Here is a 142,819-nt window from a genome sequence, read left to right on the forward strand (position 1 = left end):
GCAAAACGGAAGCAAAGTGGTACGTGTAAATGTAAGAGGGTATATTGCAAAACACATGAGACAAAATTAAGAAGAAAATAAAAAAGGTGAGTTTGCACTGTTTTACGAAGAATACATTGAACGTTACAGTGCACTTGCCAGCGTAACGCCATTTATTCGATACACAACGAATATATTCGGCGGTACAAAGGTGCCGCTTGTTATTAAATGGCATTTTGATACCTAAATACCGCTGTTCAAGCGTATTCCCGTTTGCTCATTCATTGCTTGCTCACGGTACACCAAACTTAGCAAAATTAGCCGAGCACGTATACAATGTAATATAAAAACCGGTGACGCAGACTGAAAAGGAACACTTGAGACAGCACTCTATTTATAAGTGTTGTCGTCCACAGCTTTCATCTTCTAAAGCTCGTACAAATTATGGTTATCAAACTTGAGCAGCTCGAATACCGCACATTAAACGCACACCGCACCCTTCTCTCGTTTGCGAAAGGAAGGATATCAAATCAGACATTCTAGAAATGCTTTCAGGAAACTGTAGCTTACGAAGACCAAGCAGTAGGGTGATATAGTTCACTAATTGTCTTGAAATCTTTAGTGGCTCTGGGTTGTATTGTTGCTTGTATTTAGTTGATGGCAAGGCGTGTTCTAGTAGTCACACACCTTGCCTTCTGAGGCGTAAAACCTAAGAGTGACATGTACTCTTAGTTTTGCTTTGACATACTCAAGCTTACTTCATACAAACGTTTTGGTTCAATTTTTATATTTTATGTCGTTTCTCTGTTTTTATTACCTTCTCTGAGCTTTCTTTTCGGTGAGGGGTTTTCTATTTTTGTCCCTGCTGTGGTTCCCCTACTTAAATGGTGGCGTATGTAAAAATCACTGCTTGTTTTATTTGCGAGAGATAGCCCTACGGCATATCAGGAAGTTTTAAAGCTGCAACATTGCATAGGTTTCCCGCAAACATCTAAAAAGAGACCGGTGACAGGGTCCCCATATCCAACGCTTAAGATCTGGGGATCTCCTAGGTTAGGTCCCTGTGCTTCGGAGGTGTTGAATTTGGGCGTTTCTGAGACCTGAGCAAGTCCAAAACAGTTGTTTATCGTCAGCGTCTGGTGCAGGAGTCACAGAAGGACCAGGTGTTCGCAAAGAGGCGTGATATCGGACAGGCGAAGCGTGAGTAACTGTTGGGGATAACGCCACCCCAACTCTATACCTACGCAGCAAGACCTCCTCCCAGCGAGTGAGCCCACTGGTAAGGTCAGTTCCACACGGTGGGAGTAAAGCACGTGTGGCGCGGCGGAGGTTCTTTTTTTACGCCAACCGTTGTTCTACGGTAGATTTTGGAAGGAGTGGTTGTGACAATGGGAGGCCTCTTCGGTGGCACGCACGATCTGCGGCAGTGTGGGCAGGAAGCATGTCCCGGCGAATCCACAAACCATGGACAGGGCATGAGTAGGCGTCCATAATCGCATGAATACATGCAGCCTAGCTTGTACACCACGCAATGGGCCGTAAATCCCAAATCGCTGCTGTTTAGCCTGTGAAAATGTCCAACTTTACCCCACTAGTCACTGTAGATGCAAGCGCCTTCAGACAATCCCGAATGGCAGTACGTTCTGCTAGCAGACCAGGTAGAGCACGGAGGGTCTCGTACACGCAGCTTTGGTTCAAGGCAGGGTAAGACGGACACTTCAAGGTCGGGGTGACGACTGCCCCTGCGTCCACGAAAGCCTGGACAACCGGTTGCGCTACAGGCGCCCTGTCAAGGACACAAAGGACGGTGTCCGGCGGTTGATGTAGGCCCGAGGTACGGATATGGAGCCTTTTAATTCCTTTTAAGATTCCGTGTTCCCCCCTCCCCCCAAGAATAAAGAAAAATAAAGTGGGGAGCCTTGTCAGAGGGTTATTGTCCGTCACCGCATAGTAGAAACAGGGAGGCCTAGCGGCAGAAAACGCTGGCGTCATTTTGCGTGGCTGGCCCATGTGCCCTACGAGAGCTGCCTCTTCTGGCGGACGGAACGACGCTGACGAATGATTTCATCGAGCGTGTTTAATTGGAATTCTGCTTGCAGCTGCGGGGAGGCCAGTGAGGGTGCGCATGGCGGCCCTATTAATAGTCTCAAGCCGATCCTCGTCCACTTACGTCATGTGATAGAACTGTGCCTGGCACATGAGCCTTGGCTGTAGTACGGAACGCACTAGGACACGGGCAATCGTCCAGCGGGTTCCGCGCGACTTCCTAGAGAAGAGGCGAACAAGGTGATGCAGTTTTCCGGATTTCTGCAGAGCAGATCATAGCCACTGAGCTGCCGACCCTGAGGCCGATATGTTTAATTCCAGAACCGAAGGCGTCCGACAATGGGAAATGCAGTACCATTAAGCTCTAGCACGACCGGCGAAACTACAAGGGAGAGGCGGCCCCAAGCGTTGGCAACTGGAAGTGCAGAAGTCTTTTCTTGAGATCGGGTGAGGCCCACATACTCACACCATTTCTGGCAGTCTGTTAACGCTTGCTGCAGGCACTCCGCTTGTCTTGGCAGGTCGGGATGGAGTGTCCATACACTAATGTCATCCGCGTACACGAGGAAATACGGGTCTTGAATAGTGGCCAGGTGCCAGGGTAGCGGCAGCAAGACGATGTTGAAAAGTAGCGGAGGCCGAACAGATCCTTGTGGCAGACCTGCGCTGCTTTACGCCTAATGTTTGTGTGTTGTTCAATTCATGTTAATACTGTAAACCTCTATGGACTCCCTATGTTTCAACCGCTATTTTCTAAAATTTCATTTGTTCTCAAGGGAGAATCGCTTCCGTCAGGTGCACGAGTACATTTTGCTTTCCTTTACAAAGTTTTACCTTTTTAGGGTAAAGCCGGAAATAACAAAGGAACACTTGTGCTCAAGAGTACTCCCATCTTACAAGCACGATATCGTATTAACGCGATAGCTCCCAGCTCTGAGGAGTGTTTTGCTTGATAATAGTCGTTTTTGTGTATAGCTAAATACCCTCAGCTAAAAAGCAGTTTTAGAGCCCTGACTTAAAGGGACACTCAAGTTACATGTAAACATTGCGGGATTACTAGCGCAAATTGTAGTCCGGAGTCCCCAGGCCATGTTTCGACCACTCCGAGAGCGTTTACGCAATTTTATTTAGTAGAAAAATTAATTTGAAAATGCTGTCCTCCTCTCTTTACGCTCGCCCATTTTCTGTGGCGTTTTCGTGTGACGTCGGGAGGAGCCGAGCTTGCAATTGGCTGCGCTACTGCACGGCTCCCCGGCCTTCAGGCAGAGTCAGTCGGCCCAGCGTTTCGTCCGCCGGCCTCCGACGGGTCGTCGCAATTCGTTCGCTCAGTTGAAACGAAGCCAGGACACGTTTGTGAATGGAAGAATGTGCCTTTCTTTACTTGGTTAGTTTGTACACTGTATCTAGCTCCAAGTCAAGGGCGCTTCACACAAGCGCTGCACAAGCGCACATGCGACGCTTCGCCGGCTGGTACGCCAGTAGGAAAATATGAGGCCTCTTGAATGCGGGAGAAGAGTCAGCGAAGTCAATATAGGTACTGAGGAAATGAAATCAACTGATATTTTTACCGTACAGCGTAAAACTAGGGTGCGGGAAGCACTTTTTTGCGCTGGGCGAACAAGCACAGCGGTCAGCAGCACGACTACGCATCTGGGAACGCTTTTCCGTCTAAGAAATGCAATTGCTAGACGTGATATACTGTGGAAACTTGGAGGATGCTTACTGCACGAGCACAAAACAACAAATAGTCACCGAAGCTGCTTTAAATGGCAAAACTAAATAAAAGTGTAAACTGATTATACAATATATACCTTATATTACCAAGGTCTTCAGAGCCCGCCCCGTGGCCGAGTGGTCTAGAGCGCTGGGTATGTCAGTCCAATTGTTTTGCAAATCGCGAGTTCGAATCCCCGCAGGTGCGTGCTTTTTATTTTTATAAGTTAACTTTTTCGTTTTCCGCCGATGTTTTGTATACTGAGTTCACCTTTTTTTGGGCCGCAACGTTCATTGCTCCACGAACTAGTTCACAGAACGCGCGCAGGCTGGCACTGGCGTGCTAGCGAGTTCTCATTGGCGTGCTGTTGTTATAAGCTCCGACTTCTTGCGGGCAGTGGGCACAGGCCAGATCAGCAGACCCTTGGCCTGGTGCGAACACGCTTTTTACGATATATGCATGAGTGAGGCAAGCTCCACATATAGGAGAAAAGCGCATGACATTTGAGCGTCTGCGGGGACGCGGAGGGCGTTCATGCACTGCGTAGGCCTCGGCTAGTGAATGCTACGATTCCAAGCCGTCCTGGGAGGCTTGTCTTACGCATTTTACAGCCGACAACATGGCAGAACCGCGGTACAATGATTACTGATATATTGAGAATGCCCATCCAACAACGCCATCGGTTGTGTTTTACAGAACCGACACCGAAACCGAAACTTGTTTGATTGCTAACCTTGGGCATCGTCCAATCACGGTGCTCCCTCCTCCCAACGTCACAGCTTTAGTTGGTGCGGCCGCCGCAAACCGCGCATAGTAGTTTTTCTTGTTTCGCGCTGTGTAAAATAATTACCTATTTGTCAACCGGATAAACGATGAAAAGTGGGCTACTTTGAGCCAGTCTACGCAGTGCAAGCAAAAACGGGAGATTGACAAATTCACTTCAGTGTCCCTTTAAGGTCACTACGTACCGACAAGACGTGCTCGGTCCCTCGCAATAGGAGCAAAAATATTACAAGCTCTTTTATTTTATCCGCAACGGAAGCCATTTTCAATTCGAATAATGAGGGTTGAAAACAACAAAACTGAACAGTAAGAACAGCCAAATACGGTTTGGAAGCAGTAGTGAATGTAATCAATGTGATGCTTAAAAGTCCGTGATTGTAGTTTGCCTTTTGTCCTCAAAAGTGACAGCCATTACTTTTTGCTATAGCGAGTGAACATAGTGGAAAGCCTCTTCTTTGCCTGCTCGAAAATTGAAGAAGAGACTGCCGGCATTCAATTCGGTCATGCTTTCCGAGCGGAAGGCCCCACTGGAGCTTCACCCTCCGTCACGTTGTCGTCAGTAGCAGCGCCATGTTCGGCGCCTCCGACCGCACAAATGATGTCCTAGCCTGACAGCGCACCAGACACAATTCATGGTACTCAGAAAATTGCTGGTAGTCTACTGGTGACGTAGTCCGTAAAAAACTACATCTTCCAAAAGTGCCGCCAATGGAGCGCTCGGTTTATTTTACCCCATTTTACCTTCTCTAACAACCCCCCCTACCCCCGCTGTCGGCGCATCCTGGTGTGCGAGATACGTGTGCGTGTTTCGACCCATTTGTCGGCACCAAATTGACGGCGCTATGGCACGTAATTTTAATTAGTCCTGACAGAACCTACTCGCGTTCGAATTATGGGGTTTTTTACAGCGAAGCTTCTTGTTGGTCGGAAAATTTTGTGCCGTAAACAAAAAAACCCAGGGTGGCCCCAGCAGTTCTCACTCAAGACGCCGAGCGCATGCGTGAGGCAAATCAGGCGTGGAGCAGAGAGCTCATTGTTCATGTCAAGAAAAAACCACAACGCATGTACCAAACCCGCATGAGCCCTCGCCCCCCCCCCCCCCCCATGTGTTCTTGTAAAGATTAGGCTTGCAGCTGCTCTCGAAAGGGTATGACGTCTACAGGCTTGACGTCTATACAGGGCTAGCGCATTATTAGGGTATGCAGGACCCAGCCGTTCTCGCCCAAGACGCCGAGCACACGCGTCATGACCCAGTATTTGCCGCCAGAGAAGCCGAGTGCAAGTGACAAGCCCGCTGAGACAAGGAGGAACATTTCATACCCTCCCCAAATCATATCCTTCCCAGCATGTGCGGGGTTACAGCAGCTGGGTTAACGTCCACTTTCGCGGAGCGCGATGGCGTCTATTTTTTTTTTTGTACAGATACTCTTATAGAGCCTGGCTGAATAAAATCGTACAGTTCGGTGTATCCACAAATTCGAGGTATGGAATTCGGAATTAACAAGTTTTCACTATGTTTTAATGCAGACAAATGACCAAAATAGTGGTTGCAAGAGGGATTCCGTCAAGTATGACTGCACGGTGAAATTACTGCGCGAAATCTTTCAACAAAAATCGAACACATTTAGGATATGTTATTTGTAACAAGAAAAATAGTTTCGCCTAGTTCGGTAAATATCCGCACCCTTTTCCGTATTACAATTAAACATATACTTTTTGTTAGGAAGCCTTGGAGGTGAGTTATTACGGGAGGGTCTTTACCAGCCTTAGAGCTGAGATTTGTGAACGGGTGGTTGAGAGTTTCCGGGATATCTCCTGATATTTAGGAGTGTTGAATAATATTAGGCCGGTCGTAATGATGATTTTTACTTTTTTACTGGTGCAAGACCATCGTAGGACAAGGGGGAGCCAAAGAATACCGAATGAACTGCTGCGGGGCGAAAGCAAAGCCCGATGGTTAAAGTAACAGAATGTTTAAAAATGATGGCAGGTGTATAGGGGAAGGTTGTAGAATGAAACTGTTTAAACGATAAATATGATGACTGGGGCATATACCAGTTGAGACTATTGGTGGTATAAATGAGGCGTAAGCTTTGGTGTTAAAGTTGGGGTTTATCAGTTCATCAAAGGCGTTGATAAGCTGCCACGCTATGACGTCATGAACCGTTGCAGCATGGAGTTTCGTATCGGTGAAAGTGGTGTCGGGAGACGGGTTGGGGTTGCCTATTGTTTTTGAGCTGAAAAATAACTAGTACTAAGGCTTATGGGAAACGGCCAACACACTCGAGGATGTCTTTCCTGACCTAGGTCATAAAAAGTCTTGGAGAACCGTGTTTGTGCATGCGCCAATCTCTAAAACTGGCGCACACACACAGTAAGTAAAAGTGGTCTAAAGTGGTTTTTCTAGCTGAATATGCTCCTTTTTCAGTCATAATGAGGAACTCTACCTGAGCTGCTGTTACCCCATCATGGAGTTGCGAAGTGCAACTTGCAGTCGAAGTGGTCATATCCTATATTCTTCCTCTCTGATAACCTTAACCCTAATAGGATTTGGCCGTCCTTCCATTATAATATTTACGTCAAGCTCTGGTTAATTCAATTCAATATTCAAGCTCTGGTTAATATTTACGTAATCGTGTTAATATTGCGAATCACGCGCTATTAATGGTTTGGAGGCATGTTGGTTTAAGAGCCGCTTCAGTGCTTCCGACGTTGACGAGGGGCCATTTATTATTTTCCATTTACTGCTCCCGGATTAGAAAAAAAGCGAAAAGCTAGAATCGCTCAGGCACTAAAATACCCGTAAAGCAATCATGTACAACATTGCGCTCTTTTACTCTTCTCATTGGTGACGGACCCTCGCATCATCCTTTTAAGGCATGAAAGACCGTTAGCTAAGACGAGTGATTCGTAACGCCACGGCATGGGGTAAAAAAAAAAACCGACAAATACAAAACCAGAAAAAATAAATAGGAAGAAACAAAACACTTCGTCGCTGTGTGAAGTGATGCCAAAATGAAAAAAAATGCACCTCATTCTTAGTTCAAAGAAGTTGCATCGTGATCGTTATTGCTGCACTTGACTCATCCAATATCACACGCCGGGGCTTTAAGAAAGTTTCGGGGCTGGTATTAGTCAAATCCATATGATGATAATGATAACGTCAACCCAAAAGTACAAGCATTTAGAGCACTCAAGTGAGCCTATTTTTGACATTTCCAAAGGCTTTAAATATTAAACGGTGATGTGCAAAACAAGGAGGTCTCACACGGCATAGCTACGTCTGGGGAATGATGAGCGTGTTGCTGTTGCCCTACCGTTGTTCGTATCCCCTAACGTTGTTTGTGTAGGTCTACATGTGCTTTTCCCTTCGCGGTAAAACACGCGTCGCCCCGTCCTCGATGACAATCTGCCGCAGTGCGCGTTTAGCCGTATTACCCCTTCAGCCATGAAACAGCTGTGAGCCGAACCCCACATTTATTCGTGATGCAGCTCTGAGTCGTTGCACATTTATCTGTACGAAAGCTGACGACATTGACGACACTTTATGGCGTGTAGCATGCCTTGCCGTAATAGGACTGTCCGCTGTAATGCGGCTGTAACTTAGAAACTCTGGAGGCCCCAAACGAACAACTCAAGAGAGCACTTCTTCTTATACGAGAGCAGTACTTTAGCTACTTATTCCATCAAATTGAAAGCACTGAAATAAATGAGATAATCGGAAAATTAGTAAGCAGGCCGAGCGAGGATAGGAGTCTAAAACAGTGATCATTTAAAAGCGGCAGTACTGCGGGAGAAAAAGAAAGGAAACACAACTGAGTAAAAACTCGTCTAATATCTCAGCATAAAAAAAGGCGGACCCATTTATGCCCTTGCGTAATAGAGTTAATTATCTTCGGTAGTGATGTAATAAGTAATACACATCGGGCTTATTTGCATTCGATTCCGAGGCGTGCAACTCTGCCTAAAATTAGTCAATCATCAGGCGAGGTCACCTTTCGCAGGCTTTCCGAGAAAATGTTTTACCAATTACCGAGTATGTTGCCAAGTGCCAAAGATGTAGCCATAAGGGCCCTCCCCCTCTTTCTCCCCGCATACAACGTGGCTCAAGCCTCAGTCACGTTTTACGAAAGCAGCCGGTAGGCAGTGCTATTGCTTTTCCTTTTTCCTTTACCTGGACGGTCCGCGTGGCGGTTCAGCGGCATCGGCGACACGCAACAGTTTGTTGCAATACTGCCAGAAAGCAACAATAATTGGGGCTTTCCCGCCCGCAGGAGAAGCCGCTCCTTGCGTACGCACCGCGACCTTGTAAAAGATGCCGATGGCTTGAAACGGCCGCGCACGCTTGTGCGTCACTGGGATAGAGCGCGGCGCTATATAAATGCAGCGCCACCAGCAATGGAGCACACAATCCCCTCGGACATACAAGTGGACACTAAAAGAAAACGTGAGTTGAAATGGCGGGTAGTGCGTGATGCTAGACAATAGAGAATGCTCATATGTCTTCACCTGTGGTAGCTACGTTTTGATGATAAACGGAATTTGTATTTTAAATGAAATAATTTGCTCCATCTTGCTTTCCGAACATTTTGCCTGTGAAGTATGTTATTGGCATCACGTTCTTCGCTTGCTAACAATAACAAGATGCGTACTTGAAACCAACGCTCATGGTTTTGGTCGTCTACCTAGTATAGCCGTGCCACCCTTTCATTCGTTAACACGATTTTCATCGACATTTTATGGATTTTAGAAACGTATCTACAATATTCGATCGGTATTCTTTTCGGTTCCGAATTTGTCCCCAAAGTTGTTTTGAGCAGAGAGCAGTACATCAACCTATCGTTAGAAGCACTCGTCTTTGGTGCATTTCTTGTAAGCTATGCAATTCCAGTACATCCAATGACGCCTTACGGTATTAGACTGCTGCGCTCCACCTCACGGTGTTCAAATGATACCAACTTGACTAAATGTCCATTATTCTGATGTTTTACTGCGTCAGAAAGTACAGATTTACTAAAAAGCATCAAATAACTGGAATGCGCGCTAAGTAGCTTCCTGAGTTTATGACACGCGCAGAAAAGCGCTGCTTAAAAGTAGTAGATAGTCCACACTTCTAAACATTCTCTGTAGGTTGCCCTCAACTTCGGAGCACTTCGTTAAAAGAAATCTTGAAGACAGCCCTCACCTTCACTGGAGTCAAAAGATTACTTCGGTGGAATAACAATGATGCCACTTTTAACGCCAGCCCTAATTAAGCAAGCGATATATCCAACAAAATAAAATAAAATGTGGTAGCCGATCAAGTAATTTTCGCCGTTTAACTTTCGGTATGATTCCTGTACTTATGGTGGTTGGTTGATGCGAACGAAAATGACCGGTTATTGAAATGACTTTGTAAAATTGCGGCTGAAAGTAAAAAGTAACCATCTGAGGGAATCAGGCCGATGAAAAGGATACCGTAAGATACCCCAAGAGAAATTTAGGCAAACCGGTCTGAAACTGTACGAGTGTCTTTACTAGCCGCAGTTTGACAGCGCCATTTTTCGAGTTGATCTTGGAATGGCATGATACCGCTTAAGGTAAAAAACAGAAAATATACAGACGGATGTCTTTTAAGCAGAACTGAGGCCTTAGGGAAGCTCAAGTAGTAGAAATATAATTGCTCTAAAGCCCGGAGCATGAATGCAGTCTATGGGTACGCCATTACGAAGAATAGACAATATGACACACTCAAACGCCGCACCATGGGCAACTGGGTTTGGCAGCGGTTTCCAATTTCAGGTTTGTTTACGACGTCGCGGGTTCGTCCTACTGTATGTACACTCTTCGGATGCGTCTTTGAACTACGTAAGGGCGCGTTTGACATGCAGCATTGTCGTGCAGGTAATTTAAATTTTAAAAAATCACCATTTAATGTAATTTTGAAATGACGGCAGCAACGTTTTTCGAGAGTTTTAATTTCGGCGTGGTGTGATCTTCCAGTCTGGCGATGGGGAAAAGAGCATTTTTTCTTTATGGAACCTTTGTATACGACTCAAAGCAACAGAAACCCAGAATACCAGCAGGGTAGGGCCGACGGGAGTTCGGAATAAGCTCCGAACGTACAATTAGACAAAAGACAAAGAAGAGCTTCTTAGCTTCTTACAGTAACGGTGATAGCACGGCTTTCCAGCTACTTATTACTGCAATGGAAGCAATATTGATATCATAGCATGGTGGAATTTGTGTGTTCAAGTTATGCGAATCCCGTATATTGTAAGCGGTGTTTAGGATAGTTCCCTCCTAATTATCATAAATAAAATATAGCACATACTCTGTTAGCTGGAGAAAAATTTGTTCATTTTTGGTAGTGGTTGTTTCCATCCGCTACAAAATTTATTATTTTTGTGTGCAAGCGTTCTATTTTGGCATGTTAATTGCGGAAAATGCCCGAGAAATAACCTGCCTTTATAAGTTACCACCAGAATCAGTTTCATGAGGACCACACACTTCGCCCAAGACACTGTCAAACAAGAGCTGTTTCATTTGAGTGTTGTGGGATCAGGTTCGTAGTCAATACGACTCGCAGAGTGCAGCATTTCACATAATTTTGCCTTCGTGGATAGCGTGCACATGCACATTTCGTGCGTTTAATCTGACGTCTTGTTTCTTCACGCAGGTGAAAATCAGCCATGATTTCTGTTAACGCCAAGACCATTCTCGTGGCCCTCGTGGTTCTGGCCGCCCTGTGCAGCCTGGCAGCCGCTCAATTTGGAGGCGGCTATGGCCGAGGCTTCGGCGGTGGCCGTGGATTTGGTGGCGGACGTGGATTCGGAGGAGGCCGTGGGTTCGGGGGAGGCCGAGGATTCGGAGGAGGCCGAGGATTTGGCGGCGGACGTGGATTCTACGGATAAACCGACCTTCCATTACAGAAGGCAAACGCCAGCTCCTCTTGAAGAACCAAAAATCTCCACGGGCATTCTCACCGCCTTCATGAAGTAAATTATTATTGTTACCCCCGAAATTAGTTTCCGGGACTGTTCTATCTCAGATTAAACACTGTTGCAGCAGGTGTTTAATCAGGACAAAAACCGACGCTCCGAATTATCGCACTTGTATTCATGCATGGGAATGATTCATCACGTATTAACTCTTTCTACAAAGCAACAAAATATTCATGAGTGAAGACTTCAAGAAAGTCGGTTTGAAGCTCGCAGGACACCAGTGGCAAATTTCTATATTGGTTGATGAGATGGTTTTCATATACTAACAGGTGTATACGCCATAAATTACCTGACATTACCCGTAGGATTTCATTTTAGTAAAAATAGTGCTGCGTAGCAACGTACAGTGTGATCAAGCTGCTTTCATTTTAATATGAAACAGACAATAATATTTCACACTACTAATTTGTTACTCCTAGACATTTTTAGTTGTTCGCTGTTTTAGTGTTTAGAGGTACTATGTGCTGTGCCATGTAGTTTTGTACGTTTCTGCTTCTATAGTTAGTGAAGTCTGGCCTTCAACTTTGCGTGAGCCAGCAGGCTAAATTGCTTTAAAAATATTCACGTTACCCTCACCGGCAGAAGTTACTGACACCACTCACGCCAATTGCCGTAGCTTTAGAGAAAGCCATCGAGATAATGTTGGCTTAGCTGGTCATGCAACAACGCTTGAAACGTTCACCCGGAATGGCCATTCGAGGCTCAGTAGGCGCATTTAAGGGGTACTTATTATTTTCATAACATTATAAAACAGGCCCCTAAAAGGGAACTATAGTCAGATGGTAGTATTTGATTAGTGGTGTGTTTATGAGCTAATCCGCAAAAACTGAATAACTGTGTATGCCATTATTATGGTTCTCCGCCATGAAAAAAACACAGTTCTGCAAAACAATAAACTTTCTCAACACTGCTGTGAAACTATTTTATTCAGAGATAGTGCTTTGCAGTAGATACAAAAAAAAGAGGCAAGATCCAAGCTTCCTTTCCTTTTAAGTCATTAGGCAGGCTATTGCTTTCGCCAAGATGGTACTCGGATATTTCATGCGGCCTTTCACTGTTCAGTTTAGCAGTAGGCATTATCTAAGAAATGTGAGTGCTAAGCATATCGATATACAAACGAAATACTTTCTTTGAACACGGATGCTGTTGCATCAAAGGTATAGATATCTCTGTAACGCAGCGAGCCTCCATGTCGTTCCTTCATCAAAAGCTATGGCCTGGCCCTAGCCAGATTATGCGATCGACACATGTGGGGAAGTGACTGTATTCACAGTGCTAGACATATCGCCGCCTCTGTCCTAAACTCCTTAAATAATGACTGGATGAACCACGTCTTGCAGCAGTGGTTAATCTCATGCCGTTACCTTCATGTTTGTATGGGAGTGTGTTAAGCCCAGCGCTTTATTATCACTTCCAAACCGTTTTGCTGCAAAAGTGATGGTTAATTAGGTGTTTTAAGTGACTATTGTTATAAGTGTTAAGGGCCATGCAAGAATGCTTCAGCATAGCGTTCGAGGATTGGTTGTTTCACACAAGAAGTAAATTCAATAGCTCACATTCAAAAGTACGGTTGCGGTCTGCCTCTTTTGCTGCTCGCTCTCGCACCGGAGGACGATGTTGCTTGGTTCTGCTCTGTGTCGCACATTTCTTAATTTAGTGTGGAAACGTTGAGGCCGATGTCGGACCGTAAAAAAACCGACCAAGGCGTCGCACTCTTAAAAGACATCGCTCGGTCAAAAGAAAATTTCGACAAGGATACGGCAATGAAGCTGAAAGACAGTCAAAGAACCGTTGCCGACATTAAAAGACGGCTCCGTGTAGTAGAAGACAAACTAAGTGCAATAGCCAACCTGCGCCACGATGTCACCACTTTTCGCACAGCCCTTCAGGACTCTCAAGCTCAGCTGTAGCCCATTACGACTAAACAATTAGAATAGGCTGAGTTTGTACTAGGCAACTTGAATAACCGAATTGAAATAAACTAACTCATGTTCGAAGGAATTCCGTAGGAACCAGATGAAAGATGCACCGTTACGGAACGCATGAACATGGAATTTATGCCGATAAGTCTAGGTACCCAGGCAACGAAAATAGAACGAGCACAGAGGTTAGGCCGGCTCAAATCGGAACGAAGTCACCCAATTGAGGTAACATCCTTAATTCAAAGATAAAAATAACATTCCAACAAACACCCGTAAGCTAGAGAAGTTAAAAGAACCCCGCCTATGGGTTGAAAAACCTTTCTTTCCCCAAATCGAGCTCGTTAGGAAAAAAACTATATTTTGCAAAGAACAAATTTATCTAAGACAAAAACTCAAAGGATCTTTTTGGCAAACTTCTCGGAAAAAAATCCTGGCCATCTCCACCAATTGGAAACCTGGGGAGGAGCGAAGCATGCAGTGTAGAAGTGCATTTTTGGTGCCCTGGAGCTTTTGCCCACCGAGAAAAACCGCAACGACAAACCTGAAGTGGAGCGAAGCATGCAATGTACAAGGGTATTTTTCGAGTCTTGGCGTTTTTGCCAATGGCGGTGAAACCGTTGAACGGTAGCGGTATACAGCTTTGCTCTAAGTCTCGTGTCTTTGAAGCACAAAGGTTTAGGACGAGGCGTTGGAAAGTAAGTGACCAGGTGTATTTTTAGCACGCGTTTCTCCTACGAAGATGAAATATTCTAGCGCGAGGTGCTAGAATAGGGCTTTACCGGTGTAATCTTTTAGTACTCGTTACATTCTTGCGCGAAGCGTTAGAAAACAAGTGTTCCGGTGTTTTAGTACCATGACTGCATAATACTACGACGACATCAGACGCCGACAGCCCGAGACCCTAAGGAACTTCGCCCCTAACAAGTGGTATATATTCGAATCGGCATGAAACGAGATAATCTATCTTACAAGACACGAAGAAGCTACGGCTGGTCTGCCACCTAGAAAAGCAGTGTTATCAGTTGAATTGTAACATTTGTAACCAAGCGCTACCAATACGTCTGAGTAAATAATCACAGTTCCTTTTTAACATCAACTAAATTAGGAGTGCCTTAAAGCTCTGTACTGCGACCAATTGTATTTTTAGTTTATTGCTCACCACTTTTGAATTAACAGGAAGAAGACGCGTTCAGCCGGCTACATTTGTCTATCCTTGCTGTTTAATTTAAAATGTTTTGACGCTTTGTGTGTTGAATTTGGTACGTCAAATCAGCTAAGAACATGCGTCCTGCGGAGGGCGGAGCACTGTCGGGGCTGCCTCTGGGCTCGTCACCTAATCAGTTGTCGGGTGCTACGTCTGGATGTGACCTCTCTGTCTCCGTTCTGGGGGATGCTACCGGTGATCCCCTCTCATCAGACAACCTCCGAAACAGCTTTTGAACACGCTCATAGCGCCTCGGAAGACGCTCCTCACGCCTCCTTTCTGGAATGGTCGCCAATACAAGTTAGCCAGGCAAGTCCGCTCTCATCCTGTTTCCCTTCTGATCAACCACTGCCTGAAGAAGAGGATACCTTCCCAGACATGTCAGCTGGAACCCTTGCTACAATTATTTGTTCTCAAGGAAACTCGAGGACGACGGACGAACAGGAGCATTTCCGACCGCGATGCCTCCTAAATGGCGACGTGGCTCTAAGAGACTGTATCTGACCTTCAGCAGCTAGCCTATAATATGCAATTTCCCAAGCACGAGCGTGTCGTAATCAGCAAACCCAGAAAGGCGCAGAACTACATTACCCGTTTCAACCAAATGCCCGTTTCAACCTATCAACCCCTTTGGAACACCTTGTCCTTGAATTAAAACTGGCCTTGCTTATTTCATTCGGCGATAGCAGCTTTGGCAAAGCCAGAAAGGAAACTTCCTCCCTCATCCATCAATTCACCATATCCATCAAAATGCTCCTCGGTTAATCCGTATTTTTCTTTGTCATCCCACGCCACTATGGAGTGGCTGTGGTTCTACCCATCATGGGTTTTCCATTCAAAATGACGCCCATTTAACGAATTATTCCATTCTTATACCTGGGCTAATCCTCCTCAGTTAGTACACGCCATTGAATGAAGGGAGAAGAAAGCAAGACGAGGGTAATTGCTTCACGTGTTTATTTCGGACACCGGAAGATTACTTTGTTGAAGCAATTATTTTTATCGTCTCCCCGTCATCACGGAGTGTATCTGGTCATAGTTCTTTTTTAACTGCTATATTTAGCACTTCATCACCTAGCTCAATGACCTCCGCTTACAAGCCCTGGCCAAACCCCATCTGAGTACGAGCCACTTCACTAAAAAGAGGAAGGAGGAGAAATTAAAATCAGCGGTTTAGCCCTGGTCAGAGCCCCCTGTAGGTACGAGAAAAAAATCGCCAGGACAATCGTCATTATTATCACCAGAAGCAGCAACACCATCAGCATCACCATATCAGAGGCAAAAGCCGTCGTTCCTTTCGGCGCCTTAACCGCTGCAAGCAGGGAAGTCCTACTACCCATCGTACACGAACCAACAGGACCTGCTGCCGATCGGTGTGGTAGCTCACCAGCAACAAAGGCGAGCAGAAAGCAGCGTTCAGTCGCGTACCTCACTGACTAAGTCTCCTGCGAAGGCAAATCTTGCGGCAGATTTACAAGCAGTTCGGATTGGAAATAAACCAGCGGGGCTCCTGCACCGATTGAGCGACTTCTAGGTGTTAGTGGGTGCGTGAATGCACGCTTGGTGTTCGGATCAGCAGCCACGTCTCAGCGAAGGAGTAATTCTAGTGACGTCGTGGTGAAATTTCTCAAGGACGAGTAGGGTGAAAACAGAGAATTCCGCTTCAGAAGCTTACTGCCCACCTTTAACAACTCCCGTATAAAATGGGAACGAAGTACGGCTGCTCGGTGAGGTCCCTCAAGGTTTCCCTCCAGTAGTCTGCAAAGGTGCTCGCCTTAAGTAAGGCCTCCAATAGGTACGTGCGCAACAAAATCTGTCACGCGACTTCGTCGCTCGACGGCAATGTCGACAGCTTCGCTGCTTCAACGTCGCACCGCGGTATGAAGGAGGACATCACCTGCCTCACTGACGCCACGGGTACCGCATACAGCTCATTCAGCCTATACGGGTTCATCTCTGCCGTATACCCCGTCAAGACGAGCATGTAGTTCGACCTGCCGTCACTTGAGGATACCCTACGCACCTGCCTGCCATCGTGCGGGTTGTGTCCTCTTCAACGCTAATGTGGGACCCATGGATTGCAAAGCCAGGCTCCGAGCCACCCGCGTCAGCTGCTTCTCCATGAAAAAGCTCTCGCAGTCACCTGGTCTTTCATTTTGCGGTCCAAAATGACGACCTCGCTCATCATTATCGTGTTTGGGTATGCCGCGGTTTTTACGAGATAACGCGAGCCTAATAAGAAGACATAGGAAATTCGATGAAAGCGACATCACAGGCCTCATAAGGCCAGCTTGTTTTGCACGGGGGTTGGCATGCTAGCTGAGGAGCCACGGGCCGTCACGTATTCCGAGCCTTGCGCATGAGCTTTCCTGGTGCTCCCTTGTAAGCACTGGCAGGCGGAACAAACATTTCCCCATGGAAGATTTTGGGCAACCTTTGTCCTATCGAAATAAAAATCTTATGACGCGAAACCTGGATCTTGTGTTCGCTCTGCCCGGGCCTTTCATGCTTTCTTGTCAAATTCGCAAAGATGCCGCTAGACGTCACAAAAAGATATTATACCATTTACCCCAAGAACGGGTCATCCAACTGTACACAGATGCCGCTCACTTTCAACATGGCGCCGTCATAGCTTTCCACGATTCTGAGGTTGACATCGCCCTAGTTCAGCGGCTTTCCGGGGTGAACACTGTCAATAGAGAGTTTTAGCAGTACGTATGCTCCGTTCGTTACGTTCGTTACGTTGCTACCGGGTTTACCGGGACCCGACTACGCATGCGCGCGCACGTACCGGGCTCTTTCCGTGTAGTGAGACGGAAAACGTGTTTTAGCACTCCGTAGCGTCGTACCGTTCGTTCCGTGTGACGGCTGATTAGCCGAGTAGTTGCAAAAATCCACACGCTAAAAATACGTAGATAAACAACGCAGTTTCCCCTAAAGCATTGCAAATCTAAAATAAATCGCGCTCGGCCGGACGCATTGTGAGGGAGGGGCTGCGGTGGCGGCGACGGCACCAGAGCGAGCGCAGGTGACGACATGGTCGCGCGCCGTTCACGTGGAGGAATGGCCTTGGCCTTGCCCGATTGAAGCGCTAGACACATGTACGATTGGTACACGCGATTCGTATGCGACTGATCGTTACGACTGTCACCACGACTAGTTGTACGCGTGAATTTGAGACACATGGCCCGATGCGGGTGTGCGATGCCTCGTCGGCGCCGCTCCGCCCACTGTTTTTGCTCCATGGTCAACTACGACGATCGCTGAGCTGAATTTGTAGATTCCGCGCTTTTGTACGCAAGAAATGGATAAAGCAGGCAATCGTGAAGCGTTTTCTGCATCGGAAACAGTCCGCGCACACGCCGGTCGCGCCTGCCAGCTCGGCACACTCAGCGGCTCGAACCGGCGCATACCGCGGTAGCAACCGCTTGTCGCTGCTCTTCCGAATCAATCTGATCATTAAAACGAAGTTCCACCTGCGAGAAAGTAGGTATTAATGTGGTGAAAAATTGTGCTAGGGATTGTCCTCAGGGTTTATTTTAAAAGCGGCGATCAGATATATCTGCCGCGATGCAAGCCTATGCTGATCGGACGTGGATGCCGCGGCGCGCGGTGCGGCGCGCGGCCGAGAGATGGCGATACCTGCCTCGGAAGCATCGAAACAGGCTACGCAGATGTCTCGGTCACCGATCGCTCACGGCAGTTGTAGCTCAAATAAAGTTTCACATGCGAGAAAGGGGATGATAGTGTGGTGAAAATTTGTGTTACGGATTGTCATTCGCAGTTGCACAGATAGCGGCGATCAAATATTTGCCAGGACGCTAAGCCTAAAGTTTCCAACACCCGAGCCGACCAGAGCAACGCAAGCCGGTTGCGGGATACGGTAACACGGAAGCAGAGCGCCGGGAGAGACGCGGGCCGCGTACGGAACAAATGGCGCATGCGCAGTCGGGTCCCGGTAAACCCGGTAGCAACGTAACGAACGTAACGAACGTAACGAACGGACTGCTAAAACTCTCTAATAACGTCGAGCTTACTGCCATACGCCTTGCCATCGGTCGGATAGGAGAGAGACGAGATCCGCCTTGCACCTATGTATACACTGACTCACAAGCAGAGTACACCGCTTGCCATGCAGGGGCAGCCGACTACTTCTATCTCGGCACTCTTAGGAATTAAGTCCTTCGTATACGAGAGGAGGGCTACAAAGTCGCCATAAAATGGATTTCCGGACATGAAGAAATTTCTGAAAAAACAAAATTGCTGTGGTTTAGGTTTGGTTACCCTAGCTGATAGTGAAAGCTTCGCTGCCCTGGCTAGGACCATTGACGAGGTGTGGTTTCGCAGTGATATTCAAACATGTTTGCAATGAACACACTGCTTATTCATAATCTATTTTCTCCTCACAGCGTTACTTAAAGAAGTATTGACACGAAATTTCAAAGCTGAGATAACTATGTAAAACGCTTCCTTTTTATCAGGAGATATCTCCCAGCAAGTGTCAACAGCAACCGTTCAGCGAAACATATTTAAAATCCATTTTAATCTTCGCCCGCACGAGAAAGCCCAGAGCGGGCCGACGTGACATCATCTGCTACGTGCCCCAAACTGCCGACGTCGGGGCTCCCGTGACGAAGCCGACGCGCTGGCTGTGGTTGGCGCGCGATGCTCGGGCGTGTGTACACGTCATGGTTTTGGGACTGGCGTCATGCTGCCCGGGCCTGTGGGGACGGCGAAGACCTTGGCCGGTCTGGGCGCACGCGTGCGCTCGCTCGCGCGCGCTTCCAGCGAGGCAGCGATGCGGCAAGAATGGTGACGCCATGTCATACATGCTGCCATGGCGGCCGCTCGGCGTTTTTTTGTCGAAACCGAAACTGGCACGAATAAACGACGCCGTAAATGAATGTTTACGTTGCGCTCGACCGTCTAATCTGTCATTCTATGATTAGTGGGCTGGTAGGCACGCATAGCAGCGAAAAAAACGTAACATAAAAATTTCGTGTCAGTACTCCTTTAAGCCTCACCGCTGTACGAGTGACCACAGCTGGATGTTCCTCTTCCTCCATTGCACAGGGTTCTGTGCCGCACGTATCTTTCTGGCCTTCCTTTGTGGCACGCGCTCATCACTGCGGAAGCGGCCTCCTCGCCTTCCTCCGCCAGGTCGCGACACGGGTTCCTCGCGCGTCTCCGCTCCCTGCTTGCCTGCCTCTCCGCTGTCGCCTATCTATCCCCGCTATCGGGCCGCTGCTTTGTGCAGGGCACTCCGCCAGGTGGCAACAGGGGCCCCGCGCACATCTCCGTTCCCTCCTCGCCTATCGCGCGGCAAAATGGTGGCAAGCTTGGCTAGTTGTAAAGACATATTCGCGGATGAAACCAACACGAACTTACAGAAACACAAAGGAAGTGGAACACAAGTTGCATCAACGACCATATGAGATAGCATGAATTGTCTATAAAGGACCCCCATCATCCTATCTTTGTTTACATTGTAATAAGTGCAGCCGATGTAAACCTAATTTTCCTGGCACTGACATTTTCTTTAGGCTCGGTGAACCAGCGCACCGTGAAATTCTATAACTGTTCCGCATAGCAGAAGGAGAAGACAATTGTGTCAGCCAAGCAAGCGTGTGCCTTCATTCCAAAGAGATTGCATATCTGGGTGGGCCTTGACTGTAGCCGGTGTGTATCTAGTTGCCTTATCACCATTGCTTCTGTAAACTTGTTTTGCTAATGCGCAGCGATTTTTTTATTGCTTTGTGTTACGTGGCTATCTTCAACCATCTCGATATTGAACTTTATAGTTTTTAGACCAGCGGCTGTCCTTTTGTTCCACTTCCTTTGTCTTCGTTTAAGTTCCCGGTGGTTTCATCCAAGAATAAGCCTATCTCTACCCAGCCACCTATCTCTTCCCGCCATCAGAGCACTGCTTTGTGCCGTGTGCTTGCGGAATGGGGTGCGGTTTGACCTCCAACTCTTAAGGTCAAAGCTGGTCACCCCGCGAAGACTGTCCGAGGTAGCGTAGTGGAGCTTTCGCTACCAAAAGGCACACCAGGCAGCGCGGGCTGCAGCTCTCTCCGCACCTTTGCCTGGATGCGCTGTCGTTTCTATTTCTTGGGACCCTGCCGACGTGTCACATCCGCCATGGCCTCCTATGAATAGGGCCGAGGCATGGCATCGCGCTCAAAGATAACGCCGCAGCCTTTTTAGGCACTTGCCTAACCCTTTGAAGCTGTATTGTCGTCCGCGCGGCCAGAACACACCTGAGCCTTGAGGCGGTACTTCTTCGTCGAACCCAAACTGGTCAACTTCTTTCACCACATGGTTGCACCTCATTAGCCTGCCTCCCTCCCGCTCCCCCTCCTAGTGCAAATAATGCCCTGCAAGAGGCGCTACCGAGCATGTCCTGTGGAGCTGCCCTTCTTTTACAACGCTCCCGGTAAGAGCACTTAAGTCCCTCGGCGGGCATCGACCTTAAACCTTCCAAGAGTGGATCGATCAGGCATCACGCTTTGGCCCTTCTGAAGCCTCTGGCAGACGTTTCTTATGTACTTTAAGGAAGAGGGAGAACCCGGACGTTTCTTCGCAGAGCCGGCCTCGACACCATTCCACCTCAAAGAAGAAGAAACACCGGTATCCCTCCCTCATTACCTTAACCCACCTTATTTCTGCCGCCATGGTTTTAAACGGATACACATAAATATAAACGTACAGAAAAATGAATGTGGTTCCGAGTTGGATTCTGTATTTAGGCCATTTTTGCCCTGAATATAACCTAAATTAAACGATTATTGTAATGAATTGAAACTGAGATAGCTCGGCAAGATGTGTTGGGTTTTATTATTTAAAAATGGCCTGAATCTGCTTAATTTGCAGCAAATGTCGTTGAAAGACAAGAGTTGTGGGCCGCCGCTGCCTCGTAAGTACCTCTTTGCTCGCTCCCGTAAACCTCTCAAGCTCTTTACCTCACGTCTATCCTCTCCCACAATAGGCACGGTTGAGGTTTGCTCAAGTCAATTCAATTTTAGCGCGTTCCACTGCTCGTGTGCCAACTACTGGAACCTTTAGTTACTTCTGGGTTTCTTAGAAAGTCACCGCTGGTGTCGCGCGTGAACGTGTTTTGTATTTTTGGATCAAAGCATTTCTTTGAAGCCACATCTTATTTGTTATAAAGAAAATTAAAGACCCATATATTGTAGCAAAAAAACACTGCATGTACGACTTACGTATTGATGTTTTGCCTCAAACATGCTTAATGTTATTTTGTGCTCAAATACGAACGTCGCCTTCAGATAAGTACGAACGTCGCCTCCAGTTGGCTTAGTTAAAAAATTTTTGCCCATATAAACGTCCCGTTCAAGAAATCTTTTAGCTTTTGGCCGGGCCGCTGAATCGAGGGGCCGACAGACACACGGACAGACCGACAGAGCAAAACTATTGCTTCGAAGTAGCGCAAGAAAGACTATCGCCTTTATAAGCAATCACGAAAATCCCAGCCCCGGCTCGTGCGGGTCCGGGCAAAGCAAGGAGCAAAAGAAATAGATGTCTGCTATCCCCCAAAAATGGCTCGCGAGCAGTTCGAAGGCCGAAAAATTTATTTGCATTGCACAATCCGTCAATGCGAAAGGCGTTAGTGTGGAGAGGTAGAGAATGAGATAAGGGAGCGGAGAGTGAAGAAGCAGCTAGGTGGCACAAACGGTAGAAGACTATCGTCTTTCGAAGACATTTGCAGTGAAGCAAGAAGATACCCCGGCAATTTTTCAATGCCGTTGTAGTATTTATAACTGTGATTGTAATTACCTGATCCACCGGAATAGTGCGTTCGCGTACACAATAACACACCCTGTTGACACGGTTTGATTGCGGTCACGTTCTGGCCCAACACAGAGGGACTATTATCCCACACCACTGCAGGTTGAAATCCTTGTGCGGTTCTCTATAATCGCACAATAGTGCCGATTTCCGAACGGATATGCCAGAGCTGTTACTGTACCGAGCAAAACAAATTCAAATAGTAGTTTTGCAGTATAGAATATCGCACGTTGGCTAGGTGTGCATTGCATTGAATGCAAAAATGGCTTCTGTTTAATTGTAACCACCAGAAATTTTTTAACGCGTGCGGCACGATCATAAAAAACATGCAATTTTTGTAGTATTCGTCTTGGCCTTCTTCAATAAAATATCATCCTTGAACGGGGACTCCACCTAACCTGCGCTCACTTTCGAAAGAACTTGAATACTGGGCCATGGCACCCGTAATATAAACACCTGACTTGAGAGAAGCTGTTGGGAACAAAATTGAGCTTTCGAAAGTGATTACAATAAATGTGCTCCCAGCCGCATAGCCGAAGCTGAAAACAAAGAGCAGTTCAACAGAATGAGCCACCGTGACGTGTAATAGGTTTAGCAATAGTATTGAATGCTTTTTTTTTTTTCAAAAGGGATGTTTCGTTTATTTACCTATTTATTCATACTGTTAGCCCAGGGGCCAGTACAGGGTGGAACAACAGAGAACGTAGAGGCAGTAACTGTCGCCTGAGACACTGAGACCAATGTGAGTGTATGTGGTATAGCATGCACAGGTATAGTACACGGCCATATTGTGCACAGGTACAAAATGCAAGCGCACAAAACGCAGGGGCACAAAAATATTAGGCAAATCTTTCACAAGCGAATTCAGCCAAACTAATTATGAGACATAGCTTGGGTCTAGGCGCGGACTGAACTATAGGGTCAAATTAAGAAGAGACAGCACTGTCAGCTTCAATTTACTCTTACAATGATTTCTCAAAGTGTTCTTAGCGGTCTGATTTAGTAATTTTTGGCGGAAAATTGTCCAAGTCTTCAATCGTATTGAAAAAGAAGAAATGTTTAACAATATTAAACGAGTCAATAGAGGCGTAATTTGTTTGGGTGACTGCTTGTAAGTCCACGAGACCTTCGAGATTTTAAATATTGCTGTCTGTTAAAGTTAGAGTAGTTACAGGCTGTTAAGACAGAACCTTTATTCTCACTACTTCGCGCCGCGTTGCGAGAGGTGACAGGTTTATTTTATTCAGCAAGGCCGTAACCGAATGCGATGACCTGAAGCTGGATAGAATGAACCTCGCGGCCCTCCCTTGAATATTTTCAATTTTTTCGATTTGGTATTTCTTCGAAGGGTCCCATACAATGAAGGTGTATTCCAATAGTGGATGGATAGTGGTTGTGTAGACAGTCTCAATTTAGCTTCCGTGGTTGCAAGTTTGAGGTTCCTTCTAAAGAACCTCAATTTGTGTTCAGCAGTAGAACATATTTTGTTTATATTTGCTTTCCAATGTAAGTCTTCAGAAATGGTGACCTCCAGATACTTGAAGTAAGTTACGTGTTTTAAATCCTTTTCATCGCGCCCGTAATTGAAGGAGAGGGTGTTTTTGGTTTTGTTTGCTATCCTTGCGAATACTGTTTTGTCATAATTAATTTCCATGCCCCATGTGCAGGTTATTTGTAAACAATTTCAACGCGATGGCTTGACGCTAAAGCCGTGCCAGAATCCCGAACATATAAACTTCGTTATTGTCCTCTTTATGTAGTGAGTCATACCCATCACGTTCTTTCTTCTCATCTAGTCAGTATTACCGCTCTGCAATATCGTTTCTATGTTCCAACGAATGGTCTTATTGCCCGATGCTAGGCATGACACGAAGTGGTAAGATTCAAAACTGGATGGCGTTATCACTCTAGATTTTCAGTGTACATATATTTGGCATAAAAGATGCCCTGTTTTAAAACCGACATGGGAACCCAACACTGTTTCATATGCAATCTCAGAAAGTGTATATTTGCGTCGTCATCACTGATGAAGCTTTTGTTTCGCTACGTAGTGCTTTAAAACTGAGAGTCATTCTTATGTCCAGCAGTCATGTCCTTGGGACCGTCCGCTTTCGGATTAAGTAGTCACTACATTCTAACACTAGTGTGTCAACGGTGAAGAAGTCCTGAAACTCATCTCGATAGAAACAAAATTTATTTCACAAAGCGAGCGTCGACTCTTGCTGGTCCATTGCAGTCAATGTTTTTCTCCGTCCGTTCTCGTTCTACACAGTTCGGTTTATCTGTAAGACCCTCCTCCGCCACCATATCCTTGGCTGCCACCATACTGCATTCCGTATTCTTTACTTCCTCCGTATTCACCTCCTTGGTCGTAGCCGCCGTATCCGCTGGATCCGCCGTAACTTCCGCCGTAACTGCCACCACCGTACATGCCCCCACCACCGTACATGCCCCCATAGCTGCCGCCATACTGAGCCGCTGTCAGGTTGCACAAGGCGGCGAGAACCGCGAGGGCTACAAGCATGTTCTTGGCGCTGACGGATATCATGGCTTTATATTCACCTGCGTGAGGGGAAAAAAAGAATATTAGGTTGCGAAAAACAACTGGCTGGACACTCGTCACAGAGACATCTCATATTAGAAACGATATACTTCGTCAATCACGTGAGCTCCAGGCAGTTAGAGTTCTTCAACATGGTAAAAGGCGCGACAAAATGGGGACAAAGGAAGGTTCAGTTACACGGGACGAGCGCTAGACATCAACTGGGGCTTTATCGACAAGAAAGGCAACATCTATCTTTCACAGAGGACTTGGCCCTCAATACGCAAGAAATCAAGAACTTATTCGAAATAGTTTGAGATGGAGTGCATGTCAACGTCATGAAAAGTGGTAGTGAAACTATGTTTTAAAGGAGAGTTGTTTAATATATTCCCCTATTCCCGCTTGTTCAGCTTTGTAATGTAATGCAATGGTATGCGTGCAACAGAGCAAGAACACCCAAGCCGATAGAAACACCAAAATTACGTTATAACTAGCTCATTTATACTTCTTCAGTTTCCTATTAAAAAATGTCCTGTGGGCGTTTACTTTACCTAAAAATTGTATGAGCGGGCCCATTGTTTACTGCAACTTCAACCACAGTTAAAATCTCGGTTTCGCACGGTTTATACGCTTCTTCGGTGTTTTGTTACGATATAAAAAGTGACCCCACTCTAGTGATTGACTCCTGGAATGCCCTGCTTTTACGTTGAATATCAACAGCTGGTCTCTTTTTATCCGACGGCCTAGAAAACGTTCACAAACTTTCTTTCGAAATTCTTCTCGTTGTTACGCCGCTGGTGTTTCCCCTGTCGTCAGCAGGATGATTGTTTTCGCGTCTTCATGAAGAGCCCAGGAATACAGCAAGATAGGTGGCTTTATTAGCCATATTGGTCAGCTAAGATCCCATGAAAAGTTTGAACGCGTCTAGACACGTGACTGCGACTACTCAGAAATTAGCGTTGAAGTAGTAGAGTTAAAATTACTCGTTATTTGTTCATTTGACACTTTACGAGCCAAAATTGCGGCGTAGCCATAAACGCCCGGCATGTCTGCTGCCTTCAGGCCATCGTGAAAAAAAAATGCCATTTTCCAACCGCTGATGACACCTTGAAGCATATAGCTTGGCGTTCAGGCGTGCTTTGAGCAATAAACTATACGGAATTCGATCACGTGAGCTCACGTGAACCTTGCAACCTTGTGTAGATACAACGGAAACCGTATTTTTCGTAATTTTTTCTAGCTTGAAAGCTATTACGTCGTTGTTTCCAAAACCACGCTAGAAAGTAAAACTTTTAATTCCGCTTTTATTATTTGCGTCTGAATGGCTTAATTTACCTAAGCCGTTCTTGGTCCTCAGAGCAACAAAATGGAATTTTAAACAATGAGCTGCAGTAGCGATCTCGCTAAGCTACTTCAGTAATTGGTGAAGTGAATTACATCGGCGGCCACCGAGCACGCAAAACGAACGCTTCGTGTCAGAGGTTCTGCACGAGAAAAAGAGTTGGCATTCACCACCTTTTTTTTAATTTGTTTAAAACTCAACTTATAGGATCCCTGTTCAGCTTAAAAACACGCATGCGAGTCGCTCCGCCGAGGCAGTATTTTGGCCACGTGGGTGTTATATGTTGTATTGATGATCATCTTTAACGGCAACTGTTTCTTTGCTATATACAAGCACTGGAGAATATTTTAAATGCTGTCAACCTGCTACTTTTAACTAACCTTTTTATGCTCTTGTCACTAAACCGCAGTGGTACACTGCACGCGTTTACGGTATTCACCACGTTCATAATAAATTTCGTGGCTTTTTGCCGGGATAATATATACGAAAGCTGTCCTGAACATACTAAAATTACACTCTATAAACAGCGGTAAAAAGATAATGGCAGCTAGATGGCGGCTAGATCCAGAGTGCTCAGCTTCGAAACAATTTCTTGATATATTGCTCGGAACTCACCAGAATTCGATGGAATATTAAAAGACACCCCCTGGCACGCTCTTTTGCAGTTGACGAATGTTTAAAGCTCAGGAATAAGAAAAGTATAGCGTGGGTTTCGCTATGCACAATTGTTCATTATGCTCGCAAATGACGCTCAGTAGAGCTATGTTTCCAGTTACTGCTTGGAGTTGCGCGCATTTCGAAAGGGAGTTCATCTCGCAGTTTGAATTTGTGGTGCAAGGAAGCATGTTTACCTGTCAAGCTCAAATAGGAAGAAAAACACAAAATCTTTAAATTGGGCTGCGCACATGGTCAAAGCAAAATATTTCGGGGGTGTTTTGTAGGGACGAAAACACCAGTGAAGGGCCCCGAAATTTGTAGTTATTTGATCGATACGCCGCAGAGAAGTACAAAAGATCGGTAACCGTTATCTACATACAACTTTTTTTTCGGATACTACGCGCCAGGAGTTCATAGGCTGTTCAAGTGTGAAATTAATAAGTTATTATACAAAGCACAATTATTAGCCGGTATTTTGAAATGTCCACGTGTTGCTGCTTTGTACTTGTAACGGTTATTACGTGACGGCTACGTGCCTGCTACTAATAACCTGCAAATTAAAGGCAGGCGAAACATTTATACTAATAAGTTTCTGGCAGGAACGAAGAATGCTTTCTGTGTCAGCTATGAGGCACGTTGAGTTCGAATTTCCTGCGGTGATTGACGCATATGGTCGTGTGTGTTTTAGGCCAAAGATTAAGGTACGCACTAAATTTTCCCCCGTGAGTTTGAAATCAAGTAGTTGATGTTAGCACGGCTGATGCACTTCGGAATAATGATTTAGACCGCCTTGTGGAAGTTCAGAGGAAAAGACAGCAACAACCTTCAAACTAACTATTTTCAGGTCCCCTGCCCTCCTGGCCTACATATCTCGATACGCGCACACATAAACTGTGAAGAGGATTACGTAGCAGTACGGTATGTTGGGATAGTAGTAACTTTTTGGGGCAGGGTTAACTTTTTTAGATAATATTAACTATATTCTTGTAAAATTCACACAGCAGTATGCTTTCGTTTTTCAGCTTGCTTTATTCCCGTACGCTAAACTCCAGAAATGTTTGCTACATGTAACACTTATTAGCCTCAGCTGATGCAGCGAACAAAAAATGCCTGAAGGGGTGAAAAGGCAAGCAAATGAATAGAAAGAAGGCTTGAATATCTGACATTCCTCCTTGGTCGTCATTAAGGATCCTGAGATGAAATTGCGAGCGAAGAAAGCGCTATTTTAAAACCACTTCACACGTTTTTTCCAGGAAAAAATAATGTAATAGCGAACCGCATACACAAAAACGGGTATTGTTTGACTTAATTACGGTGATGCGAAAATTATCAGGATTCTCTCATCTCTAGCATCATTTACGATCCGGCGTTGCAACTCACGTTTCCTTTGGGGTACACTTTGGGTTCCAAGAGGGTTGTTTGTGCTCCATGGCTGGCGGCTGCGAGTTTATATAGCGCATCGTTGCGGACGAACAAGAAACATCCTTATGCGTTTCTTCAAGTGATCAGCGTCTTTCACAAGGTCACGCGGGGTATGCAGAAGCTTCCTACTGCGCCGGGAGTGGAGGCCCACAATTTTGTTGTGTACCGCTTGTATAGCGCAAACTGTTCAGGTCACCGGTGCCGCAGAATCCGCACAGGAACCGCCCATGAGAAGAAATCGGAAGAAACTACAGGGGTTACACTCTGGCTGGTTTCGTAAAACATCCCTCACCAAATAGACGACGCGGAGGGAAAACGAAGGCCTTTTAAGTAAATTTACCTATTTACTTTACACGTACTGCGGACACAATTTGGTTCAAGCAGGATGGCACGGCACAATGCAAAGGACAGTACCATAAAACATACACAACGAACAACGCTCAGTTGCCCAGTATAATTGAACATTGGCGAAGTTTAGCATAAGTATTTTATCTCAAAGTGCGCAGGCCACTGAAAGCGGCATTACTTCATGAATGACCATTCTGTGATATATCAGAGCGTGGTTGCATATATCACCAAAAAGTGATCTGAATTCACCTTGACGCGCTTTGCAATTTAGAACAAAAAGACTTACATTGAAAGTACCCACTGATGTTATTAAGTTTCACATTTTCTATGTTTTAAAAATTAGGCAAATCTTTTACTTTATCCTGTAGGTACTGAGTTTTATCTGCAAACGACATTTGCTTTTCACTAGCGAGAAATTGCAGCAGGACGCCTGAGGCTCGATATGCGGAGGCCTCCTACATTTATTTCAGGTGATCAAGCTTGGATTGATGCGGGGGCGACGACGGCATGCCAACATTCAGGGCCATGGTCTGGTTCGTTCTCGTCGGTCGCGCTACACAGCTCGTGCACGGGGCCAATCACAAGTGAAAATGATTGCGCCGGGATGCCATTAATATTGATGGTGGTGGTACACGGCGATGACGCGCATGGGGCATGGTTCCCACTCCTAACACGTAATGCCTTAAAAGCGAAGTACACATGAGAAAAATTTCCCCGCATTTCCCCGAGGGGAAGAATGTGAAAGTGCGAATGCAGGAGTTGAATTTGCGCGGTTCGGTAATGTTCGCGAAAGAGAGATCACACACACACACACAACTACAAAGAAAGAAAGATGCATTTATTCACAGACACCTATTTGTGTTGTCGTTGTACGTGATTGCTAGAGCGGATCTCAGCTTTGAAATTTCGTGTCAGTACTCCTTTAAGCGGGTGCATTAGCCCTTCTCACGCCCGATTCCTGGCCAATCCCCCACGTGGGTATGTGCCATGCACAGACACCTATTTGTGTTGTCGTTGTACTTGATTGCTAGAGCGGATCTCAGCTTTGAAATTTCGTGTCAGTACTCCTTTAAGCGGGTGCATTATCCCTCCTCACGCCCGATTCTTGGCCAATCGCCCTAAGTGGGTATGTGCTAAAGAAATTAGGAACTCTTCTTGGCCAATCGCCCTAAGTGGGTATGTGGTGCGGACGGACGGACGGCGGTGGACGCGTGATTCAGGGTCGCTTAAGAAGTGCATTCGCACTTAAAAGCGCTACGTGACCATGTACAGGCGGGCATAGAGTTCCTTAGTACGTATACTATAGAGGAAACTGCGCCTTGTAAACCATGTCGTCATGGGCGTTCATGGGAAGAGCCTCTTTTTTGGCTTGTGCTCGGCATGACAATTGCATTCTTAAGCGGTTTTGGGGATTTGCTTTCTTTACTATGCCATAACACGTTTACGAGCTACAACGAAGCCGAAATCCTTCCTGCTCTCTGGTAGACGTGCTCGGTGAAACAGCAGGCAGTGCGTGATCGCACCTGAAGTTGCTCATGCCGGAGTCGAAGACGTATAACTGAGCGGGTAATATACCGCCGCGAGATTTGTAGCCGACGAAACGAAGAAACAAAACGTACTTCGACGAAGACAAGATACGGGGATAGGAGAGATACGAGCACTTGTATGAGTTATATCTTGTCATCGTGCACGACTGTTTAACGCCACGTTTTCTTTTTTCTTGTTAAACTAGTTGGCGGTCGCTACACCGATTCACCACGGAGGCAACGTTTTAATGGGCTCGCTCAAAAAACTTTCAAAACTCTTCAGGCAACCTATTAATTGAAATAATGGCAAAATTAATAAAATCAGAGTCTCTAATGAGTTTCCCCCCAAATATTAACCTTGTTCGTAACTACAACCTTGGCCTGCGGAATAGCAGGCACGCTGATTTTCTCGCTTCCTGCAGCGGTATCGCAGGAACGCTGATTTTCTCGCTTCCTGCAGCGGTATTGCGATGGTCACTGAAGCACAGAAAAGTGACCCCTCTGTATTATTTCCTTCATCACGATGACACATTTGTGGCCTAATGTGACGATTGCGCCGCCTTTGGCGCAACGCTCCTCGCATCCTGGGGCCGAATTCTCTAAAAAACGGCCGTCGCTTTGAAACGACGGGGTAGCGCCATTGAAATGTATGTGCTCTGGGGTTGGGGCCGCCCCTTTGAGGTGGGCAACGTGAAGCAGGAGCTGCAAGAAAAGCACTGTGGCAAGGACGCGAAGCGACAAGTGAAATGACGGAGGGCAGTGGGTGTCGCTTCGCGTCCTTGCCACAGTGCTTTTCTTGCAGCTCCTGCTTCACGTTGCCCACCTCAAAGGGGCGGCCCCAACCCCAGAGCACATACATTTCAATGGCGCTACCCCGTCATTTCAAAGCGACGGCCCGCCGTTTTGGAGAATTGGCCCCCTGATAAATGCTTACGCGGAATTTTTTCTCTGGTATTTTTTTGTGGTTCATCGTTTATACACGATGAGGCTAGCGGTTTCCGTACGGCATCGCCGAATGAAGCGCGTATGCCGCAGAACCGCCGGCTTCCGTGCTATCGACAACCAAATGCCGGCGAGATAACTCGCGAGCATTTATTCAACGTGTTTATGTGTATGCTAATTGACCACTGAACTTATATTTCAAGACGCTTTCCGCTGCCGCTAAAGTAGGCATTTTGAAAGGTTTGTAAAAGAATTTTTTTTTGTGGTTGTATCCTTACTGAAAATTGTTCCAAAGAAATATTATATATTTTCTGTTCGCTCGGCCTTTTGGTATTTGTCAAATGGCACCCCGGGTTCCCATCGAAGAGAGCCGTCAAATTTTTCGGTTAGGGCCACCCGAATGTATGTGGCACTAAGTAGAAGGTCTTCAAACTCTGCAGCATCGATGAGCTTGTCCTTCTCTGCTGTTTTGAATCTTGCGCTTCCGCTCTGCTGGCCATCTGCAAGCCGGCCTTCTTAATCCCTGCTAGGCATGAACTGCTTGGGTAACAGAATCCCTCGACCTATTAGTAAGCACGCAAATTTACCTTTCAGTAATGCCTTCTAGAAGTAGCGAACAATCTTAGGACGTTTTGTGATTGGAAACCGATGCGCCATTTTAAAGAATGCTGGCGTGCAGAGCTCACAGAGAATTAAATGAGTGTGTGTTTGGATCATTTTTAAGCAAGGAAGTAGACAGCAGAAAAAGAAATCACGATAATTTAATTTAATAAATCTGAAAATTGCCTACTTTACCGGCAGCGGAAAGCGAGCTCAAAAACAAGTTTATTCGTCGAATAGTATACACAATAACGAAACTAAATAAAGGTTCCGGATTCATCTCGCTGGCATGTCGTTGTCCATAGCGCAGCAGCACCCTGTGGTTGTACTTCACACACGGTTCATTTGACGACGCCGTTCGCAAGACGCTAGTCTCAGCGTGTATACACGATAAAGCCGAAAACGAAAAATACCAAGCAAAACAATCCCCGAAAGCCTTTTCAGGACTCGAGGAAACCTAGCGCCAAAGCCGGCGCAATCGTCATAATAGGCTGCCTATGTTCCATCGGGACAAAAGATATGCTACAGAAGCGTCACTCCAAGGTGCTTCAGTGACCATCGAAGCACGGCTGCAGGAAGCGAGAAAATCAGCGTGCCTTCGAGTAAACAAGTTCGCGCATGCACGCCGCGCTGATCCCGACAACAGGCGCCAGGCCTCTAGAGTGCGCATCGGTGGCTTTTGCCACGCGCTCCCCTGGTCCGGAGTATTGTCCCCGCCTGTACACATGAATGTGAGAGAAGCTGTCTACAGGTATGTACAGAGGAATGGGAAGTCATTCAACGTTCAATGTCTACACAGTGTCCATGTCAAGTCACGTGTGAATTATGGTAGCAGTCCAAGCGAGTCCGTTTATTCTCCTGGAGCGTCATAGCATTCATGTGGCCTTGAATGTGAGTGGCGCAGCAGGCGCACGCGGTATCAAATGTCCTGCGCTGCGGAAGGGGCCAAAAACGCCCAGAGGGAGGGGAAATGCCCTACAAAACTGAGGCGCCATGTCTGTGCAGCAAGGCTAGATAAGGAACCGTGAGGATTTGTCTTACGAGTGTTGCGCGTTTCCGCCAAGCAAGCAGCTGTCTCGTCGCACGGGGTACGAATACAGATGCTGCGTAGTTGGCGCAGTCGGGGCTGTGTTCCTCTCATGCCCCAAAAGTGACGAAGCGACACTGACTCTCCCACTGTTTTTTTCCAGTGACGGACCCAAGCACGTACGAAGGAGCATGAAGAACGGAGGCATGAGCGAAACGTCCGGTGAACTCGAAAGGATGGTTTTGGACAGAGACGGGCTAAAAGTTGTCTCCGTTGAACTTGCAATTCCAGCATTGCCATGTAACGGCCTGGTACATGCGGAACGACGAGTCCGCAGAAAGGTGGACAACGATTCCGTTCTACTTTGCAGCATTGATGGTGCAAGGCAGTAGATGCAACGTCATTAACCAAGCACCGGGCGAATGCGGAGATGGATAGCTTAGGGACGAGAACGTCTTTCGGGTTCTGCTTCACTGGACCTGTCGGAGCTTTGCGCGTAGCCACTTGGGGGACATCCACATTGTTCGCTCAGTGTTCGAGCCCACATGGTTCCTTGTTGGTGAGCAGGTCACTCGGAGGGATGGTTGTTGTGTTCATAATGTGGTTGTTTCTGAGGCCGACATGCTCGTAAAAGTCGCGGAGCTGCTGCGGCTTAACTAAGGTGGGGAACAAATTTCTAAGACTGTATATGGCGGTGCATCTCATTTGCGGTTCATTGGGTCCGCCGTGATGCCTGGCATCAAGGCGCCTTTATTGTGGCGCAAAGGTCGTGACGTAGGTCTCCCGCATTCGTAGGACCGCTTGCTACTGTTCTGCTTTTAGAAACAACTGATACACAAGTAGATGGCATTGCCAGGACAAAGAGTACAGTTGAAATAGATGTCGGGGTAGTTGTCAACCGGTGTGGAAGTGTACTGTGTAGCTCACTGGTGCAGTCGTATAGCGTGGCAGAGCGGCTAGGGCGGATGGTACAATGTGGGCTTTCGCCTCGATCTCTGTGGCCCGGGCAGCCGGATAGGTTGCGTGTGCCGCGCCAGATATAGAGGCCTAGGGGCCGACGTTAAGGGCAAGTAATGACGTCGTGATGGATTTCATGGATGCGAGATCCATCACAGATTTCACGGATTTAGCCGTGTGCGACGGTCAGGCGTGTGCGGGTCCCATTCGTGGGTCCCACGCCTTTGTTGTGGTGTGGCGCTGACGGAGTTCATAGTGCGAAACTTGCGGGTGATCAACTAAGTGGCCATGAATCGGAATGCTGTGGCCTCCTCCTCTTATTTCAGGCGCGCAAGTACGCAGCATCTGGAAGCAGTGAAGACATACCAACGCCCAGGTGCGCGGTCTTGTTCGTTGTGATCCGCGCATCTCATGTTCTGGGCTATGTACCAGTGATGGCGATTGTGACGGGCTGTCGTCTATGATGATGGTGGCACTGCCCCACGATGATGCTGCTGCTACAAATTGCTAAAGACACTCCTAGAAAGAATTCATTGATTGTACTGGTGTTAACAAAGACTGGTCTCTATATGGCACCGGTAATAAATTGCTTGCTTTCTTCCACTGTTGGTATGCCAGGTCGGAACAGGTACTTTTTTGATATTACAAGAGTTTGATTTGGTTTCTTTTTTACTTCTGCCCAAGTATAAAAGAACATTTTTGCAAAAAATAAATTATTACCCCTAGAGCATTACAAGGCTCAATTTAGCAGTTTTTTCTGTACGCGGTGGCTGCCCGAAGATCCAGCGTTTCTCAGTTGGGCTCATAAAGCGTTAGCGGGAAGACGTCGACACTGCCAACCAGATACTATGACGGCGACGGTCAGAAGCGAGCGCCCGCCTTTAAATGAAGTCGGGTGCAGCGGCAGCTCAAGGGTGGGAAGGAAAAAGCAGCCTGGTAGGCTCGGTCATAAAGTTACTATTGCAAAAAAAAAAATTCAGGGCAGCCTGCACTCACGCACAAGACTGGAGTGGCGAAGCTGTTGTAAGGGAGCATTGCAGGACACATAGTTAAGTTTCAGTATCATTGTTAATTTTCATAGTTTCGGTGCTGATAATCGTCGTCACATGCATCGAAGAGGGGTCGTCTTCTTTGCGGAGAGTGGTGGATGCAATGTTATGTTCAGCATGTATTTTTTTCACCAGCTCAACTGGTCAAGCTGGCATTAAGTCGCGCAAGGCTTGAACCATAGCGAAGCTCACGGATTTTTTTATACGTGAGCACGGAAGTACACATCACTACGTATTTGTACGAGTGTGAAATTGTTTATTTACATGTTCCGTCGTAGCTTTGCACTGTGTTAGCAGTAGTCATTGTCATATGCATCGATATCGTTGCGTTCCTCATTTCAAACAAAACATGCGGGGTAACGGTTAACGGCAGCGCTGGAGTTCTTTTTTTGGTAAAGCCATTTCTAAAGCCAGGTGCTAAAGCCACTGCATGATCCAGGAACTCGGTGATTGCAACAAGGCACGCACTCTCGAGCGACCAGCATTTTCTCGTTCCTCGCGGTTTTTGTCAGTTTTTTTGTTTTTTTTTTGCTAAAGCTACTCCACGTCCTGGGTCGCCGCGAGGCACGCGCTCACGACTGCTTCGCATTTTCCTTTCTATATTTTCTGCAGTGATGAACTTATGACTTGGAAAACAGCTCCGATGTTTAAAGGGGACCTATATAGGGTGGCGCAGGCTATAAGGCTTGGACCCTTCATCGTTTCCTCGCACCTCACAGCACTGTGGATGCTACGAGTTGATAAGCTGGAGCAAAACAACCTAGATACACTTCTCAGGGCGCTTGTGTTCCGAGGTACGCCCAGCCATTGGCTGTGCTGAGCGGTTTGTCCGGCTGTTTATATTTAGCAGCCGGTGCGCATGCGCCACCTGCTACTGCCTGCGTGGCACGGTTTTTCGCGTCGGCCGTGCTAGCGATGGCACGTCGGTTCTATCATACACTCTTAGCCAAAATGGGAGAAAATAAGACTAACTGCAGCATTTACGCCTCGCGAGGAACATTTGGTCCCCAAAAGATCAAACGCGCCAAGATTAGGGTCGTGTGCAAAATGAAGGGACCAAACGTTGGTCCCTCGACGCGAATGGGACCAACGCTAAGACTAACAGCGCCCTTTGCTCCGGCAACGTTGCTGTTGCTCCCCCTGGCGGGGGCCCTACGACTTGTTTCTACTTGCTCGGCGGCCAGCGGGGACGGACGTGCGAAAGGTGAGCTGCGGCGGCGGCGGCTTTGCCCCATTCGCCCTTTTTTTGAAGTTCGTGAGCTTGCATCTTAGCGTCAGAGTGCCAGCTATTTTTTAAAACTAACGCCAGTCGATTCGCTGTGCGTTACTGCCGACGGCGACCTAATTTTTATTTGTTTCGGTCAATATTTACCCATTTTTTTGCTTAACCCTAAAATAGTAAAAACGCAATTTCTCTTTAAACGAGCGGCCCAACCTCATTAATAACCGCCCCAGCAGGAGCAGCGTACAAAAAGGAAGCTAACCGCTAACTTTCTTTCTTTTGAAATTGTAGTTTTAATACATTTAGAGCCAGTAATGTCAAAGCGTGGTTAACACGTGGCCGAGAATTTTGAAGGGCTCTAACTTTTTAGGCAAACATATGAACACTAAAATAACAACATGGTGCTGTTAGGATACAAGAATTACTCGCAGACATATGGAATTTTAAACGAAAACGTGATATTTTAAGCCGGAAAATTACAAGAAGTCTGGCAGAACGCCGGAACTGCAACGGACGCGTACACTCTGAGGCTGAGTAGGGGAAAAATAGTTGCACCCTCGTAACCGCAACTGCGTCCACAATAAAACTAGACAATAACGGCTAAAATCTGATGTAAATTGGCTGAATAAGGCATTTTTCTCCATATTTTGCGGAACCCGAACTAGTAATCTGCCGGGCCACAGCAGAACGGCAAAATGAAGTCTTCCTCGAAGGCGCGGTCTGACCGCCGTAATAAAAATCCTCTAACAAAATCGTAGTATCTTTATGTGTCTCACGGCAAGTTTTTTTTTTTTTTTTTTTTTTGAGAATACAGTGTTATCTAATGGCCCCTTTCCAGTACCGGCCCTCCTTGTGGCCGCCACGGCGAACCTAACTGGCAGTAACGTGCCCCCCCAAAATTGTTTGGCTTTTGGGAACTCGTTCACGGAACATTCTCGTCCTGCAGTCCTTCCCGCACCCACCCGTCACCCGTGCATTTCACATGAATTTCACAGTAGCAGGCGCACGCTCGCGTGACTCATCTAACGTGGCCGAAAGCTTCCTTCACTTTTTTTCATTTTCGTTGCTCCCTCACTGGTAGCCAAGCGCTCGCAGCGTGGTCAGTCTCAAACATTTTTGCCCCTTTCCTTTGAAAGCCTTTTTTGTGTGCACGTACGAACTCACTGTGAACTGTCCGCAAAGAGGAAATAAAAACGTGCAGCCATAGCCACTCCCCATGCAGAAAGCTGAGAGAACGCCGTTTTGTTTGTTTCGCCCGAGGCTATTTGTTAAACATTGTTAAATTTATTCAACATTGAGAAAATTTGGCTCTTAATACATTTCTGAAATAAAAACTAATTCTTCGACACCGACATCACAGCCAGAAATCAATAATGACCTTATTCTACAAACCCGCACCATCAGCGCACGAAAGCAGGTTTTCTTCCAATAATTAAATATTTCTTCTTGTTTTCTTTTTATTTTTGATTGCAGTCAAACCATTTTGATTTAGAGCTGGTGCTGACAGGAAGCGTCTCTTTCCCTACATGTCTTTGAAAGAGAGGGAAGAGGCCGTTGTTTCGTGCTACGTAAGCCTCCGAGAATGATAGCGAACCTGCATGCGAATAATGAGCAATCTTTCTATTTTCTGTTGCACTTATACAGTGGTTCAATGCGTTGAGTGAGGGAGCATGAGTCCCCAGGTTCAATTGCTGGTTTGAGTGGCGTCTTTTCTGCTGGCGTCGGAAAAACAACAATGTCTGAGTTTCGCTTGTTAACTACCGTGGCCATGGTCTTAATATGTAGTCTTATACTCAGTGCACTTCACAGGCCACATTTGGCTGCATTACATAAAGCGTTGATTTTGCTTCTTTTTGCTTTTTGAGGTATTTTTTACGGATGCTTGTTAGGGCTGCTGGAAACTGCGTTTTTCTGAATTTTGCGTCCTACCACGAATAACACTTGTTTTGTTGCCCTATTTATTTCCTGCAGGAGCGTGACGACATACGCCCATTGCCGACAACGTCACGGAGGATGGCTGTTTCCTCTCAACGGACAAGTACCTCAAGACAAGTGGAGCACGCTTGCGCCAAGGACAGCAGCCATGTACACCCGGAATAGCCCAATACTGGGCGCATCGCCTCAACAAGGTGTGCCGTACAGGCCTTCGAAATAGAGACTCCAACATCAACAGTAGAGTACGGTTTACTTTTGTTGTGTATGTTTCTTACACAGTGTTGCAATAAAAAGCTTGAAAGTGACATTTTCTTTGTCGTGAGTACTTTGTCGTGAACAAGTGGCCAAGAAATACTGCTTCTGGTCTCTTGTGTTTATTCCTGTCTTCTGAATTGTCGGTCTAATGGAACGACAGTCACTCATGGAGTATTTCCACGAGCCAGCACATCGTCTTTTAGTATGCACGGTTAATCCAGAGGGGAGCATTTGCAGGGATGAACATTTAGTTTTGAAAGCATCAATTGGTCTAGGGGGAGTAATGGGAAAGATTAACGATTGATACTCAGAGGACCAACGGTTGGTCTCCAGTGGACTAACAGGGGTGACTAACAGTTGATCTGCGAGGGACCAACAGTTAGTCTTTATGGCGGACCAACAGTTGAACCATCAAGGGACTAAGTGTAGAGGGACTAACAGTTGGTACCCTTGCCGTTAGTCCCAAAAAGGACTAATTCTAGGGGCAACGCAGTTAGTCCCCAAAAGGACTAACGCCGATGCCCCGTTAGTCCTTTTTGGCTAAGAGTGTAGGGGATTGCCAGATAAAAGGGCTCCAAAAAAAACATGCTCGTTCACGATAATAATTGAAGATTTCAACCTAATACTAGCCGCCCGCTTGGGTTTCTTGCATGCGGCGCCGTCACGGCAAACAGGTCTCTCCGAGGCCAGGTCGCGCAAGCACTTAGCATCGCCGCAGTTATTCGGTCACCACTTTATGAAGCCGCGACGACCACGATACCCAGCACAATTCCACCGCAATATCACCCCTTTTCGTGCATTCGTAAACTGACTTTCAGCAATAGTCCAGATCTGGCAGGTGGCGACGAGTTTTAGCTGCTGTGGTGTGTCCGATTCGTGCGTGCTCTATGTCCACCTTGAACGCAGATTGTTTCCGCGGTCATGTGGGTAGCGTTTCTGCCTGTAGAAGAAGCGCCGTGATTGTCAGGGTTATTCATATCTCGTAAACGATGCACTATATCAATAAGCTAAGCTAAGCTCGTGTAACGGATGGCGACGACCGGCATTCTTCCTTGCAAAGATGCGCCACGCCAGAGTGTCGCTCTCGTATACGCCGCCCGAGCCGCCAAATCACCTGTGGCTTTCCCAAAGCCGGAAACGCTGATTCGCTTCAGCATTTGATGGAACCCGTCAATAGCGCCGCTGTTGCCTTCAGCGCTAGCGGCGTCATAAAGGCTATGTAAGAGTAAAAAAATGCCTTACGTCAAAGCTAAGTTGAAGGGTGGCAAGACTTCACATATAAAGAAGGACAGAAAACAACGGTTATCTAGCGATAGCGCGCTTGAAATCGCGACCTGTTTAGGGCCCCTTTAAAGATAAATGATTCGTGATGTCAGCAATCACATCGCCTGCGCAGGGAAGTTTGTTCGCCGCCCGTCGGTGCTCGCCCGCTGCTCGCCTGATGTGTTCGCAAATGTTCCCTTAAGCCACAGGGTTTTTATTTTTCAATCAAATCCCCGCGGCCTCAATACATTTCATTCATTTTGTTTTCTGTGAAGTCAAAATAAAGTGTCGGCTGGTTGAGCTTCGCTTACCGGAGGTATCTTGCCAAAGAGGCCTAAATTCATTCTCATTGAGTTTAATTACTGCTCACCGGGAATGCCCTGCAATTTCCGTGTGGAACGCTTCGGCGCCCTTCAGGATACGGAGACATGATTCAGAGAACGGGCCCATATTCCTTGTGGCTGACCCTCGTAGTGGTTGCGCTCAAAGAACCTGACCGATTCTCATTTAGTAGTAAATTACTGGGAGCATTCTGCTCCATACGCCAAGCTTGTCAAGCGTTGTCGCATGCACAATATTGGTATGTGCTGCTCTGTGGGTGGGTATTATTTGGCAGGATGAAATACCCTACTGTTCATTATCTGCCGTCTTAGGCCTCAATTTATGCTTAAGAGGTCTGATGACGCCAACCCCCTCCGGAATCGTGACGTACAATGACTTTTTTTTCTTGTGGGTGCCGGTTGACGACGGAAGATGTGAACGTGTGGTGTGTACTCAAGGTCCGATGATTCAGTTTAGCTCTAAGGGACTTTCAAATTCTATCTTTAAGACGTGCCGAGCAACACTATACTTATTATAAATGGAGCTCCAGATACGGGTTCGCGACGTTAAACATCAAAGCGTCACTTTAGGCCTATAGCATCAGAACCCCGAGTCACCTTCTTCTACGGCGCATCTGCTTCTGCGCACCCTATTTATAGGTACGTTGCAGCGGACAGAGGCCGCTGTGAGCGCAGCACTTTTCTTACTAAAGTTGTCTGTAGCGCACGCTAGGGCCTCGGTAAAGGAGTGGCAATTCCTCAACCCGTTATCGCCCACTGCCTGCAGCATGCCGTGCCAGCGATCTATAGGGTTGACACTGAGACACGGTGTAAAGAAAGATGGCTGTGATTAATGCATCGGTTCCTCTCTGCCATTTGCATTGTCAGCAATCGTACTGGTCAGCTGCAATATCAACAGCCAGCGTATTGTTCTGTGCTCCACTTAAACTGTTCGCTATTCTCGGCCTTGTTATGATGACGTTACCTTAGATGCCTTCTTTGTGGGTGCCCCCGTGCGGGACTCGTGCTAATCCCAGAGTTTGCTATCTAGGACAAGGCGCCGACACTTAGTTAATATGAATGCTAAGAACCGAGCCTGGGATAGGCGTAGATCTTTCCTACGAGAAATTACCCCACGAACCACCAGAATATAGAAAACGGCCGTGCGGCTTGCTAGGCATACATCAGTGCAACGTGCCTATAGACTGGAAGTACGGCCGGCTTCCTAGAAGAGGCTTCATAAAACACGTTTATTAAAACAGGCTTCGCTATTTCATTTTACACTAAAAAGCGCTCCTGTGATATTGAAAAGGGGTGCCACAACGGGTTCACGACTTTGTCGCTAGGAAACCGCTCTCCGCGGTGTGACTGCTTCAGAAATGACAATAGTGAGTAATTCAAGGAAAACAGTTCATGGCGACATGGTGGACGATTGAACCGCTCGCACCCCTATTTTCCGATGTCATCCCCAGGGTGGCTCGGGATGTGTACCGGTGCACTGTGTGAAGGAGCAGAACACCTGGCGTGAGCTTTCTTTGTCTCCTTTCGTGGACCCACGCTTGGAGATCTTAATATTCGCTTAGCTCTCCCGAGTCATTAATATCTTCCGGTGCTTGAATTCCAACAGCAGAAACTCGAGCGGATTACTTTTAACCTACTTTCTGTACTCATGTTTGTTATATAAAATGAAGATTTTCCCATTTTACATTTGCGACCATAGAACATCCGAGAAAGCCATCTCGATGGCTTTGCTCGGTATTTTGAAGCATTGAATGTGTAGTGCCCTCTGGTTGGCGCTCTTAGCCGGCGCCTTGGCGCCGGCTATGAAAGATGAGAATAAAGAGGCGAGCGGCGCGTGCTTGGTGCGCCAGCACGGCACGGGCAGTTCGATTCCGAAAGCCTGCCACGCTGGTACTTTCTCTCTTGCGCTGCGCTGCGACCCCGCGGTTCCCGACAGTGGTGACTCCGGAGTAAGACATGACCGACCCCAGCAACCTCGCGCACTCGGGCCCTCTTTTGCCTGACGTTTCCTCGCGGCCGCCGGACGTCGCAGTCATACAGCTCCGTCTGCCCACCTTCGTGCGCAAGAACCCACACGTCTGGTTCGCCCAGGTCGAAGCCGTCTTCGATCTGCACCGCGTCACTTCGGAGACTACTCGGTTTCGCCACTTGCTTTGCAACCTGCCTCCGGAGGTGGCTGATGAAGTGGCAGACGTCATCGGTGCACCTTTGAACGATGCTCCGTACCAGCGGCTCAAGCAGAGTATTCTGGACCGAACCACGGCGTCTGAGAGCGCGCGCCTCCGGCACCTGCTCACCCACCAAGAGCTTGGAGATCGCCGCCCTTCCCAGCTGCTCAACACCATGCCACAGCTCGTGAGCGCGAGCAACGTGGACTCCAACGGTGCACTTTTAAAAGAACTCTTTCTGCAGCGCTTGCCACAGTCCACTCGCATCGTTTTAGCTGCTGCAGGGGACTTGACTCTCGACCGCGCCGCCGAGCTTGCTGATAAAGTTCACGACGCGACTTCTCCCTCAGTCACCCCCTTCGCTTCGACAGCAGAGTCATCGGCTGTTTCCCGCTTAGAGACTCGGATCGATCAACTCGCCGCTTCCATTCTGACGTCCTCTGATCGCCGATGCGGCTCCTCCCCACGTCCTAGCCGCCGTTCGTCTTCCCCGGGTGGTCCTTGTTCGCGCAGCCCTCGAAGCTCGGCTATCTGCTGGTACCATCGCACTTTCCAGCACCGCGCCCGTCACTGCACTTCCCCATGCAGCTGGTCGGGAAACGCGCCGTGAGATCACTAATGGCGGCAAGTGACCTCGCCTTACACCCTGGCCGCCTTTTCCTGGTCATGGATCGCATTTCTGGTTTGCGCTTCCTTGTTGACACGGGTGCTGAAGTCAGTGTACTACCAGCCACCAAGGATGAGCGTACTTCTAAGTCACCTGGGCCTACACTTCGTGCAGCGAACTCTACCTCTATCGCCACGTATGGTCTGCGGTCCCTCACCCTCGACCTTGGTTTGCGACGCGCCTTCCGGTGGGTCTTCGTAGTAGCCGACGTCAATCAGCCCATCCTCGGCTCCGATTTCCTCACCCACTTTGACCTAGATGTCAGCATGCGTCACCATCGCCTGATTGACAGCAAGACGCGCCTTTCCATCCTGGGCATACTGTCTACGGTCGCTCCAACTGGCATCCGCACGCTGCTTCCCTCATGCCCGTACGCAAGAATCCTCGAAGGCTTCCCTGAGGTCACGAGACCCTGCAACTTAAAGCAGCCGCCCAAGCATAGCGTTACCCACCACATCGTCACGCGTGGTCCACCAGTCGCAGCTCGGCCGCGCCGCCTCTTCGGTGAGCGTCTGGCGACTGCTAAACGTGAATTCGAGCACATGCTGGAACTCGGTATTATCCGCCCATCGTCCAGCAACCACGCGTCTCCACTGCATATGGTTCCTAAGAAAAGTGGAGACTGGCGCCCGTGCGGTGATTGCCGTGCGCTCAACGCTCAGGCTGTCCACGACAGCTATCCCCTACCCCACATCCAGAATTTCACAAGCCACTTGGAAGGGTGCACAATCTTTAGCAAAGTGGACCTTGTCAAAGCGTATCACCAAATCCCCGTCGAGCCTGCCGATATCCCGAAGACGGCCATCACTACACCCTTCGGCTTGTTTGAGTATGTGCGCATGCCCTTTGGGCTACGCAACGCAGCTCAAACATTTCAAAGGTTCATTGCCGAGGTGACGCGCGGCCTTCCGGCTGTATTTGCGTACATCGACGACATCCTAGTCGCGAGTCCTACTCCACAAGATCACGAGCGTCACCTCCGAGAACTCTTTGAACGCCTTCAACAATTTGGCCTGGTTGTCAACGCCCAGAAATGCGTCTTCGGGACGTCCGAGCTCGAGTTCCTGGGCCATCACATCTCGGCGCAGGGAATTCGTCCTTTACCCTCTCACGTTCAAGCTGTGAAGGATTTCCCCGAACCTACCAGCCTCCGCCAGCTTCGTGAGTTCCTGGGCCTGGTGAATTTCTCGCGACGCTTTATACCCCACTGCGCCGAGCTTCTGCATCCACTGACTGAGCTTCTTCGCACAACCAAGAGCTCCCCATCCGCGGTTTCCTGGTCTCCCGAAGCTCAAGCCGCTTTCAACGCTGCTAAACAAGCCGTCGCCGACTCGGTGCTTCTCATCCACCCGAGAACCGACGTGCCCACTCGCATCATGGTAGATGCATCCAGCGTTGCAATAGGCGCTGTTCTTCAGCAGAGAATCGACTCCGAGTGGCACCCGTTGGGTTTCTTCTCTCGGAAGCTCCAACCTGCCGAGACGCGCTACAGCGTTTTTGGTCGTGAGCAGCTCGCCATTTACGCCACCATCCAGCACTTCCGGCACTTTTTGGAGGGCCAGTCCTTTCACGTTCTTACGGACCATAAGCCTCTGGCGTACGTTTTCCGTACGAACTCCTCCAAGTACGTTGCACGGGAACTCCGTCAGCTCGCCTATATTTCGGAATTCACGACGGACATTCGGCACATCAAAGGCACCGACAACGAGGTGGCTGACGCGCTTTCACGCATTACCTCCATCGGCAGTGCTGCATCTGCTGTGGACTGGGAACGCCTAGCTCAGGCGCAGATTCAAGACCCTGAGCTGCAAGCACTGCGGGACCACCCGGGTTCCCTTCGTCTTCAACTTGTGCCTCATCCGTTCGTGCCTGGCTCACTGTGGTGTGATGTGTCAGCGGCGGCGCCTCGACCCTTCGTTCCGGCTGCCTTTCGTCGTGCTGTGTTTCCCTCGCTCCACGACATCTGCCACCCCAGCATCCGAGCCACTCAGCGCCTCATCACACAGCGGTACGTCTGGCCGAGCATCAACGCTGATGTCCGCCAGTGGGCCCGTTCGTGCCTCGCTTGTCAGACAGCCAAGGTGACCCGCCACACGAAGACCCCAACGCAGCCTTTTTTGCCACCTAGCTGTCGCTTTGACCACATCCATCTTGATTTGGTCGGACCATTTCCTCCCTCCCGTGACTGCCGCTACATTCTCACAATGATTGACCGCTTCACCCGTTGGCCCGAAGCCGTACCAATTCCGGACATCACGGCAGAAACGGTCACAAAAGCCTTCGTTTCGACATGGGTTTGCCGTTTCGGCTGCCCCGGCATTGTTACCACGGATCGAGGCAGGCAGTTTGAATGCACCCTGTTCACTTCCCTCAGCCGCTTGCTTGGCACTAAACACTGCCGCACCACGGCATACCATCCCTGTGCCAACGGCATCGTTGAGCGGCTCCATCGCCAGCTAAAAAGTGATCTCACTGCGCGCTTGGATAGAGAGCACTGGGTTGATCACCTGCCTGTAGTGCTTCTTGGCCTGCGTGCCGTCCTTCGTCGCGACCTCGGCTGTTCAACTGCTGAACTTGTCTACGGCGCACCCCTGCGGCTTCCTGGCGATTTGTTCGTCCCTACGGCCTCCTCGCCCCAGCCGCTTGAGTACCTCCTATGCCTGCAGGACTGCATGCAGCACCTGCGACCGGTCCCACCTCGGTCTTCAGACCACCGCATCTTTGTGCATCCCGACCTGGCGTCTTCGACACACGTTTTCCTCAGGCGGGACGCTGTAAAGGCGCCTCTTACCCCCTCCTACGATGGGCCGTACCGCGTCCTTAACAAGACCCACAAGTCCGCCACCATCCTCTTGAATGGCCGCGAAGAAGTCGTCTCGTTGGACCGCCTCAAACCGGCCTACCTCGAGATGCCACCCAACGAACTCCGCGCAGACATCGCAGGCCTTAACACTCCACTGCTCGCCCCCAAAACCAACGCCCTCCTGCCTCGCCGTCGCGTCACGTTCGACATTCCGTCTGGGCGGGGGGCCCTGTAGTGCCCTCTGGTTGGCGCTCTTAGCCGGCGCCTTGGCACCGGCTATGAAAGACGAGAATAAAGAGGCGAGCGGCGCGTGCTTGGTGCGCCAGCACGGCACGGGCAGTTCGATTCCGAAAGCCTGCCACGCTGGTACTTTCTCTCTTGCGCTGCGCTGCGACCCCGCGGTTCCCGACAAATGTTTTGGAAAATTCGGCTGACCTGCGCTTCAATTGTAATGAATGGTACTTTGGACTCGGTGTCTTCGTATTATATTTAAGTCTATTCTCCGGTGACCAAACGACGAGAAAACAGTCGCTGTCTTCGCAGAGCAAAGCCTAGTCATCTTGAAAGCACTGCATTCTAGTCATTGTGTGACATGGCGTTACCTCTCGGGGGACCCATCTTGCACAACGTCGAACGTCCTTCATTGTTAATAATTTCGCTTGCTGAACCTTCCAAGCTAATCTGCGAAATATATGTCTCCGCATATTTTTACCGATACCCATTTTGACTTTAGGATGTGGTACCGGGGTTCTTGCACGCGGCCGCGGACACATGTCCACCCCGTGGGATTGTCCCCCGTCACTATTGCCGGATTACCACAAGGAATGGCAAAACTGCGCTCGGCATGCTGTGTTGTGTCGATGAATGAACTGCTGCCATGGAATAAGAAAAAAGATTCCAAAAAACTCTACTCGTTCTCAGTTTAGTCTTCAGGCAGCAGCGCATTTCTCGCAGAAAATTTTGGCCATGCTATTTACACCTAACGGCCGTGTGATCGGGCATTACATCATTGCCCTACAGCAGAAAAAAAGACTTCCTGTGTATTAAATGTCCATATTTGAAATTATATTGATCGCACTTTGGTTCCTAACGACAACTGCAGTTAACATCACAAAGGGATAATATCTGCCATCTTACTTTCCTCGAACGCTTCAGACGCGTTGTTGCTTCCTCCCCGATGTTAATGGAATGCCCGATGAGGACCATCATGCCGTAGTTCGCAGTGAAAATAATGGAATGATAAAGTGTCTTACGTTAGTGTTGACAAATACACGGAAGTTAGATCATGCGACACAAATGTGCGCATCAGGCAGACTTCTATCTGACATTGAACGGCGCTGTGCAGCTATGAAAGGTAAAGTAAATGTGAGCACTTACAGAGTTACGTCGCAGATCAATCTAGGCTCTTGGTACTAACACGTCAGTCGTAACGACATGTAGAGAAGCAGTTTTTGCCCTCGAAGCGGCATTTTACTTCCCCTTAGAAGCAATGACAATAACCGTTAATAATACGACAACGTAAACATGCGGAAAGAGACGACAAGTACTCCTACACAACGTTCAGAAATACGAGGCGTACGCTATGAACAATGACCAACCTAGCGTCCACTTCAAGAACCATTTTTTGCAAGCCGAAACTGCCCGCTATTTCTAGGACAACATTCAATATTCCAGCAACATTTTGGGTGCGGAGTACCTTAGGACCTCACAATGTCTGTCCGCGTCCGTGCGCATAGCATTTACAATCGCAAACAATCACACAGGCAGTGGCAGGATTCGAGCCTGTGTCTGGTAGACCAGACAGAGTTAGCGTCAGTCGTCTTAGCCACTGGGCTACGACCATGAGTTAGTACCCGAGAGTCAAACGGCTTGCTCCCTCGTCTGTAACAGTGCGGAGTACTTTAGAACCTCCCAATATCCGTCCGCGACCATCCGCGCACACACCACCATCAAGTGATTTCGGGGAATAATCAAGGTGCAACGCACGGCTCAAATCGAATGACGGTCGGGGCGCAAATCGAATGTCATTCGGGGCGCAACATGGATGTCATTTCGAGTCCCCGTACCCCGCACCCTCGCCATCATCCATGGAGTGGAGATGCTGCCAATTTTTTGTTCTATAAGTTAGCTGTGTGTCATATTTTTCTATGTGGCCGATTTGAAGGTCGACGTGTCGGAAACTCTAGCCGTTTTCTCCTCATACTAAGCCACCAATTCATAGCCCATTGGCCTCTTGAGAGTCTGGGTAAAATTTCTTAAATAAGCTTAAACGACGCTTGCGTATCCTGATTTGCCTGGGCACATCGAGAAAACGAAAGAACGGAAACAAAAAAAAGGACGCCATCCCAACCTGCGAGAGCTAATGTCCAGCGGAGATGTTGCAAACCACTCCACATGTTCATCACAGAGGGTATCAAATGTTCCTCACTGTCTCTCTGGGCTTGTCGCTTGCACTGGGCTTCTCTGGTGTCAAGTGCTAGGTGCTGACGCATGCGCTCGACGTCTTGGGCGACAACTGCTTGCTCCTGCCTAGCCTTACGAGAGCAGGTGCAAACCTCAACCTCACCAGAACACATGGGGGGTGTTACATTGTTCATGGGCGCGTTATCATCCATCGTGCGGTTTCGATGCTTGTTTGGTGTTTTTTTTTCCTTTGAACGAATACTGAGCTCTATGGTGCACATCATGATTAGCCTGATGCATGCGCTCGGCGTCTAGGGCGAGAACTGCTGGGTCGTGGCTGGGTTTTTTGTTACTACAAAAAATTTTCCGACCGACGAGAGGGTAATAGCTTCGCTGTGAAAGGTTGTTGGCGCAACGATTATTGAGCAAGGTATGTTATGTCATACACAAGAAACAAGAAAAAAACGCGGCACTTTCGACCTATTTTTTTTACGTTTACGTAAACCGCAAAAAGTACCGCTAGCATAAGCTAATGCTTAAACAAAGTTAATGGCATCCGTGAGTAGCAGAATCAGGAAATGTGAAGTGAAGTGCCCCTTACTATGAGTAAGGTGAAGCCCAAATTACAGAACATGATAGTCCCGTGAGGGATAACTAGTGTCGGCTCTTCAATATTATGCAATTTTATGCCGCCAATTTATTTTAATAGCTGTGATTTCCGTCGTGGTATTCCTATCAATATTCCAATTGCATCTTTTGAAATTGAATTTCCACTCCTTCCGCTTCTTCACGGTCTCTCAGCAGTGCCGCACACGGACGCTCTGGGCGTTGCCTTGCTTGGCGTTTTCTTGCTTTTGCGACCTTTATCATTCTCTGTTATGTTTATTGAGCGGCTGCCCACTCCGTCACATCCCCGCTGCTTATAAACGCCCATGCGATTCATAGCCTTCTTTGCCGAGTGCCCCCACAGCCAGGACTATGTAGTGACCTGTATTTCCACAAAAAATCTCTATCCGACGGAAGTTCCTCCTTTACTCGTTAGAATAGCGTAAGTGGAGGTGATTGGTAGGGGCGGAATTTTGAAAATCTAAAAAAATAGGATGCAAAGTTTGTACGAAAAATGGTCTGACGAAATCAAAAATATGCATCTTATGCAGCTCCCCTCAAAACCCAAGAATAAGCAAAAAACATCCTCATAAGAACATTCAAAATACGAATAAAAGATAGCAAAAATGACGAACCATGTAACGCCCGGAATTTCCACAAGAAAGGCAGATTTGGCGGAAGTAGCACCTTTAATCGTTATAATAGCGTAAATGGGGATAATAGATGGAACTGAATTTTGAAAAACCGAGAAATAAGAAAGAAAGAAAAAAAATGCTTACGAACTGACAAAAACTCGCACTGAGAAAATCAAAAATATGCTTCTTATACATTTCCCTTCCAAAACCGAAGACTAAGGGAAAAAAGCCAACTAAAGAGCATTAGAAATACAAACAAAAAACCGTCTACACGAGCGAACTCTTTTGCATCTTCGAGAAAGGGCACATACATAGCTACGTAAGGGCACTTCACCACTAGAATCATTTACATTTACATCAGTGGTGAAACGAAACAAAAGAAAACTTAAAAATAACAAGGTAATCCAATGTTTTTCCCAACTAATAACCGTATTTGGCTGTAAGAACCCACATTCTAGACAACTAGACAAACGGCATAAGAATGCTACGCATTAGTAGATAATTCTCTGAATTTCTGCAGATCTGCTTGTTCTCCCTGTCTAGCTCTCGGGGACCTTTATTCAGAGACTTCACACATTACAGACGCAGTTTTACGAAATGCAGCACCCAGTGCGTTGCCTATGACAGACATTCTGTACTCATAAAGTGTGCAGCAACATTATTCAGATTATAGACTGCGTTTTATGCTATAAAACAACGTAGTATACAAATTTATGCGGCACACCTCCTCAATGAATGCTCTCGTTTGTTAGAAAAAAAAATTGTTCACAAAAGCCCACACGGCTCAAGCACCACCGTTTGCTCTACTAAGTGTTTATTCTCTCCCTCACATAAGCGCTCAAATGCTCATAACTGCTGACAATCCGCACTGAAAAATATTCGACTGGGAACTACGTAAAGGTGACTCAGCCTTAAAAAAGCACCGCATTCATTCTCAAAAGATGCCGTGGCTATTGAGTGTAAAAGGTGTGCAAAGAGTTCGTACACCTAGCGGTATTTGGTTCACGGGAACATTGCCTCAACCAACCACCCGTGAAGTTCTTTTCCACTTAAATGAAATTACACAGGAACCATTTCTTTCAATTCATCCTTCGGTAACACCTGAATTACCGTAATTACCCGATTCTAACGCGCACCCGTTTTTACTGGCAAAAAAAAAACGAGAAAACTTGCACTTCCGATTGTAACGCGCACGGAACTTTGTGAGCAAGAAAAACGAATGCGAGAGAAACGGACGATTTATTTCTGGAAGTAATCTCACTCATCTCACTCCTCGTCGCTCTCCGCTGACCACAACATCTCGTCCTTGGTGCCGTCAAGAGTGCGTTTGTGATGCCACACTTCATAACGAACGTTCAACCATGATCGATGGGATCGTGGCCCACGCCTCGCACGCCCATTCTGCGAACTTCTCCAGAGGCGCACGCTTCAGCCGACCACTCGTTTTGAACGCGTGAAAGCCGCTGCTGCCATTGCTGTTACCACGTGCGCAAGTGGAACGATTTGATGATTGGCGTGAACGCCGATAGAAAAGCCCTGGGCGCCTATGCTTCCCGCGTCCAAAAAATCGTTGCTGAAAGCTCTGGCGCCATCTTGAGATGGCGATGGCGATAGGCAGGACGAAATTTCCATTGTTTCGGCAATTTGGGTTTCGTACCCGATTCTAACGCGCACGCGATTTTTCGACCTATTTTTCCGGACAAATGGTGCGCGTTAGAATCGTGTAATTACGGTATGTCTATGCAATACGCACCTGCCCAACATCGTATATGGGACGTGTGACGGCTGCGTTGAATTTGAATTTTTTCGAGCGTAGAGCACTTTCCAGTCTGTTCATTGCTAAGGTATAATCTAACTCTGCCGTCTCCCTTACAGTCTTCACCCTATATCAGTTGTTCATACGTGGGCCGAACATCGCTATTTACAACAGGTTTGAATATATTTGTATGTTGGGGTTTTTTAGTTGTTTCGTTCTCCGTAAGTGCCTGTCGCCGTATGGATATCACTTTATCGATGAGGACATGGGGATCTCGATCAGAACATCGGTACGTGTCCTTGCGCATACCTCAAGGCCAATGCGTATACGCAGCCGGCAGAGGTCTAAAAATGTAAACAAAAATCGACCCATTGTGACATCTGCTGAAACAGCGGAGGTGTGGGTGTTTTTACGAAGATTCCTTTAAGCTTCGGCTTCTTCAGAATTTTTGGGTTACCTTGCCTGCACTGTCGCTTAGCTTCTGCTACGTGCTCCCTTGCACAGTTCGGGATTCGCTTGGATTCTGTTTCTCTTCAGCAGCTTTCTTCCGTAACTTCGGGTAAGCTCCCCATCGCAGCCGTTTCGCTGCCCATTCCTTCGCCCGAACTGCCGAATTGTCTCCCCGACAATGCTGACGTTTTCGGATGAGCGCGCTTTGACGTTCTTTCGAGCAGCATCCCTGGTAGGAAAGCACGTGTGGCAGCCCGCACCTGCGAGGCACTTTACCATGTGTGGGTGGGCTTAAAATCTGGTTTTCGCGTGGTGTGGATACCTGCTCAAGAGAGAGCGTGACACGAAACCATCAGAGACAGTCGTTTACGTAACAGCCCTAAGACAGTTCTGCTGGAAAAAGCTATATTATTACCACTTTGGAACTTTAGAAGACCAAGAGCTTGATATTGCGCTTTTTCATTACAACTATTTGTCTTTAGGCATAAAAAAAACTGGAACCGGAAATGCAAAGGTAGATGCCATATTCTGGCAAAAAGCTTATTAACGGCCGATAATGTGCTCCGGAATCCGTACGTAGAAGTTTGAGGGTGACATGGAGGAGGCACGCAGTGAAGACGGTGTTTTTGCCGGATGGCATAGAGTCGCACGAGACCATATCATTTGTGTTTTGTCGAACTCCTGAAGAGACAGGTAGAGGTGGAACGATATATGATCGAAGGGGGAGTATGAAACCTCTCGCCATGTTCTAGTCAACGCTGGCCTGCGGGCGACACTTGCCCTCAGCCTCTAAAGCGATATTTATAGTGCGAAGCCCCCAAATTAGTCGGTACACACGTAGGAAAAAGCACTGTGCGTCGATTTTTTTTTTTCAATTAACGCATTGATGTCTGGCCCAATGTGAGGCCGATTGGAGATGATCGAAATGTGCATCGGTGTGGTAAGTTGCATCCGCCGAATTGCGCGACGTACGAGTGGATTGTTGGGCCCAGTTGACTCGTGGGGTGCATGGAATACAGTCAAAAAGTATTCGAATCCCTGGAATCAACACAAAGGCGGTTGCAGCTACAGAGAAAGTAGACGTTCTGGTCACGGGACAAATTAGCTCGAACGTAAAAAAAGAAAGTACGGCCGAAACGACTACACTGACGCAATGCTTGCGTATTCTTTTCGGCCGCCATTCGCTTTCTTGCGTCCAAGATGAAATTTCCATTGCTCATTACCAACTCACCGAATCCTATTAAATTTTACCGAAAGTGAAAAATAAGGAGGACTCGGTTAACATGTCAGTGCAGCTCCGAAAGGGGGGAAGATAGGGTCTGAGTACCAGCACCGCGTCCCGAACGGCTGTCACTTCGTTTGTGTAAAAGGCCAAACAACGGTACGGGCGTAGAAACATGTTTATATTTTGATACTACAGTTCCGACCATAGACCTAGTGACAGGGTTCTTGTTCCTACTTTCGAGGCATGGCGCCTGTAAGCAGAGAGTCTACACGCCCCGCAAATTTAGATATTTTCGACGTCGCCGGAGTGCGCAAGGCCTTAAGCACTACACATGGCCTCTTTATTCCAGCGAGACAAAAAAAATCAGAATTAAAATGGAGAATGACGTCTTTGATGTTTTCTGTCACGTACTCGACCGGAAGATTTAAAGTTTAGCATCAGTCGATAAGCAAACAAGCAGCCAAGCCAAAAAACACGCTAACGTTTTGTTCCTAAATGACCCCTAAACAACGTTTGCCTTGCTGCATAAAATTTTGGGAGGACTCAGGACAGACCTATGCGGGATCCGAAGGTAAAATGGCTTAGCTGTGAAAATTTTGTATTCAAACAGGGTCGTGTTTCTGCCAGGGTTATCACCTTCCGTGTGATAACCGCTACACGAGAATTTGTTTTGTTCATTGCATGGGAGAATACGCTAAACGTGGCAGTACGAGGACTACATAGTCAACCACACTAAGAAATACACTCAAGTTAGGCAAAGCACAATTATATCAAAATTCAGACAACCACGCGCAAACGTTCAAAAGAAGAAACCAGTCAGGTGGTTGGTCCAGCGCATTGTACACACTATGTACGAATGCCACAGTTTCTTAGAAATATGACTGTTGATCTAGGGGCTCAGCATGCCTATCACATAAGCGACATCGCCACAAACTGTACAAACCAACCGACACAAACATGTCACAGGGTGGCTCACCAGGATAGCCGAACGGGAAAAATCGGATTGAGAAAGGCGTGATATCAATGTATTTTCTGAGTGTTCGCTGCAACATGTCCGAGAAAAAGACAGCATATCGGCAACCTACAAAACAGTGATCAATTGCCTCTGGTCCAGAACACAACCGGCAGTCTGTCGACCAAGCTATGAACAGACCTTATTTTTTTATTGAAGATTTAAGAGGGAGCTTACCCGTGTGTAATTTGAAGAAAAATATTTAACACCTGGCGGAACACACAATTTACACACTCTGTTCAGGACATCCTCGTTCGGACACTGGAGGTACGGGACACGATATAAAACATGGGAAAAAGCCCAGAAACCAGGGAATCGGAAATAGGCTCGTGAAAAGCCTAAAATATGTACTCAAGGCTAAACCGAGTCTTTAAGAAATGAAGCGTGTCAACCACTTCTTTAAGGAAACCCCTGCGGACTTCGGACTGCTTCCACAGACACCATAGACACCACATTATCAGGGAGAAAATTTGCAAGACGTGTTTTCGGTACAGCTTTCAAAAATGGATTTTGAAAATCTCGAATGTAGAATAAACCACAAAGAAGCAGCCAACGTAAGGATGAACAATTCCGAAACCCCCTGGCACCGCCGGAAGAAAAACGTTATCGTGACGCATTGGCTCACTACGCGACCCCCAAGGGAACGTTGCAAAAATCCGGTGAAAAGTGTGTATCCTGAGTCGTGAGCAATGTAACACCTGTAGGACATAAAGAAGGTTGGTGACAAGTAATGTGCTACACGCCCGAGCACGAGAAAAGATGGACAGCTGCCGTCCCCGCCAGTCATTCACTTGGCGCGGTACCTGCACCTCCTGCTCCGACCAATGCGAGTCAGTATTGCGAAACGCGAGAGGGGTATTCCTAAATACGTTAAGTCACTATTCCAATAGATTCCGCCGAAGCATTCGGGCATCGTTTCCCGTTCCCCAAACCAAAATCCACAGCTTCTCTCCAAAGCCAAGCCTCATAAAATTCGTGTGCATTGGCAAGAGCATTCTCGACCCTTGCCTTGTCAGTGCAACACCGCCTACAGCAGGCTCACAAGATGTGTAAGGCTCACATTTGATGCGTAATCCTATGCGCTGACCTACTTTTGCAACTGGTTCAGCCTTTCCCCATCTCCCGGCGTATTTTTCTGCGGCCATGCTGCTACTGAACGCAATAGTTACATCAGAGCTGTGCGACAGAGCGGGATAGACACAATTGACTTTGGTAACGGTAAAAAGAAAGGTTGGTGAGCTTTCGAGATGAAACATGCATAGCGTTAAAGAATTTACAATTTTTAAGAAGTATGGGTACATGAGTGAGGCTCGTGGAGACTTCTACTACATTCGCTCCTTGGCCAGTGAGATTGGCGCATTGTTGTTTGCTTTCATTCCAGCTTAGCACAACACTACACCACAAACACTTCATTCATTCACGCAGGTTGTTCGAGTCACAACTTGCTACCTCACTGAGCGCGGAAAGCTCTATCATCCGAGCTATCAACACGGAATGTGAGCATACATACGGCGCTTACGCATACCTCCATGGTATTTTCAGATATACCATATTTATGTTTTTGCTCAGGTTTTTCTAGTTTTTCACCTAATTTACCTTTTAGGGAAGCAACTTAACTGCCCACTATGCTTACCTCTTATATGCCTGGCCGCGCGTCCAACTGGAATTTTCAGGTTCCAACCTGTCTTATGCGTTGTCTGCCGTTTACTGTTCTGCACATATCGCGGGTCATTGACGAGCCATCTAGACAGAAAAATCAACACTCCTTTAGAGCAAGAGGCAGGCTCGGACAGCGCGGAGGTTCGCTTGGAACCGTGCCAAGGCATTCAAAGGCCTTTTTGGCAGGAGCAACGTAGATCGTATCAGCGGCGATGAGAGAATGATAGCCTGATCCGAGATCGTGATTGGAGAGTTCGACGAACATACGAGTATTCAGTACGCCACAAAAGAAGAGCCTGGCTTCATTCAGGTCGCCTCCTTGGAAACACCTTCAGTATAGTCGCTAGATCTTATAAGCTCGGCAGGTGTTTTTATTGCGAACTCCCTGCGTCGTGACTCTAACGGTTCAGTGCCGAAGGCGGCCTGCTGAATGTATGTTTGAGCAAAGACAGGTTAAGCTGAGGGGAAAATATTTTCTTTGAAGCGTACTTTTCGGGGCGCAAGATCTACGCTATCGTTCTTGACGCGCTTACGTCCTGAGAATTTAAACAGGGCGAGCTGCTTTACCGCCTAACAGCTGTGAATTCTTTGTGCTAATTTGTGCCTTGCCCTATTTCTTGTACGATTCTTGTGATATAAATAAAGCAGGCTGCTCAACGTAAACGTGACAAGCGCTGTTCGGAACGCCACCCATCGTCGAGGCTGATCGTTGCGCATTGGGATTTGGCGCCCGTCACATAAAACAAATTAAATAAGTCCAAAAAAGGTTTCAAACGGTGTACAAAGAGGTACCTCTGCCAAAGATGGCCGAGAGTTGGGCCATCAACACTCCGCAAATTTTCAAGTTAGGTGTAAGGCATGGCGTACGAGTATAAGCTGACAGACGACTGCGAGTATGCAGGCTGGGCTGCCGAAGCAGCACAATCACTAGTGTTTATGTTGTAAAATAATGTACCCTATTTTCCTTTGAATTGCTTGACGAATGCTTTGCGGTGGAATCATTGCCGCCTCGGCAAATGATGCAAGGTGCGATTTTTACAGCTTCTGAAAATGTACTAAACGTGATTCTGAGCATACAGAATAGGTATGCGACTTATACCCAAAAGGGCACAGTCGGGTTGCCTACTTGGGAAAAAGAAGGTGTCAAAAGAAAGCATTAAAGCAGACGAATAGTCCCTGCTGGGGCATCGAACTCCGAAACTGGAAGCATGGTGACAATTCTTATCTCGTTGGCGTCAGCCTGTTTCTACAAAAAATGTTTGTTATGAAGCAATTTCATTTTGTAGCCACAATTTTACAAGTTATTCTTTAATGGGCGAATAAAATTTGGTTCCCCACACGAGGCACCATGAGTATTTATGGTAACTGTGAGTGGCGAGACCGCGAACCCCGAGCCTCCACACAAATGGCGGGGACTAACCGGTCCAAGGGGATTAAAAGAAAGGGTAGAAGCCTCAAACGGTTGCTTTAGGAGCCCTGGTCAAGCACCGCCCGATGGGATCCGTGTCTGCCTATCAAGAAGAGAGCTTCGGGACATTGCTCGGTACCAGGATAACGTCGCTGAACAGTACCTTAGTCTTCTTAATTGATGCTGTGACCCATAGTATACCAAAAACTACTATTTTCGAATGCTCTGGCCCAAGAAACGGCCCGCTCGAAGCAACTTTTCTGCCATTTGTAAACCACGTCACGGGGCGGCCTCTGCAGCATCCAGCGTGGTCCCGCGTAAATCCTCCACTAGTGGCACATGGCGTCTGAAAAACGTTGCATTAGTCGTCACGGCAACGGGTGGCGAGGGGACAAGGAAGGTTGGTTATGTCGCGGGCACTGCTGACGTCATTTTTCCGCGGCAGCTGGACCGGGCCGCCGTGCGCCGGCCACCGGAACCGACGCTTGCCAATTTTCGCGCCTGCCTCCAGTCGCTGCCTCGTCCGCTGCCCGGGAATGGCACCAGGCACGACATTTGTGTGAGCGGTGTGCAGTAACGTGTTTAATAATTGAAAAAAGAAAACATGCAGGTGGTATTGTGGTTTCTGGTGCGAACTGTTGTCTTTGTCGAGCTATTAATTCGACCGTTCCACAAACATACTTTTTGCTATTCTTTTATTCAAAATTCACATGACGACGTCTCTGGTTCAAACGCATAAAAACACAGGTACTACACTCATACATTGTTTATACATTTTATGTACACACAATTCAACTCTAGCAAGTCAATGACATACGCAAATTTCGGCATACAATATTGCGCAATAGGAAAAAAACGGGCTACGTACCCATTTAGGTACACAATAATTGATTACGAAAGAAGAACATTGAAATTTCCAATCACTACACAGATTTATTTCTCGCACACGCCTCGGCGGGAGAAGAAAAGAACTTGAAATTTCCGCTCAATGTATTCTTGTTTTTTCGGCACGCCTCGAGACAAGAATGTTCTTTATACGTTAAAAAATCCGTTTCAATTATAGGGCACAATAATAGGCAACCTATATTTAAAAAAACGACTGCACAGGTGTGCTTGAAGGCCTGCCTTTGGACCATTTTACACGAGCTCTGAAAGAAATCGTTCATTTAATCATTACACTTGACCATAACACACTTCCATTTGACCATTATACACTTCCGAAAACCCATGTGTGCACCAACAAAATGCAGCGAGAAAAAGTGTTGCAACAGAATACCGGCACTATTTACCGTTCATGCTGGATTCTATCTACGTACAAAAATAATGCGAAACCACGTAATATTTTCGCACACCACAAATCGAACGCACCCGCCATTTTTTTTAATGGCGCGTGAACAGTCTGCTTACTGGGGGGCGGGGTATGGTAAAGGTCAGAAAAAAAGCGTTCTTGTATTGGAAGGTGCATCTACCGTGCTCATTACTTGCAGATACTGGCTAGGTTGTCACAAACTACCCTATAGTTCGTGTCTGGGCAGCCCCTCGAATCTCACCCTGTCCGATACGGCATGATGGTTCTAACTTTAAAACTGTGGAACCGCGAACCCATTCGCTATAAGATGACAAGGCGCGGGCGCGCAGGTTAGATTGAACTGCAAAGCCGGAAGTGTTACTTTTTTGTTTTTTTAATGAGCGAAACAATTTCGATTGCGGCTGCAGTCAATGCACGGTTTTCGGGTTGGCCTTCCACTGCCCCCTGTGCAAATCGACTGTCATTGATTGATTGCAGCGTTTAACGCGCGGACGCAACAAAGGCGATGAGGCGCGCCGTAGTGAAGGGATCCGGGATAATCTTGAGCACCTGGGGAACTTTAACGTGCGCCGAAATCTCGCACACACGGGTGTTTTCTCTTTTCGCTTCCATCATAAAAGCGGCCGCCACGGCTGGGAATCGAACCCGCGACCTCGTGCTCAGCAGCACAACGCCTTGCCACTCAGGCACCCCGGCGGGTAAATCTACTGGCATAGAACACTGCGGTATAGCGTCAGATTTTTCGGGGCACTGAAACATCACTTGGGAGCAGTTTCGTTTGGACATATACGTTTTGGAGCAAGATGGCGCAGGAAAAAATGGTTAGGGCGCAGCACCTCCACGCCACCCGTCACCGTGGTAGTGCGTGCGCAGTGAACGGCACGAAGCGCGTACAGTTGAGCTGGCCTTCTGTGGGAGCAGGTGCGCCGTGATGACTTCGGAGGGGTTGAGCAGAGTCACCGGAGTAAACGTCCAATGCAGGCGCAAAACCGCCGTCGACTTAGGGCCCAAACCAAGCCTCAAACATGTTGCACGAGACAAAGAAAAATACATCGATCAGAAACGTGAATCGACGCGTAAGCAGTTAATACGGCAACCATAAAACGACAATGCTGTCAGAAATTCACCTTACGAGCAAGAGTGTGCCCGCCGAAGGCGCGTTCACTTTTGCTGGAACTTCGCGCACCTGCAATAGCTGGGATATATTTGGACATCGGTTGTCATTGCAGGACAACTGGCATGTCTCATTAACTTCACGTTACATGCGCGAATCATTATGAAAACTGAAGATTGCCGTAGGGTGGCATTTTTTTAATTCACTATAACTTGTACCAAGACAATTTGCTTACGTGTCACCTTTGGGAAGACGAAAAACTTCGACGATCTGCTTCGACATGTCTTGACGCACCACGGAGCTGTGCAGGACTGGCGACGCTCCTCCCGCCACGGCCCTATGTTTAAAATGCATTCGAATATATTTTATAATGCAGCGAAACTTTCAGCCCGCGGAGGCGTTTAGGCAACCCGCGTAACCCTTCGCAAGCCGGCTCGCTGCCGTACGCACCGAACTGGCCCGTCGTGCACGCCCAGAGAGCGAAAAAAAAATCAGTGCCGGTGAGCTGTTGCGCATGCGTCAAGAGGCGCGGAAGCATGGCCGCTGGAGAAAGAAAGAAACGCTGAAGAAAATGAAAAGAAGGGCCACGCCACAGCACCCTGCCGCTAGGATCACCCCAATTTTCGAAACCGAAAGTAGCCAAAGTCGCCCACCAGTGACCACGTCTTCACGAACCCGGACAACTTCTCACGCTTCCTAATAATGCACTCAGCCAGTAGCGCAACTGCCATTCCCCGCAGATTTTGTTTTTCAGTAGCAAATTTCATGAATGTCCGGTCAGCTAGAACTATCCAGCGAGACAACTAATCTCTGCAGGCGTGTTTATCAAACCGCACCTAATAAGAAACAGTACATCAGTCTTCTCCAGGAAATTATTTTAGCTTACCTTGAAAGTACTCTTATCAGCTGTCGCAATGCCATATCACAAGCAAAACTGATAAATGAAAAAGACCCGGACCTTCTTGAAGTGTTTCGCGAGCAGGGGATAACCGCTGTTTGCCCCATCACAGTGAGGCGGGATGGAAAGCAAATAATGAAAAAAAAAGAACAATATATTATCCGAGAACCGTCGCACTCTGACAGCATCTGTGAACGCTATGTACGCTCTGGTTTTACAGGGAATAATGTTTCGTGACCAGAGAGTATATAGGTTTCGGTATTCGCTCTGCGCTGGAATAAGTGAAAGGGGAAAAGAACTAGGTTCCCTCTTCGTCCATGCCAACCGGTCTCAAGTGGGCTAGAACTTACGCAGGTGCATGAGTTAAACGATTCACCAGCAGATGATGGGGTGGGCAGGGAGAGAAATCGTCCTACAGAGTAATTCCATTTTTCAGGACGTTTGGCTGACATTCGTGTTGCAAAGAATAAATACTTCACCTACGTTTTAAAGGTTAAATTTCCTGTTTTGAAATTTTGGGTGGCTTGCTGAAATTCACCCTTACGCGTATAAGCATAAGGAAATGGGAGATCCACCGTGCATACAATTTAAAAAAAAATGGTAAAGGTTCACAACACTGGGGAACGAATCTGTAAATCTTTTGAATCTCGTTACACACAAGAAGTACGAGTAAAAGGATGAAACCGGGCGCAAGCACACGTTTTCGTAGCGCCATTTTTCCCCCTAAAGATCAGCACACATCCTGTACCTCACCCAACATAAAATACATAATCTTATGCCCGAGTTAATTTTTCCTACGTAACGCGGAGTTCACAGCCTTGGATTTCACCGCTGAGTCACCGTATGTGGTGAATACTGAGTGTTGACTTTAAAATCCTCAGGTTGCTGGGTTACTGAATGCTTCCTCATTTCTCGCTACCCGTCTGCTCGCAAGGAAGACGGCTACATGGCTACCTGGTACCATGGCAGTGGCACTCGATATACGTTGCTGCTACACGTGTAAATTACTCCCCCCAGGCTTATATCCACAGTTGGTGACCGCTTTCGTAAAGCCACTTAAATGTATTTGAAGTCTACCGCCTAATGTGTTGTTAGAACTATACAGCCACCTTTTATTTGAGGCACGAGTCCTTCTGATGAGCCATGGGGGGTTACTACTGGTCGACGTAATAAGCAGACAATGTCAGACTAAGATAGTAAGTTTCAGGAAAGTGCCGGTTTTAATAGAGACCACGTTGCCTGGGGGCGTGCCTGGAATATATATGGCGCCAGCTCTAAATAGCACCGTGATCGTATCGGCGCCAGACCAAAGATATGGAGTGATTCTAGTGTCATCATACTGGGTTTCGACGAACAGCGCATGTGGATTTCAGTATGCCGCAAAGCGACAACTTAGTTTCCGTCAGGTCACTCGTTTTCTGTCCTATCTTGTCACCAGATCTTGCAACCTATGCAGATGATTGTAGCCCGGATCACAGTGAATAGCGTCGAAATAATCCAGTGACTAACACGGCGTCCTTACTTGTGTTAATCCACCTGCATTGAACTGAACAAAGGACAACTTTTTTATCCTGTTTTAAGCCGGGTAACGTGTTCCCTTTATTACGTTCACGCTTACGTTCCGAGAATCTGCACAACAAGAGTTAGCGTCAAAAACCAGCAAATCCCCGCCACAACATTTTTGGAGGTGCCCTATTCCTTCTACTAACTGCCTAGTCTACATGAAAAAGTGTAGGTGTATCACAAGAGATGTCCTCCTCAATTCATGAAGCAGAAAAAAACGCCCATCAACTATACAGGGCGGTCGTCTTTGTGTCGCTGAAAAAAATAGCAAATTGGTGTATATGTGAGAAATGTTTTTTCAGAGGAAGCCCTGCTCCTACCGATGACTAAAGCGCTGGACACATGCACGATTTGTACACGCGATTCGCATGCGACGGATCGTTACGACTGTTGCCACGACTTGTCGTACACGTGAATTTGAGACACATGACCCGATGCGCGTGTACGATGCGTCGTCGGCGTCGCTCCGCCCACTGTTTTTGCTCTATGGTCAACTACGACGATCGCTAAGCTGAATTTGTAGATTCCCCTTATTTATTCACAAGAAATGGATGAAGAAGGCAATCGTGAAGTGTTTTCTGCCTTCGCAAACAGTCCGCGCACACGCCGGCCGCGCCTGCCAGCTCGGCACACTCAGCGGCTCGAACCGGCGCAGACCACGGTAGCAACCGCTTGACGCTGCTCTTCTGAATCAATCTGATTGTTAAAAAGAAGTTCCACATGCGAGAAAGTAGGTGTTAGTGTGGTGAAAAATTGTGCTTGGGATTGTTATCAGGGCTTATTTTAAAAGCGTCGATCAGATATCTGCCGCGATGCAAGCGTATACGCTGACCGACCCCCGCGGCGCGCGGCGGGCGGTGCGCCGACCGGTCGAGAGATGGCAATACCTGCGCGGAAGCATCGAAACAGGCTACGCAGATGTTCAACTACGACGATCGCTGAGCTGAATTTGTAGATTCCGCGCGTTTGTTCGCAAGAAATTGGTAAAGCAGGCAATCGCGAAGTGTTTTCTGCCTTCGGAAACAGTCCGCGCACACGCCGGTCGCGCCTGCCAGCTCGGCACACTCAGCGGCTCGAACCGGCGCAGACCACGGTAGCAACCGCGCTTGTCGCTGCTCTTCTGAATCAATCTGATCGCTAAAAAGTTCCACATGCGAGAAAGTAGGTGTTAGTGTGGTGAAAAATTGTGCTTGGGATTGTTATCAGGGCTTATTTTAAAAGCGGCGATCAGATCGCGCGGCAGACGGTGCGCCGACCGGTCGCGGAAACATCGAAACAGGCTACGCAGATGTTCAACTACGACGATCGCTGAGCTGAATTTGGAGATTCCGCGCGTTTGTTCGCAAGAAATTGATAAAACAGGCAATCGCGAAGTGTTTTCTGCCTTCGGAAACAGTCCGCGCACACGCCGGTCGCGCCTGCCAGCTCGGCACACTCAGCGGCTCGAACCGGCGCAGACCACGGTAGCAACCGCGCTTGTCGCTGCTCTTCTGAATCAATCTGATCGCTAAAAAGAAGTAGCTTATGCGAGAAAAGGGATGATAGTGTGGTGAAAAGTTGTGTTACGGATTGTCATTCGCAGTTACACAGATAGCGGCAATCAAATATCCGCCAGGATGCTAAGCCTAAACTTTCCAACACCCGAGCCGACCAGAGCAACGCACGCCGGTTGCGGGGGGTTGGGGCTCAGCGGGCTCTCATTGGCTGTGGCCTCACGACGATTGCAACGATGGCACGACTGCATCTGGCTTGCCAGACGCACGTCGTGAGCCTCCTCCGACCAGCGATCGACGCCAAAACGGGTCCTAACGATCAATCGTAACGATCAGTCGCATGCGAATCGCGTGTACCAGTCGTACATGTGTCCAGCGCTTAAAGCTTCCTCCTCCAATTGCGTTCGCAATGTGTACATTTGTACCTAGTACCGCACCGAGCTATGCTGGCAGAGCAAGCATGTTTACGTACTGATATTGCGACATAAAAACGTAGAAATAGTTCTACATCTCTGCAGGCAGCGGACGTGCGACTTGGTGCTTTTTTCGCGTTCTTTAATTGAGCTTAATTTGTTTATTTGACGATATTGACTCACCTATTCTCTAGTATACATGTACCCTGCCTTCGTAAATCATGCGGCGCAAAAATGTTAAAGATGAATAATTTAGCTTGCGAAAATACAAAACAAAATTTCCACTCGTTTTCAAGGTGGTGCCAGGCCAGCAGTGTTAGCAGAGTCGGCTGCGCTTCTCTCGTGCGCTTGCATGCTCCCGCTGAAGCTACGATTTGCCATTATCTTAGGTTTTTGGACGAGCACCGTTCTGTGTTTATACTACGTGCGAACCGTTCATTCGTCGACCGTACTCAAGAAAAACGAACGATAGTTATCGTCGGGAAGTTAGACCTTCCTACCTCGCGGTACTGTCCCACGTCGCGACGATCACGACGGTTCACTCGAAAGAAAGCAAATAAATTGGCTTGTCTGTTGCCTACATTATTTTGCTTAGCCTGTGCAACAACTTTAAGGGCTTTTTATTTAGTATGCAGTCATTTAAATGCACCACAACGCGTTTAAATTATGTACAACTAAATTTGTTGCACATATAAGGATTTATGTGCAACATAAATCCTTATATCTTCTACTTTCCTGCGTTAGGCAGTTTTATATCACCCCCATCCTATCGTTCATCTCTGGGTTGTATTGGCTATTTAAATAAAAGCAATGAATTTAAATTAGGTGATTCACCGCAAAAGCCGAAATATTACTTGTGTTTCGAAAGATAGTGTTTTGAGTCCCTTTCGGGCTCCCTTATGTTTCTTTGTTATTTTTTCTCGCGGAAAAACGTACCCAGAAGAAAAAATGGGATGTTAAATCTTGAACAGGGCCCTTCAGTTTGGCTTGGCATTCCGTTAATAAACGCGGCCACATTTCATACACAGTGCGTTTTTGTGAAGTTAGAATTTGGATCGTGTTAATTTGATTCCTCGCACATGGCGAAGGCAATGTACTCATTTAAGAGGCACTAGTGCCTTCCTGTACTTCAAATCTGGGCCGGAATAAAAAATCAAACAGAGTTCGTGTACTGTTGGTTGTAAGCCCGAATAAACGGCTGGGCAGTCTCTAAAAGTGGGGTGATTGCTTAGTCATTGTAGAGTATTTTAGTGCTTGTAGAACAGCGGAGCTGTTCTACAAGCCATAGGTTCGCAGCCGTTGCAGGAAAAAAGTACCAAGAAAATGCGGACCACCTGTGAGCTCGTGCCTCATGATTACCGGGCTAGTCCTCGGCTCGCGCAGTGGCTTTAGCAAAAAAAAAAATCACTTCATCGCTGTCGTCAAGCGCTACCCCGCATGCAATGCTTGGCATCAGGGACATGACGATAGCGATGCATATAACGACCACTACTACTAGCACAGGACAGTTGAGCAATGACGAAACGTGTAAACAAGCAATTTCAAACTTGTACAAATGCGTGCAGATGTGTCCTTCAGTGATCCCGTGTAAACAAATCTAGCTGATTCATTATGGTTGAAGCCTTGCGGAATTTCGTGTGAGCTTCGCCCGTTGAGCTGCTGGAAGTCTACAATGCTGAGGACGACTCTGCATCTACCACTCGCCGCGAAGAAGACGACGACCTCTTCGATGCATGTGACGACGATTACTAGCCCCGCCACTATGCAAATAAACAACCATACTGAAACATCACTACCCAGGCGGCACAGAAGCTGTGCCCCAAGACCGGCCGGTCTATGGCCGCTTTCTGGCATGTCCGGCCAGCATCCAGGTTCTGGCAGCCACTGATCATGCGTTGAACGGCCAACATTCGGCAAACAGCGCTTCGGTATTTTTCCGTTCGCCCGTGTCCGGACGCACAACGGCAGCTAACCGGCTGCCAGATATTCAGTTCTCTTACGGCTGCCGATGTTGAGAAAGAGAACGGCCGAAGTACGGCCTCAGGGCATCCGTTTTTTCTTCGGGAAGCGGTAATCGGCCGAAGCACGGCAAGCGACCGGCCACAGAATATGCGTATTCTTGCGGCAGTTGGCGTTCGAAAGGAGACCGGCCGGAGCGCGGCTGCCGTGCATTCGTTGTTTCAACGGTGAACCACGAGTCCGGCGGTAGAATATTCGTTTTCTTCGGGCAACGAGTGTTATGAAGGATACCGGCCGACGTACGGCCCCAGAATATACGTTTTTAATTCGGTTAGCTGTCCTCGGCCGAATTACGGCAAGCGAATGGTCCCAGAATATTTGGCAACCGGTGTTCAAGAGGAGACCGGCCTACGTAAGGTATCTGGTTATACGTCATTTTTTCGGCAAACGGCATACAGCCGAACAACGGCACGCGCCTGGGCGCGGAGAATTCATGCACAGACGTGTTTGGAAGGAGACCGACCGGTTTATTCCTGGGGGGAGAAAAAACCGTTAGGGAGCCGAACGACGGGGACGCGTTTTTCATCCGCTCCGTGTTTTTACGTTTTAAATGAACGAACATCGTTTGTCAAACAGTAATGAGTGTTCTCGATGAACGGGCAAGGTGCAAGCACTCACTGTACATTAGCAGGGAACCTTTTAGGCCATCGAAATGTCATTTATTGCCACAAGAAGACTGTTCCACACCGACGGGTGAGCTAAGCCTCGCCAGTCATCGTTGCTACCACGCCTCTGCCGCCGGCTTCGTCGACGCATCAGCTCGAGGCTATTCGCCCCCTCAAGAAATGGAGAGCATTGGAGACATCGACCCGGCAGAGATGTCCGATCCGAGATGGAGATGGTTCACCAAAATAACTGGCCTTCAAGGGCGTCGAGCAAGTGGCCACCACGCAGGAGCTAAACCGCCACCATGTCAAGGACTCCCCACCAAAGAAAGGCAAGTGCGAGCAAACGCGCAAGTTATTCCGCTTACAATTAATTTGCGACAAGCAATGTTGCACTATGTTATTGGTGATAAACGTAGAACAGACTCGCTCGTCCATTGGTACGATATACTTCATGCCCTGCACTATGTTACCTCATGTGATTTTACGACAGCCTATTTAGAAAAAAAATTATTTTAAATTTGCGATAACAACAGAGCCTTGTCACTGACGAAGCCTAGCTGTTAATTTAGTGCCGATGTTTGAAGGTGAGCTTAGCTACTCTTCGGATATGACTCATTTGGTTAAACATAATCGCCAGCATCCTAGCAAACACGGATTTTGTCAGGATTTTCTTGCTCAACTCAGATTGTTCAGTTCACGCACGATTTGGCTCTTGCAATAGATAAGCTTAAAGTGGTTGACTGTATATTCTTGGACTGCAAAAAAGCAAATGATGGTGTTCCATATCGCCTTCTGCGTAGTACATTTCATCCTATGAACTGAATGAATCGGTTTTGGCATTGTTAATACTATTGGCCCTATAGCTTTGTTCAAAAGTACTGTGTAGTTTACTGGACTATAGCGAATGAACGTGATTCCGTATGCCTGCAACTTTATTCGAATTTAATGACATCCTGGTCTGCTGATTCAGAAAAGTTTTTGGATGTTAAACAGTGTGTTAACGGCACCTTTACAAGAAAACCTTCATTCCAATTGAATACCTATACCGTACATTACGCTGCTGTGACAACGGCCGAGGAATATAAATACATAGGAGTTTATTTAGGGAGTGGTTAGAGGTTAAATAGGCAGGTTCACACCATAAAAATTACGACTGCATATATTTTTGGCTTGCTGAGAGGAAATTTCAGTGAACCTCCATCTAACTGAAAATAACAACCGTCTTTCACTCATCCGCTCAATCTTGGAGTAAGTATGTGTTTTCGTGGATTCCTACACCAAAGAGCTGGTTGATACGCTCGAACACTTATATAATATATCAGTGCGATTCGTATTAGGTAATCGGCACGCTCAACTTAGCATGAGAGAAAGTAAAAGTAAACTGAAATGGCAGGACGTGAAAGATCACCGACGAAACCACAGGTTGGACCTTTTTCGTAATATCTCTCATTCGAAAACTGGAGTAGAAGGGGAGAAGTATGTCCAAGCGCCATTCTACATATCGCAAAGTGGGACCGCTAGCTTAAAGCAAATTATTAACTTTCCTTTAAAGGTGACGCCTTGCGCGATTCATTTTATTTTACATCAATACTGGAGTGTAATTATCTTCCACGTATGATTGCATTAACTGTTTATATTGACTATTTACAGCGCGCTTAGTAGAATTATTTTGTTATTTTGTCTCATATTTAATGCTTAGTGTTATGTATCCCCCTTCTGTAATGCATGCAAAGGCAAGCAGGCATCAAATAAATAAATAAATAAATAAATAAATAAATAAATAAATAAATAAATAAATAAATAAATAAATAAATAAATAAATAAATAAACTTCCAGAGGCGCAAGTTTGCCTCCGACGGGTTGAGAACCCTACGCATTCAACCTTGACCAATAAAATATTTATTGCCCTATTCGTGGCAGTATGCAAGGTTTCCTGTATGCATGCTACCATTGCTGTGTTATTGGTTTGAAACAAATTATGTAACTCTAATTTTACGCCTTTCCTTGCGTGAACACAGAGGGATACAACTGCAGCCACCGGAAGCAGGGCGTCATTCGCAACGCGTCTAGAATTTTTTGAACGTAGTATGACATTAGAAGAAAATTAAGTTCTTTTGGTCTATTAAGTGGACTCTTAAATAGATTGAAAATGAAAGTACCTGTTCGGTCCTTCTATGGATCAGCCCTGCGCAAGATCATCAGAAAAGTTGATTGAGTAGAAAATGTCTTTGCAAGAAAAATGGGCAAAAACTGGACATACGTTTTTTGTGGAGGAGTTATATTAAATGCTCCTGAGTGTTTTGTTGAGAACCAAAACGCTTCGTAAAGGCGTTCACGCCGGTTTTATATACAGCAAAATTTGTGAAACAACTGTTATAAAAATAGTTTATGTGGTCATAGCATAAAAGTGTTCCGGAATATTGGCCTAAAAGAAATTGGCTAAAAGCGGCGCAATTTATCTCTCTGAAATTGAACCCACTAAAGTATGCGCCCTCCGCCGCCCTCCCCCCTGCCCCTCCTCTTTCCCCGTTTATTACAGGTAAGCCGCCCCACAGAGGATATCAGGACCTGGACAATACATCTATTCAAGCTCTACAAAGAACTGAATATTTTCTGTGTTCGGCAGTAAAAGAGGCACAGCAATTAAAGGAACGATAATTTGTGAGCACTGTTTAATAAATGAATTTTGCTGTCAACTGAGGCTGGTAATTAAGCAAGGCTGCGCTGAAAGCGCAGCCTTGCTTCAAAGCAAAATCAAAACATTCATTCAAAGCAAAATAAAAAAATCTGTGCCTGCCAGGGATCGAACCTGGGACCTTCCGCGTGTTAGGCGGATGTGATAACCACTACACCTAAAGCACTGCTGCTGCAACACCAGAAACCGCCTTTGCGGAATACGCGCAATCTCATTGACCTAGTTCCGTAGCGGTTCTAGCCTTAACAGACACCGTAGAACATGTCGCCACACTTGTCCTCGTAATTGTGTGCCTTCGATAGAGAGCACTTACTATGTGCCGCTGCTCTCAAAAACACCCGGCATCTTGTTGAGCTAAAACCTATGAGTGTGCTATATTTGAATAGATCATTCGGAGCTGAAGAATAAAGTACGGCTGGGACCCGGGGGTGGCTCGAGCTAAATTTTGTGGCGTTGCACAATGTTAGGGTAGGTTTATTAAACGCCCCTGCAACCTCAACAGGGAAGTGGAGTAGGGTAAGGAGGTAGGGGGAGCTCGCAAATGATCACGTCCTTTGGGACCTAACACCTCTGGTATCACAGGCTAGTTAAATTATTTAAGCCCTTCCACATCCCTTGAAAGCAAAAGCAAAAAAATTGTGCCTGCCAGGGATCGAACCTGGGACCTTCCGCTTGTTAGGCGGATGTGATAACCACTACACCACAAGCACTTTTTTTCTTTATTGCCTGTTTTGGCAACACACAAAACAACATTACAGATCATCACAATAAAACGCTGAACTTAGGAAAAGTGAGGCTGCCAGCCAATAAAGGGCTGGCGTTGTCATTAAAATAGCCTCAGCTTTTTTAGCTGCTCCATTTCTGGCAGCCAAACCGGGAATACCTCCTCAGACTTAATAATTTCGACAAAGCGACCAACGCTCTCTTTGAAATACTGTAGTGCAAAACGTGCATCGACATCATTATACAGGCTTGCAGTGCGAGAGCGCCATATGCTATGGAGGCCCCGAAGCATTACTAAATCATAAGGCACTCCAGCCTCATTGCCCACTGCAAGAAACCGTATACCATGAGGGTTCAAAGGAAAGTCTTTTCATAGTGTCCTTTGTAGTACATCCCATATACAGGCTCCCTCACAACAATGCAAAAACACGTGGTCTATTGTCTCTGGTAATTTACATCTAAAACAGTCTGTCCCCCATGGTACAAATAGCCCTCTCTGTTCCATATATGTTCGTACTAATAATGTACCTGTATGCAGCCTAAAGAAAAAGGACTTGACCCCTGGTTGAATTCGCATTCTTTTCACCCTCTTAAGTACGTTCTGGCCTGGGCCTCCAGAGTACATAGCTCTGTACATTGGCACTGGGAACACAGCACTGACAATATCATAATAAAGGTTTTTCTTTTGAAAACCATGCATTCAAAAAATTTACACTTCCGACGACTTCTTTAAAAAAACCGAAAATTCCTCCATGCATATACCCAGTGGTTACAACAAAGTCAGGGAGGAGCCTACCCAGCCTCACCTGACACACTGTCCTCAGAAAGGGGTCGCTTACATCCCTTCAAAACAAAAATCTATTTACAAGCTGTCGCACAAATAAGTGCGCCAGACCCAGTCCCCCATCTCTGGTTCGCCTGAACAGGTTGTGTGGCTGCACCTCTCCCAATTCGAGGCCCACACGAAAACAGCAAGGACCCGATGCAGCTTTTGCCCATTTGTACGCGAACAGTGCAGAACTTGCATCACGTACCACAGTGTACTAACGAAAAACAGGATGCACACTGTTGCCCTAGCAAAGGTTGACAAATAAGCCCCCCTCCACTTGTCTGCAGTTGCTCGGGTCTCCTGTGTTTGTTCGTGCCAATACGGCTCACTATCTTTATAAAACTGTAGTGGGGCTCCAAGGTACTTTACGGGGGTTGTTGACCAGCTTACGTTGGCAAAAGTGTCAGGGGTTGATTGCATTCTCCATGCCAAAACCCCAGACACTTTCCCCAATTTACCAAGCTACCTGTGATTGTGCTGAACGGTTTTGTTATTTTAAATACTTTAATAATACTTTCTTTGTTCTCGCAGAATACCGCAATGTCGTCTGCATAAACCAATACTTTTACCTCGGACTCATGCACTCGGAACCCTCGAATTTCGACATCTTTGAGGATACGTAAACACAATGTTTCAATATAACTGCAGAACAAAAGTGGGCTGAGGGGGCAGCCCAGGCGCACAGAAGGGGGCAGCCCTGGCGCACAGAGCGTTGCACATTAATGGGCGCTCCCAATACCTTGTTCAACACTAACCGCGTTGTGCAATTCCGGTACGCCCTTGCTACCCCCTCTGATAACAGAGCCGACGTTGATATAATCCAAACTAGAAACCAATACTTGGTGTGATACACAATCAAAGGCCTTTTCAAGGTCTAGCTGAAGCACAGCGACGCCTACATGCATGGCATCGGAACACTCCAGCACACACCTTGCCTTATGTATATTGGTGCAAATAGACCTTCCCCGTATGCCGCAAGTCTGATGGGGACCGACTATTTTGTGAATCACTCCCTGGAGCCTACTTGCTAGTATCTTCATAAATATTTTATATATGGCGTAACCTGTTTAACTTTTGGGAATTAACACCGTGTGAGCAGTTCCGTAAGAATGTGGCAGTGATTTCAACTTAAGCGATCCATTAAAAACAACCGCTAATACCGGTGATATTTCACTCTTAAATTCTTTGTAGAACGCCGCAGTCAACCCGTCCGGGCCTGGCGATTTCCCTGGGTTTGAATTATCAATGGCCTCTTCAACTTCCTTCGATGCTATTGGTTGTTGCAGCCACTCCTTTGTTTCATCGTCAAGCTTAAGCATGTTGCTGAGGAATTCTTTTTTGTAGCTTTCAAAATCGGCAGAGCGAAAAGCAAAAAGCGACTGATACTGCTCAAAAAAGGCACGCTCGATGTGCGTGCTATCCCCGGAAGTTTCGCCGTTCCAGTCAATCTCTGTTATATGATTACGACGAGCATGCGCTTTCTCGAGCCCCAAGGCCCGCTTTGTAGGTCTTTCCCCCGCTATCGCCTGGACCGCCCTAGCTCGTACAAGTGCTCCGTGATAGCGTTCTTCGTCGATTATTTCTAGCTTTTGTTTTGTTTGCCTGATGTCGTCTTTGTACACGCCCGGCTGTTTGCCATCCTGATCTGTCAGCGTTTTAAATACAGCGCATTTCTTTAACTCACGATGTCACCCGGCGTTGGCGTGCCTCGTTGTCCGCAACTGCCGTTCCAGGTGCGCCCTCTTCCCCACTCCTCCTCGCCTGCTCTCCGCTGCTCCTCGCGTTTCGCACTTGATCTCACCCCCACTGCTCTCTGCGCATGCGCCGCGTTGCTATGACAACGGAGGCGCGTCGCCTGCGTCATCTGCTTCCTCTCCGCCGCGGCTGCGCTCCGCGGCGCCGAAGTCAAACGGGAGCGCGCGGCATTGTCCGCAACAGCCGTTCTAGGTGCGCCCTCTCCCCCACTCCTCCTCGCCTGCTCTCCGTGCTCCTCGCGTGTTCTCTGCGTGCTCGGATCGCATTCAGCAACAGGTGGGGCGTGCATGAGTCGTAGTTTGGCGCGGGAGCAACAATAGTTGTGGCGTGATCGTGACGTAGTCGTGACGTGGTCGTGGCGCGGTCGTGCCGTGATGGGGCGGTTCTCGGCGTTCGCTCTCGCTGTCAATTTCTTTCGAACCAGATAACAAATGATGTCACGTGACCACTTAATTACGACTCCTCATTAATTACAATAATAATTATAACAAGAACAACAACAATAACAACCAACAGTACCAACTGCAACAACATTAACGTAACCCAACCTACTTAACGTCGTGCGCCCCCAGAAAATGCTCTGCATTTGACCGTGCCCTTCGCGAGGGGGATGTTTCATAAACTTTTTTCTGGCTGCGTGTGTATGCCCGGACGAGGATGTGAGTAAAGAGTTTCTCATTGTACTCAACCGCAGTGTGCCTCATTTTTGCACGGCCGTAGAGAGCAGGTCCACATCTGGCGCCCGAACGTGGGGCTGATTTCAAGCCCACCAGTGGACATTTGCTCTCTGCGGTGGCCGGGAAGGGGCCCACTGCGGTTTGAGCCGGCATTCCTTTGTTCCGGAAAGGAAGCGCCGTTTTGGGCACTAGGCTTCACGGACCTTTTCGCCGCATAGATGCATGTATGGTAAAATAGTTTGATGGCGGTGTTTTGGTTTCTTTGTTTAGTTTTCACGATAGCTGCGAAAGCCTGAAGTTTTTTTGCGTTCTTCGTTCTGTGTTTGTGTAACGGCTTAAGTGACTACATTACATCAAGGGCATATATACGTAGCGTCTTGTAGGCTTGTAGGAAGGTATGTAGCGCTTGAGAAGTCGTTCGTGTATTCTGATGTGCGCCTGCTGCAGCTTTCTCGTATTTAGCAATTCTCGGAGCGACGTTTCCTTTTCATTTTGTTCAAACCTTATGCAGCTGGCCCGTTCGATTGCTTTACTTTTAGTCGCTTCTTTTGTCAGTTCTCACATTTCCAAGATAAATTTTGGCTGCCCTGTTCGAATTTGCTAATTTGGTCCTCTACCGTGTTGCTGAAATTTTCGTCTTTTAAAACCTTTTCATTTAACTTCCACAATTCCCATGTAAAATTGTTCCGCCGCTTTTTGTGCCCTATTCTGCACGCGACAAGACAATGATGGCTGAAAGACAATGGCAAGACACTGTATTTGCTGCACATTGCAACCATTTCCAACGATACGTAAATCCGGTCCAGTCGAGCGTGGCTAGCGCCTTGAAAGGGCGTGTATTGCAGGCTTCTTGCGCCCTCCAAACATTCGGCAACATCATCAAGACCGAATTCCACAATATGCTCAGATAACAAATCAGTGCTGACATCCTTGAACGGCCTTTTACTTGTCTTGTCACGTGCAGTTAACACGCAAATAAAATCTTCTAATAGTATTATTTGCCTATCCGTGGTAAGGTGCTGCCTGATACTAACAAAAAAGTCAGCGCGTTCGTCCCCAGAATTGGGGGCATAAATGCACAACACGCCCCACTCTACACTGCGAAAAGAGGAATCGCACACCACTAATCGGCCCAACAAGCACGACGTCACTGTTTGGACAGCTAAGCCCGGTAGCTTTCGCACAAAAAGTACACAACCCGCCGAAGTGCCGACTGCGTGACTAACACATGCGAAGCACCTCGCCGTGAAACGCCACACCATGCTCTCAGTCTCTGCCTCACCCTGCACCTTGGTTTCCTGAACCGCCAACACATCAACGTCATGCTCGGTTAACAGCCGGTACTCTTGGCTCTGTTTTCTTTTCCCAGCCAATCCCCTGATGTTGAATGTAGCTACGTTAAGTGCGAGGTCGTCAGACAGTTTCGTTTAATTAGAGGCTGAGAGCATGGCGCTTACCTTTAGCGTCTCGAGCTGGCTACGCGCTCCCGCCCGCCGCTGCGCTGTCCCCTGCGTTGCTCTATTGGGGGGGCGTTTCCGGGGGTTTCTTGGGGGGCTTGGGTCTGAACGACGGGCGCCGTATCTGCGTTGTTTTCGCCGGCGGCTCCTCGCTGTTCTTGTTACCCCTGCTGTCGTTCCCGTCTGCTGCGTCGACGTGGGGGCGTTTGACGGTCGCCGCCGAAGTCGCTGCTTCATCAGTGTCCATCGTTTCCGGGTGTTGCCCCGCCAGTGCACCGGGAGGTGCGGCTGCAAGCACTTTTCGTTGCTTTTAACCAAGCTCTCCTCCGGTACTGCCGTCTTTGCTGGGCTGGCCTCGCGGGTTTTCACTTCCTGGGGGAGGCAGCCTTCCCTTGGGGTCGCGGTGGTAGCTTCGGAGGGCTCGCCACCACCAGCGCCTTGAGCTGCTTCCTCTGCCTCGACTAAGTCCATAAGGTGATCGGTAGTACCCTCGTTGTCAACGGGCACCGTCACTGACGCGTATGAGGGCACGCACTGCGTCTCGACGTGACAAAACACCGGCCCCTAGAACAACGGGGCACCTTGCACTCCCGCCGGCACATGACCCTGGCTGTTGCAGCGAAGGCACTGCATGGGACGTCCCGCTACCACGACGAGGGCGAGCTCACCCGAAACCTTTAGCTGGTGCGGCAGGTCGTCAATCTTGAGGCCTCTTTTCAACTTCAGCAGCACCGTCCTCGTCGTGGAACCCTTGTCGGTGACGCCCTGGACGCGCCACCGCTCCCGGTTCACCTCGGTTACCTTGCCGTACGACGCCAGTGCAGCTCGGATGTCGTCGTTGGCTACGCCATGTAGTAGCCAGTGCAGCTTCAGTCTGACCGGTTGGTCTTGCGGGTCGATGACGACGCACCGCCGGCACTTTATTTGAAACTGCGGGACTGCGAGCATCTTCTTCGTTGCTTCGGCGCTGTTGAACGTTATTGCCCACACGTGCTTATCTGGTAAGCCACCAAGGCGACAACCTCGGGGAGCAGACCAGTCCGTGCGAGCATATCGTGAAAATCTTCGACCTTAAACGGCCTGGCCTTCACGTCGCCATGCAAAAACAATGTGTTTAAAACGATGCGTCCGGTAGGCAGTTGCGGCAGAATAATCTGGTACTCCTCGTTATTGCTTCCCGTTGAACTGTTACCGCAGCTCGGCTGAGCCGCTATCACCGCTCCGCTGGAGCTCATGATTCTCACGTCCGTCCGCGAGCGTGGCCGGACGTAGAATGACTACACCACAAGCACAGCTGCTGAGACTCTAGAAACCGCCTTTGCGGAATACTCACAATCTCACTGACCTAGTTCCGTACCGGTTCTATCGTTGACAGTCGCCGTGTAACATGTCGCCACAGTTGTGCTCGGGATTGTGTGCCTTCGCCGGCAAGCGTCTAATCCTTAAGGTTTTAATACTGGACATCCGAAAGACAAAGGAAAGGGGAAAGGGCTATTTGCCCGCGCCTTGAATAACACCCGGTATCTTATCTGAGCTAAAAGTTTTGAGTGTGTTATATTTCAATAGATCATTCGTAGCTGAAGAACAGGGTACGGTTGGGTAAAGGGGGTGCTTCGACCTAAATTTTGTGGCGTTGCGAAATCTTCAGGTTGGTTATATAATTCGCCCCTGCCACCTTAACAGTGAAGTGAAGTAGGGTAAGAAGGTTGAGGGAACTCGTAAATGAACACGGCCGTGGGGGCCCAACACCTCAGGTATCACAGGCTAGTTATAATTTATTTCGTCCGACACCCCTTGAACGTAAAAGCAAAAATTTGTGCCTGCCAGGGATCGAACCTGGGACCGTCCGCGTGTTAGGCGGATGTGATAACCCCTACACCACAAGCACAGCTGCGGCGACTCCAGAAACTGCCTTTGCGGAATACGCACAATCTCACTGACCTAGTTCCGTACCGGTTCTAGCGTTTACAGTCGCCGTGCAACATGTCGCCACAGTTCTGCTCGGGATTGTGTGCCTTCGCCGGCAAGCCTCCAATCCTTAAGGTTTTAATACTGTACATCCTAAGGACTAAGGAAAGGGGAAGGGGCTATTTGCCCAGGGTGAATAACACCCGGTATCTTATTTGAGCTAAAAGCTATGAGTGTGTTATATTTCAATAGATCATTCGGAGCTGAGGAACAGGGTACGGCTTGGGAAAAGGGGGTGCTTTGACCTAAATTTTGTGGCGTTGCAAAATATTCAGGTAGGTTATATAATTCGCCCCTGCCACCTTAACAGTGAAGCGGAGTAGGGTAAGAAGGTAGAGGGAACTCGTAAATGAACACGGCCGGGGGGGCCCAACTAATCAGGTATAACAGGCTAGTTAATATACTTAAGCCGTCCCACACCCCTTGAAAGTAAAAGCAAAAATTTGTGCCTGCCAGGGATTGAACCTGGGACCTTCCGCGTGTTAGGCGGATGTGATAACCACTACACCACAAGCACAGCTGCGGCGACTCCAGAAACTGCCTTTGCGGAATACGCACAATCTCACTGACCTAGTTCCGTACCGGTTCTAGCGTTTACAGTCGCCGTGCAACATGTCGCCACAGTTCTGCTCGGGATTGTGTGCCTTCGCCGGCAAGCCTCCAATCCTTAAGGTTTTAATACTGGACATCCTAAGGACTAAGGAAAGGGGAAGGGGCTATTTGCCCAGGGTGAATAACACCCGGTATGTTACTTGAGCTAAAAGCTATGAGTGTGTTATATTTCAATAGATCATTCGGAGCTGAGGAACAGGGTACGGCTTGGTAAATGGGGTGCTTTGACCTAAATTTTGTGGCGTTGCGAAATCTTCAGGTAGGTTATATAATTCGCCCCTGCCACCTTAACAGTGAAGCGGAGTAGGGTAAGAAGGTAGAGGGAACTCGTAAATGAACACGGCCGTGGGGGCCCAACTAATCAGGTATAACAGGCTAGTTAATATACTTAAGCCGTCCCACACCCCTTGAAAGTAAAAGCAAAAATTTGTGCCTGCCAGGGATCGGACCTGGGACCTTCTGCGTGTTAGGCGGATGTGATAACCACTACACCACAAGCACAGCTGCGGCGACTCCAGAAACTGCCTTTGCGGAATACGCACAATCTCACTGACCTAGTTCCGTACCGGTTCTAGCGTTTACAGTCGCCGTGCAACATGTCGCCACAGTTCTGCTCGGGATTGTGTGCCTTCGCCGGCAAGCCTCCAATCCTTAAGGTTTTAATACTGGACATCCTAAGGACTAAGGAAAGGGGAAGGGGCTATTTGCCCAGGGTGAATAACACCCGGTATCTTATTTGAGCTAAAAGCTATGAGTGTGTTATATTTCAATAGATCATTCGGAGCTGAGGAACAGGGTACGGCTTGGGAAAAGGGGGTGCTTTGACCTAAATTTTGTGGCGTTGCAAAATATTCAGGTTGGTTATATAATTCGCCCCTGCCACCTTAACAGTGAAGCGGAGTAGGGTAAGAAGGTAGAGGGAACTCGTAAATGAACACGGCCGTGGGGGCCCAACTAATCAGGTATAACAGGCTAGTTAATATACTTAAGCCGTCCCACACCCCTTGAAAGTAAAAGTAAAAATTTGTGCCTGCCAGGGATCGAACCTGGGACCTTCCGCGTGTTAGGCGATAACCACTACACCACAAGCACAGCTGTGGCGACTCCAGAAACTGCCTTTGCGGAATACGCACAATCTCAATGACCTAGTTCCGTACCGGTTCTAGCGTTTACAGTCGCCGTGCAACATGTCGCCACAGTTCTGCTCGTGATTGTGTGCCTTCGCCGGCAAGCCTCCAATCCTTAAGGTTTTAATACTGGACATTCTAAGGACTAAGGAAAGGGGAAGGGGCTATTTGCCCAGGGTGAATAACACCCGGTATGTTATTTGAGCTAAAAGCTATGAGTGTGTTATATTTCAATAGATCATTCGGAGCTGAGGAACAGGGTACGGCTTGGTAAATGGGGTGCTTTGACCTAAATTTTGTGGCGTTGTGAAATCTTCAGGTAGGTTATATAATTCGCCCCTGCCACCTTAACAGTGAAGCGGAGTAGGGTAAGAAGCTAGAGGGAACTCGTAAATGAACACGGCCGTGGGGGCCCAACTAATCAGGTATAACAGGCTAGTTAATATACTTAAGCCGTCCCACACCCCTTGAAAGTAAAAGTAAAAATTTGTGCCTGCCAGGGATCGAACCTGGGACCTTCCGCGTGTTAGGCGATAACCACTACACCACAAGCACAGCTGTGGCGACTCCAGAAACTGCCTTTGCGGAATACGCACAATCTCAATGACCTAGTTCCGTACCGGTTCTAGCGTTTACAGTCGCCGTGCAACATGTCGCCACAGTTCTGCTCGTGATTGTGTGCCTTCGCCGGCAAGCCTCCAATCCTTAAGGTTTTAATACTGGACATTCTAAGGACTAAGGAAAGGGGAAGGGGCTATTTGCCCAGGGTGAATAACACCCGGTATCTTATTTGAGCTAAAAGCTATGAGTGTGTTATATTTCAATAGATCATTCGGAGCTGAGGAACAGGGTACGGCTTGGGAAAAGGGGGTGCTTTGACCTAAATTTTGTGGCGTTGTGAAATCTTCAGGTAGGTTATATAATTCGCCCCTGCCACCTTAACAGTGAAGCGGAGTAGGGTAAGAAGGTAGAGGGAACTCGTAAATGAACACGGCCGTGGGGGCCCAACTAATCAGGTATAACAGGCTAGTTAATATACTTAAGCCGTTCCACACACCTTGAAAGTAAAAGCAAAATTTGTGCCTGCCAGGGATTGAACCTGGGACCTTCCGCGTGTTAGGCGATAACCACTACACCACAAGCACAGCTGCGGCGACTCCAGAAACTGCCTTTGCGGAATACGCACAATCTCATTGACCTAGTTCCGTACCGGTTCTAGCGTTTACAGTCGCCGTGCAACATGTCGCCACAGTTCTGCTCGTGATTGTGTGCCTTCGCCGGCAAGCCTCCAATCCTTAAGGTTTTAATACTGGACATTCTAAGGACTAAGGAAAGGGGAAGGGGCTATTTGCCCAGGGTGAATAACACCCGGTATGTTATTTGAGCTAAAAGCTATGAGTGTGTTATATTTCAATAGATCATTCGGAGCTGAGGAACAGGGTACGGCTTGGTAAATGGGGTGCTTTGACCTAAATTTTGTGGCGTTGTGAAATCTTCAGGTAGGTTATATAATTCGCCCCTGCCACCTTAACAGTGAAGCGGAGTAGGGTAAGAAGGTAGAGGGAACTCGTAAATGAACACGGCCGTGGGGGCCCAACTAATCAGGTATAACAGGCTAGTTAATATACTTAAGCCGTCCCACACCCCTTGAAAGTAAAAGCAAAAATTTTTGCCTGCCAGGGATCGAACCTGGGACCTTCCGCGTGTTAGGCGGATGTGATAACCACTACACCACAAGCACAGCTGCGGCGACTCCAGAAACTGCCTTTGCGGAATACGCACAATCTCACTGACCTAGTTCCGTACCGGTTCTAGCGTTTACAGTCGCCGTGCAACATGTCGCCACAGTTCTGCTCGGGATTGTGTGCCTTCGCAGGCAAGCCTCCAATCCTTAAGGTTTTAATACTGGACATCCTAAGGACTAAGGAAAGGGGAAGGGGCTATTTGCCCAGGGTGAATAACACCCGGTATCTTATTTGAGCTAAAAGCTATGAGTGTGTTATATTTCAATAGATCATTCGGAGCTGAGGAACAGGGTACGGCTTGGGAAAAGGGGGTGCTTTGACCTAAATTTTGTGGCGTTGCGAAATCTTCAGGTAGGTTATATAATTCGCCCCTGCCACCTTAACAGTGAAGTGGAGTAGGGTAAGAAGGTTGAGGGAACTCGTAAATGAACACGGCCGAGGGGGCCCAACTAATCAGGTATAACAGGCTAGTTAATATACTTAAGCCGTCCCACACCCCTTGAAAGTAAAAGCAAAAATTTGTGCCTGCCAGGGATTGAACCTGGGACCTTACGCGTGTTAGGCGGATGTGATAACCACTACACCACAAGCACAGCTGCGGCGACTCTAGAAACTGCCTTTGCGGAATACGCACAATCTCACTGACCTAGTTCCGTACCGGTTCTAGCTTTTACAGTCGCCATGCAACATGTCGCCACAGTTCTGCTCGTGATTGTGTGCCTTCGCCGGCAAGCCTCCAATCCTTAAGGTTTTAATACTGGACATTCTAAGGACTAAGGAAAGGGGAAGGGGCTATTTGCCCAGGGTGAATAACACCCGGTATCTTATTTGAGCTAAAAGCTATGAGTGTGTTATATTTCAATAGATCATTCGGAGCTGAGGAACAGGGTACGGCTTGGGAAAAGGGGGTGCTTTGACCTAAATTTTGTGGCGTTGTGAAATCTTCAGGTAGGTTATATAATTCGCCCCTGCCACCTTAACAGTGAAGCGGAGTAGGGTAAGAAGGTAGAGGGAACTCGTAAATGAACACGGCCGTGGGGGCCCAACTAATCAGGTATAACAGGCTAGTTAATATACTTAAGCCGTTCCACACACCTTGAAAGTAAAAGCAAAAATTTGTGCCTGCCAGGGATTGAACCTGGGACCTTCCGCGTGTTAGGCGATAACCACTACACCACAAGCACAGCTGCGGCGACTCCAGAAACTGCCTTTGCGGAATACGCACAATCTCATTGACCTAGTTCCGTACCGGTTCTAGCGTTTACAGTCGCCGTGCAACATGTCGCCACAGTTCTGCTCGTGATTGTGTGCCTTCGCCGGCAAGCCTCCAATCCTTAAGGTTTTAATACTGGACATTCTAAGGACTAAGGAAAGGGGAAGGGGCTATTTGCCCAGGGTGAATAACACCCGGTATGTTATTTGAGCTAAAAGCTATGAGTGTGTTATATTTCAATAGATCATTCGGAGCTGAGGAACAGGGTACGGCTTGGTAAATGGGGTGCTTTGACCTAAATTTTGTGGCGTTGTGAAATCTTCAGGTAGGTTATATAATTCGCCCCTGCCACCTTAACAGTGAAGCGGAGTAGGGTAAGAAGGTAGAGGGAACTCGTAAATGAACACGGCCGTGGGGGCCCAACTAATCAGGTATAACAGGCTAGTTAATATACTTAAGCCGTCCCACACCCCTTGAAAGTAACAGCAAAAATTTGTGCCTGCCAGGGATCGAACCTGGGACCTTCCGCGTGTTAGGCGGATGTGATAACCACTACACCACAAGCACAGCTGCGGCGACTCCAGAAACTGCTTTGCGGAATACGCACAATCTCACTGACCTAGTTCCGTACCGGTTCTAGCGTTTACAGTCGCCATGCAACATGTCGCCACAGTTCTGCTCGGGATTGTGTGCCTTCGCCGGCAAGCCTCCAATCCTTAAGGTTTTAATACTGGACATCCTAAGGACTAAGGAAAGGGGAAGGGGCTATTTGCCCAGGGTGAATAACACCCGGTATGTTATTTGAGCTAAAAGCTATGAGTGTGTTATATTTCAATAGATCATTCGGAGCTGAGGAACAGGGTACGGCTTGGGAAAAGGGGGTGCTTTGACCTAAATTTTGTGGCGTTGCGAAATCTTCAGGTAGGTTATATAATTCGCCCCTGCCACCTTAACAGTGAAGCGGAGTAGGGTAAGAAGGTTGAGGGAACTCGTAAATGAACACGGCCGAGGGGGCCCAACTAATCAGGTATAACAGGCTAGTTAATATACTTAAGCCGTCCCACACCCCTTGAAAGTAAAAGCAAAAATTTGTGCCTGCCAGGGATTGAACCTGGGACCTTACGCGTGTTAGGCGGATGTGATAACCACTACACCACAAGCACAGCTGCGGCGACTCTAGAAACTGCCTTTGCGGAATACGCACAATCTCACTGACCTAGTTCCGTACCGGTTCTAGCTTTTACAGTCGCCATGCAACATGTCGCCACAGTTCTGCTCGGGATTGTGTGCCTTCGCCGGCAAGCCTCCAATCCTTAAGGTTTTAATACTGGACGTCCTAAGGACTAAGGAAAGGGGAAGGGGCTATTTGCCCAGGGTGAATAACACCCGGTATCTTATTTGAGCTAAAAGCTATGAGTGTGTTATATTTCAATAGATAATTCTGAGCTGAAGAACAGGGTACGGCTGGGTAAAGGGGGTGCTTCGACCTAAATTTTGTGGCGTTGCAAAATGTTAAGGTAGGTTATATAATTCGCCCCTGCCACCTCAACAGTGAAGCGGAGTAGGGTAAGAAGGTAGAGGGAACTCGTAAATGAACACGGCCGTGGGGGCCCAACACCTCAGGTATCACAGGCTAGTTAATATATTTAAGCCGTCCCACACCCCTTGAAAGTAAAAGCAAAAATTTGTGCCTGCCAGGGATCGAACCTGGGACCTTCCGCGTGTTAGGCGGATGTGATAACCACTACACCACAAGCACAGCTGCGGCGACTCCAGAAACTGCCTTTGCGGAATACGCACAATCTCACTGACCTAGTTCCGTACCGGTTCTAGCGTTTACAGTCGCCGTGCAACATGTCGCCACAGTTCTGCTCGGGATTGTGTGCCTTCGCCGGCAAGCCTCCAATCCTTAAGGTTTTAATACTGGACATCCTAAGGACTAAGGAAAGGGGAAGGGGCTATTTGCCCAGGGTGAATAACACCCGGTATGTTATTTGAGCTAAAAGCTATGAGTGTGTTATATTTCAATAGATCATTCGGAGCTGAGGAACAGGGTACGGCTTGGTAAATGGGGTGCTTTGACCTAAATTTTGTGGCGTTGCGAAATCTTCAGGTAGGTTATATAATTCGCCCCTGCCACCTTAACAGTGAAGCGGAGTAGGGTAAGAAGGTAGAGGGAACTCGTAAATGAACACGGCCGTGGGAGCCCAACTAATCAGGTATAACGGGCTAGTTAATATACTTAAGCCGTCCCACACCCCTTGAAAGTAAAAGCAAAAATTTGTGCCTGCCAGGGATCGAACCTGGGACCTTCCGCGTGTTAGGCGGATGTGATAACTACTACACCACAAGCACAGCTGCGGCGACTCCAGAAACTGCCTTTGCGGAATACGCACAATCTCACTGACCTAGTTCCGTACCGGTTCTAGCGTTTACAGTCGCCGTGCAACATGTCGCCACAGTTCTGCTCGGGATTGTGTGCCTTCGCCGGCAAGCCTCCAATCCTTAAGGTTTTAATACTGGACATCCTAAGGACTAAGGAAAGGGGAAGGGGCTATTTGCCCAGGGTGAATAACACCCGGTATCTTATTTGAGCTAAAAGCTATGAGTGTGTTATATTTCAATAGATAATTCTGAGCTGAAGAACAGGGTACGGCTGGGTAAAGGGGGTGCTTCGACCTAAATTTTGTGGCGTTGCAAAATGTTATGTAGGTTATATATTCGCCCCTGCCACCTCAACAGTGAAGCGGAGTAGGGTAAGAAGGTTGAGGGAACTCGTAAATGAACACGGCGGTGGGGGCCCAACACCTCAGGTATCACAACCTAGTTAATATATTTAAGCCGTCCCACACCCCTTGAAAGTAAAAGCAAAAATGTGTGCCTGCCAGGGATCGAACCTGGGACCTTCCGCGTGTTAGGCGGATGTGATAACCACTACACCACAAGCACAGCTGCGGCGACTCCAGAAACTGCCTTTGCGGAATACGCACAATCTCACTGACCTAGTTTCTTACCGGTTCTAGCGTTTACAGTCGCCGTGCAACATGTCGCCACAGTTCTGCTCGGGATTGTGTGCCTTCGCCGGCAAGCCTCCAATCCTTAAGGTTTTAATACTGGACATCCTAAGGACTAAGGAAAGGGGAAGGGAGTATTTGCTAGCGCCGTGAATAACACCCGGTATATTATTTGAGCTAAAAGATATGAGTGTGTTATATTTCAATAGATCATTCGTAGCTGAAGAACATTGTACGGCTGGGTAAAGGGGGTGCTTCGACCTAAATTTTGTGGCGTTGCAAAATCTTCAGGCAGGTTATATAATTCGCCCCTGCCACCTCAACAGTAAAGTGGAGTAGGGTAAAAAGGTTGAGGGAACTCGTAAATGAACACGGCCGTGGGGGCCCAACACCTCAGGTATCACAGGCTAGTTAATATATTTAAGCCGTCCCACACCCCTTGAAAGTAAAAGCAAAAATTTGTGCCTGCCAGGGATCGAACCTGGGACCTTCCGCGTGTTAGGCGGATGTGATAACCACTACACCACAAGCACTTTTTTTTTCTTTATTGCCGGTTTCAAACAAAATCCAGAAACAACGGTACATATGATAAAATCGCTGACTTCACTCAAGCCAGCGCTACATAACTAAAAACGGGGCATAGACAATACCTTTTCAAATTCATGCAACCATTCAGGAGTAAATTTCTGACTCTTCCACATTTCTACAATACGTTGGGCACTCTCACAGAAATACTGCCTTGCTGGCCTTCCGTCTACGTCACAGTGCCGAAACGCCATTCGAGACCTCCATATTCCGTGGAGGACCAGCAACATCACTAGGTCGTAAGGCACTCCATTATCGTTTTGCACTGCCAGAAACCGGATGCCATAAGGGCTCAACGGAAACTCCTTTTTTAATGTTCGCTGAAGAACGTCCCACAAAAACACCCCATCCCAACAATCCAAAAAAACATGTTCCACCGTCTCGGGCTTTTTGCACAAAGAACAGTCGACACCCCATGGCACAAACAGACCCTTTTCCAACATCCATGTTTTAACTGGTAAAACTCCACAGTGCAGTTTAAAGAAAAATGTTTTAACACCCGGGGGAATGGCCATAGCTCTTACACGTTTCAAGACGTTCTGCCCTGGGCCCACCGGAAACATGGATCGGTATAAAGGAACAGAAAAACAGATTTCAGCAAGGTCTTTATACAACTTTTTTTTCGACACGGCACTCAAGTACTCCATAGAGAACCGTACACAAAGAAATTGTGTCGCTTGAACAACTTCTTTTAAATACCCGTGTACTGCCCCATTGCAGCTTTGACAAGACGTAACAATGAATTGGGGCAATAGCCTGCCTAACCTGACTTGAATGACGGTGCGCAGGAAGGGGTCCTTTACCTCGCGCAAGAAATAGAAACGATTCACAACTTGTCTCAAAAACAGATGCGAGAGCGATAAACCGCCTTCGCGAACTCTTCGAAAAAGATTCGTCCTACTTGTCCTTTCCCAGGACGAGCCCCAAACAAAAACAGCACAAACGCGATGCAGCCGCTGAACATTGGCGCGAGAACAGTGAATCACCTGCAAAACGTACCAAAGTTTCGCGAACAAAAATATGTTGCACACCGTTGCGCGCGCGAACATCGACAGCGCACGCCCCTTCCCTTCCCACTTTTCCGCTTTATCACGCAACGCAGTCGTCTGGCTTCGCCAGTACGGGTCGCTATCTCTGTAGTTTTCAAGTGGAACGCCTAAGTATTTGACCGGCACAACCTGACAGTTCATACCTTCAAAGACAGTAGCCGTTACGTCCCAACTGCCGTGCCAGAATCCCAAGCACTTGCTCCAATTTACCGAGCTCCCAGTATATTCACAAAACGTCTTAAGCAACGCAACTGCAGTACTAATGCTTTTTCTGTCACGACAAAATAAAGCGATGTCGTCCGCGTATGCCAATACACGTACCTCGCATGCCTGCAACTGGAAACCATGAATACTATTGCTGTTTATTATGCTAGCGCAAAACGACTCGATGTACAAACAAAACAGTAAAGGGGACAGCGGGCATCCTTGCCGTACTGAACGCGTGACATATATTGGGCGGCTCACTGACTTATTTATTACCAGCCTTGTTGAACACTCCTTATACGCCAGTCTTACGCCCTCCGTTATTACTTTCCCTAGGTTTACTTTTTCCAAAATAGTATAGAGTAGCTCATGAGAGACCTTATCAAATGCCTTCTCAAGGTCTATTTGCAGCATGGCTACAACGTCATTCATGCCGTCACAACACTCGAGAATGCTCCGTGCTATGTGTATATTACTAGTTATAGACCTTCCTTTTATTCCACATGTTTGATGTTCGCCTACTATGTCTATTATCACACTCTGTAACCTCCTTGCTAAGACTTTCATTAATATTTTATAATCTAAATTCGTCAAAGATATCGGCCTATACGCAGTTACTTTTCTGAGCTCTTCTTTTACATCTGTTTTGGGTATGAGTACAGTGTGCGATTGTGAGAACGAAGGGGGCAGTCTTTCCAGTGTGTAGACTTCTGAGTAGAGGTCACATAAAACTGGACTTAGGTTATTGCGGAAAGCTTTGTAGAACGCCGTGCACAACCCGTCAGGGCCTGGAGACTTTCCCGGACTTAATTCATCGATAGCCTTCTTAACCTCGTCCACTGTAATTGCTACTTCTAGCTTTTCTTTCACCTCTTCATCTATCGTCGACAAGAATCTTAAAAAATTGTCCTTAAACCCTTCTAAGTTTGCAGGTTGGCACGAAAACAAACCATCATAAAAATCACAAAAGGCATAGCTAATTGCTTGTTGTTCATCAAGAACCTGCCCTTTATACTCTATTTCCGCAAAAATATTGCGGGTCGCGTATCTCTTTTCAGAGCTGAGTGCTCTCTTTGTAGGGGCTTCCCCAAACATGAACTTTTCTGCACGTGCTCGCACTATCGCACCATGATATTTCTCTTGTTCTTTAGCTTCTAACTGATGTTTCAAAGTTTTAATGTCTTCCTTAAACAGTCCAGGTGACTCGCACTCTAGTGCAGAAAGAGTCTCCAGGTTTCCTCTAAGCAGAACTTCCTTTTTTCGTTTATCATAATGTAAGGCAGTTGACCTTTCCAATGCTGTCATCTTAATATCTGCTACACCACAAGCACAGCTGCGGCGACTCCAGAAACTGCCTTTGCGGAATACGCACAATCTCAATGACCTAGTTCCGTACTGGTTCTATCGTTGACAGTCCCCGTGCAACATGTCGCCACAGTTCTGCTCGGGATTGTGTGCCTTCGCCGGCAAGCCTCCAATCCTTAAGGTTTTAATACTGTACATCCTAAGGACTAAGGAAAGGGGAAGGGGCTATTTGACCGCGCCGTGAATAACACCCGGTATGTTATTTGAGCTAAAAGCTATGAGTGTGTTATATTTCAATAGATCATTCGGAGCTGAAGAACAGGGTACGGCTGGGAAAAGGGGGTGCTTCGACCTACATTTTGTAGCATTGCAAAATCTTCAGGTAGGTTATATGATTCGCCCCTGCCACCTCAACAGTGAAGCGGAGTAGGGTAAGAAGGTAGAGGGAACTCGTAAATGAACACGGCCGTGGGGGCCCAACACCTCAGGTATCACAGGCTAGTTAATATATTTAAGCCGTCCCACACCCCTTGAAAGTAAAAGCAAAAATTTGTGCCTGCCAGGGATCGAACCTGGGACCTTCCGCGTGTTAGGCGGATGTGATAACCACTACACCACAAGCACAGCTGCGGCGACTCCAGAAACTGCCTTTGCGGAATACACACAATCTCAATGACCTAGTTCCGTACTGGTTCTATCGTTGACAGTCCCCGTGCAACATGTCGCCACAGTTCTGCTCGGGATTGTGTGCCTTCGCCGGCAAGCCTCCAATCGTTAAGGTTTTAATACTGGACATCCTAAGGGCTAAGGAAAGGGGAAGGGAGTATTTGGTAGCGCCGTGAATAACACCCGGTATATTATTTGAGCTAAAAGATATGAGTGTGTTATATTTCAATAGATCATTCGTAGCTGAAGAACAGGGTACGGCTGGGTAAAGGGGGTGCTTCGACCTAAATTTTGTGGCGTTGCAAAATCTTCAGGTAGGTTATATAATTCGCCCCTGCCACCTCAACAGTAAAGTGGAGTAGGGTAAAAATTTTGAGGGAACTCGTAAATGAACACGGCCGTGGGGGCCCAACACCTCAGGTATCACAGGCTAGTTAATATATTTAAGCCGTTCCACACCCCTTGAAAGTAAAAGCAAAAATTTGTGCCTGCCAGGGATCGAACCTGGGACCTTCCGCGTGTTAGGCGGATGTGATAACCACTACACCACAAGCACAGCTGCGGCGACTCCAGAAACTGCCTTTGCAGAATACGCACAATCTCAATGACCTAGTTCCGTACTGGTTCTATCGTTGACAGTCCCCGTGCAACATGTCGCCACAGTTCTGCTCGGGATTGTGTGCCTTCGCCGGCAAGCCTCCAATCCTTAAGGTTTTAATACTGGACATCCTAAGGACTAAGGAAAGGGGAAGGGAGTATTTGCTAGCGCCGTGAATAACACCCGGTATCTTATTTGAGCTAACAGCTATGAGTGTGTTATATTTCAATAGATCATTCGTAGCTTAAGAACAGGGTACGGCTGGGTAAAGGGGGTGCTTCGACCTAAATTTTGTGGCGTTGCAAAATCTTCAGGTAGGTTGTATGATTCGCCCCTGCCACCTCAACAGTGAAGCGGAGTAGGGTAAGAAGGTAGAGGGAACTCGTAAATGAACACGGCCGTGGGGGCCCAACTCCTCAGGTAGCACAGGCTAGTTAATATATTTAAGCCGTCCCACGCCCCTTGAAAGTAAAAGCAAAAATTTGTGCCTGCCAGGGATCGAACCTGGGACCTTCCGCGTGTTAGGCGGATGTGATAACCACTACACCACAAGCACAGCTGCGGCGACTCCAGAAACTGCCTTTACGGAATACGCACAATCTCAATGACCTAGTTTCGTACTGGTTCTATCGTTGACAGTCCCCGTGCAGCATGTCGCCACAGTTCTGCTCGGGATTGTGTGCCTTCGCCGGCAAGCCTCCAATCCTTAAGGTTTTAATACTGGACATCCTAAGGACTAAGGAAAGGGGAAGAGAGTATTTGCTAGCGCCGTGAATAACACCCGGTATATTATTTGAGCTAAAAGATATGAGTGTGTTATATTTCAATAGATCATTCGTAGCTGAAGAACAGGGTACGGCTGGGTAAAGGGGGTGCTTCGACCTAAATTTTGTGGCGTTGCAAAATCTTCAGGTAGGTTATATAATTCGCCCCTGCCACCTCAACAGTAAAGTGGAGTAGGGTAAAAAGGTTGAGGGAACTCGTAAATGAACACGGCCGTGGGGGCCCAACACCTCAGGTATCACAGGCTAGTTAATATATTTAAGCCGCCCCACACCCCTTGAAAGTAAAAGCAAAAATTTGTGCCTGCCAGGGATCGAACCTGGGACCTTCCGCGTGTTAGGCGGATGTGATAACCACTACACCACAAGCACTTTCTTTTTTTTTTCTTTATTGCCCAAGGCATAACACTTACAAAGAAATAAAGGAGAGGTCAACCAAGACGGTTGATTGTCTCAAACATCACTGCCATACTTTCAGCTGGCAGCTATTTGTGCACTTTCATTACAGTAAGCTCATGCATTACTGACAGCAAGTCATCGTCACAACCTTGCTTAACGAAAACTTCGCGTAATCTACAAATATTTTCCACGAAATAGGAGCACACTGAACGTGCATCCACATCTGCATTCCTAACAGCCATGGGGCTCCTCCAGATTCCGTGCAGCCCCAGGAGAAAAAACAAGTCATACGGTACAGTTTCAGGCATGACAGATAAGTACCGAATGCCGTGGGATGTTAGAGGAAGGTCTTTTTTAAGAGTTCGTTGGAGGACGTCCCAAAAAAAGACGGCATCCCAACAATCCAAGAAAACGTGTTCTACACTTTCGGGCTTCTTGCACAAGAAGCAATCGGCACCCCATGGCAGATAAATATCCTTGCTTTGCATCCACGTTTTAACCGGTAGTGTTTCTGTGTGCAGCTTGTAAAAAAAGGTTTTTACCCCTCCCGGTACTGTCATTTTTTTAACTCTTTTTAAAACATCCTGACGTGGGCCAGCACGGAATCGGGTCCTATACAGAGGCTCGGCAAACAATGATTCTGTTAAATCTCTGGACAATTTTTTGCGGGTTACTGAAGACAAGTAATCGCGAGAAAAACGAGCAGTCAAGAATCGGTAAGCAAAAACCACTTCACGCAAGAAACAACTGACATTAGTACGTGATCCTTGAACTGTGGACACAACAAAATCAGGTAAAGCATTGACCAACTTAATCTGCAAGAAAGCACGTACAAAAGGGTGAGACTGGTCTCTTAGAAAGGAAAAACGTGATACAAGTTGGCGAATAAATAAGTGGGGCAGTGCAAGTCCACCCCCTTCTAGCCGTCTAAAAATATTGCTCCGACTCGCCCTTTCGAACTGGGACTGCCATACAAACACTGCAAATATACGATGTAATTTTTGCACATTTAACCTAGAACAATACAATGCCTGCATAACGTACCATAACTTCGATACAAAAAAAACATTACAGACAGTTGCACGGGCAAATATGGACATGTTCCTACCTCCCCATCTTTCCGTTTGCTCGCGCACATCATGTGCTCTCTCGTTCCAGTAGGCCGTATTTTCTCGGTAATGCTCAAAAGGGATGCCGAGATAACGCGTAGGCTTCGTTGACCAAGACACTCGCTCGTAAACACTTGGTGCTGCTGGCCAAACACCATGCCAAAGACCAACGCATTTTTTAAAATTCACCGAACTGCCAGTTTTATCACAGAATTCCTGCGTGATGCTCAAAGCATTACAAACACTTTCGCGATCAACGCAGAAAAAAGCGACATCGTCCGCATAAGCAAGTACTTTCACGTCACTGGACTCCAACACGTACCCTCTGATTAGATCACTATTGTTAATTTTGGCACATAAGGGTTCGATGTACAAAGAGAAAAGCAAGGATGACAGTGCACATCCTTGTCGTACCGACGAACGGACGTGAACGCTATCTGTTAGTTTTTTATTAACGATTATTTTGGTGGTCGAGTTATGATATGCCATTTTAACCCCTTCAAAAATGACTTTACCAATGCCGACGTGTTTCAGAATTTTAAACAAAATGTCATGGCAAACCTTATCAAAGGCTTTTTCGAAGTCTATCTGTAGCATTGCTACTCGCCTGAAATCCATGTCACACGATTCAAGAATACTGCGTACAACATGAATATTTGTGTAAATGCTCCTCCCCTTTATGCCACACGTTTGATGTGGCCCTACTAATGTTTTGATGACCGATTGTAGTCTTTTAGCTAGCACTTTCGTGAAAATTTTGTAGTCTGTGTTTGTTAGTGTGATCGGTCTGAAACCAGTTACTTTGATAAGTTGTTCTGGGTCATCACTTTTGGGTATAAGTATCGTATGGCCTTTGGAGAAGGAGGGAGGTAAAGAACCCTGCCTGAAAGATTCACAGAAAACATTGCATAAAAAAACTGCCAAGTCTGACTTGAAGGCTTTATAAAAGTCTGCCCCTAACCCGTCAGGTCCAGGGGATTTACCATTATTGAGGTTCCCTATTGCCTCTTCAACTTCGCTAACGGTTATGGGCGTTTCAAGTCCTTCTGTAACTTCGCTTTCTAGCTGCGGCAGTTGCGTGAGGAAAAGACTATCGAAACCTGTTTGAGGCTTTTTGTAAGAGAAAAGGTCTTGGTAATGTTGAAAAAAGGCGAGTTGTATTTCGTGTTGCTCTTCGGTAACTGCGCCGTTAAACTCTATTTGGCTTATCTCATTCTTTTTTGCGTAGCGTTTTTCATCCGCAAGTGCACGCTTTGTTGGCATCTCGCCAGCAGTGTAATTCTCTGCCCGTGCTCTTATCAATGCTCCTTTATATTTTCTGTTTCTATCGCTTCTATTTTGGCCTTTATGTTACGTATGTCTCCCATGAAAGTGCCTGGCTCGTTGGCTTCTTCAACTGTCAGTCGGTTTAGTAATTCTTTTAAATCAGACTCCTCCTTTTTTGCTTCAAATTTCATTTCGGTAGAGCGCTCGATAGCCACCATTTTGACGTGTTGTTTGAAACGTTCCCATTTTTCGATAATGTTGTGTTCATTAGCATCTTCCAGTGATTTGTTTTCTTTTAGCAATTCAAGAAACTTTCCGTCTTGTAGTAGCTTGATATTAAACTTCCAGAGTTCGTAGTTAAACTTTGCTCTTCGTTGTTTCACCCCTCCCACCGTAACTGATACTAGGCAATGGTCGCTGAATGATACTTGTTCAACAGCGTATTGACTACACTCAGGGGCAAGGTTTGCCGATAAATATATTCGGTCGAGACGGGCATGGCTTGAGCCTTGATAATGGGTATATCTGACCGTATGCGCATTACTAGCCACATTTACGACGTCTTCGAGTTGCAGGTTGCTCAGGCTTTCTTTTAGAAACTGAGCACTAGAATCGTAAGGAGCATTTTGATTCGAACGATCTTCCTTGTTGACTACGCAATTGAAATCACCTAGCAACAGGACATGTCGGTCACAATTGAGCGTCTTGATCAGGCCCTCGAAAAAACACTTTCGTTGGTTCACTTTAGTGGGAGCATACACACCTACCGCTCTTAACTGTAACCCCTCGTAACAAAAATCACAACTAATGAAACGACCTTCTTGACAGGCCGTTACCCCTTGAACTACACAATTCAGCGACTTCCTTAGAAAAAGACAACAACCGCCAGACGTACCAACCGCATGGCTAACGCACACGTCAAAACACCTCCTAAAAGGCTGTACCATAGTGTCAGTGTGCTGTTCACTTTCTACTTTGCTCTCCTGGATTGCTAGTATGTCTAACTGCCTATCCTCCATGAGCTTAGAAAGTCGAAACTGTCGCTGTTTCGAATTGAGGCCTCGGACATTAAGCGTAGCTACACGAAGAGGCGCTTTAAATGCCATGGCCCTCTTTTTTTTTTTTTTTTAAACAGCACACCTACACCACGGCACTTACATTAGACAGGGCTGTTAAGTACCCCGTCGGGAAACCCGAGATGTTGACGAAAAGCGTAGTTGCCCCGATGCGTACTTGCCCTTTTTTCCGGTTGCGACCTTCCACTCGTGTTCCAAGCACTGCAGCTTTTGTTCGTCACCCAGTTCGGTCAGCTCACGCGGGCGCTTCGAGGACGTCCCTTGTTTATCCTTCGTGGCCGCTCCCTCGGTGTCTTCCGCGGTCTGGTAGCCGTCGCTAGGTAGGGTCAAAGTCGATTCTGACGAGTGCTGGCTAGCAGCGTCGTCCTCCTTCTTCTTGCCAAGTTCCACTGCCTTGGATGTGTCGTCCCCATTTTTCTGAGTTCCGTCGCTGGTATCTCCCTCACGTACTTCATCAGGCGGCGTAGGAAAGGGCGGAGTTATGTCAAACGCTTTCTCCGGTTCTTTGTTGCCTTGTGCGACAGTCACTGCTGAAGCTAACGCCGCCGTTGCCGCCCTCTCCGCTTCCTCGACGTCCATGACGTCGGGGTGCACCTCCTGCTCTTCGGGACGCCCAGTGACGTTAGCGTATGTGCGTACGCAGTCGCGGGCTTCGTGTCCGAACGAGCGGCACTGGGTGCACTTCGGAACTCTGCAGTCCCTCCTGATATGACCCCTCCTACGACAGCGCAGACATACAGGTGCACGTCCAGGCACTACAACAAGCACGGAACCCCCGAATAACTTGAAAAGGTGTGGGAGCTCGTCGGGCGATAGGTCTTCACGTAGCGTAAGACGCACCAACCTTGTCGTCGACTCGGCGGATTCAAAACCCGCCGCTGCCCAGGTGTCTTGGCGCACGTCCTTGACGTCCCCGAATTCGGTGAAAGTCCTGCGCACAGCCTCGTCCGATACATGAAATGGCACCCAATGCACTTTGATTGTCAGCTCCTGGTGGGCGGGGTCGATGATGGCGCAGAAACGCCCCTTGACCTGAATTCCTCCGGCGGTTATCAGACGTTGTTTTGCCTCTTGCGTGCGCAGCTTAATAAGCCACACATGTCCCATTTGGAAAGGACCGATGCCTCCAATATCCTTGAGCACGCCAAACTGTTGAAGTGGCGTGCGGAAGTCTTCAATCCTGTAAGGCCTTCCGCCAAGGTCGCAGTGTAGGATCAAGCAGGTCTTCATTGAATCCCCTGAAGGCAATGTCGGAAGCAAAAACCTGTAGCCCGAAGGCGCACGAGAGGACCGGTCACCGCGGCTGAACATAGCCGCAGAATCACCTGGCTCGGAGCCAGCCATCACCACGTCCGATCGCTGCGCGAACCGGAAGCAGAATCCTACACCACAAGCACAGCTGCGGCGACTCCAGAAACTGCCTTTGCGGAATACGCACAATCTCAATGACCTAGTTCCGTACTGGTTCTATCGTTGACAGTCCCCGTGCAACATGTCGCCACAGTTCTGCTCGGGATTGTGTGCCTTCGCCGGCAAGCCTCCAATCCTTAAGGTTTTAATACTGGACATCCTAAGGACTAAGGAAAGGGGAAGGGAGTATTTGCTAGCGCCGTGAATAACACCCGGTATCTTATTTGAGCTAACAGCTATGAGTGTGTTATATTTCAATAGATCATTCGTAGCTGAAGAACAGGGTACGGCTGGGTAAAGGGGGTGCTTCGACCTAAATTTTGTGGCGTTGCAAAATCTTCAGGTAGGTTATATAATTCGCCCCTGCCACCTCAACAGTGAAGCGGAGTAGGGTAAGAAGGTAGAGGGAACTCGTAAATGAACACGGCCGTGGGGGCCCAACTCCTCAGGTAGCACAGGCTAGTAAATATATTTAAGCCGTCCCACGCCCCTTGAAAGTAAAAGCAAAAATTTGTGCCTGCCAGGGATCGAACCTTGGACCTTCCGCGTGTTGGGCGGATGTGATAACCACTACACCACAAGCACAGCTGCGGCGACTCCAGAAACTGCCTTTGCGGAATACGCACAATCTCAATGACCTAGTTTCGTACTGGTTCTATCGTTGACAGTCCCCGTGCAGCATGTCGCCACAGTTCTGCTCGGGATTGTGTGCCTTCGCCGGCAAGCCTCCAATCCTTAAGGTTTTAATACTGGACATCCTCAGGACTAAAGAAAGGGGAAGGGAGTATTTGCTAGCGCCGTGAATAACACCCGGTATATTATTTCAGCTAAAAGATATGAGTGTGTTATATTTCAATAGATCATTCGTAGCTGAAGAACAGGGTACGGCTGGGTAAAGAGGGTGCTTCGACCTAAATTTTGTGGCGTTGCAAAATCTTCAGGTAGGTTATATAATTCGCCCCTGCCACCTCAACAGTAAAGTGGAGTAGGGTAAAAAGGTTGAGGGAATTCGTAAATGAACACGGCCGTGGGGGCCCAACACCTCAGGTATCACAGGCTAGTTAATATATTTAAGCCGTCCCACACCCCTTGAAAGTAAAAGCAAAAATTTGTGCCTGCCAGGGATCGAACCTGGGACCTTCCGCGTGTTAGGCGGATGTGATAACCACTACACCACAAGCACTTTTTTTTTTCTTTATTGCCGGTTTCAAACAAAATCCAGAAACAACGGTACATATGATAAAATCGCTGACTTCACTCAAGCCAGCGCTACATAACTAAAAACGGGGCATAGACAATACCTTTTCAAATTCATGCAAATATTCAGGAGTACATTTCTGACTCTTCCACATTTCTACAATATGTTGGGCACTCTCACAGAAATACTGCCTTGCTGGCCTTCCGTCTACGTCACAGTGCCGAAACGCCATTCGAGACCTCCATATTCCGTGGAGGACCAGCAACATCACTAGGTCGTAAGGCACTCCATTATCGTTTTGCACTGCCAGAAACCGGATGCCATAAGGGCTCAACGGAAACTCCTTTTTTAATGTTCGCTGAAGAACGTCCCACAAAAACACCCCATCCCAACAATCCAAAAAAACATGTTCCACCGTCTCGGGCTTTTTGCACAAAGAACAGTCGACACCCCATGGCACAAACAGACCCTTTTCCAACATCCATGTTTTAACTGGTAAAACTCCACAGTGCAGTTTAAAGAAAAATGTTTTAACACCCGGGGGAATGGCCATAGCTCTTACACGTTTCAAGACGTTCTGCCCTGGGCCCACCGGAAACATGGATCGGTATAAAGGAACAGGAAAACAGATTTCAGCAAGGTCTTTATACAACTTTTTTTTCGACACGGCACTCAAGTACTCCATAGAGAACCGTACACAAAGAAATTGTGTCGCTTGAACAACTTCTTTTAAATACCCGTGTACTGCCCCATTGCAGCTTTGACAAGACGTAACAATGAATTGGGGCAATAGCCTGCCTAACCTGACTTGAATGACGGTGCGCAGGAAGGGGTCCTTTACCTCGCGCAAGAAATAAAAACGATTCACAACTTGTCTCAAAAACAGATGCGAGAGCGATAAACCGCCTTCGCGAACTCTTCGAAAAAGATTCGTCCTACTTGTCCTTTCCCAGGACGAGCCCCAAACAAAAACAGCACAAACGCGATGCAGCCGCTGAACATTGGCGCGAGAACAGTGAATCACCTGCAAAACGTACCAAAGTTTCGGGAACAAAAATATGTTGCACACCGTTGCGCGCGCGAACATCGACAGCGCACGCCCCTTCCCTTCCCACTTTTCCGCTTTATCACGCAACGCAGTCGTCTGGCTTCGCCAGTACGGGTCGCTATCTCTGTAGTTTTCAAGTGGAACGCCTAAGTATTTGACCGGCACAACCAGCCAGTTCATACCTTCAAAGACAGTAGCCGTTACGTCCCAACTGCCATGCCAGAATCCCAAGCACTTGCTCCAATTTACCGAGCTCCCAGTATATTCACAAAACGTCTTAAGCAACGCAACTGCAGTACTAATGCTTTTTCTGTCACGACAAAATAAAGCGATGTCGTCCGCGTATGCCAATACACGTACCTCGCATGCCTGCAACTGGAAACCATGAATACTATTGCTGTTTATTATGCTAGCGCAAAACGACTCGATGTACAAACAAAACAGTAAAGGGGACAGCGGGCATCCTTGCCGTACTGAACGCGTGACATATATTGGGCGGCTCACTGACTTATTTATTACCAGCCTTGTTGAACACTCCTTATACGCCAGTCTTACGCCCTCCGTTATTACTTTCCCTAGGTTTACTTTTTCCAAAATAGTATAGAGTAGCTCATGAGAGACCTTATCAAATGCCTTCTGAAGGTCTATTTGCAGCATGGCTACAACGTCATTCATGCCGTCACAACACTCGAGAATGCTCCGTGCTATGTGTATATTACTAGTTATAGACCTTCCTTTTATTCCACATGTTTGATGTTCGCCTACTATGTCTATTATCACACTCTGTAACCTCCTTGCTAAGACTTTCATTAATATTTTATAATCTACATTCGTCAAAGATATCGGCCTATACGCAGTTACTTTTCTGAGCTCTTCTTTTACATCTGTTTTGGGTATGAGTACAGTGTGCGATTGTGAGAACGAAGGGGGCAGTCTTTCCAGTGTGTAGGCTTCTGAGTAGAGGTCACATAAAACTGGACTTAGGTTATTGCGGAAAGCTTTGTAGAACGCCGTGCACAACCCGTCAGGGCCTGGAGACTTTCCCGGACTTAATTCATCGATAGCCTTCTTAACCTCGTCCACTGTAATTGGTACTTCTAAATTTTCTTTCACCTGTTCATCTATCGTCGACAAGAATCTTAAAAAATTGTCCTTAAACCCTTCTAAGTTTGCAGGTTGGCACGAAAACAAACCATCATAAAAATTACAAAAGGCATAGCTAATTGCTTGTTGTTCATCAAGAACCTGCCCTTTATACTCTATTTCCGCAAAAATATTGCGGGTCGCGTATCTCTTTTCAGAGCTGAGTGCTCTCTTTGTAGGGGCTTCCCCAAACATGAACTTTTCTGCACGTGCTCGAACTATCGCACCATGATATTTCTCTTGTTCTATAGCTTCTAACTGATGTTTCAAAGTTTTAATGTCTTCCTTAAACAGTCCAGGTGACTCGCACTCTAGTGCAGAAAGAGTCTTCAGGTTTCCTCTAAGCAGAACTTCCTTTTTTCGTTTATCATAATGTAAGGCTGTTGACCTTTCCAATGCTGTCATCTTAATATCTGCTACACCACAAGCACAGCTGCGGCGACTCCAGAAACTGCCTTTGCGGAATACGCACAATCTCAATGACCTAGTTCCGTACTGGTCCTATCGTTGACAGTCCCCGTGCAACATGTCGCCACAGTTCTGCTCGGGATTGTGTGCCTTCGCCGGCAAGCCTCCAATCCTTAAGGTTTTAATACTGTACATTCTAAGGACTAAGGAAAGGGGAAGGGGCTATTTGACCGCGCCGTGAATAACACCCGGTATGTTATTTGAGCTAAAAGCTATGAGTGTGTTATATTTCAATAGATCATTCGGAGCTGAAGAACAGGGTACGGCTGGGAAAAGGGGGTGCTTCGACCTACATTTTGTAGCGTTGCAAAATCTTCAGGTAGGTTATATGATTCGCCCCTGCCACCTCAACAGTGAAGCGGAGTAGGGTAAGAAGGTAGAGGGAACTCGTAAATGAACACGGCCGTGGGGGCCCAACACCTCAGGTATCACAGGCTAGTTAATATATTTAAGCCGTCCCACACCCCTTGAAAGTAAAAGCAAAAATTTGTGCCTGCCAGGGATCGAACCTGGGACCTTCCGCGTGTTAGGCGGATGTGATAACCACTACACCACAAGCACAGCTGCGGCGACTCCAGAAACTGCCTTTGCGGAATACACACAATCTCAATGACCTAGTTCCGTACTGGTTCTATCGTTGACAGTCCCCGTGCAACATGTCGCCACAGTTCTGCTCGGGATTGTGTGCCTTCGCCGGCAAGCCTCCAATCCTTAAGGTTTTAATACTGGACATCCTAAGGACTAATGAAAGGGGAAGGGAGTATTTGCTAGCGCCGTGCATAACACCCGGTATCTTATTTGAGCTAACAGATATGAGTGTGTTATATTTCAATAGATCATTCGTAGCTGAAGAACAGGGTACGGCTGGGTAAAGGGGGTGCTTCGACCTAAATTTTGTGGCGTTGCAAAATCTTCAGGTAGGATATATAATTCGCCCCTGCCACCTCAACAGTAAAGTGGAGTAGGGTAAAAAGGTTGAGGGAACTCGTAAATGAACACGGCTGTGGGGGCCCAACACCTCAGGTATCACAGGCTAGTTAATATATTTAAGCCGTCCCACACCCCTTGAAAGTAAAAGCAAAAATTTGTGCCTGCCAGGGATCGAACCTGGGACCTTCCGCGTGTTAGGCGGATGTGATAACCACTACACCACAAGCACAGCTGCGGCGACTCCAGAAACTGCCTTTGCGGAATACGCACAATCTCAATGACCTAGTTCCGTACTGGTTCTATCGTTGACAGTCCCCGTGCAACATGTCGCCACAGTTCTGCTCGGGATTGTGTGCCTTCGCCGGCAAGCCTCCAATCCTTAAGGTTTTAATACTGGACATCCTAAGGACTAAGGAAAGGGGAAGGGAATATTTGCTAGCGCCGTGAATAACACCCGGTATATTATTTGAGCTAAAAGATATGAGTGTGTTATATTTCAATAGATCATTCGTAGCTGAAGAACAGGGTACGGCTGGGTAAAGGGGGTGCTTCGACCTAAATTTTGTGGCGTTGCAAAATCTTCAGGTAGGTTATATAATTCGCCCCTGCCACCTCAACAGTAAAGTGGAGTAGGGTAAAAAGGTTGAGGGAACTCGTAAATGAACACGGCTGTGGGGGCCCAACACCTCAGGTATCACAGGCTAGTTAATAAATTTAAGCCGTCCCACACCCCTTGAAAGTAAAAGCAAAAATTTGTGCCTGCCAGGGATCGAACCTGGGACCTTCCGCGTGTTAGGCGGATGTGATAACCACTACACCACAAGCACAGCTGCGGCGACTCCAGAAACTGCCTTTGCGGAATACGCACAATCTCAATGACCTAGTTCCGTACTGGTTCTATCGTTGACAGTCCCCGTGCAACATGTCGCCACAGTTCTGCTCGGGATTGTGTGCCTTCGCCGGCAAGCCTCCAATCCTTAAGGTTTTAATACTGGACATCCTAAGGACTAAGGAAAGGGGAAGGGAATATTTGCTAGCGCCGTGAATAACACCCGGTATATTATTTGAGCTAAAAGATATGAGTGTGTTATATTTCAATAGATCATTCGTAGCTGAAGAACAGGGTACGGCTGGGTAAAGGGGGTGCTTCGACCTAAATTTTGTGGCGTTGCAAAATCTTCAGGTAGGTTATATAATTCGCCCCTGCCACCTCAACAGTAAAGTGGAGTAGGGTAAAAAGGTTGAGGGAACTCGTAAATGAACACGGCTGTGGGGGCCCAACACCTCAGGTATCACAGGCTAGTTAATATATTAAAGCCGTCCCACACCCCTTGAAAGTAAAAGCAAAAATTTGTGCCTGCCAGGGATCGAACCTGGGACCTTCCGCGTGTTAGGCGGATGTGATAACCACTACACCACAAGCACAGCTGCGGCGACTCCAGAAACTGCCTTTGCGGAATACGCACAATCTCAATGACCTAGTTTCGTACTGGTTCTATCGTTGACAGTCCCCGTGCAGCATGTCGCCACAGTTCTGCTCGGGATTGTGTGCCTTCGCCGGCAAGCCTCCAATCCTTAAGGTTTTAATACTGGACATCCTAAGGACTAAGGAAAGGGGAAGGGAATATTTGCTAGCGCCGTGAATAACACCCGGTATATTATTTGAGCTAAAAGATATGAGTGTGTTATATTTCAATAGATCATTCGTAGCTGAAGAACAGGGTACGGCTGGGTAAAGGGGGTGCTTCGACCTAAATTTTGTGGCGTTGCAAAATCTTCAGGTAGGTTATATAATTCGCCCCTGCCACCTCAACAGTAAAGTGGAGTAGGGTAAAAAGGTTGAGGGAACTCGTAAATGAACACGGCTGTGGGGGCCCAACACCTCAGGTATCACAGGCTAGTTAATATATTTAAGCCGTCCCACACCCCTTTAAAGTAAAAGCAAAAATTTGTGCCTGCCAGGGATCGAACCTGGGACCTTCCGCGTGTTAGGCGGATGTGATAACCACTACACCACAAGCACAGCTGCGGCGACTCCAGAAACTGCCTTTGCGGAATACGCACAATCTCAATGACCTAGTTCCGTACTGGTTCTATCGTTGACAGTCCCCGTGCAACATGTCGCCACAGTTCTGCTCGGGATTGTGTGCCTTCGCCGGCAAGCCTCCAATCCTTAAGGTTTTAATACTGTACATCCTAAGGACTAAGGAAAGGGGAAGGGGCTATTTGACCGCGCCGTGAATAACACCCGGTATGTTATTTGAGCTAAAAGCTATGAGTGTGTTATATTTCAATAGATAATTCTGAGCTGAAGAACAGGGTACGGCTGGGTAAAGGGGGTGCTTCGACCTAAATTTTGTGGCGTTGCAAAATGTTAAGGTAGGTTATATAATTCGCCCCTGCCACCTCAACAGTGAAGTGGAGTAGGGTAAGAAGGTAGAGGGAACTCGTAAATGAACACGGCCGTGGGGGCCCAACACCTCAGGTATCACAGGCTAGTTATTATATTTAAGACGTCCCACACCCCTTGAAAGTAAAAGCAAAAATTTGTGCCTGACAGGGATCGAACCTGGGACCTTCCGCGTGTTAGGCGCATGTGATAACCACTACACCACAAGCACTTTTTTTATTGCTTGTTAACTATACAGAACAAAACACACACACAAACACACAAGACACCTCACCAACTCGTTTGTTATCTACTGTGTCTAGAATTTCTTTAAACATGCCAGAATATCAAGCATGCTTGTTCACTCCGGCGGGTCATGCTGGGCTTGATACACATCGCGTATGTAGCACACACTTTCAATGAAATTTTCCCTTTCCGGGCGGGTATGGGTATCTACATTGTCTACAGATTTTCTAGTTTTCCCCAATGCGTGCCGGCTCAAAAGCATTATCATATCGTACGGTATTCCTCCATCATTTACAACGGGCAAGTAGCGAATACCGTGTGGGCTGATGGAGAGTTCTTTTTTGAGGGTTCTTTTAAGCACATCCCAGTTAAACACAGCGTCCCAACAATTAATAAACACATGTTCTACAGTTTCTGGTGTTTTAGAAAGACGACAATCAGTGTCCCACGGTACAAACAGACCTTTTTCATGCAGAAACGTTTTTACTGCTAGTGTGTTCGTGTGTAGCTTAAAAAAGAACGACTTGACTGGCAAGAACGTTTTACTGGCATTTTTCTCACTCTCCTCAGCACGTCTTGACCCGCTGTGCCAATGTAATTTGCCCGATAAAGCGGAACAGGCATCATTGTTTCCACTAAATCGCCGTACAGCCTTTTCCTCATAACTGTACTTAGGTACTCTCTGGAGAACCGAACACTTAAAAACCGAAAGGACTAGATATCTTCACGCAAATACCCGCTCACAGACCTTCCCATGCACTGCGTAGACGACACAATAAATTCCGGTAGGTGCCTTTGAAGTCGCACAATAATTACAGTACTCAAGAAAGGATCACTCTGGTCTCGTAAGAAAATAAAGCGTGAAACAAGTTGCCGAACGAAGAGGTGGGCAAGGCCAAGCCCTCCACAACGCACGGATCGGAACAAGTGGGTTCGGCTGGTTCGCTCCCAGCTCGATCCCCAGATGAACATTGCGAACACTCTGTGTATCTTTTGGACACTGACGCGAGACATAAAGAGCACTTGCAATACATACCAGACTTTGGCTACTAAAAACACATTGCTCACAATTTCACGCGAAAACATAGAAAAATCTCGACCCTGCCATGCCTGCACCTTCTCCTTCATTTTTTTCGTTTCCTTAGCCCAATGCTCTGCGCTTTCTTGATAACAACCCAGCGGAACACCCAGGTATGTGCCCGGCAGCGATGTCCATTGCTTGTTTGCATAATACTCGGGAGGGTTCGGCCAGCTTCCATGCCAGAACCCAGCGCTATTCCCCCAGTTTATTTCACTCCCAGTCTGTGTGCAGCAATGACTGGCGGTTTTTTCAACCTGCAATACACTTTCGCTGTCTGTACAAAACACCGCTATGTCGTCTGCATATGCAAGAATTTTGACCTCTGTGGTGTGTACATTAAAGCCCCTGATACTGTCATCATTTAGGACACTCAAACAGAAAGGTTCCAGATACATTGCAAACAATAATGGGCTTAATGGACAACCTTGCCTTACAGACGATCTAACAGGTATGCTTCCAGTTAGAGAGCTGTTTATAACAATGCGCGTTGTGCATTCGCTATACACCATTTTAACCCCCTCCAAAATAACGTTTCCAACATTCACATGGTCCAAGACATCCAATAATAATTCGTGCGAAACCCGGTCGAATGCTTTCGCTAAATCGATCTGCATCATAGCTACGCGACTCTCAAGAGCGTCAACATTCTAGCACACTCCGCGCAACATGCACATTTGTCGCAATTTTGCGTCCCTTGATACCGCATGTCTGATGAGGCCCGACTACTTGTGTTATCACGGTTTGCATTCTTTTTGCGAGTACCTTCACGTAGATTTTATAATCAACGTTCGTAAGGCTTATAGGGCGGTAAGATTCCACCGATGTCAATTTTTCCGGATCGTCCGTTTCAGGGATTAATACCAAATTAGCTGTAGTGAATGATCGAGGCACGCGCTTTACTGAATACAACTCGCCAATAACGGCATGCAATATTGGAGCAACGACGCGCATAAAGGCCTTGTAAAATCCCGCCCCCAAACCGTCCGGTCCAGCCGATTTTCCAGCGGAGAGTGCGTCAATGGCGTCGTTTATCTCTTCCAAACTGATGGCCTGCTCCAAGCACTGTTTAACCTCGTCGTCTAACTTGGGCATGCGCATTGGAAAATCATTCATGAACCCTGCTTCGGTTCGCCTTTTCTTTCCTAACAGTTCACTATAGTGCTCAACAAATGCTGCTTCAATTTTTTCTTTGTCCTCTGTTATTTGGTTCTTATACTGTATGCGTTTAATCTCAATTTTTGCTGTATATCTTTTTTTCTTCACTTAGCGCCCTTTTGTTAGGTGCTTCTCCCGCCCACAATTTCTCGCTTCGAGCACGAATCATTGCCGCGCGATATCTTTCCGAGTCAATGGCCTCCAGTTCGTTTGTCACGCCTTTTATTTCGTTTAGGAAAGTACCAGGTTGAGAGCTTTCTATCTCTTTGAAGTAGACAAGTTGTGCTTTTAGTTCATTTTCTTTTTTCCTTTCATTGTAGCGCAGCGTGCTCGCTCTTTCTATTGCCATAAGCTTTATGCTGTTTTTCAATTCTTCCCACTTCTCGTTGAAAGAGGTCGGTTGAGGTGAGAATAACTTCTCGACTTCTCTTTCCACACGCTCTACGAATTTCTCATCCTGGAGTAGCTTTGTATTGAACTTCCACAGTTCCCAGTTGAATTTTGACGTTTTTTGCTTGCCCCAACCGTGAACACCACTAAGCTATGGTCACTAAATGACACGTGTCCTACATCATATCCGCTGAGCAGAGGGACTACTTCTCATGAAACATACGCGCGATCAAGTCGGGCATGGCACTCGCTTTGAAAATGCGTGTACCGGGGGGTGCTTCCGCTTCTACACGCCAGTCGTACATCTTCTAAACAATGGGTACTCGTCAGTGCACATAATAACTTTGCACTCTTATCGCACACAGCGGCGTTTGTAGAGCGATCTTCCATATAGCAGACGCAGTTAAAATCGCCTAGCAATAGTACGCGTCTGTAACACTGCAAAAAAGATTCTATCTACTGAAAAAAAAACACTCCGCTTGCTTTCCAGGTTAGGAGCATAAACTCAAATAACCCTCCAAAGGAATCCATTGTACGAAAAATCAACGACGACATACCGACCCACATCACGTACTATTACCTTCTCTACTACAATACCGATGCTGTATCTAAGAAAAACAGCGCCGCCCCCAGACGTACCCGTAGCGTGACTCACACACACGTAGTATCGGCCTGTAAACGGCTGGACCATCCTATCAGTGCCGTCTTGGCTCTCGACCTTTGTCTCCTGGACAACGACAACGTCTAACCCGTCCTCGAGAAACAATCGGCTGAGCTGGTACTGCTTGCGCCTGGCCGATAATCCACGAACATTTAGCGTAGCCACACACAGAGCTGCATCGTTACATTTATCGTCCATTCCGAAAAACAAGACAATTTTAAACCGGTTATTGTGCTGCCCTGCTCCATATATCTGCAACATGGGTGAGCTCACCGTACCGTTGGAGGTCGTGTTCAGGCGCTTCACCAACAACACCTACGCCGTCGAGGAGGTTCAAGGTTCGGTCCAGCGACTAAGCACACAACACACGTCAATTCTGCCTCTACGAAGGGGGCGTTGCCGCCGCCTTTCGGTCCGTTGTCACGTTGGGTTTGGGCTTGAAGGACGATCGTCTGACGGGCGGCTCACTTGCCGTTGCCGCAGCAACAATGGCTAAAGGCTTGACGTCGTGACTGCGGTTCTCCTTGCGCTGTTTCTTAGCCGCTGCTCCTGACGCGTCCTTTTCATCGTCGTCTGTCTCACCGGGCTCGTTCTTTTTCGCCGTACCCTCTTCTTCTTGCATCCGGTTGTCTTCAATTTCTTCAGCTTCCGCGGCGCCCTCAACAGGAGCCTCTTGCACGGGCGGTACCTTCGTTGCAGTCGGCGTTACGGGGTTGTCCTGGGAAAGCGGTGGTTTGGGGGCTGGTGTTCCCGCCCCACCTCCCGCAGCGGCTTCCGCCTCCGCTTCGTCCATGACGAGCTCCGAGTCACCCTCTTTCGTCAACGGCCCTGCCACCTTCGCGTACGTCTTCACGCAGCTGGTCTCGTCGTGGCCGAAACGACGACAAATGCAGCAGCGAGGTACGCGGCACTCACGCCTCACGTGTCCAGAGCAGTGACACCGCAGGCACATGGCTGCCCGTCCGGGCACCACAAGCAGAGGGTTGTCGCCGGCGACTCGAAGCTGATGCGGTAGGTCGTCAATCTGGACCCCTAGTTTGAGCTGGACCATCACCCAGCGAGTCGTCGATCCTTTGTTGACGACGCCGTGAACCCACCAGCGCTCCCTCGTCACGCTGACGACCTTGCCGTAGGCGGCAAGGGCAGCGCGCACGTCGTCGTCCGGCACGTTATACAACAACCAGTGAAGTTTCAGCCGAATGTCCTGGTTGCTGGGGTCGATAACAACGCAGCGGTGCCCTTTCACACTCACGTCAGTGGCCTGGATGTTGCGTTTGCCCTGTTAAACATTATCGCCCGAACGTGATTCATCTGATACGCCCCCAGCGCGAGCACGTCTGAGAGCAGATTCAGATGAGCCAATGTGTCCCGGAAATCTTCCACTCGATATGGTCGAGCCCTGAGGTCAACGTGCAAAAAAAAACAGTGTTATTCACCGAACGCCCTGATGGTAGACTTGGCAGCGAGACTTGGTATTCGTGGTCGTCCGTGGCAGCATTCCTGTTTCCGCAGCCCTGCCGGAGTGCTGAATCCGCTCTCAGGGAGCACATGATCGCACGTTCGCTCACTGCGGTGGCCGGAAGTGGAATCCCCTACACCACAAGTACACCTGCTGCGACTCCAGAAACCGCCTTTGCGGAATACGCATAATCTCACTGACCTAGTTGCGTACCGGTTCTAGCGTTAACAGACACCGTAGCACATGTTGCCACACTTGTCCTCGGTATTGCGTGCCTTCGATGGAAAGCACTTACTCCTTCAGGTTTCCATACAGGACATCCGAAGGACTAAGGAAAGGGGAAGGGGCTATTTTCCCGCGCCGTGAATAAAACCCGGTATCTTATTTGAGCTAAAAGCTATGAGTGTGCTATATTTCAATAGATCATTCGGAGCTGAAGAACAGAGTACGGCTGGGAAAAGGGGGTGCTTCGACCTAAATTTTGCGGCTCTGCAAAATGTTAAGGTAGGTTATCTAATTCGCCCCTGCCACCTCAACAGTGAAGCGGAGTAGGGTAAGAAGGTAGAGGGAACTCGTAAATGAACACGGCCGTGGGGGCCCAACACCTCAAGTATCACAGGCTAGTTAATATATTTAAGCCGCCCCACATCCCTTGAAAGCAAAAGCAAAAATTTGTGCCTGCCAGGGATCCAACCTGGGACCTTCCGCGTGTTAGGCGGATGTGATAACCACTACACCACAAGCACAGCTGCGGCGACTCCAGAAACCGCCTTTGCGGAATACGCACAATCTCACTGACCTAGTTCCGTACCGGTTCTATCGTTGACAATCGCCGTGCCACATGTCGCCACAGTTGTGCTCGGGATTGTGTGCCTTCACTGGCAAGCGTCTAATCCTTAAGGTTTTAATACTGGACATCCGAAGGACTAAGGAAAGGAGAAGGGGCTATTTGCCCGCGCTGTGAATAACACCCGGTATATTATTTGAGCTAAAAGATATGAGTGTGTTATATTTCAATAGATCATTCGTAGCTGAAGAACAGGGTACGGCTGGGTAAAGGGGGTGCTTCGACCTAAATTTTGTGGCGTTGCAAAATCTTCAGGTAGGTTATATAATTCGCCCCTGCCACCTCAACAGTGAAGTGGAGTAGGGTAAGAAGGTTGAGGGAACTCGTAAATGAACACGGCCGTGGGGGCCCAACACCTCAGGTATCACAGGCTAGTTAATATATTTAAGCCGTCCCACACCCCTTGAAAGTAAAAGCAAAAATTTGTGCCTGCCAGGGATCGAACCTGGGACCTTCCGCGTGTTAGGCGGATGTGATAACCACTGCTCGGCCGGTTGAGGTGTCGGCGTTACGCCAGACAGTTACCGGCCTCTGTCCCCCCTCCCCCCCCCTCCCCAACAACCACTTCATCATCATCATCATCAACCACTACACCACAAGCACAGCTGCGGCGACTCCAGAAACCGCCTGTGCGCAATACGCACAATCTCACTGGCCTAGTTCCGTGCCGGTTCTAGCGTTAACAGACACCGTAGCACATGTTGCCACACTTGTCCTCGGTATTGCGTGCCTTCGATGGAAAGCACTTACTCCTTCAGGTCTGCATACAGGACATCCGAAGGACTAAGGAAAGGGGAAGGGGTTATTTGACCGTGCCGTGAATAACACCCGGTATCTTTTTGAGCTAAAAGCTATAAGTGTACTATATTTTAATAGATCATTTGGAGCATAAGCACGAAGTACGGCTGGGAACAGGGGGTTCTTAGACCTAAATGTTGTGGCGTTGCACAATGTTAAGGTAGGTTATATTAATCCCCCATGCCACCTCAAAGGAAAGTGGAATACGGTAAGGAGGTAGAGGGAACTGGTGAATGAACAAGGCCTTGGGGACTTAAAACTTGAGGTATCACAGCCTTTTTAAACCTATTTATGCGGTCCCGCATCCCCTAAAAGCAAAAGCAAAAAATGTGTGTCTGCCAGGGATCCAACCTGGGACCTCGCGCGTGTTAGGCGGGTGTACAAGCACAGCACCAGTGGCCTCAGAAACCGCATTTGTGAAATGCAGACATTCGCACTAATCTACGTATCGGTTCTAGCGTTACCGGTCACCGTGGCACACATGACCGCAGATGTCCTCAAGATGGAAAATCGTCAAAAAAAATGCAGTACTAGCAGAGGATTCGATATCCGCCTGCTGCAGGAGTAAGCGAAGGGGGTAGGCAGATGGGCACACTCCAGGTCAGTGCTTGCGAGCCCCTCAATTCGGCTAGGTGCTAAGCGTGCGCGACATTTAAACAACATCGTGCAGCCTGAGGAACTCACCCGGGCTGCTTTATTGAACGGTTACTTCGACCTCTAGAATCTTCCATTTTACCCGTTGATGTAACGGTGGGCTTCCTGAAGCTGACTGTAATGTTGGTCAAACAGCATTTCTTTGATTTATTCCTACAAAATTGGAGATGCAACTCTTTCTGGCTTGTAAATAACTTCTGAAGAAATCTACGGCGTGTCAGACGGGATGGGGATAGGTATACACAAAAACATTAGCGCAATATTGTTTCCTTATTCTTCTCCTGGTGTTGTCTAATGCGCTATCTCTTTCTTTTGAACGTACATTATTCTTAGCCCTATCTCTTATTCGATTATTAAATACTCGTTTTACGGCTATTGTGCTAGCTGCTGAGTCTTAGGTGGGAAAAGTTAAATAAACTTGCACCAAAAATGTATAAATGTGGGATGAGCAAATTGCGAGGAAACTTTTTGTGCGCATTCCTGAATGTTCGCCAGAGAGTTCTCGTCTGTTGAACATTTCACCACAACATTAACGGCAACAATATCGCGGAAATAGCTCGAAGTATCCCTAGTGCTGGTTAGTCCAAGATGGTTGACATTTCCAAATCAACCAAGTACGTACTCCATGTTCCCCGTTCTGTTTGTGCGTTGCGAAAGTAACAACGGTTCATAGAAGGTGAGCTACGTAATTAAAAATTTAACAATTCCCGATTCATTTATCAACCTACGCGGTCCTGATGGTCATTAAGGATAGCAGGGAGGATCCCTACACAAGGCAAGCGTGGCAGAGGGCGGCAGAAAGTTAGGTGGGCAGATGAGGTCAAGGCCTGGATAAATTGGTCGCGGTTAGCACAGGGTCGGGATAATCCGACATTTTTGGGAGAGGCCTTTGCCCTTCTGTGGGCGTAGGCAAGATGATGATGATGATGACGATGATAAGGGTGGTGAACAATTCCTGGTGTGTTGAGAAATTTTAGTCATAGAACAAGCCTCTCAATACTAACTTGGCAAGGAAAGTGGCAGCGTTTTTTCTGCTGCAAAGAACAGGCAAAAATGCAGCTTGCAGGAATAAATTACGAAATGCGGCTGGACACAGCGAAGTACGTTACGGCGGGTCTACCAAAAGACGAAAAATATATTGCGCTCGGAGTGGTGCCGAATTTTTTCAGAGGATGCCTAAACACTCCTGCGGTATCACTCATCTGAGATGATTTCCGCCTAGTGGTATTCCGTAAAAAATTGTTAAGAGCGCTGAAAATTGCAAGCCACTAAGCCTACACCATGTTGTCTGAGAGTTTCCTACCGGAATAAACCGCATTATTTGCACTGTACCCTTTCAAAAACATCGTTATGAGGGTGGGTCAAAATTACCCGCGTTCTTGCCATCAACTAAACACGAGAACTGTCGAGTAGGACAAAACAGCGACGTAGGCTTTACCAATTACAAAAAAATGGCAGCATCTCCACTCACTGGATGATGGCGAGGGTGCGGAGTATGGGGACTCGAAATGACATCCCAGTTGCGCCCCGACAAACATCCGACTTGCACACCGACCGTCATCCGATCGGGGCCGTGAGTAGGACTTCGATTATTCCCAAAATGAAACTGCAACGCACGGCTCAAATCTAATTTCGCTTGATTTTCGCTTGTTGACGGTGTGCGCACGTATGGACGTGGAGGGATATTGGGAGGTTCTAAGCTACTCCGAACCGTTACAGGCGAGGGAGTAAGCCGTTTTACTCTCGGGTACTAACTCATGGTCGTAGCCCAGTGGGTAAGACGACTGACACCAGACACAGGCTCGAATCCTGCCGGTGCCAGTGTGATTTTTGTTGCGATTGTAAATGCAATGAGCACGGCCGCGTGCCGACATTATGCGGTCCTCAGGTACTACGCACCGAAACGTGCTAGATTCCATTTTGCAGCGGTAGAAGCACCAGAGCGCTGTTCCTGAGCTCGGCAAACGTCGCCTGTTTATGAACTAGAGTGTTGCATCAAAAGTAATCGAGTTGACGACGATACGGAGAAGCATAAAGGAGCCTTTTGACGAAGCGTTATGGGTGTACTTGTAAGATTACCTGTAGCATCCTGTGCCGTGGCCTCTGGTTTACGGAAGGTTTCTGGTGGCGCGCAATTCCAAAGGTTGTTAGAAAATTTCGGATCTCGTCAAATTTTGTTGACTGAACCTTACGGTGAATCCCGTGGATTAAACTCATTAGCGCTGTGTGAGCTCGGCGCTAATGGGATAACTAGATCGTTTTTTAACACTTCAACGAAGCTAAGGCAATTCGTCGTGAATGTATTACGGCTGCAATGCTGTGAGCCCTATAGAGGCTGTTCTTTATAACAGACATTTCACGCAACACGCAGAGTTGCAGACGACACAGGCAAGTGCTCTTGATAAACTTCCTACAGAAAACAACTCCACTTGTCTCCTTTTATAGCACTTCCGGGTCAACGGCAGCAAGGCCGCATCGTCGTCTCGTGTACTCAACGCTTCGTGGTTATCTTTTCTTGCACATTAACGCTGGAATATTTGCAAGTGCTCGAGCCCCAGCTGCACGTCGGCCGCAAGGTCTCCTCTCTAAATCGTAGTATTAATTTAATCCCGGGATTTAAGCGAGCTCTCAAGGTTCGCCAAACAAGGTGTGGCAGAATCTTCACAATAAAGGCACATTTACATCTATGTTTAACTGTTGCACCTCTTTTTAAATATATTCGTCACTACATTCAGGATACAGTGACGGTCAGTGAAAGACCGCTGGGTGTTTTCGATACCACAGAATAAATAAGAGACAAAAGCAGCGGAGTCGTCCATGGTGTTGGCAACGCCAATCTAACCCCCTCTCCACGCAGGGGACCGTATACGTGCTGAAGTTATTGTCGCTTGTGGCTGGCTATGTAAAGCCTGACTTAGTTGTTTCTCCCGGTATGAAGGTGTATTTCCCACAACTGCGAAAACTGGGATGAAAAAAAAACTTCTTCTAGGCACTAAGCTAACTTCAACGGGAGATAGTACGTTCCAATATGAAATAAAAAAAAGTGAAGGTCAACTACGCTTTATAGTAAAGGTTGCACTTAGGGGGAAGTGGTGGAATTGAATGATTGTGGTACAATCCTCGTCAGCAACATATGCGACGGCATAGTCCGAAAAAAGCCGCGATCAACGCGATCGAAAACATTCTCCATGAAACCAACGGGGGAAACGGTAGACGTGACGCAGTCATTCAGTCCAGTAAAAACAAGAGTTGGATTAAAATGCCTGAGTATCCTCTCACATCATGCGCCAGTGCTGGAACGACGGCGATAACGCGATTTCGTATTCAACGCCGAGAGATAACAGGAGCGCAATCTGTGCCACCGTGAGGCTGTAAGGCGGTCGCAGTAACGTTCAGGCTGGCCACCGCGTGCGACGCTGTCTCTAGCTCCGTTATGGGGCCATTGGTACACTCATGGTTACACAAAAGCTCCCGTTAAAAACAATTCCCACATATTTTATATGAAATCCAACAGGATTTTGCAACGACCGTGCGTTTTCAAGCAAAATATGAGGAACAAAAATCTTGTTTGCTTTATGCCTTGACCATTTACGTGGAACACGGTACCACTAAATGAATTTATGTGGAAGCACTACCGCCGATGGCTCTTGTTACTCCCGAGTGTTCCGCTTACTCTCAGCTGCAGCGCCATTACGCCGTGACAGGTGCTCACAGCGTGCTCACAGCTCAACCGTGCCTGGCGCCGTTCAAATCGAACCGTTGGCGATTACTCAAAGCCGCGCTCATCACAAACGTTTTAGATTCGACTGCATCTCATTCACTCGCCTTGTCCCTCCATACGGTGTTGTTGTCCGTCCACTCCCCCCCTAGCCCCTACAATTTAAAAAAAGTAATAGTTAGCGGCGCCCGGTTTTGATCCCACGACCCTGCGGGCGGAACGCGAGGTACATGGTGCTCTCCCCACTGCGCCACAAAACCGAGACAGAATCAAATGCTACGAACGCGCCTTATATCCTTGACTCATTCAAACTACGTCAAGATGCTACTGATACAACGCGTGATGGGGCAATGATTAACACTTGCAATAAAAGAAAAGAAGCTCCCACTTACAGCAACAATGATGGAGTATAAAGGTCGTTGCGACAGCGAAGCCCCAAGCATACCACTCAGAGAGATTGACCAAGATTGGCAAATAAAACAGAATATTAATACCTGGAGGGACAGATTGAGAGCTCTTTCTTGATTTGGTGGATGGTGGTGCATAGCCGTTCTTAGTTGGTGGAGCGATTTGTCTGGTTAATTCCGATAACGAACGAGACTCTAGCCTATTAAATAGGTGCGGGGTTCCCAGCACCTTACAACCTTCTTAGAGGGACAAGCGGCTCCTAGCCGCACGAAACAGAGCAATAACAGGTGTGTGATGCCCTTAGATGTCCGGGGCCGCAAGCGCGCTACACTGAAGGAGGCAGCGTGTTTTTTTCCCTGTCTGAAAAGACTGGTTAACCCGTGGAACTTCCTTCGTGATTGGGATAGGGGCTTGCAATTGTTCCCCTTGAACGACGAATTCCCAGTAAGCAAGAGTCATAAGCTCGCGTTGATTACGTCCCTGCCCTTTGTACACACCGCCCGTCGCTACTACCGATCCCCCGTGCACGAGATCCCCGGCACGAGATCCCCTGTGCAGGGGGTGCTTGTACCAATTTTTACTGGTTGGTGCCCAGCGGTACCGAAGTACCTACCACATTCTCGTACCCCATGGTACAAACCGACGTGTAACGGTTCCCAGTACACTGGATCCCCCGTACGGGGGGCGCCTGTCCCCATTTTTATACTGGTGGGTGTCCAGCGGCCCCAGAGGAACCTACCACGTCTGCCGCAGTGGTAGTGCGTGTCCAATCCCTTCATCCCCCGCCGAGACAGGGGGCGCTTGCACCCTTAGAACTGGTGAGTGCCCAGCGGTCCCAGACCCCGCCCGATGGGGTTCGAGGGACCTACCATATGGCCTCCCATGGCTGCTTGTGGTCAAGCTCCAAGCGTTTCTTCCACCGTCGAGACGAGCTACGGTACGGGGACGCTTGTACCCTTTAAAGAAACCGGTGGGTATCCGGCGGCCCAGGATTCGAACCTGGTACCTCCCGCTTACGATACGAGTGTTTTACCACTCGATTTTACCAATAATAAAACATAATAATCATACGCGTTCCCGACACGTTTCACGCGATTTCAGAATCCATAAAACGGAAACACCAAGTGAACCCCACGATGCGTCGCATCTACACAGGGTTCTCCTCGCGGGGAGGTGGGCGCAATTTTTTTCTCTCTTTATGGTACCCTAACCCATGCCTCCGGAGGCGTTTTCCTGACTAGTATTCTACCCGTCAAGGTGCCGCAAATGTAGGTGTTTTAACTGCTAGAATATTTGATTTAAGAGAGACGCTCTGTAGCAAATCGGAAATTTTTGTCTTCGCAGTTACTGACGATTGTTTGGTTGGATCCATAACAAGAATGGCAAGTCGTACCCACTCTGGGGGATACCAAGTAACTGCCGAACGCGCGCACATAAGCGCGCCTCACGGTCACCGCCGGACAGTGAAGAAAACCAATAAAATGCTTAGCGCTCATGTGTACGTACCTCGCGACGACTGCCCGGCGTCTTCGCTATGCCAAGCATGCTAACTTAGAGAAATTGGCCCAGATTGCGGCGACCGCCGAGTAAAAAAAAACTAGAAAGGCCTAGCGCTCCTGTGTGCGTGCCTCGCGGCGAGCGCCCAGAGTCCCAGGCGCACGTTTCTCAAGTTAAACATACCGATTTGGGGAGATTGCCTTATATAAGAAAAAAAACTGCAGCGTTCGCCGTAATCGGCGCAACATTTGCTCGGAACGGAACGACACGTCATAGCATATGTATATGCCCCTCCAAAGTGATGTCCAGTGATTATCACTTCGTGTTTGGAGCGCGGTCAGAAGAAACACAAGAAGAGGACAACACATCTAGCACCTCAAACAGGCAGCGCTTCAAACATTAATCAGATCCAACTAGCTCAACTTTCCGTTCTACTGCAGACTATCACCTCCAAAAAAATGAAGGAAGCTAACACCTATGGCAACAATGATGGAGCAAAGGGCCGTTGCGGCAGCGAAGAAGAAGCAAATCGGCTGCAACCATGGACTTACATCATCGTGATGGTCGTGAGGGTTGCGTACAGCTTCGCCGCACTCGTTAGTGTGAGCTTGCCTTGTTTTTTTTTTTTTGTTTTTTTTTTGGGGGGGGGGGGGTACCCGAAACAGCTCGCCTTGCGTCGTCGACAACGTCGTCTTTGTTTAATAGCGGCTGTGTGCGCTATGTTCGCGCGCGCTTGAATGGTCCTTGAATGTTCTGCAAAGGCAGCTGTACTAAGACGCGTATTCGGATTTCCTCCTAACTATATATGCGTGTCATTTTCGAAAGCATTGCTATGTTGCATGGCTTTTTAGTAATGAGGGATATACCGACCTCCCATTGTGGAGTTGTGTTAATTAGGTGGCGTCGAACACATATATGCTAGCCTAAAGTGTACCTGACACCATGGTGAGTGGATTGTATGTGTAATGTGCCACGTTCAATCGCTTACGTTGTGGGTGGAAAGCTTTTAACGGAGCAGTGCGCTTATTGGTCGTAACCTGACGCCTTTGCAAGCTGATATCGTGCGCGCTAGGTACATTCGGAGGCGGCATGACCTGCGCCACGCGGCAGCTATACTAGTTTGAACAGTAAAAACAGTTTGTTGCAGATTTATACAAATTTCTCTTGGCTTGTACAAAAACCTCGCTCATAAAGCTAAGCTCGCGGACATAATTTGTTTGGAACTTTGTGTTTAGGCTTGCCTAATGAATTCCAGATTTAATTCAAACAAGAAAGTTTTGGTGGAGCAGTTATACCAAAACGTCGTCTTTCAACGTGATGGTAACGCACAGCACTTTCAAATATTTTGAAAAAGTCGAAGCTTTACGCACACTAATGTCTTCAACACTGAACAGTATTGTACTATGTACATACTGTCTTCACGTTGCTCCGGTTGGGGGACTGTGCTTATTTTTTGCACGTACAGAAGTGAGTATAATAATGTCGATATTGTTGATTTGTTGGCTGCGCTTAGTGGCATCCGCTACATATTATGTTTGTCTAACTGTAGGGTGCTTAATATTTGTGTTCCTAAATTGCCGACTTGAATATATTATGCGGATGCCTAGGACAAGAGCTGCCTATTTAGTTGATCGCCACTTAGAATTTTTTTTTTTGGCTAACCGGGTCTTTTAGCTACCTGGATAATTTTTCAGGCGCTGTGAAGGTATTTTATTTCATGGACTAATTTCCTCATCAGAGCTTGCTAGTATTGCTTACGTGATCAGAAGCCACTGGAGCGAGAGGATGAAATAGAATTCCATGACTTGAGGAGGCAGTAAGACATGGACGGGCGGGGCTACGTTCCACAAGGCAACGTATAAGTTGTGCATGGCAAGCGTTTTATTGGCATGTATTTAATGCATATGTGACCTCGGTTTACCCACCTTACGTTTCCATGGTGGCAGTGAAGAAACACGCCAACCGAAACAATACCTTTTGTGGTATCCTTCTTTCCGGTTTTTCAATCAATCACATCAGGATAATGACCTAGGTACACCTGTGAGATCTGTGTAGGTTGTGTGGCCGAGTAACAAGGGTTGATAAGCTTCGCTACCGATAGCCAACGTCAACTTCTTGTTTAGTTCGGAGATTGTTTGTTTTCGTTTTGCTGTAGTGGTATGTTTTGCAATGATCTACATTATTATAAATATTACATATACTTACTTCGTCAATTCCGCATTTTATATTCTCTGCAAAAAATGCGTATCACACAGTTCTTTCTCTTATTTTGTACTGTTGAGAGCACCCACACGATTTAGCAGAAAACAAAACAAACTCAATTGTCTGCGTAACAGGCATTAGGAAGCGTTATCACTCCTCCGTATACTCGTCTCCCCAGATTGTCTAGAAATCTTCCTCAGACCAGGTCATCTTCCGTCCTAGAGACAGTACATAATTCGGGTTACCTCGGGGCTTTTCCCGATGGTCTTACATGAAGCCATATTCCAGATTTTTATCACTGTTAGCATCAGCAATAGTGCTAGCATTTATAAATCGAAAGTACGTATTTTAATCGGCCTCTTTGCTACCTGCGACACAAAGACATCTGAGATCCGGTATGATTCACCCACGAACCAGATATACCAGATAGTCAGATGCGTGGGAAAAGTTTAACGCGCTTTTTGGAAATTTAACGAGTCTCACTAGAAAACAAGCTCTTTGCACGTTTTACTCAACAAAATGGAAGTTTTATTCTTCTTTGAAAATCGGACACGGCTTCTACATAGGCCTTTTTGAATATCTCCCCGCCTTTTTCGCAATAATGTTAGCAATAAGTGACCATTAGTGGAACCTGCCCTTACACGCGTGTATACGGTATTTGCACGGAAATTGAAAGTATGATTGCCGTAGTCCCGTTCACGGTCTTCTTGCTTGCACATATGAAAAATATCTAGCGCAACCGTTTTGATTATTCCTGCTCTCCCTAAAGGATGTACCATTGAAGGCACATGGCCTAAATTGGCGCCGCCTCTGCGTCCCTTGCATGGAAAAACAGAAAATATGCACAGACGGCCACTTTGTGCTAGCGAGAACGCCAAAAAGTATGCTCCACCCAGTGCGTAGTTCACACAGCATCAAAGTCCTCTACTGAACCATCACAATAGTTGAAAAACTCCATTGCAATATCACGAAGGGAGCCTATTAGGAATCACAATGGTGTAGAAATAGCCTAAAAATGTTTAAAGTGGTTTTCGGAGATCGTTTACTGCCCATGCATTATACCCTACACCCGTTGTTTAATTCTCAAAGCATGCGATTCAAGGTCGTTTGTTAAGCCTGTAATCGCCAACATCAAGTGTCCTAATTTTTTTCGTTTTGAGTCCCTTTCCTTAGCTTGATTAATAAATGTTCGTCTGCAGTCTTTTCCAAAGCGATCATTTCATGAATCCTGTTAGTTTACAACAGCATTTAGAAAATTGCGAGCTCATGTTGGGAAACAGTGGTACACATTCGGCCGCCCAGTTTTGTCGAAGAAAATGTTAAGACCGCGAACTATCGACATTGAACCCAGATCTTCACTTTTACTTCGTCTTATTTAATGCCTGGTCACCTATTTTATTCTAGACCCCCCCCCCCCCCCATGTCCCGTTCGTTGAGGAAAAACCGTGGCGTTGTTGCAACAGTAGTGACAAGAAACAAAGCGTTCGAGGGTACGCGTATGTGGTACTAATTGGAAGATAGTTTGACTCAAAAACAAAGGAAGGGTAACTGCCCTGCTACTAGCACACATAGTTTGTTCTTTTGGCGTATTTTTACACTTCTTGCATCCTTCACCAGTCACTACGAAGTTGTAATGTTTATTTTTTATGCAATGCACTCGCGCTGGGTATAAGAAAACAACCCTCATGATACGAGTTCGAGTACGTATTGCACTGCCAAGTGTTACAATTTGTTGTGTTTTTATCCCGTTTCCTTTGCATCTTTTTTTATTCGTGTTGTTATGTCGTGTATATGTGTCAAGAAAGCTTGGAGTTTCGCAGGACAAACTCATATGACTATTATGTCGTATGTGCTGTGTTTCGGTCAAGATGAAATTGCTTATAAAAACGTATCTGTGAGTCTTTGTTGGCCTCCGTTATTGAATGGAGGTGCATAGCTTTGTTTCTGTCGTAATTTTTAAAGATAATGACAGTGTTGTAAAGGTTACGACAGGCACGAGCTTCATGTTATAATCTTTCCGCGAGTGCATATTATGCACGCACTTAGTACGAGTTTGAAAAATATTTTTCGGTTAATTCCCAATACGAAATAAAGTATGTACTCAGTGACTGTGACTGTGAAGTTTTCTGAAATGTGTGACTTTTATGGGTGCTTCCTATGCTACATAATGGCGGAAAGGAAGCCGAGGGCAACAGGCTTTTCAAGCGAAATGGTACATACAGTTAGAAGGAACATCCTTCCACATAAATCAGTAGAAACGTTACAAGGCAATATAGCGGGACGACAACCCACAACCGGTGAACTATTAGGGTAACAGAGTGGATACCAGAGATGGGTCTAGATGAAAAGGAAGGCCATTAATCTATTGGTGGGATGAAATAAAACAATTCGAGAGGGAAGTGTCGACTCGAGCATACCAGGATCAGAGATGCTGAGGCCAATGGCAGAGGTCTTTGTTCTGCAGTAGACTGCTGCTGCTGCTGATGATGATGATGATGATGCTGCTGAAGGCTACGTAAAACAGCGTTGGGGATGCAAGAATATCCGGCTCCTTGTTTCACATACAGCCTTGTGTATTCATATGAAGCAGCGTTCCTCATAATTAAAACTTTTAAGTTAATCACATGTTTCTGCCAAGTAATAGAAACGTGTTTTTGCGAAAAAGGTTTTCTTACTAAAACGAACCTATATGTAACCACATTAAGATAGTAGCAATAAACACCCGCCAAAAAGCCAATGACGTTAGTTGCTTCGTGCAAAGGCTGGGCAGTGGAGCTTTACTGTCGTCTTCGCACTCTTGGAACTTTTTATGTTCGAGCACAGCCGACTGCTACACATCTTTTCCGTCTTAAAACTGTCACGGGGGAAATTGCGGTCACCTCCCCTTATTTTCCATTCAGAACAAGAGGTCATCCTTTTCCAATAAATGTTTTACTAGAATTACGACTTGTTAAAGGGAAAAGCGAGAGCACTCTCATTTGTTTCTTCGAACGCAGCTTCTTTACAACAAAAAAGCCATTCTTGGCTTCAACTTCGTAGCATTTTTCCAATTTCCTACAATTCAAATAGTATCGTTTTTGTCGTGGTAATTGTGGCCATTTGAATGGAATCTACTGAGTAAAATTGGGTGATTTAGCGCGAACACCTAGCGCCGGGAAGCATTCTCCGTTCTACTTCTTGTGACACAGCACCCTGTTGATGGAGACAATCGGGTGGGCGCCAGCAGCAGAGAGGTACACATGCCGATGATGACCGACGAGATGACTACATGGTGAACGAAGTTCTGGCCACCACAAATCGCTTTACGGAAACAGGGCTTACGGTAGCAGGAGGAAATAAAGTAAACTCGTTCCGGTCAACGGGAAAGCTGTCGAAAGTGCAGAGCAGTGATACGCATTCGCCATAATGGGTCGTGGCGCCGTTATCCGTTCACTGCTGCACCCATAACGCTCTTCGCCGCCCTGTCTTCGTTCTCTCCTGATAACTGGAACCAACGTTTGTGCAACGCATTTCAAACTTGCCCCTTTCTCTGTGCTTCCGTGCCCCTGCCTGAAACAGCACTAGTGGGAGTTTTTTTTTTTGTGCTTGCTTTTCATCCAACAGGTGCCATCATGGTACTGCGAATTTCGGAACGTGTCAGTTTTTTCTTCCTTTGGTACTTTGTTGCCCTTCCTATCGTAAAAAAAACCAACCCAACGAGCATTCATAACTATATGAATGCCGAGGCTGCCGGTTAATTACATGTAATTTTTCTCTATTGTAACTGGGTTTTCTTTGCGCTGAACAACGGGAGATGTATGAGAAGCGCCAGTGGTTCATGAGTTTCGAGCGGCTATGAATATCTAAACCCCTTGTTTTTTCGAGCTTGTGTTGGACGGTGCAAATACGGTACGCCGTGGGGCGATCTACGACTACAAGGCAACCCCCTAAAATACTCTGCACGTAATAATCCAACCATAGCTCATGGCACGGGGATGTATTCGCTGGGTGGCCGTGACATCTCGGTTGGTTAGACCCTTGAATCATGGCGCAAAGCCACGCGGGGGATTGACCGAGATGCTGCCCGTAGTGATTTGGCTGCGACATGGTTTAGTTTAGAGATAAAAAATAGACTAAGAGAAAAAGATTGAGACAAGAAATAAGAAATCTCGGGGTATAGCTGAACAGTCCGGAAAAATCACTAATCAAGAAATAGCCGTTAGAAGGGCAGCCGGCCTGTCGCCGCAACAAAGGAGTGAAAGGCGCGCACAAGATCTCTGTGACAAACGCCTGGGACCGAAGCAACCGGGGAAAAAACAACAGTGGAACTGTTATGGAGCGGCTTTGTTTGCTGCCGCTACTTCGTCTTCTTCGAAGGTGCTCCAGCATGATGCTGCGTGTCGCTGCCCCACTTATTTTCTTGGCAATACCGTCCGGTCGAGAAGTACCACCGTAGGTCGGAAGTATCCATAGCTGTTTAAAAGTAGTTCTACTGTACGAACGTTCCATGAAATAGATTGTTTCACCAGTTTTCACGTTGTCCTCGAAGAGGCTATGGGTACGTTGCGTTCCTCGCCCCAAGAGAAATTTTATAATCGCGTATGGGCGCATCGCCGTGCATTGCCTTAGATCATTCCTATCCACAATATCACTCGACCCTAACCGCGACCACGGCGCGAAAAGATAACCGGCACTACAACTACTCTTTTAAAGAACTCTGCAACACTTTCAATGAACGTGTGCACTCTTTGTTTTACGTCTGGAAGCACTCTGATGGCACTAGTTATCGCCAGCACTGAGCGGCCCTGCGTGATTTTCTCGTTGCAGCACATGCGTCTCTCGTTTCTGTTTTGCCTTTGCGGCTTTTTTTCTAAAGAGGCTGTCGAACGCATTCATTGCAGCAACTGAAGGAAAGCCGGCCAATAGCCGCAACACCACCGTAATTACGTACTTCCAGCGGTCGAGGAACTCTAGAGAAAAATTGTTTCTGGCTGAGGTACTTTGCGACCCCGTAATCTAAGTTTTGGTAGAGTTGGGCGACTACGTTTTTAAACCATTTATTATCTTTAAAAAAGTCATAGAAAGTGTTGAAAGGTCCCCCAGAGATGCACTGGTGGTCAACCATTCCTCCACCAATGTGTAGGAAGAACGGTTGTCTGAAGTGTAACAATGAGGTGCGATTAGATCCACGAGTAGAATGACACGCCACTGCACTTCGCAAGGTGTGCAATGGAGATTCGACTCTCGATTCTGCAGTAAAAACTGGATAAGGCAGATTAGGATACAACTGCTGAAGCGAGACGATGGTAAGATGAGAGACCTGCCCCTCATCAATGTCTACATCACCGAGAAATGTGTGTGCGTCGGTGATTCTGCTTGCACGTCTCGTATAATCCTTGTGATCATAGTCTGTGTTGTAACCTTTTCTATCAACAGCTGGAACTACCGTCCTAATTTTCTTATTGGTGATACGACGCCTGTTTTCTGCTTATCTGTTCAGCGAATTTTGAGAGTAGTTGGCTGGGCGAAGTTCTGAGCAGTCCAAAGGAATACAACGAGTACACACCTCCCAGCGCTCCCCCTGCCTCACACGTACCACGCCCAAATTTCTAGAAACAAGAAGCCGTTATTGTCGCAGCCAGGCGTCATTTCGACTCTTCCTGGGATAAACACGATCGAAAAAAAGAAAACAGGACGTTCGGCGTTTTCCGGTTCCTGTTACGACCTTTCAAAGATAACTACCGCCGTTTTTCTTTTCCTGTCTGTTTTTTTTAAAAGCATATTGGAAGCGTGGACCTGCTCTCACATCACGTAAGAACAGGCGAATCAGTTCTGTGAGTATCCTGCACGTTATCGTGCAGTAAACGAAATGCAAAACAAACGCAAACAAACAGATGCCACTTATTTCCCTTTCCACTGGCCTGAGGAGCTATGTGCGGAGAGCGATCATGATTCCACTCCCGATGGCAGACAAAGGGGGGGGGGGTGTTTTGGTCCGCCAAATTGTCCTTAAAGTATTGTAATTAAACAGTTGTATAAGCTTTGCCGCTAAGCATATAATGAGGATATTTTACTACTAAGAGAAATTTCCGATGTTTTTTACACTTATGGTTAAAAAGAAAAAACACCCAAATTTCTCGACACTCTTGCATCAACAAAGTGTGTTCCCGTATGACACCATCGTTGGGAAAGACGCACTGTACTTCACCACATGCAAACATGTTTATGCTCAAGACTATCCCCAGGACACCCATTATCAGGAGCAAATGATCTTCTTTCGCATAAATAACCTGAATATCATGCCCGTCTTCCGCATTACGAGTTTAAATCACGCACTTCAGGTTCAGAGGAAGTAATGTTACATCACAACCGTAGGTTTTAACTCTGTGTCAGAAACTCATGCTGCGACCCTAAAATAACCTTCTGGCTATTAATGATCTCCTATTTGTCTTTGCCCGAAGACGTTAAACCTTTGTCCACAAATACGTTGCAAGCGGAAATTATATTTGGAATGTCATTAGTCTTATTCGCTTTTCCTTTACGTTTGGCGATTCTTACTTGACGTTTGAAAGGTCTTATTTTGGTGTGCATTGTCTAAGCTCATTTTTGTTATTCCCGTGCACTAGCGAGTGTTTTTGTCTATCGTTAGAAGCAGACTGGGTTTTTGTTTGTGTAATCTACTGGGCTGCCCCGCTCGCGTACAAGATCCTCCAAAACATTCCGTTTGAAGGGGTAAAAATATACGGTGTATATAAACGAAATACATTCTCTGCAGCCAAACAAGCGCTAATCCTTTGGAAATTATTTTCATGTCAGTAATGCTATTGCAGTTTTGAGCACAAAAACTACGTTTCGCTTATGGTACGTGCCGCAGTGGAGAGCCACTGACTAATTTAGACCACTCAGGGATCTTCTTCCCACGCTGCAGTCTCTTCACTCGGGCTTTTTCTGTCTTCCACTTCATGTGGAAAGTAGCCACTGTAATAGGTTCCGACCACGTTCGGCGGCCGGGACCGATTCCGCGTCGGAAAACACGGCCGCACAACCCCTTACGCACTTAGCCTCTGTGGCGGACTTGTTATCAGCCTAACAGTGTTCACCTGTCGTCGTAGATTCATTAATCTTAGCTGTAAAAGGAATGAATTGTTTATACGATTTGGACTACATTTAATTGTATTTGAGTGTATCAGTGTTACTCAATATGCTTCTACCACGGACTATGGATAAATGCACGATGAATGCTTTGTTAAACTAATTTGTCAGGAATTTTTTTCAGTCCCTTCCCTCGCCGAAGTCACTGGTGAGCATCGCAAATGAGCATTTTAAAAGTCCATCACCTAAGCTTGAATCGCCTTGGAATTCGTTAAAATGTGTCATTTCAACTTTCAAGGACAGAAGTACGGGGTGGCCAAGCAATTGTACGAGCCCTGATGATGACCAGATGACGAACTTGTGCACCTCATTAGGGCAACTCGCTGAACAATACATATGCCTCAGCACGCTTCGCGCCTGGGTATTATCGCTTCGTTGAATTAGACCACCACGAAAACGGCCGCAATGTACCTTGCGAAGGAAAGATTTCCGTGTTTCGTTTATTACAGTGGAGCTTTTATGGCTAGGTTCTCAGTAGAACTGCGTGCGTCCACAGGAAGTCTCTTCGACAAAGTTGACGCCAACTCCAAATTCCTCGTGAATGCTCTGTAGTTCTCAACGTAGTGTACTTGTCGTAAAAAACTCATACTGTCATTGGCCGCTAGGAAGACCTTAATAATACACCGAGCTTGCCTTTATTTACTTTTCGTAATTGGTTCACATTGTTATTCTAAACGTGAGAGAATTCCCGGCTGATGTCAATACTGGAGCATATGGAGTTCGCCTACAGAAAACGCATATAACCCCTGTTCCCTCAAAACTAAGCCAAAATCAGTTGTAAAGAAATTATTCGCTTGGGCTATTGTAAGATTACGCTGTTACAGTTACGTAACACTATTAGTTAGTTCATAGTGAAGTTATAAACGATGCATAATTCCCGTCGGCTCTCAATACACAGCCATCCACCAGGCGGGAACATAGTTACAGCGAGCGGCTGTAACTCTTGTGTTATCGAACATACTTTAAAACAAACAACGTTACAATTAGCTGATAGTCTGACTCTAACATTAACCCCAGTTATATTTTCATTTTCATTTAGGTAGTACAATGTAAAGATGTAAATATTGTGAAATTGCGATCTGTATTGAATGCATCCGCTTTTGCGGTCAGTAAACGACCAGCGCCTTATTTGTACGCTTGAATGATACTCCCGTCCATCAGGATTTTATTCCGCTCATTAACTTCAAGTATATATATTCACAAATTACAAAGAAGAAAGTGATTTTATTCGTACATTAGTTGTACTGCGCCCCAGTCAAGGGAACCACATACAGCTCGGCTGGTCACCCACCTTCATAGAGTGGAACGGCACCTAATATATCCCTTTTTTAGAGCGTTTATTTTGCCACAGGAAATGGATAAGGGGTATGAATTGATGACGACGAAAGTTGATTAGATGCACTTGAACATTATCGCTTCGCGTATAAATTCTAGGAGAGAACGATGATGGAGCCCATATACCCATGCTTTGTATGCAGATGCGCCGTCGACGTGGAAGCCCGTCGCCGCAAGACGTCGCGGTCGCGTAGGACGCAAAGCGAGGCAAGACCACAGCAAGTGGTGTATGTCGGCTACGGCATCGCTACGGTGGCAAACTGGGCAACCGGGGCTTGAAAAACAGTCTTGTAAGTGAGGGCATTGGCGGGTCACAGCAGGAGTTGAGGCTACCACCAACCGGATCCTCCTAAGCGCAACCTCCTCCGTACGGGTGATTCCCGGAAGGGAGAGGGGCAGCACATGGCGGATTATAGTACGTGTGCGGCACCGGAGGTGTTCCTGTCTAGTCAGCAGCATAGTCGCATCATCCAGCTCTAACGGGGACGACGGAGATATAATGCAGGCTGCTAGTCTGGCTGCTGCATCTGCCTTGCAGTGGGCCATCAGTAGGCCACGCGGAACCCATTCAATCAGAATCTTCCGAGCTATTTGTGCCGCAAGGTGCTGAATAGTCTGGCACAGCATAGGACTACGGCTAGCCGTAGTGAGCGGACTGCTTCAAGGGCATCAGTGTCAATTACGATGCACGTACCGGGCTGCAAAGTGATTTCGGATACAGCAAGCAGAGCTTCTCTAATGGCTACAAGTTCCCCACAGAATGATGCTGGAGGTTCCGGGATCTTAAATCTGTATGTCTTACTGGCGGCTGGGTGGCTAGTGCAATGAATGGCAGTGGCAATCACAGTGTCTTCAATAATGGGACCTGTACATAATATGGTGGAGCCGAGGGGAAGGTGGCTATCCATGTCGGTGATGCGTTGGTGAAGGACAGTCGCCGAATTGTTCGACTGTGGGCGACGACGGTCAGTTGGTTTGTTGCCGCTCACTTGCACGAACTGCCACGGGGGAAGTACTCGCTGTGTCAGTTCTGGCAGCGTATGCGAGACTGCGTAAGCTATGAGTGCTCGTTCAGAATCACAAAATGAAGCCTTCCGTTCTCGAGCTATCCGACGTTGATGAACAAGTTCATCCAAGGTGTTCACTTGGGCATGTTCCTGCATAGCAACTATAGGGATGATGGAGCGCAGTAATTGCTCTCATAGCCTATCGGTTAATTGCTTCCAGTCGATCCCACTGCGCTGCCGCCAAATGCTGGAACTGAACAGACTAGACCAAGCGCGGTTGTAGCACTGCTCTCACTATTTGTCGCATCACGTGTGAGCTGGCTCCAACAACTTTGGGAGCGATACGGCGTACTAGTGCTAGTGTTTGAGCAGCTTGGTGTTTAGCCGTAGCTAGTCAAGCTGTGCCCGTTCTTGACTGGTGTATCACCTACCCCAGGACTTTGATTGTTGGGCTCTCTTGCGGGGGTTTCCCAGCCAGTTGAAGGCGCATGGAACAAGCAGCCAGCCTTCGGCGGCCGCAGCGGTTTGCAACAGATGTCTATGTTGTTTTATTTTTTGAAAGCTGAAGGCCCACTGAAGAGGCAAGGGCTGCGGTGACATCTAGGTCTGATTGCAGGCAACTCGCTTGAGTTTCCAGTTTATGGTGAGTGCTCCACACGGTGATGTCATCGGCGTAAATGAGACATTCAACATCCGGCACATCGTGAATGCGCCATGCCAGTGGAACTAAGGCCATATTAAACAAGGTCGGAGCCAATACCGATCCTTGGGGCACACAACGTACAGCAACAAAGTGACCAACACCTTCTCCGTGAAGGAGACTGACAAATGTCTTGTCTTGAAGAAATGACTGGATGAACTGCCGCACCCGCATGGGAAGGTGGAGTCTATCAATTGAGTCTAGGATGGCAGCGTGACTGATGTTGTCATACGCTTTCTGGATGTCTATTGTCAGGATGGTTCGTACACCATGACTGCGGGTTGACGCCAATGTTTACGCTGCTAAAACACTAAGCCCGTCCTCCGTGCCAAGTAATGGGCGAAAGCCGATTTGCGCAGGGTGGTAATACCCGTGCCGTGGAAACCAGCACGACAAGCGAGTGGCGAGCATTTTCTCTGCAACCTTGCAAATCGTCGCCGTAAGTGATATTGGCCGAAGGGTTTCTAGTACCATCGCTGGCTTGCAAGGTTTCGGTATAGGAATGACATGCGCTGCTTTCCACCTCGCAGGAAGGACGCCACTAAGCCATGCCTCATTGATTGAATCAAGGAGCTGAGCGAGCACATCATTGTTTAATTTTTGAAGGCTTGGTAGGGTAAAGCGCCTAGACCACGCGCCGTTTTCCGCTTAGCACAGTCTATTGCCGCAGGGAATTCTGCCATCTTAAAAGCCGTGCCAATACTCTCCACGTCAGAGGGCAATAGAATCTTGTCGACATGTGCAGGGAGGAACTTTGAGCAAGGCAGGAGATTTCGGACAGGTGGGACATCATTGAACACAACAAACGCTCTGGCCACTTCCTTGGCGAAATCTTCGGGACCAAGCCTAGCGGCACAGCAAGAGTGAGCAGCCTGATTCGGAGGTCGCCGTCCACGTTCCATTACCCGGTTTGTTCACCAGAATGAGGCATTCGAGGTCTCCGAGGAAAACTTCTCACACCAAGAGTGCCACTGATGACGCGACAGGTCCTTTTTCGTATCGACGTCTCTTTCCTGTAAGGAACTCCAAGCGCGCGCGGGCGTGTGGGGAAGCAGGATTACGAGAAGCTGCAAGATCTGCTTGCCTGGGAGCAGCCAAAGATTGAGGAGGCAGATATCCGATGGAGGCCAATCCCCGTCCACCCATGTGGCAGTGGTCCCACAATTGAGCTCATTTCGCATCCTGTCGACAAGGTATCTTGCCGCCTCCACAGACTGGGCAGCCAGCCTAGACCGAAAGCTGTCCCAACTCACGACACAGTCCTTGCGACGCTGTGGGTGGGTCCGCGAGAGGTCGAGTCCTATGATGATTGGGTGGTGATCTTTGCCTTAGCAATCGGGCTCCAGGTGCAATAAAGGGGTGCCTGGCCCCAACCACAAGGTAAGGTCCGGTGCATACGATGCCACGCGAGAATACTGCACCACACGTGCCGGTGAGCCGGGATGGTTAAGCAGCACGAAGGACGTGTCCGCAAACGCGTCCCGCACACGCCTGTCCCGCGGACTTGATACGGGGTACCCCAATCAGAATGAGGCAAATTGAAGTCCCCACACACCAAAACCAAGCATCCTGGATATTGCTGGCGGATTGCCAATAGCCAGCCCAAATTAATGCGTGAGGATGAGCCACCTGCTGGCCGCACGTAGAAAGAAGCGGCAATCACTGTTGCCCATTTAAAATGGAATGCGACTGCTACTACCTCATGATACGTGTTGCACTACTGTTTCATGGTGAGTTGAATTTGCGGGTAACTCGCCACTACATACACGGCCGGCTTCCCCGGAGGCGCCACAGCTTCCAAAGGGTGATCGACCATAAATAAGGACACATGGCCACTGAAATTCGAAATAGCAGGCAAAGCGTTTGTTTCTTGAAGAAGCATAGCCCAGACGTTCAGCTTGTTGCTGAGGATACGAGTCTTTAGCTCACCAGTCTTTGATGACAGGCCCCTGCAGTTCTACTGCAAGACGCTGGATACAGGTGGAGTCGCCAGGTTGATTAGGAGTCCAAGCGCTATAGGATCGGATAGGTGGTTCACCCCAAAACGCAAGAGTGACGAGGTGGAGTTTTCGGGAATCACTGGCGACGTTTGGGGTCCGAAATACAGGGACGGCTGGCACATCATAGATGAGGGTGTTGCAGAGAGGTCTGTGCGTTGGTCTGTTCATTTGCGGTGTAAACGTAGCTCTCGGTGCCACCGGAGGTTAGTGACCTCTTCTTAGAGGTTCGCGATTTGCTCAACAACAGCAGCCGTGCGGACTTCACCAGGTTATGGAATAGGTGTATGCTCCAGGTAATTCTTTTGGCAGCAGCGACCTCCTCAGCGCGCAGAGTCACTGTGTCAGTAGTGACTCTTCAGGTACAGAACGCAAATCATGGAGGTCTGGCCAGTCTTCTTCATTCCACTGGAGAACCGAAAAATGGTTGGTTCTAGGTACGGCGAATGTGTTTACGTTCACTTTGAGCCTGTGGTTTTGTCGATGACATAATGTCGCGGTAGCCTTTCGCTTCCTCGGGCACGTAGGCGAAGTAATGCGGTGGTCGTTACTTTGGCAGAGGCCACACTCATAACACCATTGGATCTCAGCCATTTCCGCATCCTGGCATGAGGAACGGCAGGAGTCCTGCATATAAGCAGGTGGAAAGCACTTGTAGCAGTACACAACACTAGGCTTGTAGGGTTGATGTCGTAAAATGCAGCCGTAGTAGTACAAGCAGGCGGGGGTGTCGCAGGTCCTTGGAGCGTTACCAGGCAGGAGCCCTTTTGTACCATCTAGAGCGCTTCTATAATGCGGTGTGTAGGGCAGTGAAGCCTACGCTGGAGCACCACCTGATCTTCGTTGCAGTCCGCATTGTACACAACGTAACGTTGCAAGTCAGACCTTTCAACTAGGTACACTTGCACGGGAACCACGTCTTCAGGTGCGATCATTATGCACTTGAGCGTTTGCAGGCGATCCACTGCAGCCAATGTCGGGAGCCACACAGCAATGGTGTTTGACTTAGGGCGAGCAGCTAAGCCGCAAAAGCCTTTGGTGCCGAGGCAGAAACCCAAGTTTGCTTGTAGGATTCGGTTCGGAATGGTTACAAGGCTTTTTGGTGTCAAAGCCATAATCGTGGCCTTGTACCGGACTGATTCAGGTGTAAAATCGACTGGGTGGTCGATGTTTAGGCAAAAACTCTTCCCGTGGGAACCATGAGGTGGTGATTTCTTTACCGAATCTCCTGTGGGCTGCTCATGGCCGACGCAATTGGTTGAAGACAGGTCTTGTCTTGCGTCTTGTTGACTGACCTAGTGTGGTTGTTCACCTGAAGGTGCGATATGGCCTGGGTTTCATCGCGAAGAGCGGGTTGAGTCTTCATTGGCACGGCAGGCTCCGAAACCGACTCACTCACTGATTAATGTGCTTCAGATGTTGGTGTCGTGCCAACAGCATCACAGCTTTGTCCGGGTGCAGCCGGAGCATCCGTAGCTGGTGGGGTCACCGTCTTGAGAGTTCGCAGTGGTGGCGGAGACGACCCCGCCGCACCCTCCCCGGTCGAACTAGGCCTAGCCACTGCCCAATGATCGTTGGCTTTCGCGACGCCGCGAAAATCGACAGATGACAGGGAGACTGGTAGCGAGCATGTGTTCGCCACCTGGTATCTCGATATAGACACAATTTACTTGGCGTAGGGGAGATATTTCCGCGGTGTGCGAGATTTTCGTGCAGAGCGATTTGAAGCCAGTTCGGATGCCTTCTAATTATTCTGTTTTTTCTCTTTCAATACGTATTCTTTGTTTTGAACTCCATCTTGCGTATATTTCTAAATCTTTTGCTGCTTATATAGGCCTCTTCAGCGTAATTATTCTTAAATGACATTTTTTTTCATAGCACGTATAACACTCTAAAAATTCGCCGCTCGTGGGTTTAACCACAATGCTCCAGATCGATCAATCAGTGCGCCAAATGCCCGAATTCAGCGAATGGTGAGGCCAACCATGAGACTCGAGTAGAAAAATCCCAGGCCATCTCCACTAACGTGAAACCTGGTGAGAGGCGAAGCGTTCAGTGTATAAGTGTATTCGTGGCGCCTTGGCGTATTTGCCAACGTACTAGATGAAACCGTTGGGGGTAGAAGTATACAGCTTTGCTGTAAAAGTCTCTTGTCTTCGAAGTACAGAAACACGCTCATACTCGTCTCCGCAGGACCCACTTACCCAACTGGGACAAATTCCGAGATGTGCGCCGTGGTCGTGGCGACCCAGAAATCTCACCGGTAGGCCTCGAGCGCTGGGTCCAACAAATGGTAGCTGATGTCCGACAAACCAGTACTCCCCTTGGTCGATGCATACTAGCGCAAACGGTCAACCCACACCTACAACATCTTCGAGCAGCGTACTGCGGCGTACAGCGCCGATGACGGAAGCAAAAACATGATAGGAAACTTCGGCTTGGAGTAGCTCGTCTAGAAGCGGACATTCTCAGATACTCGGCTGTTGCCGATGGTTTGAGATCTGTGACAGCATTAAAGGCACCCTAGGCAAGAAACGCACTTGGTACCTCTTAAGACACCTTCTAGATCAAGGATCCTCACCCCGGATCCGCACCCGGCCAGGATCCGCACCCGGTGCAGATGGCGTGACCAACAAACTTGTTCGCAACATAGACGGTCCTTCGCTTACGGCTCTAACTGCTTACTTTAATATTAGTGGACTCAAGGCACCCTTCGCTCAGCATAGAAACATGCCTCCATAACCTAAATTATTAAGTCAGGCAAACCTCCTCTAACACCTCCACTTCATATCTCTCACTTCGTGTATTGCCATGGTGCTAGAACATGTAATCCTTAGCAGACTAACCGCGCAGGCTAACAGCCGTGCTCGGCTCGCTCCTGCTCCCTACCATGGTGCTCGGTCGGCCCGCGATCGACTGCTCTCGTACCAAGAGGTCCCGGACGCGACGGTGATATCAGTGTTGACGCGCCTTATATCTTTAACGCATTCAAACTACGTCGTCAGCGGCGTGCGTTGGCGACTCAGCGGCGTTATAGCGGCTTGATAACTGCGTGGTGTACACGTGATACTACAAACCCGATGGAAGAGATGGAAGAGAAGGCGGCGAGGCGGTGGGCTGCGGGGGCCGAGCGCAAGCGCCGCAAGCGGGCCGACAACCGTGCATTCGCACTTTCACATTCTCCCCCTCAGGGAAATGCGGGGGAATTTTTCCGTGTATTTGGAGCGTTCGTTACAAAACGCCATGCTATATAAGAATTACGCGAGTGCGTTTAGAATGCGCGCATTTTTTAAAACCCAATGTAGATAAATGGGTGGCGTAAACTCCGCCGTCTCCTCCCGCCCTCAAAAAACTTAACTTGTCAGTAACCACCCAACCGATTTTTTATTTACTTTGCATCTGAGAGTAGAAATATCACAGGAAGTTTGAAACCTCTTACCGCATGGCCTGCATTCTGCCAGCGATGAAGTGAAAACAAAATAGTAATGACAAGTATGTCAAGCAAATAACCGGACACTAAAGCAACGTTTGAGATTCAGAAGTGCCTTAATTGCTGCGCTGCGCTGATTATTCTGGGCTGGTGACGTTAATTTGCGACCCTCTCTCAATCAAAAGAGATAAGATAACATGTTCGGCAATATCAGAGGTGAAATACATTTAAAGCGACACCTTCGATTTGTTTAAAATGTACATGAATATTTGTAAATGTCTCCAAAGGACGGTCGTTGCCGAAGACATAATTAACAACCTACAATTCCCCTATTACGGCATTAAATAACTACACAGAACATGCATTATATTTCAGAACTCCTGTCGTAATGACAATAATATTGGCGTTCGAAATCTCAAAGCAGCTATTGTGCTTCACCAGGCAGTAAATTAAAAACATTGTTATATCGTTTACTTTAAATTGTTTTTTCACGAAGGGCCTGACCAACAATATAAACCACGATTTATTACACGTTAACCAATTCCAAACGTTTCCTCGTGATTCAACTAACCTACTTACCAGATAGCTCAGTGTGATGTTAAGAACCGACCTTCGGGCGGCCTCTTTAAAGCGCGGCCAAACTATTCCCCTCTTTAAAATACTGTTCCGCCTTTGTCAACATGGCGCGTGCATTATAAAAGGAGCTGTCAGTCCCTCGTCACATATCCGTCACCTTGGCGACACTCAAGGCCCATAACGACTGTGAACTTCACTGCGTGCTCTCTAACTTCTCCGAACGCGGCGGCGCCCCTTTCATTCATCTTTGGGCCAACGAATGACGTCGCAGCGACCGTAACACCGCTGACCAGGACGCACCCGCGATGTGCCTATACCCGCGCTTTGCAAGCTCTAATGCGGTAATTACCCCCGGAAACTAGAAAGACTACCGCCGAAGCCACGGCAGCTTCGCCGTCACTTCGACCTAAGTTAACAAAGGTGCAGCGAGCCGCAACGTGACATTGACAACCTTTGTCTGCATGTCTAGGATTATCTCTATCGGCTAGACGGGAGTCCCTGGCCTTCATAGTCACACGATGAAAAGCGGATTATCCATGGTGGGGGTTCAAATGAACCGGGCTTTTTGTGCTTAGGGAGCACGGTTGGCAGACAGTGTTTCAAAAAAATTTTAGGCCTCCTGCTTATTTCCCTATTAAAACAGAGATTATCTATTACAAAATGAATGCTTCGAAAGGGCTGTTTGTTGCATAGTGTACTATAAGTCAGCTCACAGTTCATCAGTCTGAGAGGAAAACGTTGCAATCGCCCAGAACCATGCATCGCGTAACGCGAAGAGCTGATGGACACCGATAGCAGCCGGACTGGGATTTGAGCAGCTGCGGTTCAACAATTTCGGAACGCGCATAGCGCACAGAGAGCAGTTTCTGTTTGAAACCTGTTGCGCTGAAAAAGAAAAAAAAAACTGGAAATAAGGTAACGCAGAGGTTTCTATGCTATATTATGTTTTCATGATAGCGTAAACAACGCCCAATTAAATACTTATACGGTATGGAATTCTCTGATTATGGAAGGACTCCGCAGTGGCGGTGGTTTGATTTTTCGTTCGGATTCAGAGTGTGGGTCGGGATGTCCTGCCCCCCCCCCCCTCTTAATTTTTGGATTTATTTTCCCAAGTAGACGACCCCTGAGGTCGTAGAAAAAGTGTAGTTGATTTTTTTCTATTGTGGTGTATTTTGGTTTCTTGAAATTTTGTCTTTACAAAAATTATTGACGCCAATATAACAATTAAATGTGTTGCTTCTACCAATTATGCATTTTTGTGGAAATGCAAGGCATAACTTTTGGGTCATTCTCGCTATTTTTAATGCGTATTCGCATCATCCTTTTTGAGCTTTTCTAGTTCAGGCCAGAGTTCAGATGCATATTTCTCCTCTGTAAATTTTTGTACAATTTCTATTTTTTATTTTTTGGTTTCTCAGTATTTTGTCTGTGCAATTATCTCTGTTCATGCTAAATAACGATTTAGTGTGTTAGTGCCGCCAATTACGTATTTTTGTGCAAATGCAGGGCGTTACACGGTCCCCTGTCGGGGTGGGGGGGAGGGGGGTACTCGTCAGTGCTGTGTTGTGCAGTGAGTGAGAATTTTTTCACGGCCAATCGGGCGGAAAGCTTTTCGAGGACTTCTCAAGTCTTCTGGCGGCGTTCTTATTGATGTAACGCATCCAGGCCCGCCTTCACTTGCTAGTTGCGTGTACACGTTTTATGTGTGTGTGTAATACGTTACTTCAATCATTGTAGCAATTTCGTTCAATGGTCGTACACCAAAGTATCCTCGCAGTTTGCTGTTATTAAAGATTGGAACTGCTTTTCACCAGTTCCGAGGAGCCTGCAGGCACTGGACGTTGCTAAAAGTATCCGTCCGAGTCTGGCTGGCACATATTTTCCGATAAGTTTGGGCAATTTATTTCATATGCGAGCAACGAAGGCTGCTCTTCTGTGACAGACATGGCGAAACTTCTAATCCGTGAAAAATTTGAAGGTTCATTCCCAGATGTTTATATGTTGCTGCTACATTTTTTTGTGCTTGTCGGTAACGAATTTCACTGGCGAAGGTCATTCAGCCAGCTGAAATCGATCAAAAACCGCTTTGATCAGTGGTGACTGACAGCTGCCTCAGTGATTTGTCGCTGCTCAGCGCGGGGACCGAGATCTTAAAAGCGTCAATGATGAGGATATCATCAAAAAACCAGCGAGTGAAACGGAAACGCTTGTAGAAACATGCAGAACTTTTTATCTATTCTTAAAACACGAATAAAAACAGAAAGCATGGTAATACGTACACATGCCCCATTTCAAGGTTGGATTTCAGCGAAACGCGCGTAAGGTATGGAAAATTTTGTTTATTTATTTAGTAATTTAAGAGCAAAAGAGCCGCATGCAATAAGAATGTGTTTTTTCTGTTATAAATATGTATATTGCCTGCAAAAATGTAATTCTGTTACCTGTTTACCAGTGAACTATGTTTTATTATTAAAATATTTTTGTGATGTTCGGTATCCATCTCATTTGCTGTAAGTGCCACTTTTTCTAAAAAATTTAGCTCCCCGCAGGTTCAGAATATTTTATTAATAAACCATTCAAATTAAATTTCGCGCTCAGTCGGCATATACAATATACTGCCTTAGGAGAGCTTAAATTTGGGTTTCTGGATGAAATCACAAGATAGCCAGGCGATGGTTAGCTTATTTACTGTAAGGATGGGCGAACAGTTTCTGAAAAAGGACTACCTGTTTACTTCGGCAGTGCTCACACGCCGCCGACCAAAGCGTGGGCTGCCGAATACGCCGCCGCGACAGAGGAACTTGGCGGCTTTCATGCACCCTCTCGCCGAGCAGCGCCCCTTGCGGCTTCTGCGCGCAGTCATCGCCGGCGGGGTCACCCTCTCCCGTAGAGAATGCGCGCGCTCCGCACACTGGCCAGTATATTCTAGGCACTATACCCTCACCGACGACCAGTAGCGTCTATGGCGACTCCTTCTGACAAACTCCCTCGCCAGTCTGTCCCTCCTCCGCAAGATCTATCCCTCGCAGTTCCGTTCACCCAACTGTCCCCTCTGTGACTCCCTGTACACACTAATCCACGCCATGTGGGCCTGCCCTCTTAACCCACTACCCCCCTCTCCAGCGTCGGGCAGTGGGAGGACGCGCTGGGCAGCTCGCAACCGCGGACCCAGCTATTTCTGGTTGACCGAGCTGCTACCGTCGCCGCCAGCATTCGGCCGGCAGCCACCATGCGTTCCTAGCCAACTTGCTTGGAAAATAAAGTGATCTCTCTCTCTCTCTCTCTCTATATATATATATATATATATATATATGTATATATATATATATATATATATATATATATATATATATATATATATATATATCTGTATAGCGCAAGGCGGAAACGAGTGTCTCGGTGTTTTTTCAGTACACGTTACGAATCGCTCCAGCAGGCAGCAGGAGGCGTGAGTGTCCCGGTGTTGTTTTAGCACGCGTTACGATAGCCCGAGGCATAAAGGAATTTTCCGGTGTTTTAGTACCGTGACTACATGAGGCGAACGACCATTATGACGGCGACGACGGCGGGAGAGAGAGAGAAGCACGTTTTATCCCTGGCCAGGCTTATTACGGATGGTTGAGCCGTGGAGGAGGAGAAGAAATAAAACTTTATTAAAGACGATAGTCTTTCTTGGGCTACTTAAACCCAGAAATTTTCGTTTGTCTGTACGTCTGTTTGTCTGTCCATATGTCTCTTTGTGACTCGATTCAGGCAACTAGCCAAAGTAAAATGGATACTGCGCAATCGCCTTATATACTCACAGCCAAATATAAACGTCTACGCCCGGTTTATATGTTCATACTTGTGAACTTTGTGGAACAAGAACAAGGAATTACGCAAATATAAGACAGGAAATCAGTACACAAGGGATATTTACAGTGTTCCTTTATTAAAACGTCATGAATGCTTGGTATTTTTAATGGCAAATGATATCCTACATCTATTGCAGAAAACCACCGCTTTCTGTTGCCCGCGCCACCTCCTGGGTGCATATGAGAAATCACGCGGCAACAGCAACGAAAGGTTCCACTAACTAGGTTCCATGTTCTGCTTGGAACGCGTGTGGAGCACGGCAACGCGATTCCATAAACTTTGAAGTCGGCCACCTCGATTCACGCGCGTTTCCGCCGCACTGCAGCGTTGGCATCGAGGAACCCGGCCTGTAGCAGTGAAACGCGGTAAATTGAAATCGCCTTGAGCAAACCTTTACTGTGTTTACCTTTAGATGAGCGTGACGGAACAGGAACAACATGAGAGGTGAGCGGGAAAGCAAAGCAGGGCATTTCATTGGCAAATGTATACCAAGACTATCGTCTTTTGACGACATTTGCACCGAAAGGAGCAGATACGCGGCGAATATTTGCAGCAAGTGGTCAGAGAAGCGCGGTAGACTAAGGCTGGTGGCGACTTCGGTGGCTCTTTTGACCAAGGCTTCTTCTGTAGCCCGGTCGGAGCTACCGAACGCCTCTCTCCACCGCTCGCTGCTGGTGATTAGAGGGAAGGGGTCTTGGGGGCGCTGCAATATGGAATGACTTAGTGAGGCGTGCTCCACACATAGGGGACATGCTGATGAATGGAACTCTGTCGAATGAATGTGGCGCAGGCGTGCTCTGCTTGGGAATGCGGCCGTTTGCAATAGCCACCAAATACGCGCCTGGCGTATCATAAGGAATGGATGAGGTTGGGGGAAAATGTCGACGCGAGAGGCGGTAGTGCTCTGTTGCGTCAATAAATGTGATCAGACGGTCTCTGGCGGAGCGCGCCCCGTGGTAAGGAGCGATACTCACGCCGGCACGGTGTGTGAGTTCCCAAGCCATAGCGTGAGCAGTTCCAGTCCCCTCCATGCCAGTGTGGGCTGGGATCCATATGAGCTCCACTGAGTCCTCTGGTGGATTTTGCTTGGGAATTTTGAGCGCCGTGGGAGAGATATGACTCCAGGCAAAGTATTGAACAGCCGTTTTTGAATCTGTGAATATAATTACGGGATGTGGCCTATATGTGAGGGCTAAGGTAACTGCCATCTCTTCCGCCACAGTAGGGGAGGTGGTTATGACTGTGAGGGTGTTGAGTGGAGCAGTGCTTTTTTGACCGGTGATCGCTATAGCGTACGCCCCGTAATGCCTGTATTGCGCTGCGTCAGAGTATACTACTTCCGAAATATTTCTCACTTGCCTGGTGAGAGACTGCCTCTTGCTTTGCGTCGTGCCGAATTATGAATAGGACGCATGTGCCTAGGTAGAGGCTTTACGATTATTTGCCGGAATATATCAGCAGGGATGGGTAATTACATCTGAGTCTGCTATGAGACCGCGATGTTTTGCCGCGAGAATCTGCTGTCTCGTTCGAGTGAGCTCTAAGCGTGTTCTCTGATAGAAAAGGTGAGCTTCAGTGATCTCTTCAGCGGTATTATACACTCTGAGTTTGTTAAGCTTGACGTGAAATCTTTAGGGGGAAGTTGAAGGGCAGCGCTATACGCTTCCCTTAAGAGGCCATTAATTTTATCCAATTCACTTTTATTGCTCTAATGTAACGTAACGTGTATAAAACCCCACGAATGAGCAAAACTTGGATAAGGCGAAGTAGGCCACTTTCATCCATCCCGCGATTTCGATTTGTGATTCTTTTGAGGAGTCCAATCACTGCGTCCACGTGGGAGCTCAGATGCTTAATAAGCTCCGAGGTAGACCTGTTCTGCTGCATGGTGAGTTCCAAGACTTTATTTTAGGGATCCGCAGGAACGTGTGGCCCTGTACCTGGATGTTTATTTGGGGTATCGTAGCCCTTTTTTTTCTTTGGTGGAAGCACCGATACACACGATTTTGTAGGTGAGCACTTAAGGCCAGCCAGGGCTGCCTATTGTAATACCATATCCGCTCCTGATTGGAGAGTGCTCTCAATGTGTCCAACGCTTCCCCCAGCCACCCAATGGGTGATATCGTCTGCGTACATACCAAACCGGAGATTCAGGATCCGCCTTAGTGATTGGGCGACTGGCAGGAGGGCAAAGTTGAAGCGGCAGCGCAGCTTTATAGGCCCGAGCCCTGTCGACCAGGGCGCACTGGGACTGGGCGTCGGAGCGCGCGAGGGCAGACAGCCAGGAGTCGGTGGGTTGAGTAGGGGAAGAGGAAGCAGGGTGGGGTAGCGCCAGAAGGGGGTGGGGGGTGTCGTCGTAGTCCCCGCAATGTGGACAAGCGGGGGTGGGAAAGAGGGATGGTGATATGCGGGTGATGATGGATCTCGTGGGGAGAGAATGGGCTTGGATCTGTCTCCAGAGGGATGATTCAACGAGGGATAACAAGGGGTGAGGCGGGGAAGTGTGGTTCGTGAAAGCCTATGATGGAGGGTGATTTCACGGAAGGTGAGCACTCGCTCTAGGTGAGGAGGGGGATGTGAAGCAAGAAGGGGCTCTGTTGAGGGGCCGGTGTATCAAAGCTCGGGCCGCCTCGTGTGCCTTCTCCGTGCTGAATAAATTTGAGGCGCTAAACAACGGGGACCAAAGAAACACGTAGACACAGACAAGGCGCCTTGTCTGTGTCTACGTGTTTCTTTGGTCCCCGTTGTTTAGCGCCTCAAATTTATTCAGTATGTTCAACCAACTAGCCCTGATCAAGCTTTTGTTACTTCTCCGTGCCTTCTCCGTCAGGAGTTCACACAAGGGAGATGGTGCGGTCAGGAGGGGTTGGGAGCAGATAATTTTGTGGGCGAGGTGCGAAATTATGCCCCTGTAGAAATTTTCTACGGCCGTTTGTGAATCCGTTAATGTGAGGCTAGGTGTGGGGTGGAGGGTGGTGGTCCGGGAAATTGCTGCTTCCTCCGCCCCGTGGGGATGGACAGCGCGGATGGTAGCTCAGGTAGAGAGGGTTGGGGTGTGGTTCACTGCGGCTATGTGCCCTCCAATCAACACCAGCGCCGCGGCGCGGCAGCGTACGAAGCTCTCCCATAGCGTGGCGGCGACGTTTCACGACCAGAAAGGCATTGAAGGACTCTGGTATGGTTGTGTCTTGGTTTCGCTTGGTTAACCTTTGATTTACTGTATTGCCGACCCCGTCTCAAAGCCGTTTGGTTCAATGCAACACTCACAGATGGAGGCTGGCCGAACGCGGCGTTTCTCTTCGCCGGGCGCCAGGCGATCCACGTATCCCGAAACAACCAGGCGCCACATGCATGGAAGGCTGCGGGAAGTGGTCGGCTGCCTCGGCCGAAGTGGCGGCGGCGGCAGCAGCTCGTTCGGCGCAGAACCAGTGAAAGCGTGGCCTTGTGCGCAACGCCGACAGCAGGCCCGCGTAATAGCGTGATGCGCTTCGAGGGGTTTGTGGCCACGGGTGTTGGTCTCTGGTCAAAAGGTCATTTGCCCATCCTCCACAAAATCGGTGGACGAAAGCAGTAAAGCTTTGCTTTAAAAGGTGCGCGTGCACATACCTGTCTGCCCTAGGGATTACTGACGTCAACATTAAAAAGACCTAATTTTCTCATACCTTTCTCCTAAATTCTCTGTCACCTCTACCCCCCGTGCTAAAGCTTTGCTGGCAATCAACTTTTAGTAAGTGGAGTGTCTCATGATTTTTCCACTCTCGCAATTCCACAAGACGGTTCAGGCTCCCACACCATCCTGCTACTTGAACACACAATTACCCGATTGGCGCAACTCCTTAAGCGCATCACGCACCAACGTACTGGTTTCAACGAAGCTCACACTGCCCGCTTTGTGCCAGCTTTCTCCATCAGTCGCATCACATATGGAGAACCTTAGCCATTTCTTAAACTAGCAGAGCACAAGAGACTGCAACATTTAATTAGGCAAGCGTACAAAACAACAGCTACACCTCCACTGATTTGTTTTCCCGCTTGGGTACACATAAGAACTTGACAGAGCTCTGTGAAGCTAAAGAACATCCCAATTTCAACGCCTCAAGGTTTCGTCCACTGGCTGTAGTACCTTAGCTCACCTTGGTTATCCGAACCCGACTAAGCTCCATTGCCTGGCACGCCTCTGTCGTCCTCCCCCAAGCATCGTCGCATTAAAGTCTCACCCCCTAACACAAAACATGCACCCAGGCATCTAAGACGGCCGTCGTACCGCCACACCAACTATATCTACATAACTACCAACCTCTGTCCGATAAGCTCTGCACCGATTCAACCCCGTAACTCCACCCATCAACCTGCGCAGTCACCGCTTCAGACAGCCCAAAACATATCATCGCGACGACCTCCACGCAGCCCTCAACTCAAACTGAAGTTGAAGGAAAAGAAATAGTCATTGTACCCTCCCTCGTCGTGATAACCTCACTGTCATCACGGACTCGCAGTAAGCATGTCGACATCTACAAGGCCTCCTCCTTCACACTTCCCTATCCATCTTTGAACACTCGACTTATCTCCCCAAGGAGTGCCACAGTTTATGAACTCCTGGTCATTGTGAGTTGGCCGGCAATGTAGCGACGCATGACGCCGCCTGAGAAGCGGTACACCGAGCCAGTTCTCCAGAACCCCTCATTTCACCTTCGATTCCAACCCCCTGTTCACCTGCAACAACATCCTCCCACATTACAAGCTCTCTCGCGGCACCCTTCCTCCACCTCTCCCCTATTTCCAAGAAAGGCTGATGAAGTCACTCGCCATCTACTTCAAGCCCGCGCGTTCCCTAACCATGCACTCTGGCGTTTGATCTTCCCCACTTCTCACTCTCCGGAGCGCAAGTTTTGTCTCCAAACAGGTATTGTTAACCACACCGTACTAAAATTCCACACCGCTGACGTCCTTCCCAATCTCCACCCCTCCTCTACACAGTAGGAGGCCAAGCTGTCCAGTTCTGTGTCTGGCTCCCACTTTAACCTGGTGAGACAGGCCCAGAAAGCCAACCAGAACCCTGACTCTCGGATTGGTCTGCCTCCGGACACGGAGTCAGATGGGGCTTAACAAAATTTTATTCAAGGGGGGTCTCTACTTCCGTACTTCGCCTCCTCAATGGATATATTCACTTTCACTTTCACTATTAAGTGCGAATGCACTTTGTAAGCGACCCTGAATTCCGGTGACCGCCGTCCGTCCACATAGCAACAGCTGCGGGTGCGCGCGCTCCTCGTCTTCCTTGGCAACGGGGGGAGATGGGCGACATGACACATACCCACGTGGGGGATTGGCCAGGAATCTCCTCGTCTTCCTTGGCAACGGGGGGAGATGGGCGCGCGCTGCCTGGCCGCTGACATGACAAATACCCACGTGGGGGATTGGCCAGGAATCGGGCGTGAGAAGGGCTAATGCACCCGCTTAAAGGAGTACTGACACGAAATTTCAAAGCTGAGATCCGCTCTAGCAATCAAGTACAACGACAGCACAAATAGGTGTCTGTGAATAAATGCATCTTTCTTTCTTTGTAGTTGTGTGTGTGTGTGTGTGATCTCTCTTTCGCGAACATTACCGAACCGCGCAAATTCAACTCCTGCATTCGCACTTCCACATTGTTCCCCTCGGGGAAATGCGGGGAAATTTTTTGTTTATTTCCTTAGAGGCCCCACAGGATGCTGTTACATACGCGGTGGTATGTACAACATGGTTACAAACGCTACAAGTTAACACTCCAGATAAAAAGACACGCTTCGAATAAAGCGTAATGAAAAGGTAAGTGAAACAATATCGTTGGGAAGGCCTTTCTATGTTACACTACGCATTTTCACCCATCTGCTGGTCATGGTTAATTGAGCGTCGCCGAAGGGCAGGCGGAGCTTGCTCTCGTTCCCGCGTGTACACGCGCCTGTACGAGAAGACACCGGCAAAAGTGTTGGTCCAGGAGCCCTTCAAGTATAACACGCCTAGTGAAATCAGCCAGCGACGCTGGGGGTTTAGGGCCCACCGCTCCAGAGAGGCCGACCAACGTGGGCGGGTGCCGCAAGGTGGCGAGCAGGCCCAGGACTTTGGGGCCGAGAACCGACCGGCGCCCGAGCCAGTAACTGCTGCGGCCGCCT

General features: G+C 47.7%; 1 protein-coding gene, 2 long non-coding RNA genes and 26 other non-coding genes across 29 annotated transcripts; 1 reads left to right on the forward strand and 28 right to left on the reverse strand.

Moving 5' to 3' along the window:
* The first annotated feature begins 8,847 nt into the window (after positions 1-8,847).
* Positions 8,848-11,525, forward strand: LOC144175797 (uncharacterized). The gene is made up of 2 exons (XR_013323691.1): positions 8,848-8,969; positions 11,181-11,525. It is a non-coding gene; the product is annotated as an uncharacterized LOC144175797 (long non-coding RNA).
* A 13,092-nt stretch (positions 11,526-24,617) lies between these two features.
* LOC144173547 (uncharacterized) lies at positions 24,618-28,493 on the reverse strand. The gene is made up of 2 exons (XR_013323312.1): positions 28,362-28,493; positions 24,618-25,002 (listed from the first exon to the last, which is right to left on the reverse strand). It is a non-coding gene; the product is annotated as an uncharacterized LOC144173547 (long non-coding RNA).
* A 40,372-nt stretch (positions 28,494-68,865) lies between these two features.
* Trnav-aac (transfer RNA valine (anticodon AAC)) lies at positions 68,866-68,938 on the reverse strand. The gene has a single exon. It is a non-coding gene; the product is annotated as a tRNA-Val (tRNA).
* A 471-nt stretch (positions 68,939-69,409) lies between these two features.
* Trnav-aac (transfer RNA valine (anticodon AAC)) lies at positions 69,410-69,482 on the reverse strand. Its single transcript has one exon. It is a non-coding gene; the product is annotated as a tRNA-Val (tRNA).
* A 5,295-nt stretch (positions 69,483-74,777) lies between these two features.
* LOC144175538 (uncharacterized) lies at positions 74,778-94,295 on the reverse strand. The gene is made up of 2 exons (XM_077704611.1): positions 93,093-94,295; positions 74,778-75,211 (listed from the first exon to the last, which is right to left on the reverse strand). The coding sequence occupies exons 1-2, from the start codon at positions 94,273-94,275 to the stop codon at positions 74,778-74,780; spliced, it is 1,617 nt and encodes a 538-aa protein (XP_077560737.1). The 5' UTR covers positions 94,276-94,295.
* Positions 76,029-76,101, reverse strand: Trnav-aac (transfer RNA valine (anticodon AAC)). The gene has a single exon. It is a non-coding gene; the product is annotated as a tRNA-Val (tRNA).
* Trnav-aac (transfer RNA valine (anticodon AAC)) lies at positions 76,626-76,698 on the reverse strand. The gene has a single exon. It is a non-coding gene; the product is annotated as a tRNA-Val (tRNA).
* Positions 77,222-77,294, reverse strand: Trnav-aac (transfer RNA valine (anticodon AAC)). Its single transcript has one exon. It is a non-coding gene; the product is annotated as a tRNA-Val (tRNA).
* On the reverse strand, positions 79,589-79,661 carry Trnav-aac (transfer RNA valine (anticodon AAC)). Its single transcript has one exon. It is a non-coding gene; the product is annotated as a tRNA-Val (tRNA).
* Trnav-aac (transfer RNA valine (anticodon AAC)) lies at positions 80,186-80,258 on the reverse strand. The gene has a single exon. It is a non-coding gene; the product is annotated as a tRNA-Val (tRNA).
* Trnav-aac (transfer RNA valine (anticodon AAC)) lies at positions 81,373-81,445 on the reverse strand. The gene has a single exon. It is a non-coding gene; the product is annotated as a tRNA-Val (tRNA).
* Trnav-aac (transfer RNA valine (anticodon AAC)) lies at positions 81,969-82,041 on the reverse strand. Its single transcript has one exon. It is a non-coding gene; the product is annotated as a tRNA-Val (tRNA).
* On the reverse strand, positions 82,565-82,637 carry Trnav-aac (transfer RNA valine (anticodon AAC)). Its single transcript has one exon. It is a non-coding gene; the product is annotated as a tRNA-Val (tRNA).
* Positions 83,161-83,233, reverse strand: Trnav-aac (transfer RNA valine (anticodon AAC)). Its single transcript has one exon. It is a non-coding gene; the product is annotated as a tRNA-Val (tRNA).
* Positions 83,755-83,827, reverse strand: Trnav-aac (transfer RNA valine (anticodon AAC)). Its single transcript has one exon. It is a non-coding gene; the product is annotated as a tRNA-Val (tRNA).
* On the reverse strand, positions 84,353-84,425 carry Trnav-aac (transfer RNA valine (anticodon AAC)). The gene has a single exon. It is a non-coding gene; the product is annotated as a tRNA-Val (tRNA).
* On the reverse strand, positions 87,587-87,659 carry Trnav-aac (transfer RNA valine (anticodon AAC)). The gene has a single exon. It is a non-coding gene; the product is annotated as a tRNA-Val (tRNA).
* On the reverse strand, positions 88,185-88,257 carry Trnav-aac (transfer RNA valine (anticodon AAC)). The gene has a single exon. It is a non-coding gene; the product is annotated as a tRNA-Val (tRNA).
* On the reverse strand, positions 88,783-88,855 carry Trnav-aac (transfer RNA valine (anticodon AAC)). Its single transcript has one exon. It is a non-coding gene; the product is annotated as a tRNA-Val (tRNA).
* On the reverse strand, positions 89,381-89,453 carry Trnav-aac (transfer RNA valine (anticodon AAC)). Its single transcript has one exon. It is a non-coding gene; the product is annotated as a tRNA-Val (tRNA).
* A 558-nt stretch (positions 94,296-94,853) lies between the features above and the next one.
* Positions 94,854-94,926, reverse strand: Trnav-aac (transfer RNA valine (anticodon AAC)). Its single transcript has one exon. It is a non-coding gene; the product is annotated as a tRNA-Val (tRNA).
* A 525-nt stretch (positions 94,927-95,451) lies between these two features.
* Trnav-aac (transfer RNA valine (anticodon AAC)) lies at positions 95,452-95,524 on the reverse strand. Its single transcript has one exon. It is a non-coding gene; the product is annotated as a tRNA-Val (tRNA).
* A 3,162-nt stretch (positions 95,525-98,686) lies between these two features.
* Positions 98,687-98,759, reverse strand: Trnav-aac (transfer RNA valine (anticodon AAC)). The gene has a single exon. It is a non-coding gene; the product is annotated as a tRNA-Val (tRNA).
* Positions 98,760-99,284: 525 nt separating this feature from the next.
* On the reverse strand, positions 99,285-99,357 carry Trnav-aac (transfer RNA valine (anticodon AAC)). The gene has a single exon. It is a non-coding gene; the product is annotated as a tRNA-Val (tRNA).
* A 525-nt stretch (positions 99,358-99,882) lies between these two features.
* On the reverse strand, positions 99,883-99,955 carry Trnav-aac (transfer RNA valine (anticodon AAC)). Its single transcript has one exon. It is a non-coding gene; the product is annotated as a tRNA-Val (tRNA).
* Positions 99,956-100,480: 525 nt separating this feature from the next.
* Trnav-aac (transfer RNA valine (anticodon AAC)) lies at positions 100,481-100,553 on the reverse strand. Its single transcript has one exon. It is a non-coding gene; the product is annotated as a tRNA-Val (tRNA).
* Positions 100,554-101,078: 525 nt separating this feature from the next.
* On the reverse strand, positions 101,079-101,151 carry Trnav-aac (transfer RNA valine (anticodon AAC)). Its single transcript has one exon. It is a non-coding gene; the product is annotated as a tRNA-Val (tRNA).
* A 525-nt stretch (positions 101,152-101,676) lies between these two features.
* Positions 101,677-101,749, reverse strand: Trnav-aac (transfer RNA valine (anticodon AAC)). The gene has a single exon. It is a non-coding gene; the product is annotated as a tRNA-Val (tRNA).
* A 5,433-nt stretch (positions 101,750-107,182) lies between these two features.
* Trnav-aac (transfer RNA valine (anticodon AAC)) lies at positions 107,183-107,255 on the reverse strand. Its single transcript has one exon. It is a non-coding gene; the product is annotated as a tRNA-Val (tRNA).
* Between the last annotated feature and the right edge of the window lie 35,564 nt (positions 107,256-142,819).

Source organism: Haemaphysalis longicornis, unplaced genomic scaffold (assembly GCF_048455015.1).
Source record: "Haemaphysalis longicornis isolate Haplotype H1 unplaced genomic scaffold, Haemaphysalis longicornis Haplotype H1 scaffold_3, whole genome shotgun sequence".
Classification (NCBI taxonomy): Eukaryota; Metazoa; Arthropoda; class Arachnida; order Ixodida; family Ixodidae; genus Haemaphysalis; species Haemaphysalis longicornis.

Excerpts from the sequence above, each read along its gene's own strand:
- LOC144175538 (XM_077704611.1), bottom strand. The coding sequence starts at position 94,275 with ATGGCTGGCTCCGAGCCAGGTGATTCTGCGGCTATGTTCAGCCGCGGT. Across the intron at positions 75,212-93,092 it reads GGTCGCAACCGGAAAAAAGG|ATAAGCACGTGTGGGCAATA; the intron begins GCAAGTACGCAT and ends GTGGCTTACCAG.